The following is a 144179-nucleotide window of genomic DNA, read 5'->3' on the forward strand; positions in this document are numbered from 1 at the left end:
GCCTTCATATTTTTCCTCTAAGTAACCTTAATAGAAAATTAAATTTGAACGTAAATAGATAAATCTTGAAGGCTTATTATGCTGATTAAAAAACACTACAGCAGAGTGGTGTTATCATTATGCTAGAAAAAGCCCTATAACATTCCCCTTGATTTACCTGGTTCTGTTCTTTGGGACTTACATGAACAAGTAGAACAGAGTTCTGTCCCTTATCTTTGTCCTATATGCCTTGTAGTTTAAATAAATGGATTGTACTTCTGCATCCAAATGAAATCATTCAGCCACAATCACACCCCAGCTCACTGCAGGAATAATGCAGGATACAATGGTGAGACAGTGTGAAGCGCACTGTCTATTCTAATCATCTACTCACTTTTTTCCAGTCTGTAGATTTTTACCTCTGTGAATTTATGTAGTCTCAACCCCGTCATACCCAGAAGCAGTTATTCACTGATTTTTTCTCAAAATAGACTTTCACTTTACAAATTTTACTGAGAGTGAATGGAGATTTTCAGAAGTCTGGCCAAATTTCTCCTAGGAAATCCACAACAGGAAGAGAACTCAGATTTGGTGTCTTCACCAAACATCCTGCTTCTTTCTAGTGGAATTTCTTTCAAAAATTGCGTTCAATTATTAAACCTGAAGGAGGGAAGGAGAAAATATGTGTATGACAAATCATTAACTTCAAAATTAAATGCTTTCCTTGAGATACAGATTCTCAACTCTGCTAAGTTTCTGTTGATAACACCACAGAAGAGCAGCATGTTCTCCAGTGCTGTTATCCTGGGCTACTGAGGTCCTAATTGGGCTGCAAATCACCAGAATGGTATCACGTCGTCAACGGTTTATGGGCGTTCGGCCCGGTTCCGTGACGAAGGGGACGGGGGATCCATGGGTCCACGCCCCGGGTAAAGGGAAAAGGGGAAAAGGGTAAGGAGATGGCCCTGAGAGCAAAGAACAGTGGCAACAATCTGAGGAGAAACAAACTAATTTACTAAATAAGATATCGGAATGCAAAACAACACACTATAATACAATATAATTACAATTTAAGCTGATAAATCCAATACAGAGAGAGAGAATGTCCCAAAATCAAGGTAGGCCTTACTCTACTACCGACGATAAGACGGCTGGAGAGCGAGGTGCTGTCAAGACGAGAGACGGGCGGAAAAAGGGACGAGGTCTCGTGATCTGCAAGTTTTTATACTGTGAGCTTTTATCTTTTCCCTCCGGCTGGAAATGGTAACAGAGGAGCAAAGTACCGTGGGGACTGTAGTAGTCCTTCTCTTCTGAGAACCAGGTATATCCACTACATGATGTTATGATGTGGGATACCAATAACCGAAAATCACAAAACCATGACACACGTGAACTCAGCCAGGATGGCTGCCTGGCATATTCAGGGTACTGAATGACAAAACAGAGAAATGACTGCAAAAGAGAATCTTCTCATATCTTTTCAGGGTCAGCTTTGTGATAATGGCTGTTGAAAATGTGCAAGTACAGAGCCAAAACGCAGAATTGAAAAGTACAGGTAAAACAGGAGAAAAAATGACGTTAAGATATCACATACTGAGTTGTAGTTAATAAATGCAAGATGCACTGCAGTACTCTCTAGCATTGTAAATGAGAGTCATAAAGGCTGGAAAGGGGAAAGAGCTGAAGAAATACTGTATTTGTTGCAGAATAATACCATGAATACAGGACAACCACTGTTTATTTTAGGATTTTGAAGAAGTTTGACCTTGAATGTCAGATGACTCTTACCCTGTACCTTTGTTCTCTAGTGGTATTTTGGCACACACAACCCCTTCAAAAACACATATGCTCAGACATTGTCAAAACAGAGTTGTGCAGGGCTGTTACTCTGAGCCTCTACTTCCTGCAGCTTAAGTTAACAGTGTCTTGTTCTCAACTGTACATCCTTAGAGGGGGGATTGGAGGTTCCAATGTTGGCTACGGTTCTGCTGGCACAACCAAATAGGTGCAGGACAGGAAACATTGTGCAGATACAGCACAAGCTTCTGCAAATCCACTGATTGATGGTAGGTGCTCTCATGATGGTTCCTCCCCCATGGCTCCTGTAAGATCTTGCAGATAGGGGGTTCTTGTTTACAAATTTGCCCAGATCTTCTTGACTCTTGCAGGACAGCGATGCTTAGCTTCCCTTTGCTTTTGTGTGTGTTTCAGTATTGCTATTGATTCAAAGTTCCAGACAAAGCACTACCTTTTGTCCTCCTAACCTTCAATGCAAATACCAAACAAGGTATTCATTCATAAAATAACCTGTATTTTTAGTACAGTTTGAGGTGTGTGTGGAAGTATTCTGTTGTATATTCAAAAGTATAATCTGTTGAATTGTCAGCTGTAATGTATGTGCAATAGATCGTTCTAAGATTTTGTTCCTAAAGCATTAACTGTGTATATATTCTAGTAATCCTGTTCAAATGCACACATGGGCATGCGCCCCTGGAGGGTGACACTTGTCAGCATTTATTAGCTCTAAAATTATGATAGTTATCCAAGTAAGCATAGGAAGGGGAGGGACTTTATCAACATGGTCTTATGACTCGCGCTTACTGGAAATTCCTCATTCATGGGGAATAATTGCTGTCCTCGATCCCCATCACAAATGGAGTTCAGCAGGTTACCCACGCCAGCCGGCATAAGCTGAGACACAACTGAGCTAGTCAGTGTAGCATGCATGCAGCCCAAATATCTAAGGGCATCACAGGCGTGTTACTGCTTAATCTCAGATGGCTGAATGCCACTTGTCCCTCTAAGAATGTGGACACCAACTGCTGAGGTGTCACGTAACTAATTAGCATGCCAGAGACTCAGTCATTGTTGGAATTAACCAGACAAGTAGCTCCACCAACTAAGAATGGCCATGCACCACCATCCATGGAATTGAGAAAGAGTTCTCAGTCTGTTGATCTTGTCCGTGTCTGGGCAGGGTGGGGTTTTGAAGGTTGGAACTAGATGATCCTTTCCAATCCAAGCTATTCTATGATTCTAAGCCATTTTTTGAAACACTGAACATGCACAGGATATCACCATCATATCGGAGAGCATATTGTTTTTGGAGCCATGAGCTCAACAGCAACCTGCCTGGCAAAATGACTCCATGTAAAACTGCAGTGTGGACATTACCTTTATGTACATTCTTGCTCTACACAGGCTGACCTCATAAGGTTTTATGTAATCAGATGTCAACGCTAAAGATGCCTCATTACATGTAGGAAGCATCCTGCCCTTTAAAATGTTTACCTTGTTAGCCAGGATTGGAAAATTTGTGAGAGCTTCATTTTCCCTCTCCTCCTCTATGGCAGCTTTGTTAGGTACAAGTGACCATATAGTGACTATATAAAACGAAATATGATCATGCAACAACCCACCTTTCTCTTTACCTTCCCTCATCAGAGAAACAAAAGCCCTCTTTTCTAGAGCTTTTCTCCAGCATGTAAGCATTAACAGCCTGCCTGTGTTTTATTAATACCAAAGGAGGTATTTGTTGGACAGAATATCTACTTACTGAAATATCTATACACTGCAAAAGTCATTGTTCCCTGACACTTCCTTTCTGCTGGGTCACTAGAAGTTTGTTGCCATATATTCCTTCATTGTATATATATATATATATTTTTTCATTTTTTAGAGGGGTTTTGTTTGATTTCTTTTGTTTTTACATTTCTTTAGTGTCAAGGGTATTTCTTTTTAAGACTCTTGGTATAACTGCAAGCTGTTAGGGAAAAACTATAGTTCTTGAAAACTGAAGGATAAACCTTTGTGAAATAAAGAAGGTGATCAGGATAAATAAAGAGAAATAAGTCACTGAAGTGACTATCAGTGTCAACATCTCAACTGACTGAAGAAAGACAGTCTCAGAGAAATGCACTAAAAATGTAGGAGTGCTGCTCTGAAAAAAACACCTCCTATTTTATCATGTTGACCCATGATGTTAGAGGCACATGTTGGTACGGCAGTAGAGGCAGTAGAGGCTGGACCTTTCCACCAATATTCCGTTACATTTTGTTGCTGTGTGACAGATGGCAGCAGAGGGGCAGACTGATAGAACGGTGTCTGACAGGGAAGTGCAGGTGAAGCAAAGTTGTGTCATTGAATTTTCCATGTGGAAAAAATGGCACCTGACGATAATCGTTGCCACTTGCTGAACGTATATGGAGATCAAACAGTGGATGTGAGCACAGTGAGTGGTACGTTTCAGCAGCAGCGACAGCAACATGAAAGACAAGCCACGTTCCTGACAGCCATGTACAGCTGTCACACACAAAACGAAGAGTGTCTCAATCAGCTCATCTGCACAAATCATCAAATTACAACCAGGGAACTGGGCACAGAGATGACTGTCGGCTTCAGCGTGTTGGAAACAATGGTGACAATATTGGAATATCACAAAATTTGTTCCAGGAGGATCCCAAAAAGGCTCACAAAGGAACAAAAAGAACACCATATGCAAGTTTGTCAGGACCTGCTGAACCAATGTGAGGCTAAAGATGACAGTTTCCTGGATCACACATAACCAGTAATAAGATGTGGTGTCACCACTATGAGCCAGAGTCAAAACAGCAGGCTGTGTCAATGACAAGTGAACTCCCCATCGAAGAGAAATTTCAAGACACAGCCCTCAGCAGGTGAAGTGATGTGCACTGTCTTTTAGGATAGGAAAGAGCTATATTGCAATGCTAAGCTGAAGGCTTGAACTTCCCAAGCCAGGACAGAGAAGAATACAACCTTTGTCTTGCAACACAATAACACAGGCCCCATACCAGTATGAAGTCCATTGAGCACACTGCCAGTCTTGGTTGGACTGTCCTACCACACCCATCACATAGTCTGGATCTGGTGCCTTCTGACTTCCTTCTGTTTGGGCCAACAAAAGATGGACTGCATGGGCAACATTTTCCTAGCAACAATACCATCATAGCAACTGTGAAACAGTGGGTCACCTCTGCTGGCGCAGATTTTTACAAGCACAGCATGCAGACTCTTGTTCATTGTTGGTGAAAATGCATAGCTAATGGTGGTGACTACATTGAAAAACAGTGTTTTGTAGCTATGAGATGCTCTACCAAATAGTGTTATTGTGCTCTTTGTATCTATGTAGTTTCCATGAAAATAAACAGGAGACATTACTTTTGGGGCAACCCATGCACAAACCATTGATAAAGATAAGATATTCAGAGAACTATTAACTTCTCCATTCCAGATCTAAGCCATTATTTTACGTTCCTTATGCATGATTTTTTTTAGCTCACAGAAGGTATTTTACCATTTCCAGGATGTTCCCATTTCCAAATGGGAGTGAAGTATCATTCTATAATGCAATTGAGTGACAAAAACATTTTAAACCTTTGATCCCTTTGCTGTTCTGTGTTGCTGTGTTTTTCTGGTTTTTTTGTTTGTTTGTTTTGTGTGTGTGTGTGTGTGTGTGTGTGTGTGTGTGTGTGTGTGTTCAATAGCTTGGACTCCATATGTAGTAAGGCCAGAACATACCATCGCAATGTATAGCACTGCATGAAAAACTGGGACAGAAAAATGGTCAGATTGCAATGTTCACATAGTTGTTTTTCCAGCTTAATAGGCAGTAAGTGAAAAAGAACATCAATCGGAAACCCTCAGTGGAGTCATACAGGCATCCTGGTCAGAGAGAAGTTCCCCATTTAACTGTTAGAAAAGCCAAAGGACAGTAAGCTCATATCACCAGGCTACAGGTGTTTCCAGGGTAAAACCATATTGTTATGGGTCTGCCATAGAACTGTCTCCTTACACTGGGGCTGAGATGTTAGGTGTTGCCAGAAGGCTTAACACCAGTGGTAAAAGCAGAGTTAGGAGCTGGACTTGAATCATCCAGTCTACAGTCCCAGAAATTCCTTTCTAGTTTACCATGCTGTATCTTTTCAGACCAGCTGAAAGTGCTGGTATTTTTCTTGGAGTGTAAATATTGAGAAGCATTAGCTGAGAAGGCGAGCCAGAAGGTAATATTCTGGTAATATAATCTGGTAAGATATAAGGTAATATCTTATTTGTTGGCCACACTCACTTTAGACTAGTTCACCTTAGTAGTGCTCTTTCTTCCTATTATTGTCTTTTTCAGAAGAGCATTATAAATTCTGACCATTTTCCTTTGAACTGATTCCTAATGCATGTTTCTTGTTTAGGAAAATCAAGCGTATTTGGAGGTAAAGTTAGAGCTTTCCTAATATTTCCGCTGCTTTGTTGTTATTACTGCTCTGATGTGGGAAGACCTATTGGCCACAGACATAACTCCCTCTTTGCACACAGCTGGCAAATGAAAACAATATCAGAACATCTCCATGACATACAAGGCTTTTACACAGTGATGTTTCAGGCTTTACTGCAGTTTCCTTTGTAAATGCTTAAAACAACTACATCTGTTTCCTTTCATTGGTATTTTGTGTTCTTTAAGCCAAAAGGAGGGGATAAAACTCATTAATTCTGAACAATAATTGCAATGTCCTATATAAATATTTTTTAGACTGCAGTTTGTCTTTTGTTCCACTAAAAATATAAAATAGCTTATCTGTTCAAGGTAGTAAGAGTTCCTACATACTTCTACATTGCTTTTTATGCACAAATACTTGAACAAGATTTAAACAGTTTAGCTCAAATGTTGATATCAAGCTAGCAGTGAATGCAGTATTCCTGCTCCCCTAACAGCAGGAAAGAACTCAACATGGGTTTAATTTACCACATTTCTCAAGTGGGTTTTACATCCTACAGTGATTATAAGCGTGCCACAGCTAGACAGCTACCAGCTTGAGTGCAGCCTTTCTGAAACTGCAGCACAGGCCTACCTCCTGTTGCAGACACCATAGCTAAGTCTCAGCCTAGGACTAGAGAGTACTTCTATTATTGCTGGACATGAAAGATGGTGAATGTAGTCATAAACATTTTGCTAATATTAAAGAGGAGTAAAAAAGCAAAAAACAAGCAAACAAACACCAACCTACAACACCTAATCCAAAACAAAAAAAGAAAAGATGGAAAAAAGAAAAGAGAAAAAAAAAAAAGGCAATGACATCTTGCCATTTACCTGAGGACTGCATCTCCTGTCTGGTTTCATTACTGCCTGCCATACTGGTGTTTTTCTTACAGATATGTATAGTCATAATCTATTCGTTATTTATCTGTCTTGTAATCACTCTTAGCACAGGTCAGGCCAAGTGAAAGTGTAAATCAAAATGCTTAAAATATTCAGGGTAGATGATACATTTAAAAATGTTTATAAGTAAAAGCGTGAAAGAAAATACCCAGCAGATGAGGCAGCCTCTCAGAGATAAGTCTACTCACCATGAGCTTGCGACCTGCTCATATATGTGCCAGCTCACCCTTGTTTCCATAAAGACAAGTTTTTCTCTCCTGAGCAGCATGGCATCTGGTCCATCTGGTCTGTGACATCTCTGCTAAGCAGGTTCATCTCTATTATCCTCTGCTCCTGGTAATATTGTAGATACATTTGGTTCATTGGGTACACACTTCAGAAATCATATTCCTTCCCTGAGTTACCTGAGAAATTCCCGTTATAAAGTATGATTGTGTGTCTTCACATGTCCCCTCTGCTGCTCTCCAAAATACCTCTTTTCTAATTTGCATGACATATGCATTGGGAATGTCTCAGAACATACACATTCTAGTATGTTTTTCAGTGTGCTGACAGAAAAGGCACACATTCGTGATCACAGAAGGAGCCTAGCAGTTTCTCTGGTACTTCATCTGTCTCACGGTTTTCCTGCCTTAACGCATGTTAGAGTTTAAGCAAGCAAGGAAGTCTGCTTCCACAGAATTCATCTCTGAGTACATAAGAAAGAGTAAATGTAAGAGAATTGGGGTGGAGTATCACAGCTTTGTCCTTGGATCTCAGTGCTCATGATATCTCAAGACTTAGCCCCTCTTCAGACTTACACTTTCAAAACATCTACAGTGTTATATGTGGTTACATCCAAGAAGAGAACTGGATCTTTTGGGAAGGGCAAAAGGAGGAAGTGTGCGCACTCAAGTTCAGCAACTCAGTCATAGAATAACATGAGTCACCCGGAGCCATGAATTCCAACTCATACTAAAACAGCTACTGAAAGCAAAATCTACAGCATTCAATGCCTTTGTATCCTCTTTAACATATGACTCAGCTTCACCCACAGTAATTAGAGGTGTTGACTGAAAAGTACTATTCTAAGCCCTCCATTTCTTTCTGTAGTGGTGGTTGTGAGACATCACCTACCTGGACTTGTACAAAGCATTGGATGCTGTCCTGCCCAACACCCTTGTCTTAAAATTGGAGGGACATGGATTTGACAAATGGACCACTCTGTGGATAGGGAACTGACTGAATGGTTGCAGTAAGAGTGTTGCTGTCAATGGCTCTATGTCCAGGTGGAGACCGCTGGTGAGTGATATTCCTCAGGGGCCAATACTGCAGTTGGGGCTATTCAACATAGAATCATAGAATCCTTAGAGTTGGAAGGGATCTCTGAAGGTCACCTAGTCCAACTCCCTTGCAATGATCAGGGACATGCACAGCTAGATTAGGTTGTCCAGGGCCTGATCCAGCCTCACCTTGGAAGTCTCCAGGGACGGGGCATCCTCCACGTCTCTAGGCAACATGTTCCAGTGCTTCACCACCCTCACTGTAAAAGACTTTTTCCTTATATCTAACCTAAATAGACCCTCTTTGAGCTTGAAATCATTTCCCCTTTTTCTGTCACAACAAACCCTACTAAAATATCTGTCCCCTTTTTTCCTGAAGCTCCCCTTTAGATATTGAAATGCTGCTATCAGATCACCTTGGAGCCTTCTCTTCTCTGGACTGAACAGTCTCAGCTCTTTCAGCCTGTCCTGACAGGAGAGGTGAACATCTTCATCAGTGACATAGACAGTGGGATTGAATACACCCTCAGTAAGTCTGTAGATAGCACCAAGATGTGTGGTGCAATCAACATACTGTAGGGGTGACATCCAGAGGGACCTTGACAGGCTTGAGAGGTGGGCCCATGCCAAACTCATGAAGTTCAACAAAGCCAAATGGACTACAGGCTGGCGAGCCTCACCTCTGTGCCTGGGAAGATCACGGAACAGATCCTCCTGGAAGATGTGTTAAGGCACATGAGAGACTAGCAAGTGATCTGAGACAGCCAGCATGGCTTCACCAAGGGAAGGTCATGACTGATGAAGCTGGTGGCCTTCTGTAATGGAGTGGTGGCATCAGATCATCAAATCAAATTCTCCACTACGAGGGCAGAGAGGGACTGGAACTGAGGATGCATTCAAGGCCAGACTGGATGGGGCTTTGGGCAGCCTGATCTACTGGGAGGTGACCTTGCCTATAGCAAGGGTGATGAAACTAGAAAATCTTTAAGGTTCCTTCCAATCCAAACCATTCTATGATTCCATGATGTGAGGAAAAAAAAAAAACACACACACACACAGAACATATGGGGAATGAATGGAAACAGGCCATTTTGGCATTAACGTCCTTCGGGCATTAAATAAGATTAAAAAGTAAAGAGCTAGACACAGCTTACTATAATGCAAAGTGGGAAGAGGGGAGACTATAACGTTATAGCTAATACCAGATGGTAAAAAATAATTGTTTAAGATAGTACATTTGCTTTCCATTTAACAGTTAATAAAATGTGTTTGTTTGATGTTGCCCATTAAGGTCTGTAGTAATTTAGATCCACACATAAGAACACTTACTTCCTTTCTATTACCTTTTGAAAATACTGTATCCCTAAATGTTTTCTCTCCACTTCCCTAAGCCTGCATTTTTTTTTCCATTTTTTCATTTATTCCCTTAATCTCTAACTATGACACTGAGACAGCTGTAACATGAAAAGGTGTACCTGAGTCAATGCCATTCACTGTTTACACAAAGAATTTACTCAAACTATGAGAAGTCTCATGTTAATATGCTTTTCAAAGGATGGGTCCTCCATTCGTAAATATAATATGAAGTCTTATCAGAGCTTCAAGGCTCAGGTGCATCAGTGAAATAATTTAAGATCTGTAGTTTGGGCAATTGTCGTTTTTAATTTTAAAGGCCCGTTGCCAAGAATCTTATATCCAAAGCTGACCTTCCTGAAGACTGTTATAATCTGCTTTGGAATGTTTTGAGTACATTCTCATAAACTATTGTGACACAAAGACATTAAAAAAGAAATTCATCAGTTCCAGATTTACAGAGCTCTACAATAATTTGGCTCTGTCATGTGGCACTTTATGGAGAGGTTTAGGAAGAATTATTTCCTCTGAGGTATTGCACAGGGATTCTAATTTTTCTGTGAACCTGCACTGGTCATTTTTAGAGGCGGGATACCAGAATTCATGACATTAGATTGCTACTGTGCTTGGAGACACAGGTATAGTGTCAACACAAAGACCATTTTAATCCTAAAGCAGTTCTGAATATATAAGCATGGAAATATGTTAAACAAGGTTTACAGATCATGCTTTGTACTAACTGGAGATGGTAGGTAGCAAAAGACACAGTCAACATCCTAGAAACTGCAATCAACTGATTGTTCGACATTTGGGAACCAGCTAGCACAGAAATGCAATAGTAACTGGAAAATTCAGTTGGTCCACTGCAGGCTAGGTAAACTTCTGACTCAAAAAGGCTGAGAAACTTAAACTCTAAATGATGAAAATGATAGCACTTGGGAAAAAGATAATGAAAAAGAGAAACAGCTGTTGACTTATACTTGAAGAGTGAGCAGGAGCTCAAGGACCATAATGTGATAAAAACCCATGTTTTGCTCAGACTGAAAAAGCTAGACAAAAAACTACACCATCCCCCCAAAAATGCAAACTACTAGCAGTGAATCTCGGAAATGTTATTAGCAGATAAGGCTAAGGTGATCAAATGGAGCAACTACTTGAGAGAATGGTACTAAGAAGGCAGTCACTGTTTAAGGGTACTGTGTTAGAAGACTAAATGTTTTTTACTAGACAAAGTCCTTTAGTCAAATACAAAGAAATTAGTGCAGCTTAAAACAAAGAAAAACGTTTTATCAGGAGTAAAATTGTATCTTTCAAAACTAGGGGAATATTTTAAGAAGAAAATGGAAGCATTAACGTTGGCAAAATAAACATAAAATCATAATAAGGAAGGCCAACGTGAGGCATGTGATTTACTAAGAGTATTAAAATGAAAAATACAAACGTTTTCAAAAATCAAAAGCAGGAAACATGCCAGGGAACTGGTGAACCTGAAAAATGATCTATGTGTAAAAAGCATTCTCAAGAAAGATCAGACTAGAGCAAAAAAATTAATCACCAAGACTTCACCAGTTGCTGCACAGAAATTTATGGAGTTTCTCATAACAGGACAATTCTTTACAGAGAGAATCTGAGGATTTATCTCAAACTGAAGTGTTGATACAAGGACTTTTGTGTCTGAAAGAAAATGTAAACCACACAATAACCGTTAAGCAGGACCATGTGGTATTTACCTAAGTGCTCCAAAGGAGCTCCCTGTGAAGGCTATGAACTGACTATGGTGCATGATATATTGCTTAAACCAGCCTTAATATGAGAGAAATATAAGGTGATAAATACAATGGAAATGTTCTAAAAGAGCAGCGAAAGTATATAAATGGATAAATGCCATACGTCTAGGAAGGGCTTGAAGAGGAGAATAAAGCCTTTCAGAGGAAAACATTACCAGATAAATGTATTACAGTTCTTTGATGCAGTCACTGAACTTGTGACTAACATTGATACAGTGATTTTATCAGTAAGCACTTGACAAGATCTCTCAACAGAGATGCTTAAAGAAACTAAGCTGTCACAGGAGTGTTCAAATAGATTATTGATTTGTTAGAAAATAAAGAGTAAGAATAAATGGTTGGCTTTTGCAATTGAAAGAGGTTACCAGTAAGGCCCAAGGGAGCTATACTGATCTCAGGCAGTTCATTAAATGAACTGGGAAGGGACTGGAGAGTGAGGTGATGAAGTCTATAAATGATACAGGATTATTTGAGCTAGCAAAAACTAAAGCTGACAACAACTAGTTGTAGAAGGTTTTCATGGTACTAAGTGCTGGGTTCAGAGAAAGTAAATAGGGAACAGTTAAGCACAAGAATTTATTGGCAACTAATGAAGTTTAGTTTAAAGCAGTTTAAAGCAAACAAAAGGAAATACTTTTTTCTGCAAATAATTAAAATGTGGAGCTCATGCTGTGGAGCTCAAAGTTGCAATTAGAAAGTAATTAGACAAGTTCATGAAAGAAACCAGTTCATACAGCAGTGGTAAATGCAACTGAGTAGGTAAAACTTCTGGCTCAAGGAGCCCCTAGATAAGTCATTACTGGAAGCTGGGAAGGTAAAGAAATGGGAGAGTCATTCTGTAATTGCACTGTTCTTATTCTCTTCCCCTAACCATCTGCTGACAGCAGAATTACAGACTACAGCCAAATGAATGAAAAGATTTGAGCACTGACTTCTAAGAGCTGGGTATGTCCTATTCTATTTGATTCTTTTTTTTTTTTTTTCCATTTGTTTCTTTGTTTTGTTGGGTTTTTTTGGTTGTTTTTTTTTGTTTGTTTTTGTTTTATCCATCTGTATTTGTCTCATCTTATAGGTTAGGGACAAAGACATTTATCGTATGTTTATAAATAAATGTTAAGCTAACTTTCACAGAAAAGGCTTGTTGTATTACAAAAAAAAAAAAAAAAAAAAAAAAAACCAAGGAAAGAAAAACCTATATTAAAGAAAATTAAATTGCAATGTCAAGCAGTTTTAAGTTCTGAAGGATGGAATTTAAAGTCATCCAAGCAAGCTTTAACCTTCGTAGTCAAATCCCGGCAAAGCTATATGTAAATAGAAATGACTAAAAAGAAGAGGACTAGAGTAGGTGTCATGTTTACCTCAATCTCTTTATATATTCATTTGTCATTTTATAAGCAAAATCCAGTCATATGAGCACAAAAAGTCACAACGTCTACAGCTGCAACTGGGTCCTTCATTTTAAAATTTCAGCATAAGTAAAGGAGTGATAAATTACAGATAACTGAAAATGAGGAATATGTGAATCAAAACTCCGAAACAAAAGAGAAGAATGTGAAGTCTGGAAATCCATAACGTGCCTAAGGGAACAGCTTTGCAGAAGTGATGTTATCTGTTGGTTTGCAAAGTACTTGTGCACATTTGTGAGATGGAATTAGGGAATTACTTTCTCTGCTGGGATTGCAGTTGGAACAGGTTGCCTGGAAACATGTTCCAGCACAGAGCTTGATCCGATATTCAGTAAGAAATTGTAGGATTTCCTTCATCATCAAATATAGATATAACATGTGAAAAATGTGTTTATTTCTAGGAAAAGACCACAGAAATGCATTTAAATATCTGTCTCCTTATCTTTTGGATGTGAAGAACAAAGGCTGGCAAATTCAGACTCTGAGCAAATGAAGAGCAATTTCTCTGTTGGAGACTTGCCAGAGAAAGAAGCATCCAGGGCAGTGCTTTATTAGACATCATATATAAAATAAGAGGTTATGAGAGAGGAGCTAGCCTGGATACTCTGTTTCTCCCCAGAGTCTTTTCTCCTTGCAAACTTTTAATATTAAATCTTTGATCTCTTTGCACCAGGGTGGTCTGGTTACTGAATACCACTTTTTTGGTGCTATTCACCTTATTTGTACTTCAGTTTCTCCTTCCTGATCTGAACAAATGGCACAATGTGTTAAAGGTATCTAAATTAATATGATTTGAAGTGGAGACCTACACCTGAAAGTCTCTTTTTTTGTTTGTTGTTTCTTTAGGTCAAAATACTGAACAAATTTTGGTATACACAAATATAAAACCCATGACGGAGCTGGGCTGTGCACTCAGACTGCTTGTCCAACCGCAGTGTCTAGAAAATTCCATTGGGAAATGGTTGGTGTCATTAGACAAACTGACCAAGTCCATTTGCATCCTACTCAGAGTCTGGGTACAGAACTCAGTGCTGGGGAAGATATCTTTCTTGCATTCCCATTGGGAGGCATTGTCTTAATACAAGAGAAGATATAAAGGACCATGAGCAACCTTCTTCCAGTCTCAGCATCAACTGGGTGAGTTAATTAAGCTTTCTGCCAAGAAGGGAAGAATGTACTTCTTTCCCCACTCTCTTTCTTTCTCCAGTCCCCCAGTAGACTTTGTGACAACGTGTACTCCTTTTTCAAACTTTTCAAGTCTGCATTTGATTTGCTATTGTTGATGATCTGATGATTTGTGCTAATATGCTTATTCATATTTAACTGCCAAAAATGCTGGCTCACTTGAAGTGTCTTTTTTTTTTTTCCTTAAGATAAAAAATCAGCATCCTACTTTCTCATAGCTGTGCTGTGAGACAACAACATAGTAATCTGGCCAGCAGTTTGCTTTCTTATGCTCACATTGAATTATTTAATCTTACCTGACAAGCCTCTGATTGAGAGAAAACGTACTAGTGAACAAAGTAATACCCTGCTGCAGGATATTATCAAAACAAATGGCTTTGTAAGATTAAAAAGAAGGATAGACACATACGAGAATAAGAATAGAATCTGCATTTATGCCAGCAAGGATAAAAGAAAATGAGATTCATCAGCTGTTATGCTTCAGAGTCAAAGCTGTTCACCAGTTTTTCACTTAAGAAAATTTGACTTTTTGGCATAATTAAATGTTGGCCTGATGTGTCATTCTGTGAATTTAAAGCATCTGAGATAGGCTGATTTCAGTCTTCATACCAGATGATGCAATAAAAATTAGCAGTGATTACATCTTTGGAGTACTGTTGTTTTTCTTCCTGATCGTCCTTCATATCATTTCTAGATACATTTACTGTCACTGCTGCATGAAATATAAGATATGCAACTTCTCTATTCATGAAAGACCATGGAAAGAGGAATCTTGCATCATTGCCAGTCCCTTACTACTGTTGAGCAGTAAATGCATAAAGGAGCTGAGGTTTCCTGCTTACTCCTAAGTATTCCATGAACAAATCCCAGAGTGACTCGGGAAGGGACATTTTTGCTGCCCTAACAGTCGATTTTTGGCCCTCAGATCACCAGGAGCAGGCCCCAGGCAGGCAGAGCCCAATGAGTCAGTTGAGGGACGGCTGCCTACTTCCAGGCTGCATATTCCACTGGGTCCCCTTACATTATAAGCTGTATCTTTATCACATAGAAGCATAGGCCCAAGGAGTAGGATAGATGAGTGAAAATGCAGTCCTTAGATGTGCTGAGCTTTCATAGCTCCTATGAACTCTCACTAGCCCAAACCAGCAAATAGTAGGTATATCTTTGGATCTGGGCCATTGCTTGCTTGGTCATAGTAGCCTTCCCTGGTTACGGAAAGACATCTTGCTACCTTTAATTAAAAACTTAGAAAGAAAACAAAAATGATAGCAAATTCCTGTCACACTCACAGGCTTTCTGAATCTCACTGTAGGCTGCTCAGACCCAATTACCAGTCAAAAAATATATCTCAGCAGCCCACTGAAATGAGACATTTACAGCACCACTCTATTTCATAGGCGCCTTGTGAGAAGAAAACCATGAAGAATTACTTGTCACAGCAGCGAGAAAAAGAGAAAGAAATACACATAACTGAAACAACTAGGTTTTGCTTGAAGGAATTTTTGCTCCTATCCATCAAAAAAATGATTGGGACTCTGGTATACTTGTGCTGTCACTGTAACAGCTGCTGAAGAGTGACCAGCACTACCTATGAGGATTAAGTTCCCATAAACGTGAATAGGAATTACGTGAATACATATCTTAAATGCTTAATAAGCATGATGGAGAGCTAGAAATCTCTTTACAGAAACCCAAGAAGATACAGTATTACGCAGCACCAGGGAAATCCGCAAATATTATATTACATCCTCTCAGGTGGCACGTGCGTGCTCTCTACCTGGCATGTAATCATATCCCCGTATCACAGGAATGAATGTGTGTCCCAGAGTTATGTATCTCATACTCTGAAAACAAAGGAAACATTACTTTTTAGGCTCATGACTAGAAATCTTAGCAACACATAGCCTCATAAAGGTTAGAAAATATGTGCAAGTTTGCAGACTAACCACAGACATCTACAAATCACAAGAAGCTTATGCAAAGCTGTCATCCCAGTGTTTCTTTGTGCCATTACTCATTATTTTTAGAAACGTGTTTCTTAGCTAACACAGAGATTATTAAGCATTTTAATTTGCAATTGTTTTTACATGTTCTCTAATTAGTACAAGGTCTAAAGGGAGGCTTTTGAAAAGAGATATGAGGTCTTTGTTGCCACCAAATGACAGCACATTGAAAAGTTACCACAATGGCATGGCCACATAAAAGAGAAATTTTGCTTTTTGTTTTGCTCCTTAACATGAATTGCTGAGTATTCAGGATTTCTTCAGATCAGGGCTCAGACATCATTTTCAGCATGCAGAAATGTCTCCACATCAGGAAAAGACAAAACAGATTCTTTTTTCACTTCAATTGTATCAACATTTGCAGTGGTCTGAACTATCCTCATTGTAGTTTAAACCCACAGGAAAAAGCTCTGGAGAAGGAAATCTTTGTGAAAAGAAACCCTCACGCAATCTCTTAGGTTTTGTTGTTTTTTATTATTTCCAGCAGAAGGATAGGCTTTCTCTCCAGGGACTATGTCATAGGGCTTATTTCCAAATCCCTAACTGGTAAGAATTCTGTCCTTCAAGCTGTCTATCAGCTTTCCATACAGTATAGCAGCAGTATAAGTCCCCTGAAGATCAGTTCTGAGAGACTGGGATGTCTCCTCACACTTGCAGGTCTGAGAGGGAAGCAAGAGAGGGTCAAATAGGGACAGCAGACTGATGAGGGTAAACTGCAGCCCTTCCCTTCCACCTGAGACCAAAAACCAGCAGGGAACAGGGATTCTGCAAATCAGTGGGATAGAACTTGAAGCAGCATGAACTGCAATGACACTGTGTTTGGTTCCACTCCAGAGCCATTTGTGCACTAACTTAGGAAATTTTAGATGAATCCTCACAGGCCTGACTTAAATAAATCTCTCATTATTTTCATTGTGTCATCTTGAGTAAGGATTCCAATGCTCGGGAAGATATTATACTAAAGTGAAATATTTGTCAATGTTCTTGGTGTCCCCATGATTTCTGTTTTGTAAAATATCAGACCAGGACTATTTCTGAATGAACGCTTTTTCTTCTGATTTTCTTTTGTCATGAAAAAAGATTTAAAATCATGCTGTAGAAATGAAATGTCCTGCTTTCATTTAAGACAATGGAAGTGTCACCATGAGGACCAGTCACGTCCTGGATGAGTTTCTCACTTATTTGGATAAGTTTCCCCTTAAAACTAATGTGCTCACCAACAAGCGTTGGTATCAAAAGATTAAAAAACAGATTTTCATTTGAAGATATGTGACAGAGGTAGACAAGGAAACCCAGAATTCCTTGATGATGTTCAACAAGTGTCAGTAAAGACATCGCTGTTTCCTGCAATCCGAATTTGTTGATCACCGTCTGATTGTCTGTAACTTCCAGTGCCTGCATCTCAAATAAAAATGATACTGCTGACCTCCTCATCGCTGAGGGCACGAGATCAACAGTAGCTGAGCCTGACCCGTAGTACATGGGAGCCAACAGGAACTCAGAAGTGAGCCTGCCACAAGTCTCTAGTCATTAGGAGCTGAGCCGTTCCAGGAGTGAATCAGAGCCACTCAGCCTTCCTGTGTGATGGTAAACAAAATGAGCCAGCTCCGCTCAAGAATCACCGCCCTTGAGACCAACTGGCACAGCACAACTATAGGGTAAGCAGAATTTCCTTACTCTCTATATAGCATGGTTGCATCCAAAATACATTTTGGGAGTTGTTATCACATGTTAATTTCTAGCTGTAGCTGGGTATTGTCCAGAAGCATCTGGAAAACTGAGTTCATCCCAAAACGCTGCCAGACCTGGGCAGAGACAGCTGGAGAATTACAGCCTTGGTCCTGGTTCTGTCCATGCTCCTATATCTGGAGCAACTTTATTTCTCTCTTCAGCTAAGACCACCCACCCTCTCCTTCCTGCACTCTTCCAACTCACATATGCAAGACAAAATGTTAAATCCCTCAAAGGAGCAACAATCACTCTGGTGCCCTGGATGCTCGACGTGTTGGAAAACAGGGAGCTCTCTCAGCAGCACAGTTTTCTCCATGGGCACTACTCTCTGAACTCCATTATGGAAATGACATTTCATTCTTCACTCCCAGGAAGCTTCAAGATACCCAAGAGGTATCAGAAGCCCATATGTTGTCACCCCTGTCTGTGCTTGTGAGCTGAAGTGGATTCCAGGCCCAGAAACTATCACTCCACTAAAAAGAAGATTTTTCTATTACACTGTAACAAAATCTGGGGGAGTTCAATTTCCTAAGAGCACATTTGCCTTCACTGGGAGTCCCACGCATATCTACTGTGGCAAGAGTAGCTTTGTAATATCTGCTACTCAAAGAACGGCAGCTACAAAGAGAACTAGCCACCAACATCAGCATCTTCACTTTTATCTTCAAACAACAGATGGTATTAATCTGGAGCCTCACATTCCTAAAAGTACTGGAATCATGAAGCAATTTGCTTCCAGCAGGACCCTGAAGCACAGTGTAACGCTAGGGAAAACAGTCAGAATGAACAATCAGAGCAAAATATGCCTGCTGTCAAATAGACTCTAAGCTCTTACCTTTTCACCTGACATCACCCAGCTGATGATTTGTGGGTCTCATTCTGCTTCCAATCACCCCGCCTAAGTAGGAGAGGTGGGAGCGGTTTTTGAGTCACTGAAATGTGGGGCAGCTTCAGAGAGCAACATGCGTTGTGACAGGATAAGACTAATAAGGTCAGAATCACATTCACGTGCCAATTCTGCACTGGCCTAAGTACGTGATGCACTGCAGCTAGGTCATATTTCACTGGAGTTGCTTCAAATCTGCTTTACCCTTACTGAGATTAGAATCTGCGGCTGATATCTGATGAAAAGCTAAGGTGACACTGAGGCAATTTCTTATTTATTTCATGCGAAGAAAGCTAAAATAAATAGCATGAAAGGCCCCCACATTATTAGCTGGTGTATTTGAAAGAATCCCGCAGTTGTGTTTTATCTTTTTTTATTGGCAAGCCAGAACGTTTAAGATTTAATTATTTGGAGAAAGGGCGAAGGGAAGTGTGCCTTTTGAAGAAAGTCCCACAAGCTTCCAAACACTTCAACATTTCATCGTGGCAATCAGCCAGATGCCAAACAAAATGCTGCTTTCCACCAGGGATCTGACAGGTGGCCTTTCCAAAGTTTACACATTGAAGTGAGAGCTGATGTTCTACTGCTTATTTTTCTGCCTTTTAAGTTATTCCTTTATTGAAGCCAGACTGAAGACATCTTTCCATGTAACTAAAAGATAAAATCTTTCCCTGAATATTTTGGGATTTCGATGTGCCTTTCTTTTATCCATATCTACTCAGGGGATTATTTTTCACACATCTAGATGAAGAAACATTAGGCTGGCAGGAGAGAGAAATACATGCATAGACAGATGAAAGATAAGCTATTTGAAGCCTCACTGACAACACAGAGCCAGATACTACTTAGCTACAAACTGGGGCAAAATCCCACATTTCCGTTGAGGCATTTCCCCCACGCCACCCTTCTGGCAGAGAAGAGGCCTGGCATGCCAGCCCTAGAGCATTTCCACAAGGTCTCGATGTTCCTGGGATTCTCCACCCGTCACCAATGCACCCACAGAGGCTGCTTTGGGGAAAGGCAAATGCAGTCTGTGGTTGCATTTAACTCCTTCCTCCTAGTTGTCTGAGGGCTATCAGATATCTCCTCAGAATTTCTAAATGCTCCTGGAAATCTTCTAAATCTACCCAGAGAAAATAGCTGGAGAGACAGAGCACAGGGCAAAAATGATGTGTGATAAACCTCGGCTGTACATCTCAGCTTCCTTCATGCATGGACTCCCTACAAATACACAGAAAGATCCAGGTTAAGAGATGAGAGAAACTGCAAATCCTTCTGTAGAAAAAACTGATCTTCCCCCATATAGAGAAGGGCTGGATCCTCTTTGGATATAGGATACTCTCTGTACAGGCTTTGCTTTCAAAAGTGCAGCACTCAAACAAAGATCTGTACTCATGAGGTTCCACAGAAGTCAACAGAGCTACTCCTGTGTCACATGAATGCAGACCAAAAGACAACGAACCCTATAAATAATGCATAGATGAAGAGAGCAGCAAATGCTGATTTACAGAATTTGATCTCATCTGACATGTGAGATACAATTATGGACTAAGTTGCTGGAGTTTAATGGAGTTGCTCAAAATTGATGACTAAGATTATAAGACTCAGGTCTGACTCAGCTTAACTCAGTTCTGGAATCATGTTCTCAAAATTCAGAAGAGAAGACTTGGGGCTTGCCTTTGCTCTCATTTATATCCCATTTGGCTATCATGAAGCCAAAGGGAAAGTGGGATATATCAGATAATGCAGTGTACAACGAAGAGGGAAAGTCTGGCAAAGAAAATCCCAAGTTCTGACAAAAAAAAAAAAGTTTCTTACTATTGGCAATCATCAGTAAAGGATCTGTGAGCTGGACTCAATGATGCTTATAGGTCCCTTCCCCTTGCTGTAAAGGGGACCTTTCCAGATACAAAATTAACAGTATGTGAGTGAATATGCCACTGAACACATTTACTGTACAGTACATGTCTCTTAGACAGAGCCAAATCACAGAATCCTTTTATTCTCTGAATGTTCAAAATAAGACAAGAAAGTGAAAATACGAAGCATTAGCATGGCACCATCATTGCTGAATTGTTCACCCTTGGCCACGATCCTCCTATTTTGACCAGTCTTTTCCAGGCAATCCTTTGTTTTCCAAAAGTCAGACTACCACTCAGTTTGTCAGCAGTCCTACATGTGACTGAGAGGGAAGTGCACTTCAGCATTACTTATTTAGTTAAGATCTCAGCTTCCACCCAGTCATGACAATGGCAAAACAACCATTGATTGCAGTCATGCAGTTGAAGCAGATTGCAAAATAAGCATAAAATAATTTACAATTGTTAGCAACTTTCCACAATACTTAAAGCAGACAGAGAAATGTTTGAACTCCTCTGTGAGTAGTAAATAAGCCAGTAAGCTCCTGCCATCTCTCTTCCCACCCCCTGCCCATATGAATTTAAAAAAAAAAAAAAAAAAAAGAGAGAGAGAGAGAGAGAGAGAGAGAGAAAGAGAAGAAATACAGTGAAAGCAACATGACAAAGCAGGCAATTCCTTAGGAATTATTTTGCATTCAACATCTCTTTGAAATCATCCATCAGCTAAACCACAAGCCCCCTGGTCCTTTTGGTCTTACAAAACAACAACATTGTCTTCAGATGCAGTAATTAAAGGCAACGTGCACAAAGAAAAGCAAATAAAACAATTTTAATTGCCAGAGTCAAACACGCAATTGCATATCTATAAAGGTAATTACGAACTAAAATATCAGTAATAGTTCTTGTTTCTTCCGTTTTACCCCTAAGAAAAACAATTATCACATAAGCAAACCTATTCATTTTAATATTTGTTTGGCATATCAGAATCATCACATCTAAATCCCCTTCTTTTCTGAGGCATCTGAAATCTGTATTCAGAGCCAAACATTACATTTTCTCATTTCTAATTCAGGAAAGTCCTGGTCCAAAACCCTCCGATGGCAATGGAAAGAACCCATAGAAATCATTACTGCTGATTCAGATTTTTTTTAAGCTCTTCTTATCTATTTTTATATTGCTAGCCTCTCTCTCCAAGAGACATTGAAAGTATAAGGATTAGGAAGGGACTCCAGAAATAGGCAAATATCAAATATGAATTATGTTGTTATATATGAAGCTCCTTTACATTTTAGTATTCACAGTAAAGCATCCAGCTGACAGTTTTGTCTACAGTCATAAAATACGCCGAGTATACCCTCAGACTTTGAGTGAAAACTTAGAGAATGGTACCCAGCCATTGCCTTCAGCATGGGTTGATCCTGCAGGGGATCTTTCTCCTGACTTGGAGGAAAACACAAACACATGCCATAACACACAGGTACTTGAACAAAATATCTCATAGAAAACCAGCCTACTGCCATCCAAAGAGGTTGATTAAAAACTTCTTAAAGAAATTAAAAACACTGTTAAATGCTTTAACCTCGATTTGACACTGAGAGCACATTCAGCCTTTGGAAACATTCATCACACTTTCAACATTTTTCAAAATCTACATTTGGTGCAGGAGAGAAAGGAGAACAACAAATGAAATGAATAAGACTGATCTGGCTCATTTCAGTAGTAACTCTAGCTCTCAGGAATCAGATCACAGTTGAAAAATCAGAACTGGAAATTACTATTATAACGTCAGTGAATGTGATCCTGATGAAACGTTGAAAGGTGGCTTTATTTCAGGGGCAAAGAGGGGAGGTAAGATCAAACCTCTCACCATGTTTTATAGGGACAAGCAGATCTCCATAACAAAAACAGCTCATGCAGCCTCTCAAGCACAAACTGCTGAGCCAAAGAAGGAGGCAGCCAGGCTCACCTTTGATGCCTAGTTTGGGCTCAAATCAGCATCTGCACTTAGATCAGAGCCAAGGGAAGTTAAGCCAGCAAGGATATTTTGGCACCATTTCCTGGCGGCCACAGTGACCTCATTTATCTATTATGTATTTTCTTTTTCATGCTCTATGTATTTAGTCAGCTTTTCTGGCTGATGTCCTATTTTTTTGGCTTGTTTCACTATGGCTTGGCTGTACCTTCGACTGTTTGGCTTGCCCAACTCTAGTATCACTTGATTTGTAAAGCTGCTGCAATTTCTTAATTGGACAATTATAGACTGGAATCCATTTATGAAAGTTTGTTCTTAGCATTCCACACTGCATAGAAACTATTCATTCACTCACTGAGCTTGCTGAACACAGAGTAATACAGGACTTCACCATGAAGTGGAAGGAGAGCTGAGGGGTAAGACTGTGATCAGTAAATATTATGAACTTCTCTTCAAAGTTCATCCAGTACAGTACTCATCTTTTCACAATGGACTTCTGTTTTCCTCTCCTACATAATTTTTAAGCTCTCTTTCCACCCACCTCTCACTCCATGGTACTCATTTATCATAGAATCATTTAAGTTGGAAGAGACCCTTAAAGATCGTCTAGTCCAACTCCCCTGCAATGAACAGGGACACCCATAGCTCAGTTGGGATTCTCAGAGTGTTTTTATGATGTCTTCCCATGCCTTAGGTGCAGTCAACAGTTTTTCACCTGAGAGAAAGCTCTCAGTAAATCAAGCAATGCAAATAACAATGAATAACATCTACACATTACCCTTCCCCTAGCAAAGCAGAGCTACAGCTGTACCCTCAGCCCCAGTGGTTCTCATTGCATTGTTCAGAAGTCTACAAGATATAGCAGTACTCAGAGTACCCAGCAGGACAGCATGCAATCACAGAAACAGGTAAGAGCTTAGGGAGCTTACAGATGGATCATTTCTTACTCCCACCTTCCACTTTTCATTTCTCAAAGCTCTTCTGCTTTCCCCTCATATACCTCCATATTCCCCTTTCTCCAGCCAGGTTTCCAGCTGTTTTTCCTCTCACCTCCTCTATTGCTTCCCTGCTCTTCCACCACACAGATCTAGTCCCCTTGGGCAAGTGGATGAGTGATAGGGCAAAGGCACCTGTGGAGATTTTCAAGCGGGCTGCAGCTGACAAGGCTACAGCCTGGCAGCACGTGTGGCTGCTTACAACAACAGCTTCTTGTGCTCATCAGCAAAAATGAAGTGTAGCGGAGTGCAATAGGTCAAGTTAGCAGAAGAGCCCTCTTCTCCCTAAGAACCACATAAATACATTGCAAAAATGCTTGGAAGAATCATTGCTGTCTACTGCTCTCTTGTCTGTGCTATGGTGAAATCTATCTAAACTGAAAAGGTACAGGAACAACAAAAGCATTAATGCTTCCCCAGACTCTGCCCCCAAAGTGTTTGTTTCAAAGCTTTGTCAGGGCTACTGTGCTAGAAAATGTGAGCACACACCACAGACCCACACCACAGACCAAGCTGCTTCTCTTGAAATTTTCTCCATATGGATTTGGGGACTGAGCAGAAGCTACTTGAACTTGGTATTGTTTCAGCCCTAAGCAAGCAGCTGACTCTTGCAAAAACTGCAGGTGGTAGTGTGTGTGTGGTCTGCAGCGAGGCTTTGGAGTTACTACTGCTTAGTCACCAAGGCGGAGATTCTGCAGCAGCAAGCAGGCAGTGTAGAAGGATGCTGCAGGAGTAGGCTCTGTCCCAGAAAAATGACTGAATGACTTTGAAAAAGACTCAGATGTGGTCACAGGCAGAATAAAATACTACGAGAAAAGTCTTGGCCAACAGTATGGATGCTCTTGGGAGGGCTTCTGGCTTGGCTGATCACACAGAAAATGCTCTTCTTCGTCATGCATAAGACTTACCTTAGAATAACCACACTTCCTTTCTTCCACTGGGGCTAGAGTTCACCCTTGACCACCCTGGAGAAACAGCAAACAAAATGTAGCAGAAACTCCTTGGCTCTGCTCCCACAGCAGCACGGCTTTGCTTAATCCAAGACTTGACAGGAAAAACCAGCCTGTAGTTCACGGTGGGCAAATGTTCTTATTTTGGGGGCTAGATGCTGTTTTAGGATATGGATACAATTGCTTGATGATATCCCTTACTTTTGTGAGAGTTCGATGGTTTCTTAGCACTTATGGGTATACCAGGAGAGGTTTAACATGTGCAGGGTTTACCAGGAGCTAGCTGTTCCTCCTTCCATTCCTTGCTTGAGGCCATAGTATAGAAGATTACGGGTCACACCACTTCTCACAGACCACGCTGACTTAGATCTTCATTTTCTTATAAGCACTTCCTCTCAGCTCTGATCTTACTCAGATCCTCTTGAAGTAGATTCCACAAGATCAGTGGCAAAATAAGAAGTGTGAGCTTGAGAGCATATTAATATTTATGACAAAGTGGTGGTCAGCAGCCTAATTAGCCTAGTTCTAGTAAGCAAACACATAGGAGGAGGCAGTATGTTGCTGTTCATTTTATTCTTCTTCCATTCTACACCTCAGTAGACATCTGGGAGTGGGAATAAGATTGCAAGGTGTAAGATGATGTAGAAATGGAATTTTATTCCTGGTTCCTCTGTTAATATGTTATGTTGTTTCTTAAAAAGTTGTGATCATAACTGAGAATTATGAAAAGATCTGGGGGCTTAGGGGTTTAATTTTGAATTTACAGCTTTTAATTTTAGGAGCATTTTGGTTTTTAATTGGCTTCTCCACACTGCCAGCAGCCTTTTTGCCTACTGTGCAGATTAAAGCCCTCAGCTGTATTGTAATCAGAACGACAATAACAAATCTGTTTGATACCATCCAAGTGTCATCTTGCACCACATGGAAGTGTTGAAAGATGGTTGCATAAGGATGAGATAGCTGACTGAGAATGGTTACATTACTCTCTGACCATAGGTTGCATTTGTTGCTTTGCATGCAAAAATTCTGCCCAGAAGAAGAGTTATAGCGCCAACTATGTCTCTCATCATAAGCTGTCAACTGGAAAAACATATTGGTTTATCTTCAAGACCATCAGCACTTCTCTGACGATTGCTGAGCTTGAACAAGGAGTGTAATAATGGAAGGAGAAAGACTATCCAAATCAGTTCAAATTTTCAATAAATCATATAATACTTTTTCATACCTGTTCCTAGCAATTTCAGTACGGGGAAAGTGGTCTCAGAAAAATTGTGATTTTTGGTATGGATCCTTCAAACCATCCTCTTAATTATACTTGGTAAAATAAATACATTAAAAGAAGCTGGCAGATATCTGAGGGGAGACCTGGCATGAAAAAGCACAGCAATATAATTGAAATTTATGATGATGGATTATTACTGTCATGTGAACAAATCCAGGAAAAGAAATCTGGCTTCAGAAGGGAAAAAAGAAAAGTAAAGGAAACTGCCTATCCCATTACAAGGTAACAACAGCTATTCAGATTAAGTAGCACAGATGTTCTTAACTAATCACGAACTTAGCACATAAGGGCACAGTGGATGGATGTTCTCTGAGGTTGACCTTGACCTCAGAACTCCTTATAGCAACTCAAGATGCTAAAAAATAAACCCATTTACTGTCTCTTCCAGTGTATAAAAGGAGCAAGCATTGCTTAATAATACTGAGCAGACCAACAGCAAAATTTCACAGCCTAGAGAACCAAGATTATTAGGATAAAATACTGTAAACTCTTTAAACTTCGACATTACATTCCCATGAACTCTACAAGACACTTTCCAGAGTGCTGGTTACTGGCAGAGCTATAATGAAAAAGATGAATACTGCTTATAGTTTGGAAATCCTTTGAACTCAAGAATTTTATGAAAAAGGGATGGGGAAAGAAAAAAATTGACATGGAATTCCCACAGAACATAAGTTCATTCTAGGGAAGAGCATACACTGCCTGAATGTCCTCTGCGATTGCTCACAGATACACCCAGCCCATTGGTAAAACGAGCAATGTTGACAATGGTGGTTAATCAGCTGATTCACAGACACTCAAGTGATCGAATATGAGCCTAACTCAGCCAGCTGGTTGGCCTCAGTAGTGGATATTGCATCAGTGGAAAAATACCTATACTGCCTACAAGACAAATTATTAAAAAGCAGAGGCATTTTGAACATATCAGTTTAATGAAGGTAGATATCAGAGAATATTAGAAATAATGCTTTACTAACAGCCATTATTTAGGTCTGCACAGCTTTCATGTATTTATCATTTAGACTGTTCACAGCAGGCTAACATACACTGAATTACAACGGAGAGATCTTATCAGAGATCCTTGTATTGCAGTGATTTTGAGACTGAGATCAGGAGTTAAGTATTTAGAGTGAAAAAAAACAACAGAATTAATCAGTTTCAGAAAAACTCCTCCATAAAGCACAAGACATCAAAAATTGTATGAATATCATTTAAATGTTGCTACTGGCCTTGAAACCAGTACTCTCATCTGAAAACTGTTCATTTTCAAAACAAGCTTCCTGCAGCAGATTAAGAAAGATAAGAGCATATAGCTACCAGAGCTACATAGCTTGCCTAGTGGAAAAATTCTTCATTTTCTGACACGCGACAAGAGAGAATGCATGTTGATAGCAATGTTGCTGCAAATGTAGTTTTTTCATTATAGACCTGCCATTGTCAACATAAGAGCTATATAGATTAACAGTTTAGTTTGTTCCCAGCTAGTCTGAAAAACCCAAAGCAAGGTAAATTGCTAAAGCATTTACATGTTTTTAATACATTTTGAAAATGAAATACTTAAGTTTTATGCACGCATGAGGGCACAAGTGGAATAAACTGTCTGACAAGTATTATTTGTAAAACTTCGCATCAAAATGGGATAAAGTTATTTGCCTTTGCTTATAACAAAGAATAATTGAACTCTAAGAGCATTCTACAACAAAGACCTAATCTCCTAGTGCAAAAACAGATTGTTCGGAAAACACATCACCCAATGTAGGGTGATAGCAGGACTACGGAGGTAATTAGCAGGACTAGGGCGGTAATCCTACCCCTGTACTTGGCACTGGTGAGGCCCCACCTCAATTACTGTGTTCAGTTTTAGGCACCTCAATACAGAAGGGACATTGAGCTGCTGGAGCAGATCCAAAGAAGGGCAACAAGGCTTGTGAAGGGCTTGGAGAGTATGCCCTATGAGGAGAGACAAAGGGAACCGGAGCTGTGTAGTCTGGGGAAGAGGAGGCTGAGGGTAGACCTTATTGCTCTCTTCAAATACCTGAAAGGTGATTGCAGTGAGAGCGGGGTTGGTCTCTTCTCACTGGTGACAGGTGACAGGACAAGGGGAAATGGCCTCAAGTTGTGCCAGGGGAGGTTTAGGTTGGATATCAGGAAAAACTTCTTTCCAGAAAGCGTTGTTAAGCCCTGGAATAGGGTTCCCAGGGAGGTGGTTGAGTCACCATTCCTGAATGTGTTTAAAAACCATTTGGATGTGGTGCCTGGGGACACGATTTAGCAGTGGGTTGTTAGAGTAGAATGGTTAGGTTGAGGTTGGACTTGATGATCTTGAAGGTCTTTTCCAACCCGAGCAATTCTATGATTCTATGTTATAATGGTATTTTAAGTTCAGACCTTCGTAGATTTGCCATCAGAGGCCTTCCCTACTTTCAGCTGTGATTGTACTATCTGCTAGCTCTTTCCACAGCTCCCTTCAAGTCACGACTGAGGAACAGAGGTTAATTTAGTCTGGTTAACTCCAGCCCTGCCATATGTCATTTCTGGATCGATCAGTGGCAGCCTCTAGTTATTTCCCAGTGGCCTTGGTCCAAGGAAGGACTTTCCAGAGGCAGAAGCACAAAAGAGCAAAAGACTGATGCTGGTGATGAGCCAGCACCACTTGGTTTCCAAATCAAGATAAAACTGCAATCGTACTTATATTTTTCCTGTGGGAAGGGTACTATTTTTTTATCGACCCCATGCAGAACTCCGAACAGAGTTTTACACACATGCTTGTATATGCCACTGCCATTGTCCTTTGTTCCAGAGCTAAGTGTTGGCAGAATAAGTGCAGTTATTGTAAAATGTATTAATATTCATAAACACACTATTGAGTAAAATCAGTCTCTGTCAGAAGTGAACTGTCTAAACACATTGTGGTGCTCTTTCACTCTGGGAATAATCAAGACAGAGGCAAACACTACTGAATCCTGTTCTGGAAGAATAAATCCAAGGCCTTTATCAAGTCACATCATTAACATTTGCTCCTAACATTTTATTTTTCTGTTTCTTAGCAGAATCTTCTGGGCAAGTTTAATTGTGAAGGGATTACTCATTAGTTGGTAGCAGTGTGGAGCTGAAAATCAAACAAGATTACCAAAGGAGTTTTCTATTTATATTTTGCACTCCAAATAATGGACAAAACTTGTAAATAGCAAAGGCTTCAAATTTCAGTCAAAATAATTTTTGTGAAAATCTCAATAAATATTTTGGCCAGTTCTCACAGGGAAGCAATGAACATCTGAGGTTTAAATAAAGCAAGGGAAGGTCCTCAATTAACCAGCAGAAAGACTTCCACAGGCTTCGCACTGCAGCAGGAATGCATGCAGATCAGATAACCATACTGCCAGAAGTCCTTTGTGCTTATCCTGCTGTAATAATTACATGAGATATCACATGTGCATATGCATATTTATTAAAAAAAAAAAAACACAAAACAAAACAAAAGACAAACTGACTGCAGTTGTACACAATGGATCTATTGGTAGCACTAGTGGAGAAGCTCAAGTTCATTCTATTTTCAGACTCACTGTTATAATGACTCTTTTCAGAGTGTTTAACCAGTGTACTGAGACAATTCTATTGTAAAATGTTATAAAAACTCACATGGCTATATTTTGCTGACAAGAGAGTTGAGTTTTTGTTGCGCAGCTCAAAAAGTGTACTTGACCTACTTAAATAGCTTTTAAATCTATCTAGCTGCTTATATGACCCATTTTTTGTGAACTTAAAACTCATTAACCAAGATTTTATAGCAAACAAATATTCACCCGTACATACCACTGTTTTCATTATCAGCACACACAAGTATCTTGAAATTACTTAATTTGGAACATTAACTGTGTAGATGTGTACACACCTGGGTACATATTTTAAGCAAACAACTTCTTTGAATGCAATATTTTTTGATATTCTCAAATGGACAAAAGATGAAGAAATGCTGATCCAGCTAAATAGTTTCCTTCAGCCCTTCTGGGTTTACTTACTTGTGTCATCTTGGAAGTCAGAGTATACATTAAGAGCAAGGAAAAAAATCTCCTACAGAGAATCACAAAGCGTAGGGGATTTGTATTCAATTCCCATCTCAAAAAAGAACTTTTATTTTTTTTTGTAATCCTACAATTAAGACCACTTGATCCAATGAGTCTAGATTGCTGGATTGACAATAAAAAGCATGATGTTTACCTTGCACATCCAGTATGGCTGTTGTTTCACAGTAAAGCTCTTATGACAGGACAACACTTCACTCACTGAAAGATCTGGCCATCAGGAAAGGAGTTTCAGCAACATGCCAATTATGATTGCTTTATGCACTCAAACAGAGCCAAAATTCTTTCTGCAGCCATGAGTTGGATTAATTTCCTCAGCCAGTGACTGTGGAAACCCTACAGAAACAAATCCCAAGCAATAGTTTCATTTTAAAGAGGAACACCATCCCCCTTTTCACCTCTTAACCCCACCTATCCACAGTGTCATTTCAAGGGTTTCTGGGTTAAAAGCTGAGGTAATGATGATTGCTTTATGGATAGGCCTCAGGCCTCATTGCCCAGTGGGGAGTGCCCAAGAGCTCCTTGGTCAGGGAGCTTGTGTCCTCCACATGAGGCACCTGAGCTTTGCCCTGACAGTGGGAAGTGGGGCAGAGTCCTCTCAGAGGCATGAGGAGGTTGGGATAGCCAGCCCTCCAGCTGTTTGTGGTCACTGGTCAAGGCAGGAAGGGTCACGGGTTTTAAAAAAACATGGTGAAACATGGGCAGTGCAGCACAGGGAAAAGAAGAGGCATAAACCTACCTTGCTGCAAAGCACAGCACAGCTGACTTCGTACCAGTCCGCAGTCCTTTTAATCTAGATAAGAGTGCTGCCCTAGCATGACCTACAAGCTGAAGAATTAGTTAATTTTCCTCTCTGATTAATAGCTTGTGTAAAATTAGTAGGAAGGAAAAAAGAGGTGCTAGTTAACCACCACATCTTTCTTGGCGGGAGGATGTAAACGCTGAAGGCAGAGATAATATTACCTCCCTTGGGCATCAGACGCTTGGTGGTTTGGAGCACATGCCTTTGATAATCAACATCAGTATCTCTTTCATGTCACTGAACAGAAAATAGGGCCTCTTCAAAGAGACTAACTCAGAAAAGAAATTGTTAAACAGGCCTGACTGGGTTGAGCAATGCTGGAAATTAAGTACCCTGGAGGGGCAGGATTAGAAGTGAGGTCAGCACCCTCACTCAGGGCAAGGGAATACATTAATGGCCCTCTGTGCTGCCTCTGAAGTTGGGATGGTTGTCACTGAATATTCCTGCAGACCTCTCTGTCTCTCCCTCCATATGCTGTCCTGATGATTAGCATTCTGCCTTCTTGTCATAAAATACATGAATTAGTCGGTGGCCAGGAGATTGCTGGCCTAAGCTTTTGAACTGATACAGAGCTTCAATTACACAGCCTCACTGAATTTATTTTTTTTAATCCTGACTTTTTCATAATGTTAATCTGCTAGTAGATACTTACTCTTTATCTAAGACACCAAGGCGTTCAGCAAATGCACATGAAAGAACGAGGCTTTGTTCCTTTGCTATCCGGGCTCTTGTTTAGTGTGTGCTTCAAATAAGGGAATTACATTCTAATGACTCACAGTTTTCTTTGCCTTAACCCTTCTGGAGACAAATGATTTGCTGTACTCTGATGACATCATTTCTCTCTTGGACGATAACTAACACAGAATCAACCTTTCAGCAAAAGCACCTTTAGAAAAGCACATCTGGCTTTAGTCTGGGAATTTCAAAGGTTCTTCATAAAACTGAGCTCTCAGTAGCAATGAGCTTTGTTACTGGACACCTTGCACTGCCCTACCCTTCTGGATTGGCAAAGCTCCGTCAGAAGTGCTGCAGAGAGTGAGGAGAAGAGGATGTGCTCGAAACAGTGTAAAACTCCACAGTGTAGCTGAGCCAGCACCTCAGGTGCTGTTCCCCCACAGCTGGACAGCATGGGGGCAGAGAGCCCCGGGAGCTGCACACAGGGACACAGCCTGTGCCAGGCTGGCCTGGACAGGGAGCGATGCTGTTACCTGCTTTCTGCCCACAGGTCCAGTGTAGAAATTCAAAGACACCACCTAATGAAAACAAAAGGAAACAAGATGTTTTATTCAGGTGACTTAAGGTGCAGGCTTTCCAGCCTGTATTCCTTGAGACCAGATTTTATGCCTGAAACCATTTTTGTGTATGGTTCTTATTAACAAGGGTTTCATTTCTGTCCAGTATAAACATGTATAAACCAATTAAATACTGCCTACACAAGCCAAGAAACTCAGTCAAGCACTTTGATGGCAAGCTCAGAACATAAGCACACATGCAGCTGGTGGAGTTTGTATTTGGGTAAAGACAGCACCTGAGAGTTTGTCACTGCCTGCAGAAGTCTGGACATACACTTCTGGAACCCAATGCCAGCAATTTGCTCAGCTGTTGAGCTGATAATGAAAAATTGAAATACTTGAGAGCAAATCTTCCTCCATCCACAGCTCACTGATTGCTTAAATGGCTATGCACATTCTGTCTACACAAATACATAATTTCTTTTCATTGCCATTTATTTGCAGGAGCAGCTTCTTACATGTTTTAATCTTAAGACAGCTTCACAAAGACTTTAACATCCAGGCCTCAAACCTTGGTATAAAGAGGACCTTAAGGACAGAAGCTGACATGTTTCCAAATAACAGCAAGCTGAGTTCCCACGAGGCTCACAAATTCCGTTGTGTTTCTGGTCAAGAAAGAGCAGAGTCTGGTAAGCAGGGTCCTCCCGCAGCTGCATGAAAATGCCATACACGCAAATGACTCAAACACGTTTCCTGTATGCCCAGCCAATGGGAATGCCAAGGAAAACAAGAGAGATTAAAACTTTATCTCCAACAGCAGACTGCCTTCCCATAGCTTCTGCTGCAGCATTGGGAATTAAATAACACAGGGGAGGAATGTAGTGAGTGAACCAGTGCACACCAAATATGTCCAGACTTGGCCCTAAACCAGTTTCGCTCAGTCTGTGCAGGGAGTCTTCCCAGTACCCAACCAGCAATCTCCACAGAAGACCCAGGGAGTCAGAAAACAAGACATTAATGGTAGGACTTCTTTGTCCCACTCCAAAACTCAGCACAAAGCAGATGATCCCTACAGGTCCATTCCAATCCCTACAATTCTTTAATACATGCTTCCTTTCGCAAAAATAGCATGTTTCTGGAAAGGTCTTCTCTCCAAAAGATCAGGGAATCATAGAACCGTAGAATGGTTTTGTTGGAAGGGGCCTTTAGCCTGGCCCAGAATGCCTCAAGGGTGGGAGCATCCACAGTCTCCCTGGGCAACCTGTTCCAGCATCTCACTACCCTCAAAGTAAAGAATTTATTCCTTATATCTAGTCTATAACTACCCTCTTCCAGTTTAATTTTACAATTAAATTTCACGGTATTTTTTTTTAGGAAGATATCAGTCAGCATGGGTTTTTATTATTATTTGTTTTAATGTGGGTTTTATTTGCTTTTTTTTTATTTTGGGAGGAGAAAACTGAGGGGTGATGTGGGGTTGCCACAGGGTGATGCAGTTAAGCATCTGGCTGAGGCCAGAGTGGAACCATAAACTGATCAATCCCAAATTTCCAGTGTGTGCCATCCCACACTCATTATTCCATGATAAAACTCAGGAAGTCTCACAGCTAAAGCTTAGATACTATTTTAAATTGTATAGTGTGGATGAAGTTTATTATCTATGTTAATTAGCTAGTCCTGCTTCAAATTCCACTCTCAATTAAATGGTATCCAGTTCACTAGAATCCATGTAGGACTGTGAGGTCAACAGACGTCTGTCAAATTCCTTGAATATGTCTTGTGAATGCCCAATGCAGCCTCAGTGCAAGATTTTGTGCCTCATTTATGCTGTTTAATAGTTTGTATGGATTTTGTCTAACTACAAATCAGTGAATTTCATTAAAAACAAGCTCTCACTATTGTTTGCGTAGCGGAGAGACTTTTTTCTATAAATCCAGAAGAGCAAGGATGACAGCCTGCTCAACAAGCTGTCTTTCCATATTTTTCCTGCAAAGAGAAAACACAGAAACACCACTATTTGCTGCTTTCTTTGATCCTGCTTCACTCATTATAGCAAAAGACACAGCTTTAATGTGACAGTCCAGCTGCAATCATAGAATTATTAAGGTTGGAAAAGACCTCTAAGATCATAAAGTCCAGATCTCAAGCCATCCCCACTATGCCCACTAACCATGTCCCTCAATGCCACATCTACACATTTCTTGGCCACCTCCAGGGACGGTGACTCCACCACCTCACTGGACAGCCTGTTCCAATGCATTATCACTATTTCTGAGAATTTTTTTTAATATCCAACCTGATACATGCTTGGGACAGTAGCATTACTGCAACAGTACTGAAGTGAACAATGCAATTAAGAGAGGGCTTGATTGTTGAAAGTTAGCTTGACTAAACCCAAAATACGCAAACTTATCAACAAATATTTAGATACTACCAGGGTTACATGTAAGGACAGGTCAAGAGTTTTTTAAGTTTTGGTTTTAAGGAGGTAAATTCGTAGATCTCCAAGCCACCTTCCCCTTCATGGAGCACTTGTTACTACAAACAATGCCTGCTTTGTAAAAAGCTCCCAGTTGACAATGACAAGTCTGAATAAACAGTCAGCTGGCACATTAGTTTCCATTAGCTCAAGTTTACGTGCCTTGTCATGCTCTTCCAGCTTTCATTTGTCACTAAGCTACGCAAAAGATCAGCAAACACTATTTCCCTTCAAACTTTCCCCAGGTTTCTTTTGTAGAAGAGGGAAAAAGAAAAGAAAAAAAAAAAGGGGGCGGGGGGGGCGAGGGGATGGTGGGAGAGGACAGAATCATCAGTTCTTCTGCAGGGCACTCCAGCTCTGCATGGAAGATCCAGCTAAAGTCTTTCATCCTGAGATCAAGAGACCAGTGCTGAGCAGTGTTTTCCCAGGCAGCTCTCAGCAGCAGCAGTCTGGAGCTAGAGCCCCAGAGCGAAAAGCAGCCAGATGAGGGGCTGTTTCAGTAGCACGTAGCTGGCCACAGAGCCTCCACGCTACTGAGGGATCCGCAGGCCAAGGAGTTGTCAGAAGTCATCTGCTTTCGGTTTTTGCTGACCTTAACAATCTGTAGAAGTTTCTTTGCTCATGCTGGGCTACTGGGTGCTTGCTCATGCTCTGCACAGGGACAGGGCAGCTGAAAGACTGGGCGTGTGGGGCAACTTCAGGTGTGCACAGACAGCATGTACATACAAACACAAATACAGCGAAGAGCAAGTATTTAAGAATTTTAGCATAAAACCCACGCAAAGAAAAGCCAGTCTACTCAGCAGCATATTCATAAATGAGCTCCAGAAACCAACCGTCACACAAAGCAAACCTTGCGCTGTGGCTGTGTGCTCAGCACCTGGGGAGCAATGATAGGACGCCCTGCTATAACCTCCCAGAACAAACACCGCCCTGGACTCAGTCTGGTTCTAGTTTTGTGATGTGCAAGGAGTCAAAGTGACCTCAGCTTCATTGAAACTCCCCGCTTGCTATTAAAAAGCCAGCAGGGATTGACAGGAATAGCAGGAACCAGATGGGATAGCACCAGGACTGGGGACAGTGGGGCTGCAGGTCCAAAGGTCAGCACTACTCCGCAGGGAGTGCCTGAGCTGCATGCTGTGATTCCAGCCCTGGGGCGGCGTCTGCTGCAAGGGGCATCTGCCCAGTAAGAGCACCTGGAAGTCAGGCTGAGCTGGTTTGTTTTTATGAGGAGGGGATAGGGGTTAAGCAGCAAAGCAGAGAGGGAAAAGCAGATGGTGAGCTGTTTTCAGGGCCATGTCTGCTCACCAGTGGCTCTTCAAGAGGGCAACCAGCTCCCTGCAGCGCCCGGTGCCTCTCTGGCCTGCCTTTGAGGAGCACAGTGGACAGAATTGCAGTGCTGCCACTGGCACCAAAGTGTACATCCAAACCTTGATGAAACAGCTGGAGCCCTGCAAAGGGTGAGAACCATGCAGCCTAGCACTCAGGGGCAAACTGTCCCAACAGGGAATGGTAGGAAATCCCAAGATAAATCTGTGAAAGTAGCCTTCAAGCAGGATATGGTGCCGCGGCCTCTGTTCATCCTTAGATGTTATTGACTCTGAGCAGGATGAGTATCAACACAGGGGGTGGTGGACCTTTGTCATGCAGCAGGAATGTTAACATCCTCCAGATTTAAAAGGCACCATCTGAAGAGCAGTTCATGTTCTGAAATTAATTTTTCATGTGTACATCATGAGGTCCTAATAAAAATGTTAAAAAAATAAAAATAAAATTGTCTTTGTTGTCCTCCTAACAGGAGTCAGTTGGCATTTCTCATTGCTGTTGTTTGTAGACAACAAGGTTGTTTTTAAAGTTATGGTATCAGCCTCACAAAATGAAAGGGATTAAAAAGACAAAAACGAAATGTCAAAACAACAAAACAGAAAGAGGATTCTTGTCTATAAGGGGGAAAAAATAAAAAGGAAGGAAGAAGAAATAGGAATGTGCCAAGAAGCAATATAAAAAGAAGCAGGGACTTTTGATGTTTTCTTTTCCCTCCTCCTTCATTCTTGGCTGAATTATAGGGCGTAGCATAGCATTTTCAAAGCATCTTTTACAAACTTTATTTAGTTCAGTGATTCACATTTCCCGAGCAAGGTTAACCGAAGGGAGGGATATTTCTCCCCTTGCCCCTGGCTATTCCCTAACTTTCAGCTCAATTGTATCACATTGTTAAAAATAATTGTCAGAAAGGAACATTTCCTGATCTCTTCCAATTGCATTGTTTTCCCCAACAATGTGCAGGATGGTTCATTGCTAATTTTAGCGAGCAATTTTTTATTGCTTTGCACAATCTGAAGGCTCTTGCATAACACAGATGCACACAGTTAAGACTGAGAACTTCATGTTCTGGTGTGCGATTGTCCATGTCTCCTTCCAAACACCTCCAGTTTGCAAAAGCAAGAAGTTATGTAGGTAAGTGAGCTGACTTTCTCTCCTAGACAAAGTAAATCACTCCCCAGAAGAAACTAGAGCTGAGATCTGATGCAGAAGGCATCAGAGCTTACTGGGAGTTCCGTGCCTCCACAGACATCGCCTCAGTCTCCATGCTCTAGCAACCCAAAGAGATGAGGACCAAACATGTCAGGGCTCCAGCATAGTGGAAAAAAATACACTGGTGATGGGGGCAACCCTATAGTCAGTTAAAGTAACAAAAAGCGGAGTGGATAAGGCAGGGAGGTCAAAGTAGCTAGTTGGGATCATCAGCAATAAGGAAAGAGAGTCTGAAAAATCTTCTCAAAGAGTACTCTATCTAACTACTAAAAAAAAAAAAAAAAATCACTGTTGGAAAATTTTACTCTGTCCTGTTTCCATTTCACTGCCTCCAAGAGAACCTCCAATAGAAACAGCTGTAAGGTCAGATTTGTTTGAAGGGAACAGAGAGGAGAGCCTCTGGTTTCTTTCCAAAATGCAGTTTATTTAAGATTCGCAAAAGGTTGGGAAGAATAAATTGCAATGGGTACTCTTCCTGTGTAGCCAAACATATTTCCAAGCAGAAGCATAATGTTATGAAGAACAAACAAGTAAATATAAAGGAAGCTGAAGAAAACTCCAACCCTAAAACCTGACTGCGGAATGGTATCACTAACACACGCTAAGGGAATAAAACTACTTTTAAGGCAATATGGGGGAAAAAATGTTAGCTATGACTTAGATGAGTGCAGAGGGTCACTTAAGAGATAGTTACATATCAGAATGAGCATCCTAGCTCTGACTGAAACTCTGCCAGCGTGGCTTAGTTTTGATCATCTGTTGCAGTCCCTTGTACAACACAGGAAATCGTGTATCAGCCAGAAAACCCATAGCTCTGCTGGAGAATGCTGAAGGCACACGGTAATATGTGCCATCTGTTACCCGTAGGATGTGAGGAGGTGTGTTTAGGTCCTTCACCCCTACTCTGAGTGTTCCGAAAGCAGCATGTTTAGCTGCTTGGATGTTTTTATTCCCACATGGCTTCCCCCAAACACATACATGCAGCTCCATTTCACCAAGTAATGGAGAAAAATGCAAAGGATTGCCTGGAGGATGCTGGTCTACGTGGATAGTAAACCACAAATATCATACGCATTTCTGTGGGCTTAAGCCACTACTAGATATTTAGAACATTCTACATTTAACAAAAGTTAATAAGAGATTTAAAAGGAGTGACCTTGTAAAGGGAAAATATCTACTGGATAGATCTATATTGTTTATTGATGTCGCAAGTACTAAGGAAGACCAAAAACTGTATTTCCAGAGGACACTGTTTATTTACCTGTGACTAATCCTGACCTGCATTTTGACTTGGGTCAACAGAGGCTTTCAGGAGCTCTATTTGGGCACTTATGGAGGATGTCTGTGTGCTGCCTGGGAGGCCGGATCCCCTCTGCTCCAAGTACTGGCAGATGGAAACAGGCTGTCCTGTGCTCTCCCAGCACTGGGAGCCATGGATCCAGAGCTAGATTTCTCCACCCTACTGCCATACCAGTGAAACAGCAACCATCTTGCTGAGCTTTCAGGTAATGAAGCTGCACTTTTCTCTAATTGCTACGACCAGTGGCAGTTTATGTTAATCAAATAACACCAATATAAAGCGATGGGCTGCCAGAGGATGAGAAAGCGTTTTACCCTCAGCTGTTTCTGCTATGTTTGCATGCACAGTTCAGCTTACCATTAAAAATGGCAAATCATGACTCATCTCCAATCTGACACTGAGTCTCTGAAGTAATAAATTGAGAACTAATGTTTAAACAAAGGGATACAACTACAGATTCAGCTTGGCACTCCTCAGGAGAAGGGTCGTTAGGGAGCAGAGGCCAGATGATCTTCACCTGCCACTTAGGAGATTTCTGCTGTACTTTAGTGACCATTAAAGATACTACTCATCTTTATTGACCCCACTTCCTAACAGTTTGAGAAAAAGTAAGGCCAGTTGCTGGGTATAGGTGCATGATAAGTCCATACATGCCTTGGTTTTCTTCCCCCTTGCAAATCATCACTCAGAAGTACAGCTTGGGGCACAGTCCACCCACCATATAACCTGCCATGCATCACAGGATGCATTTTTGCATGCCAGGTCTCAATGTAGGGAAAAGGCTGTGGCACCATGTCATAGTCTGGGAGGCAGGAGGGAGTCCTGTAGCAGGGTTCCTTCAGGGCTGAATCACAGGAATCAGTGTGATCCACAGGTCACAGCATCACAGACCACTAACCAGCTTCTCCACCATCATTTAGGAATGATGGATGTGAAATATCATTGAAGAGTTTCATAAACCTCTCTCCTTGTCTGTCCTCTCCTTAATCCTGGGGCATAATCCTACAGAAAGGAATAGGATTTCAGCAGGTAGGCAAAGTATAATGCAGCCATCTGACTTTTCATAGTGCTTTGAAGGTAAACTATCAATATCTAAACTCCTAGATAACTGGACAAGTACATAATCCTTCATTTTGAAAGACTACTTACTATTTTCTCCACTCCCTGAAGTTTTCTGTTGACACCGATAACCTCTATCCAGGATGAGAATGATTAGAAAGCATTAAAATTGTTTTCACTTGGCAGTAATCAATTTTTTTTTTTTAAGATCTCATACAACCCAAGGAAGTCTCCTTCCTTTACTTTCTCCCAGCAAAAACCGGAAAAGTTTCTAGATAGAAAACAGTTTTACCCTAAGGAAAAAGGCATTTGAAATAAATGTATGTTTCCTGAAGAGAATTCAAGGGCAGACAAGCAGTGGCATAAAGAAAACAGGGCAATAACATTTACACTGATAATACATATTCTCTTAGATTTGTGGATCTGCTGGAAAAAAAAAAAAGCCAACACAGAACAGGATAGAAATTTACTGACTGTCAATTTAATGGAGCCACAGTGAATCACCCATGAAGATCTTATTTTAGGAAACATCCAGAAGCTTCTTCCTGTCCTGATATATAGGTATTATGGTTTTGCCATGCCTCCTCCTTGCTTTAAATTAGGCACCTACACTTCCAGCTGCCACAATGAGTGGAAAATACTTTTCCATTCCGAAGTACACAGCTGTGTGCAAATATTCCCGTTAAAGTCTCACTCTAAAATATAACCTCCCCACAGTCTTGTAGGCTGATGCACTGAACCCATTCTAGACTGTAAAACCTAACAACAAAGTGCGCCCACAGTGTGTGCCGGACCCCAGGTAAGAGAGCCCAGTAAGCGTGTGAACTTTTAGCTTACAAATGCATGATCAACCAGCTTCTTCAACTGTTGCTTCTTACGTAGCCCATCCTCACATAGCAGCAAGTGCATGCAGCCCCAGCAGGTATGTGCTACAGGGGCAGGTGGACAATTGGTATTTTACATTTGTTGTTGACTTCTCATAATGGTACACACACTTCCCTGCCCCCATAGGTCAATGAAGGCATGGCAAGAGACTTCAGATGAAGACAGGCTATTTTGTGGGCTGTGTATTTAAAAGTGTGAGCTTCTTCAGAAGCTGAATGAAGACCTTGTGTGCTAGTGGCATCCATCTGAGTGGGTGGCTTTGAAGTTCAACTTTCGCTGGTGTGGGTCCCAGATAGGAGCAGGGCAGATGGCTCTGAGCAAGGTGGGGACAGTCCCTGCTGGATCTCAGGGCTCCCAGAGAGATGAAGGATTATCTTGCATCCAAACATGCATCCTAAGTAGCGGCCTGATTTTTCTCCTCTCCCTACCTTTGTTTATTTTAATGTATAGGCACTTTCAGAGCAACAGATTCACAGTTTAAGTAATTCCCATTATGTCAATTGCACCTACAGCTCTGGTGTTTTGATCAACCTGCCTCACTGAGATAAAACTGAGAGGTGATCCACACACAAGAACAGGTCACTAAGGGAAAAAAGTGTGTTACTCAGTGCCCTAATTCAGTGAGGAATTGAAGCATATGTTCAAATGCCAGCTTGCTTTATTAACTTGCAGGAAAAGGGCACAAGCTTAAGTGCACAACTTGGTCATACAGCAGCGTAGCAAGTGTTATGGAACCTCAAAGAAAACAGTCAAAAGTAAGGCTTAGATTTTAAAAGCCTATCAGCAACGGGCCTGATGAGAAAATGAGTGCTGCCGTGCCGACATGCACACATCTAGTCAACTTTATCTTTAACAGGACAAAGACCCTTTTCTCTGAGGCCAAGATATTCTGTCTTTAATCTTTTTCCATATTCCTCATGCTTATCACTTATGGGTGTATCATAAAGATGTCTTTATCATATCTTCCTTTTATTAAAGGGCTCTGAGTAATGCTAGCCAATATCAATAATGATGGCCTAAAAATAACGTTAGCATCGCACCAGGACCTTGCAGGCAGCACAGCGCCAGTCTCACTCGTACCTCTCATATGGATCACTCCAGCTCTCTCAGAAAAGGCAATGAATAACAAGATTCTTCAATTACATGATATTTGGAGATTCATTTGTCTCAGGGAGTGAGAGCCTGGGTTAGCTCTTCTTTGTTTTACACTAATCACACAGTTCAATTGCTCAGCTATCATGCAAGCAGGTAGGGGGATGAGAGAGAAAAACATAAATTGACTCAGAACCTCATGCCAAACAGAAACCAAGTACTGGCCATTTCTGAAGTACCAAATGTTTGAGTCTAAGGAAACAGTGAAAATAATTAGTTTTTACCACACATTCAGCAATCGTGAAACTAAAAATCATCCTAGCAGGTTGTGTATATAAATACATACAGACAGAAATATACGCACATCAAAAACATTGAGACATATCAGCCATGTGAAAGGTGAGACTTACAGCTGAACAAGAAAAAAAATTCCCATAAAAGGCACTAATAGCCAACCAGCCAAGTTATTATAGACAGTTGGTATGTCTATGGGACACAATGATAATAAGGACACTTCGTGGTCCTAAAGGAAATAACAATTGTGGGAAATCATTTTAACAGTGCTCAGAAGGATTACAAAATCATGGTTTCGTGTCATTCTTCAACAGACTAATGATTTCCCATAAATTATAACAGATTTCAAGGGGAAAACAATTAATGGTCACAGAATCAAAGACATATGAAAGCTTTCAGATTTAAAGTGCCAGTGTTCATTTTAAAGCAGTTGCTTTTAATTAGCTTCTTCTTGAGACCACTAAACCCTTACACTGGAGAGACCTTCTATACTCAAGAAGATTGTAAAGTTGCGATCTACAACAGCAAAATTCTTTGTAAACTGGCTGAATGCTCATTAAAAGCGTGAAATTGGTAAACAATCCAAAGATTATATTTCTGTCTTTTACTGTCACAGTTAACTGCTGAAGAAAAGCCGAAATATGATGATATTCTTATTGCAAACATTCTCAACACAACCATCAGTCCAAAACCCTGTCTCAGCTACTGAAGGGCGAGGCTCTGCATTACTTACTTTGCATGAGAATTTTCCCTTTACAAACTTAACATCTCAGTTACATACTTTATTAACTCTCTTCAAGCAGACAGCTACTAATAAAAGGACTTCTTCAGTATGTTGGTTTGACAGTGTTTTACACGTGTGTTGAAATAACTAGCAACTCCTTTGTGCATGTACATGTCTAGACAGGTGACTGAATAAAATGTCCTTGGATTCATAAAACATGTCACAATTATTATGTTTCTCTGTAGAGACTTAAGAAACCAAGACAAAAACATTAATAAATTTTACCAGATGCTGAGAATTACTCTGATTTTGAACATGTTCAAGTAATACAGAAAAAGACATCTGACCTGCTCTTGATCAATCACTTCTAAAAAATACTACAGCCAGGCATTTCAGATGCACATGCTCTTGGCTTTTTTGAGCAGTTACAAATCAAAACATGCATAGAGCTGAAATGCAGTTATATAAAATGTCCTGGACTGGAATCTCTTCAACAGATCTGTTTAAGACTTCTGTACAATTTTGCTAAGGATGCATTTGAAGTTAATGACATTGGGATCTGAACACACATTTATGTTAATGAGAAAAATCACTGATAAAAATAATATTAAAAAAATAAAAGCCAGTGTGCGCTTGAGTGTACATGATTTAGATTCACTTTATTTGCAGTGGAACCATAGAATGGCTTGGGTTAGAAGGGACCTCAAAGATTATCCATTTCCAACCCCGTGCCATTGGCAGGGCTCCCACCCACCAGATAATCTGCCCACAGCCCCACTCAACTTGGCCTTGAGCACCTCCAGGGATGGGGCACTCACAGCTTCTTAGGGAGGTTCAGAATTTTGAATCATTAGGGTGCACATCATAGCCAAACAAAAGGTATTTCTGCTTCCACAGATCTCAGATTTCTGGGGCACTTGATCTAAACCCAGACATCCAGAGGCAAGCGCTTACTTTCAGTGCCACTTATCCAAATGATGAGCTTGTTGGTGTAGCAAAGGTGCTAATACTCCACAGACATTCCCATGTTCCATAAGGTTTTTGAAGCCTCAGATTTTATTCTCTAAGACATACCTTTTATCTGAAAAATCTCAGCTGTAAGTTGTAGCAATAGCACACCATTTAAGGAGAGATGGGGAAACAAAATGAATAACCCAGGGTGAAAAATCTCTGACCTACCTACCATAAATCCTTGTGTGTTACATCCCAAAAAAGGAAAAGCACACTTTGTACAATACCATTGGAACCTCTGTCAATAAATAAATGAATAGGATCCTTTCATTTGACTGATAAGCGGCTTTTTTCTCCCCTTGATTCATTCCCTTAAACATTGTCTGCCCAACATACGAACAAGCTGAACAAGGAGAATTCTTGATATTTTTTCAAGTATCCAGATCACACACTGGTCTGCCTAAAAGTTTATTGCAAAATTTGTTGACAATTGGATTTCACATGGGCATGCTCCAAAATACAGACACAGTAAAGTGATCTCATCTTCAGCTCACCAGAAGATTTCATCCTTTCTTCACATCTACAGATTTGGCATTGCAAGGTGGACCTTTACTCACTTCTAACCAAATTACCATTGTGCTCCAGGCACCGAGATGTTTATTAGGAAAAATATGATTCTTCATGGCTTCAGCAAAAGTATCTCTGCGAACCCAGCAGCTCTTCGGGAGCCTGTCTCATCGATGCTCCATCTCCCAGCTGAGTTCCTTACTGGGGATAGGAAGCGCCCACCGTGGAGCCCAGCGCTCAGGTGGGTGAAAGAGAAACTTACCAGCTGACTCTTGGGAATGATGGAGAGGAAGATGGAGGCAGCTGCCAGCACCTGGAAGCAGATCCTTAGGACCTGGATACATGGCACTGATGGCAATCAGTGATGGTCAGCAGCACAGCTCCTCAATGTCAGAAATCAGAAAGTAACCCACCTCTCTGAGCATGAATCTTGGCTAATACCCTGTGATCTGCTGCACAAGTTGTTCACATTTCCTATACCCCAGTTCATCCTTCTGCTAAACCAGGATAAAAGTCCTCTCTTAACAATTACCACAGGAAAGTAGTATTCCAGAAAAATATCAAGATAGACTTAAATAAGCTTATAAATAATTCTGATATTCCCAGATGAAAGTTCTCTGTAAGTATAAAGTTCTGTTATTATTTCAGCTGCTCCCTTCAATAGCATTATTGCCAAAAAAGGCTTTAGAAAAGCTTCACATTAACCATAATACTTTTCTTGTTAATGACTAGCAAAACATTATACTTCGCACATATGGGACACAATTGCTTGGTTTCAGTTTACCACACTAATATTTAAGAACCAAAGCAAGTATTTGTCTATGTCGAGCTCAGGCTTGAAGTATCTTCCTCACTTGGAGAACACATTCTGGGGACAATCTGGCTGTGCTGTTTTTGCAACTTGCACATCTTCAAATACAATTTACGGAGAGACTAACCTGAGGTCAATTATTATTACTGTCTTGAAGAAACGACTGTAAACTGGGAATAACTCCCGCTTTAATCATTTCACTTGCTCTACAAAACAAATGGAAATAGTTTGTAGTGAAAAATGTGCCTTCCAGTGTAAGCATCCAATGTCAAAAAATATTGTAAGATTAAAAGTGATAGATTTCAGCTGTAGCTCCATAAGTAGTCAATGTTTCTTCTCTTCTGGAAAGCCAGTACTCCCTCTTCAGGGGAATTCAAGTGGACAAAATCAGAATCAGTAAAAGAGACTTAATAAGACTGCAGTCAGGCCTGTGATTCTCTGTAGGAGATGCTTAACATCTTGTTCGCTATCCGCAACTGCCACATGTGGGTTGCTCCCAAAATGGCTATTGTTAACCTGTGCTGGGATGTGCCATAGGAAAGTGCACTGAAATGACTCGATTATGTGTACATAGAATGACCTTGTCCCAGCACCAAGCTCAAATGCAAAGTAAACTAAGAAGGATCAACCAATCTTTAATAGAAAGCAGGAGAAGGAATTTTAGAGCAACTTCTGCCATTCTGCCTGGAGAGTGTCCACAAGCTGTGGTTAGAAACAAAAGATTACTGCAAGGATTTACTAGTATTTCTCAAAACCACATCAGAAAGAAAACACAGAACTACAGAAATGACAGGGTCAGCTTCGAACTTCAATACACAAATGGTTGCATGGATTAAGGAAAATAAGTCTACAGATATTGTGGCAGAATTTCCTACATATATTCCTAACATCTAATGCGCAAGCACCTGAAAAAGACCCAAAAGTGGAGGCTGCCATTCTATTTTGGTCAGGAGAGTGGGATTTCCAACACAAAAGCTTTCCTTTGCTTTGAAATGGAGGAGGTGTTTAGTGTGGTGACCTTTCAGTACTTTCTCTACTTGGCAATTTTATCACTTTCCCACAGTTTAATAAAATCATTTAAGGGCCAGATTTTAGTCCCAGTCACGCTGTGCTCTTCCCTCTCCCATCCCACAGGGCTGGAAAGAAGATATGCCATGTACCCAGCTGGGATTGAGGACAGTTCAGACACGGATAGCAGAACCCACACAGGGGTTAGTCAGAGTCTGGACTTAAGACAGAAAAAACACATAACATTCTCCCACCCCCTCCTGCTGTCACAGTCACCAGAGCTTGGGCCACAATGACATCTCTCCGTGTATGTCTTCATGGGTCTATTGAAAGACTTGCTGCATGAAGCTGTTCCTCCTCGCAAGATTTTTTTCATAATGCATAAACATCAGCAAGTAAATTGCTCAAAACTACCACTCCTAAAAGTATGTGCAGTCTGAAGTCTGAATGGATCAAAGGTTTGGAAGATTACTTCTGAAAACCAGCCACCTTCCAAGCAATATAAGCTGGAACTTTCTCAGCTTGTATTGCAATTTTATGTGTTTTTCATTGTTGTTGTTATGGTGCTGTGTTTTTTTTCCCTTCTTTAATGCTCAGATTACAGAAGTCTACAACAGAAGTTGTAGACTGCAAGCAATGCTTTATGTTTTTGTTTGTTTAAAGCTATCTGCTTATCAATGACATTTGCTTTGCTGCTAGTAATTTGGGGGCAAAGTGCATCAGGACAACATATTTTTCTTCTATGTGTCAGATACAGGCTAGCTAAACAAGCTGCTCTGAGCATGGCACAGACAGGTAGAATGAGTTGGAAAAGGCCCCATACCTTGAGGAACAGCACCCTGATCCCACTCTTCATCCTCCCATCAAAAGGTGTAGTGCTAGGGAGGATAATTGCCACAGCCTGCTGGAGTTGCAGATGGGAAAGAACTCTCCTCACCCAGCTGCTCCAAAATAGTGAGGACAGGAAGGGAAGGCAGGAGAAACCTGGGAACAGCAATGCCTTTCACTGAAGTCATCTGGATTGTTCCAAATATCCTATGACAGACAAAATTAGATCCTGGCCCAAGATACTTTTCTGCTTGCATTTAGTTCTTCTGTCACATTAATCAGCAAGGAAAGGAATAGCTGCTTTCAGATTTTTATAATTAGATGGTTACCTCCAAGAGTCTGTTTAGGCTCAGACACCTGCAGCCCAGCTGACTCATGCCATGCTGATCCTCAGAAACTCATGATGGAATGGCATTGCCTATGCAGAGCTTTGCAGCCTTACCCTTAGCCCTTGCATCCATCCACAGCTGTCACACCTACAGTTTGTCCTCTGCTGCCAAGAAATACAAATGCCATCTGAAGTCCGTTCTTTCACATGCTCAAGATTAATAGTGTGTCTCTTCAAACCACATCCGCTGGCTTTTCCATTTTGTATGTAGTGTAAAGGTATTCCCGATGCCAGATTCTGCCACCCTTACTTAAACTGAGGAATAAATGACTCCGTGAGTACCCTATGGATGGAAGTGAGGTTATCTGAAGAATAAGGAACAGATTTTAATGACTTGCAAAGTATGAGCTTAGGGTAGTACAGAAAGAGCAAAACAGGATGAATGAAAATTGGATCTTTACACCAGAGAAAGAGTCTCTGCTATTAGCAAACAAGCAGTTTATGATGGTGGAATACAAGAGCAGGTAGACAGTAGATTTGCATGCTAGGCTGGTCTCCCAGAAAAGAAATTATTTTCCCAGACACTCACATTACATCTCTTAACAACTAAATATAGCATGCACGACTCTGACAGTAGCTAGCAGTAAAAACCTTGCTTTGAGAAAGAGAGGAATGGAAGGAGGAAAAAAAAATGCCAATACAAAACCTAGCACATTTTTTTGTGATATCACCATACCATTTTCCAGCAAAATGAAACAATCCTGTCACTAACTCACTGCAAGTCAAGAGAACATATCCCTTCCAAGCACTGAACATAAAGGCTCAGGGTGCAAAGCCTTCACCCACACAAGACCTTGGGGTTGCAGCTGTTCACCACATTAAGGAGCATGCCAAAAACAGCCCGATGCAGGCATTTTTATGACTACAACACTCAAAACTGAATGTTGGGTGGCTGAGTCTTTAGTCTGGTGAATGACAGCTTCATGTTCAGACTCCTTGAATTAATAAGCACTTACCATCCCAATGAAAACCCATGTCACTGGGCTGTACAGAGCAGATGGCAATAACCGTACTGCACATCCATCTCCAATACACTTGGGCAGGTAACAAGTCAGCCCCAAACAGCTTCTGATGTTGTATCCAATCTGCCTCAGCATTTCCATCAGCAACAAGAAACCAGAGCTTCTGGCCGTAGAAATGTGGAAACATTTTAAATGACAGTCATTCTATTTTTATGTCAAATACAAGCAGCCAAGTTAACCAGAGAACAACTCAAGCTTGCTTTCACCTTTGGTGCAGATATTTTATTTTTTGACAGTCTGGATCAACTTAAAGGCAGTATCTGAGCTCCCTGGTTTTAAGTGACATCACGGCCAATCCAGGGCACTAAACAAGTTGATCATTTTACACCCAAGGAATTAAGATGTCTCATTAATATCCCAATTTGTATTGCATGTCCAAAAAAAAAAAAGATGAGGACTCAGACTCTGCTGTCTGCTCAGACAAACACAGCAGGCTGCAGACATCTTTGGGAAAGGTTGGAAGTATGTTGTTTATATAAAAGGCAGCGCTGAAGGGAAGAACAGTGGCAGGATGAGAGAAATGGATGGTATCCTGCTGCTAATGACTGAGCAAAGGAGATAAACATGATGGCATGCTGAAAGGATTTGATGTGCACAGTGAGTCTGCCTAGCAGATGCCCCAAAATATAGGGAACAGACATTTTGAATGATGTAGAGAAAGAGGTGTGATTCAAAGTAAGGCAGTAGGAAGAGGATTTGACTGTGGCCCAAGCAGTAATTGGATGTCCCATCAGGCTCAGTTACACATTATCTAGAAGAGGAATTATGAGCTACTTAAGGATAAACAGAGAAAGAGTAGTAGTGATCCAGAAGACTGATCCCGTTGCCTGAAAACAGAGGCACCATGCTCAACAAGTGTATACCTGCAGTCAAAAACCCTTTGTGTGAGCTTCCCCAGAGTAATACAAAGTACAGCTATGTACATTTGTACATAGTGACTGTTGATATTTTACTCCCCCTGCACCTTTTGCAGTGAGAGGCAGAACCTATGTCACTGAAGCCAGGCATCAGACCAGAATACAGCTTTGGTAAAAGATGAACAACATCAACAGGCCTGTGAGGCACCGTGGACACAGACTGACAGATTCTGCTTTTATGGTAGTCAGACAGTTTTGTTTGACTCTAGACCCTTGGCAGCAGTTTGCCTGGGCGTCTGACACAAGTATACCTCTTGAAAAACAAAGCCAATTAACACATGTTGTCCTCGGTCTATCAGCAGTCTTATAGGAGAACATGAATTAGAAATTCTGTGGAGAAAGTTTTGAAGGTCCTAGATTATTTTACAAGTACTTTTTCCTCAAAGTTTAAGTCTCCAGTTACTGACTTTCAGTGAAACAAACATGAATATCTGCATTACTTCAGAATAGATTTTTTGTTTTTAAAGTTGGGATCTGCCAAGGAACACTAAGGAAATATCAGAATTCATTGAACAAATTTAACTTTGTAGAGGAAACAGAAGCAGTGTAAGATTGGTCAAGATAATAGCGGTACTGACTTCATTTCTGCAGCTGGGGTTTTGGACTGTGATATCTCTCCCAGCTTTCCTGAATCATATCATTAGAGACAAAGTGATCTGTTTATACTTATGTGATCCAGCTAGGAAACAGTGAAAAAACTCAAGCTAAACTAAACAAAGAAAAATATGAAGTATTCCAACTGTCTTGAATGTAGCTGTGGCCTGCAGGATTTTTGCACAAGTAACAAACCAATCATTTGATCCATTCAGTAAGACTAACTACATTGTGGGACCTACAGCAGCCCTGTGCTGGAAGAACATACAGGTTCGGAAATCCTTCTCTTATGCAATGCCACATCAGGAACAGTAGTGTACTTTACCATCAGCAGCAGCCCTCCCTAGCTTCCCACGCAGCATATAGCAGCTTGCCAGACCCTTGTCTCCACACCACTACAGAGCTGCCTCTAATCACTTGCCCTAGGGCCAGGATCCTTGGCTCAGCTCTACTTCAGTATCCTAAACCAAAAGGGCTCTTTCCAGCAGAGGTGTCTCATCCACATGCAGGGCATGGGCAGGCGTGCACACAGACCTCAGCATGAAGCTATTGGAGACTTTCTAAAATAAAAAATAGAAAGAAGTTCTTTACAAATGTACTGAGAATTACATGCCAGCACTCTGTAAAAAGCCAAATCTTACAGCATTTAAATCCTAAGTACAGTGCTGTGGTTAAACCAGGCAAGAAGCTAAGCACTAAAAAGCCTTTCACTCACTCCCTCACCACTCCCGATAGGAGAAAAAAAAAGAATAGAACTTGTAGGTTGAGATAAAAACTATTTACTAGCACAGAAAAGGAAGAGAGAAATAACAGTAATGATAATTTTATGTATATGTATGTACACAAAACAAGTGATGCACAACACAATTGCTCACCACTTGCCAACAAATGCTCAGGTATTCCCCACTGTCAGGATGGTATGAGAAGCTGAGAAACTGAAATGTCCTCGGCACCATTCAGCACTGATCAGCAATGACTAAAACATCAGTGTGTTATCAACATTGTTTGTTCTTCTCCTAAAGCCAAAACATATCATACCAGATACTTTGAAGAAAATCACTTGTGTCCTAGCTGAAACCAGGAGATTACAGGAACCACTATGCTTCAGATATGAGAAGTTAGAGTACATTTTAAAGGCTCAGTAGGCGTGATATAACCATACATTACAACAGAGTTTATATAGCAAGCACCAGCACTGATAAGCTAATATTGTACTGAGAAAACTAACAATGTCCTGCCAATCACACACTTTCAAGGCACTTCTCTAAAACACCACGCCAAAATAGAAGAATACTTTAAAGGAAACAAACTATTCCCACCAGAAGAAGATATGCCACCCCAAAAGATAGCCATGTTAGAGTGAAGCTGATTAAAAGGTCAGATTAAGCAGGATAGCACATGCAAACTACTTCTCTTTCCTAGATTTTATACCCATAGATCTGAAGAAATAACAGGAAAAAGAAACAAGCTACAGATGACTATTTAAATTCATGGTGAGGAATTCAAACAATCAAGTTATATGCCTGCTTTTATAGCTATCCTATCTTTATAGATATGAACTGGTTTTTATTCAGCTAAACTTTCCCACATGTGAAATGTTTATCAACTGCTGTGCAATAATGATGTATGCTTTGAAATAGCCTGAGCAAACTCCATATTGGGGCTTTTCTGTGCAGACATTTTATCTTTAACAGTATCAAGCTTTTGTAGCAAATAATGATGAGGTCTACTTAAAATACAAATTATCAATGAAAACTTTAAATTTAAACCAGTTGAAACCTATGTAGTTGAACAATAAATGTTTATTTTATATTGAAGAAACTAAGAGGGGAGATATGGAAGAGATGCTACCTTGTACAGACCACGCAATTAGTGCATGTTGCTCTAATTTTATTTTCATGTGCTACTCATGATACCCAGTTTCTTTTAAGCACAACCTGAAACAAGACCTCACCTTGTCTGTTATAGAGAACTTATTCCTATGCCTCCTACATGGTGTTCTTCCCATCTTTACAGCATAGAGAGACTGTACTGCTACAAGTGTCTTGGTATAGAGAACAGTTCCACAACATAATCTAGATTTTCAGAGAATGCTCCCCTACTGAGCAAAGGGCTAGCAAACTTCAGAGCAGGTTGGAAACTCCTCTTGTTTTCTTCATAGAATCACCAATATTGGAAAAGACCTCCAAGATCATCTACTCCAACCATCCACCTACCATCAATACAACTCCACTAAACCATGTTCCTTAGTACCACATCTAAACCTTTCCAGAACACCTCCAGGGACAGTGACTCTGCACCACCTCCCTGGGCAGCCCATTCCAGTGCCTGACCACTCTTTCACAGATGAAATTTTTCCTAATTCCCAACCTGAACCTCCCCTGGTGCAACTTGAGTCCATTCCCTCTCGACCTATTGCTAGGTACATGGGAGAAGAGGCTGACCCCCACCTTTCTACAACTTCCTTTCAGGTCATTGTAGAAAGCCATAAGATCTCCCCTGATCCCCCTGTTCTCCAGACTGAACAATCCCCATAGCACTGCCTGGGGTTCTTGTGGCCAAAGTGCAAGATCCAGCACTTGGACTTGCTGAACTCCATCCCACTGGCCTCAGCCCAGTGATCCAGCCTGTCCAGATCCTTCTAGAATGCCTTCCGACCCCCACGCAGATTAACACTTCCTCCTAACTTGGTGTCATCTGCAGACTTTCTGAGGGTGCACTCAATCCCCTCATCCAGGTTATCAATAAAGATATTAAAAAGGACAAGCCCAATTCTTGTTCCTTTCTTCTTCAAAACAATAGCTCTCAGCACATTGTTAACCTGATGTTCCTGCTTCTAATTCTCAGTGGAAGATGATCTTGGATGAATGCAAGAGTTTACATATTATATTGGCTTCCTCCTTGTCAGTTCTCTCCATTATTCTAATGGAAAAGGCATTCATCCAAACTGCATCTCGCATAAAGGTCTTTGAAGGGACTTGGGATGGTGTTGCATGCTACTAACAGTTAAAAGCAGTGTAAATTAGCATTAATGACCCCACATTACAACAGGAATTGATCCATTATTGAATTACACCAGAGACTTCCTGGAAAGTTTGTAAATCACATCAATATATTGCTAATCACTTAGCAAACTTGTACCGCAGGCCTAGATAATTTCTAACACAGCCTACTGGAGCACTAAAGTAACTTTGGACACAAAATGCCAATGTCACCACATGTTCACAGTGGGAACATATAATAAGGTTTCTAGTATAGTCAGGTCACTAAAACCACTTGCCTGGGGGGAACGTTCCCCTCCTCAAGTGAGCTGGTCACTCTCAGTCAGACTTCAAAGAGTTTTTGCTTTCTATTAGCAAGAGTGCAATAGCTACATGGATAGCTTTCTGTATCATAGAATTTTTTGCAGTTGTCCATTGCAGATGGTACAAGCTCCTCCAGGCTGTTCTCCATGTGGTGGAGGACCTCTACAGAAGAGGGCAGCCAGTGACCTGATTCTACTCTTGCGCTGTAGACAGTGCAGAAGTCTAAATCAATCTACTACTGTAGAGTAAGCTTCAGAAAGCTCCCACATACCTGTTGTGTTTAGTTCCTGGTAGAATTTATCTGAGCGCAGCATCCTTGCAAATTGGCTGTCCAGGCTTAACGTACTTTGTGTGTTTCTAATTCTGCTTCCCACAGCAGATACTCAATTCTTATCTTCCTTTGGGTTCTCTGGGGACAACTCTTGGAACAGCTCCTAAAGCTGGTGCGTCACTACTAATATTGCTTATTTTCTTTTCATAGGTGTGGAGACAGCCACAGGGGATCCATAGTTCTGTGTCTGTCTCCAGCACTGTCTCTTTTGTATGTGTAGCTTGTGTTGCCAAAAGTGACGGCAAGAGACCAATCCTACTCCAGTACCAGCCAATAAACAGATAATTTCATACTCATTGCTAGCCCCAACTAGCCAGAAGCTTTTGTCAGACCTCCTAGTTCTATTAGAAATGTTTTTTGTTTTTTTTTTTTTATACAAGGAAAAAAAACTTTAGTCAGTTTCCCCTGATTACACAGGAAAGCTGCTACTTTAAAGCATAGAAATTAAATCTGCTCACTTACACCCAGCTCGCTTTGTGAAAGTCCAGCTCATTAGAAGTGTTTTGCAGAGGCTAATTTTCAAGAACTGAGTTCTGCTGGGCTTTAGCTAAGAACTCTGGCTATCCAAGGGCAGAAGGATGGAAATGATTGGCCTTCCATGGGCTAGAAACTGTATTTACTGGTTTAAGAACATCCAGAATAAAAGATACTTCCAGAAACAACAACATAAGCCTACAGAGATTTTACTAAAATTCAAATGCAGCAATCATATGTAATACTTTGATCCTGAATGGGAGGCAATGTCAACAAGGAGAGCCTTCCTTAAATAGAAGACGCACTGCTATACAACTGCACAGCCTCAAACTGAAGCTCAAGCTACACTGGGAGTCAGCATTAACCCAGGAATATGAATACCTCTCCCAAGAGAAAGGTTTTTGCAACAGCTACTGTTGTTATTTATCCTGAGGCTGTAATAGCACAGCCTTAGGGGGAACACACAGCCCAGCAATTCCTTTCTTCATCCTCATACAACAAGGTTGACATCTGTAAAGAGGCACAGAAAAAAAAAAAAAAACACTTTCAACCACAGTGAGACTGTCTCAACCACCCCCTCTGAAAAGCAGCATGAGCTACTTGCAACATCCATCCACAGAGATACATTAAGGCTTACTCTTTTTAATAACATTGCAGACACAAATCCTCAACAGCTTTCCTCTTTCTTTCTTCCCTCCCTCCCTCTCTAGCCTTCTACCTAATAAGCAGGTTGGCTAACAATTTATTACAGGCTAGCAATTTATCACCTGGCCTCCACCCTCAGCTCATTAGCATATGCCTAACGAAGCACTAGGAGTCCCTTTGAAAGGTCAGTCCTTTGGATAAGAGGCTTCCTGAGACAAATAACATTTAGGAGGGACAGCTGGAGCCACAGCTGTAGCTGTTGAATGAAAAACAACCATCAACTCAAGCCATTTAGGAAAAATCACAATCCCAGGAAGTGTTTTATGTATGTACATCATTGTTTTCTGATAAAGACTTATTTTAACTTTTTTTTTTTTTTTTACATAAGCTGAACTCAGTTGTCATTTTCAGATGGCTCCAAAATCAACAGATACTTTGATTTGCAGCTTAGAAGTATCAGCCCTCTCTGTAAACAACCCTTATGCCACCTTCTTTTCTTGTAAGACAAGAAATTGATAGCTGTAGCCAATATGGAAAACATACTGGGATTACAGCTGAAGGAAGTTTTTAAGCAGTCTTTTCTCTTTCTGAAAAACAAAATTCATCAAGCCTAGAACATTTTAGTGCTGATTCATAGGTCATACATAATGTGTGCATGCCTGGGTGCACACTGCTGCCACAAAAGGCTCATGACAAACCCTAGAAAAGTTTGCTAAGTGATACTGCAGTTTCTAAGCAACATTAACAGAGACTTGGCTCTGGCAGCAGGCACACTCCTTGTTCCCATGTTGTCTTTCTCCATTCCCTGTCCCTCTGCCTTGGGTGCAGCTGTCAGATATGCAAGGGCTGCTGGACAGCATGTACCCTATTGCAAACTGAAGCAGCTGCTGGACATGAAAAGTAGTTTCCCCATCCTTTCTCCAGATATTTTGCAGTCCTCCAACTTAGTGCCCCTGCCCCACAGATTTTTCCAGCTGAAACCCATATCCCTCCTCATTTGTCTTGGCTTCCTTCCCTTCCTATAGACTTGAAAATAAAATGTGACCATACAACACCCCCATATCCTGGGCTGCATCCAAAGAAGTATGGCCAGCAGGTCAAGGGAGGTGATCCTGCCCCTCTACTCTGCACTGGTGAGACTTCACCCGGAGTTCCATGTCCAGATGTGGCATTCTTGGTACAGGAGAGAAATGGACCTGTTGGAGCAGGTCCAGAAGATGGCCACAAATATGATCCAAGGGATGGAATATCTCCTTGCAAGGATAGGCAGAGACAGCTGGGGCTGTTCAGTCTGGATAGCGGCCTTTCGGTATCTAAAGGAGGGCTATAAGATAGAAGGAGGCAGACTCTTTAGCAGGGTCTGCTGTGATAGGATAGGGGGAAACTGTTGCAAACTAAAAGAGGAGAGATTTAGATTGGATATAAGGAAGAAGTTTTTTACAATAAGGGTGGTGAGGTACTGGAGCAAGACTCCCAGAGAGATGCTGGATGCCCCGTCCCTGGAGACAATCAAAGTCAGGCTGGACAGGGCTCTAAGCAATCTAATCTAGCTGTAGGTGTCCCTGTTTGTTGCAGGGGAGTTGGACTACATGACCTTCCAACTCGAACAATTCTGTGGTTCTGTGATCCTATGAAGACATGTAACCTGGCTTCTTGATTATAATAGCAACAAAATCAAGTAATTATTAGTAGCTCTCCTTTTCTGAAAGAAGGAAATAAAAATGCCAAGTCCAGCTAAGAAATGGTTATCCAAGAAAGATTTCTGGGTCTCTCTTGTCACCTGCAGTGCCCTGTCTGGGTTCAACCTATAGAAACTGTAAAGTCTTTGAAGCAGACTCAGTGTGCCACCTGTGTATGTTTGCAGCTGGCTTATTGTTAGCATGGCCAGAGCAGATAATTGATTTCGTGGATCTGACCTATGTACTTGGAAGTTTCCTTTGTACACTTTCCAGCACCAATCTGGCTGCTTATAGGACCCCTTCTTGCATATTCCTAAAGAGTGCCATGACACAAAATTGCAGAGGGGGAAATTCTTCACTCAGAGGGCAGTGAGGTGCTGGCACAGCTGCCCAGAGAAGCTGTGGGTGCCCCATCCCTGGAGGCACTCAAGGCCAGGTTGGATGGGGCCCTGGGCAGTTGAGCTGGTGGGTGGCAGCTCCGCTCACGGCAGGAGGTTGGGGCTGAGTGGGCTCTGAGGTCCTCTCCGACCCAATCCATTCTATTGTTCTATGATACTCCTAAAAACCCACTTTCGTCAGAAAGCTGACAGGACAGATTGCGCAAGCTGTATTTCCCATCCACCCTAGAAAGTCATCAGCAGCTTTGAGTAAGCGTGGGGCGGAGACTGGCTGAGGTGCAGCCAGAGGCGGAAGGCCGGTCTTCCTCGGGCACAGCTGCAGGCCTGCTGCTGCAGCCAGTCGCTTTGATGCCCTGCCGTACTTCACTACTCACCAGGCCCCCATCCTCTGAGGCATTTCTGTGCCTAATTTTAACGAAATGAAGGGGAGGTAGCTGTCTAAATACTGCTCGCTCTTAGTCATCCGACAAACCTTAACTCCCCCAGGCAGCCTTGTTCAAGGACAAGCACGATATAGCATTCAGGGCAGTAGGTAAGGTGGGACGCTGTCAGCTCATCTTTTTTAAAAGCTCTGCAAAAATATTCAGAGTATTCAGCCACCCACGCTGGCTCAAATCATGAGTTTCTCCCACGCTGTGTAGCTTTCAGATGTGTTTAAATAGAACTCCTTTTACCTGAAGATACTGCTGTTTCTCGTTCCTCAGATGAAAAGCACTCATGTCTGAGCTCCGCTCTGCACAGCAGGAAGAAATGTGTCAGGGAAGCATCTGGCAATGTCGAGGAGAACAAGTTAAAAAGGTCTTAGGTCTGAATCCACCCTTCCTTCTGCTCTACATCTATGGCATTTAGATATGCTCAGTGGCGTTACTCCAGGTTTGTGGCACTGTAATTCCCAGTGGCATTAGTGTCCAGAAATATTAATATTTCCAATGTCTTATTATTAAATAGCATGTGACATTTCTGAAATTCAAAGATAATTAAAGTACTGTTTTCAGATTTGTGCCTTTTTCTCAGGCAGGCTGGTGAAAGCAGATTTCTTACTTCTATATTTCATAGTAATCCATTTCCTGACAGTTTCATATTTGAAATCCTATATTGCAGCCTTTGTGTTGTCAAGATACTGCTTATACATTTAAACTATTAAATCTGATAAAATTTAGGAAAGGAAAATAGAACAGATCTGATATTGGCTTTTAGTGGGACTGTTAGCCCCATAGAATGGGGCTGTTTCTGTTTATCTGGGCTTTTACTAAGTCTGTCCCTATGAAATCTAAGTTCTGAAACAAATTCGACCATCCATCTTAAATATCACAATCTCTTGTAAAAGGCAGAACCAAAACACAAACTCATACTAAAAAAAAAAAAAAAATCAAGTATTTCACGTTAATTAATATGTATATAACATTTATCGATATCTGGTTGCTTTGGAAAGCTGTTCTCCAATGCTTAACACATCCCCAGGAGCACCCACAGAAGGCAGGCAGGGGAGGCTGCTCTCTCACTGCCAGCATCTGTAATACTGCATATTAGAAGTTTAGATGAAAAAGAATTTTCTGAGTAATTCGAGTGTTGTGCAAATGAAGTTAGCAGTTTAGATACATTTACAAAAACAAAAGACTGGTGATTACAAAGCCGGAATCAGTTTGCACTGTGTTTACATCTGTTTCCTGGAAGGCAGAATGTAATCAGAGGAAGAAGAAAAAAAAGAGCTTTTAAGATTTTCTTTTTTGTTTGGGGGTTTTTGTTGGTGGTGGTTGTTTTATTGTAGCAGGAGAATTTGGAAGGTTTCTATATTTTTCTGTAGTGGGATTTAATGAGACAGCTGGTGGTACCCCATGCTGGAACAACAGCTGGGAATGGTCACGTAATGTTTCTGGAGAGTACAACACAAGCCAGTAATCTGTGACTATCAGCTATCAGTCACCTTCATTTTAATTAGTTTCAGATATGGTGTCTAAATACAAAGTGAAATATCAGCAGTTCCACACTCCGAAGTAAAGCTTCCTCAGACTCCAGGTAGAACTCAACTGGTTTCATTACTGCTGTCCACTGACCTTTGAAGAGAGAGAAATTCCCAGTTATGCTCAAGGAGCTTTTTTCAGAACACTTATCTAACAGCTGTACCCTTAATGTGGTGTGTGTTTGAAACTTTGCAGTAAAAGTCCTTACACCCACAACTAATTCCTATTTTACTCAGGATCAGTCTCACCGAAGTACAATCAGCTGCAGTTATAGGGAAAGTACTCATCTAGCCCTAGGCAGCTGTGGTTTCCATGTACACTCAGGGGATTTAATTCAATTATTCTGTCTGTCTTTGAACCCACATAAAACTAGCACCCACAGCATCCTTTGGCAAGGAGATCCTTAGGTCAGCTGTCCGAGATGATGCTCTGTTTGGAGCCCTGCTATTCCATTAGCTTCATCTCATGCCTCCCACCTCGTACTGGAAGAGAGTGGAAAATCAATCTCTACTGATTCTCTTCATGCCCTCTACATTTTGTAAACTGATCATCTCTTCTCCATTATTTCTTTTCCAGATTAAAAACTCCTAACTTAGTCATTCTTCATTATTCTGATATGACAAGAAGGAATGGCCTTAAGTTGCACCAGGGGAGGTTCAGGCTGGATATTTGGGAAAATTTATTCTCAGAAAGAGCGGTGAGACATCAGCACAGGCTCCCCAGGGACGTGGTGGAGTCACCATCCCTGGAGATGTTCAAGAACTGTGTGGATGTGGCACTGAGGGACACAGTTAGTGGGCATGATGGGGATGGGCTGATGGTTGGACTAGGTGATCTTAGTGGTCTTTTCCAATCTTAATGAATCTATGATTCTATGATTCATATAGAGCCATTCTGTGCTTGTACTTGTTCTCGCCTTTCTCTGAACTTCTTCCAGCAGCCCTGCATATTTCTTGTGATGATGGGATAAGGACCTTGTAATGTCAGTTGAACAGAATAGCTCATACCTTGCATCCGAAATTCATTGTAGTGCCACTTATTCAGGCTCAAAACACCTGTCAGCGCAGTGACAGGCAGGCTCCATGCTGCAATTCAAGAGCCTGAGCAGCAGGGTTACAGTGACTGGAGCCTCCGAAATAACTATTACAGCAGCAAACTGAGATGGATCTCCCTATCTCATCCTCTTCTGCTGCAGCTGGCACATATGACAGGTGGCAATAGGGTGCAGGCTTTCCTCATCAAAAGAGCAGGCAAGGCTCTTGCTGCCTTTGTCACCTTTCTCCTGGCTCTTCTGAATGCCTAAGCTGAAGTATCGGGAGTCTGGAGAAGGAGCCAAGTTTCCCATTTCTTCCATTAAAAGGCAACTCACACATGCAAGTGGAAGAAAATGAAAAAGGAAGAGCTCTTTCCTTAGGATCCCTGCCTAAAATTATTCATGCAGAGAGGTTAATTTTATTCAATAGCTTTCAACACATAACACTGAGAGCAAGCATGCCTTTTAAATAATCAACAGGCAGAGCTTATGGGAAAGCCATTCAGCCAATATGTCCCTTTGATTTAATGGCAGATGTGAATATGCTAGGTCTGGTGGGCTTGAACAAGTATGCTGAAGTCCCTGCACGTGTCACTTAGGGTTGGTCTGTATCTGCTTGCCTACAGAGCAGTAGCTGAAGATGTGGGAGAGTAGGCTGTCACTCAGTAAAACAGTGGGTATCTTTAACCCAGACAACCTCAGAAGCTCTATTTAAAGCTATGTGGGTTGAAGCAATCCAAAATCTTTAATAGCCCTGAGAAAATCACTGTGGGGGGCTTTGCTTTGTGCTTTTCATTGCACTTCACTGATATGCTTACTTTGTGTATATTTTTTTCAACAGTGAACAGATGGTCCCTTGCTGCTCACTACAAATGTGTTATTATTACTTCAACCAAAATCTCCTTTAGAAGAAAGCAAGGCAATGTTTGTTTTACTTCCAGATAGATAACCTTGAAAAAGGCAAAAGCACAATAATACCGTTTAAACAAAACAGAACAAAACAAAAAAATAGAGGAAGAAAGAGAAAAGTAGAAAAAAAAAAGTAGAAAAATAAAGAAGTAAAATAACGAAGAAAAAAAGGAAAGGGAAAAGGACAAAGAGAACAAAGAGAAAAAAAGAAAAGAGCAAAAAGACAGTGAGCCAACAGGTTCAAAGCTGCTGAATATACACTTTCAAATATCTGCTTGAAAAACATACTAAAAATTACAAAACTATGATCGCTTGTTCTTCATTTACTGCAATGTCAAACCAGCCAGCCTGAATCACTTGGATTCCCAATAGCCAGGTAATTATTTCTTAATAGGTGCTAACACTCTTTCTGCCCTTAGTATAATGGTCACATCGGTAAAACAAGACTGATCACGCACTCCCCTAAATCCAAGGTACTCTGGACTGCGTCAGCTGAGAGTCCATTTCCTTTGGGTTACTGCTGTTCCTAAGACTTAAGGGTAATAGAAACTTATTCAAACAATAGCAGACTCAATTAAAAGTGTGTGATATACACTGTTCAGACTCCAAGGTTAGAAAAACACATTTTGAAAGCACAGCTCTATTATTATTATTTACTATTACAGAGTATTAGCCAAGGCAAATATTTTTGTCCTCCGAAAAATCTGAAATTCCCAGCAGGGTGGCACACAGCTGACATTCCTAGTTGTTTGCTGTCTTGTTTGGAGCTCCGTGTGATTCACAGCTAAAGGGCTGAGACACTAGCTACTGAAGCACAGCAATCACCTCAGAGAAACACATGTCCTACAGCATTTCAAAATGCAAAGGCAAGCAGAGGAAATGGGAGGAGGTAATTCACTTTAGATTATTGATGTTGGTGTGATGTTGCTGTTACTTGTTAAACTCATTCTTTATTAAAGTCTTTGCACAATATTGGTAACAAAGCCATATTAAATATGGCAGGGCAACCTTGCCATTGCTTTATGTAGAAGAACCAAAAAAATAGGACTTGCATTAGCACCTGCAGTGTCACATTTCTGCTGTAAAACCTACTTTTCACTGCTCCAAAGCCAAGAAGGCTTTATTTCTGATCTTTCAGGAAAACCACAGAGATAGTGGCTGTATGAGGAAGGGAAATCAGGATGGAACCCATAAAGCTTTCACTGTTTTCATCACACGCATATGTTCCTTCTTCTTCAGCCAGAGTCTGGTGGGCTGCCAGGAGCCATGAAATCTGTAAGCCTGGGTGCACGATGAAACAACTGAAAAAGGAAAGGAAGCCGTGGTGATTACTGCTTGAGTTTAGAAACTTATAACCATGGGCTTTCCAGCAGGTCCTTTGCCTTCTGTATTGCTGGATACACACTCCACCACACAGAGCCTTGATCTTTTCAAATCTGAGCCCTCATAGTGCTTGAATCTGTTTCCACATCTGTGTCTTGGAGGCAATCACAAAGTGAACACAAAACCAGAGATTCAACAAGTGCATGAAGCTCAGTAATGAGGTTTTCCCCAGTAATGTGATTTGGCTCTTTCATAATGAGGAGATTTCATGCCTCGATCCCACCTGGCAAAAGATATGAATAACAGCCTGTTGTCAAAGTCTTAATTTCTAGTAACTCATATAAAATATAATGTAGCTACAGAATTGATTCTGAGGTCTTACAGTAGACTATGTACAAAAAAAATAGGTATCTGAAATCTTGAGAATGCTGAACAAAGAAACCATCCCATGCTACAAACTTTTTAGCTTTGATTACACCTGTGGAAGTAGCTCAGCAATAATCAACTGCTCAAATTAGCCTATATGCCTTTTCTGAATTGAGAAAAACATATATAGAGTAAACCATAAGACCACAGTTTAATGACTATTAATTACAAACAAATGTGGCACTTTTTTGCTATACAGCTTATGTGAAAGAGAGAGTCAAAGATATTTTTCTCATTTGTCATTTACAGGAACTGAGTATTTGGAATGGAGCATCCTCATCCTTTAAAAGCTCTGGTGAAGCATTAAGGTGTCTTCTGTTTCTGTTAAAGTCTATGGGAAATGTGTATTTGATTTCAGCTGAAGCAGAAGTTGGTCCTTAGTGTATAACTCACAGAAACTCACAGATATTTGGAGAATGCTAAGTGATATTGGGGAAAGAGTGTGAGCATTAAGGAAATAGAGAATTACTAGTTTATTTTGAGTTCTTTTTGTATTATCATTAAGCAAGAAAAGTAAAATGTCAGTTAATGGAGCCAGAGCAAAGAATACAAATGATATTTTAATCTTTTGTTAGCTCAAATGATAGAAGTTAATTACCCCCATATTTACACTTTGTTTCTGTATCTGAACACAGAAGGGCACGGTGCAAAACTGATTCTCAGTCTTCCCCTACAAAACTATCTGTTCATGATGGATGGAAAAATGTAATATTCTCTGTGTCACAGTGACAGAGCAACCTTCTCCTTTCTCAGTAATGGGCCTTACAACACAGCTAATTAATGTCAGCTGCTGCCTCATAGAGAGCTTGGCAGCTGCACAGCTTCACACAGTTTGTAAAATAAGTGCCACCAGCAGCATTTCACAGAAAGGGAAATGGAGGCAAAGATGGCAAGTGTCTGATCCTAAATCACTCAGCATGCCAGTGTCAAGTGCACGCTCAGGGACATGGTAAGGGCTCCCCAGGGTGTTAGCTAGCCTCACAGTTCTCCTCCAGGAATCCTCTTTGCACATCAGCCAGCTGGCCAAGAGACCAAGGCAACATAGCTGTACATAAAATACAAACCAGGAGGGATGAGAATGGGCTCCCAATGGAAAATACCTCACAGACTTCAGCTCCTGTCAACAAAGCATATATCCCAACACAGACCTTACTGTCAGCAATAATATAATATTACTGTCTCTTGCTTCCACTAGAAAGAAGAGTGTCAAAGAGAAGTCAGTTAATGCATGGAGACAATGAACTTTGTCATACCTGATCCCCCTCCTCCACAGGCCTCTTTGTCTTTCTTGTAGTGAAGGCCTAAAATGGAGCAGTGTATTCAAGGTGCAGCCTCACCAGTGTTGAGGGATGATCACCTCCCTGCTTCTGCTCACTGCACTATTTCTGATACAAGCCAGGATGCCATTGGCCTTCTTGGCCACCTGGGCACACTGCTGGCTCATATTCAGCCGGCTGTTGATTAATACCTCTGGACGAGCATAGATAAGTGTAGCTCATGTGGCAGCAAAGTGGAGGAGAGACGAAGAGCCTTGGCTCTACTATGGGGTTGCCTGCCACCTGTGGATCTGTGGTCTGTGCCAGAGAGTGGTGATCACTCTCTGTGTTACCACGATTCAATTTCACAGAGTGTAGCTAGGAGAGATGAAAATAAAACCAGAGGAAGTTACTTTATCTAACCTACCACTGTATTTTTTTTATGTCTTGAAAACATGCAATTGAAAGTTTTCACCCTGAACTGAAAGGAATTGGCTCGGCTCTAGGATCAGCAAGGCAATGGATATTTTTATTTATAATTTGTTATTGTTGTTGTTTGGCTGTTTGATGTTTGTTATTTTATTTGTTTGTTTACAGTAGTGGTCATGGTGCCTGAGCCTTGCTGGAACACGTCCTCAGAATTTCCACTAAGCAGTGATGCAGTCAGGCTGGATCATCCTCATGCAAACTGCATAAATGGTGAGTCAAACTACTGAATTTAAATTTATTACTGTTCAAACTGTGGGTTCAGAGAAGCAGGAATACAGGCCACTATTTATGGTTTCCACTTCATTTGATGCACAAGAACCCATACATAGGGTTTACATAGATATGAAGTAGATAAGAACAGTAATTCAATCCCAATTCCTATCAAAAATTGACATAGTTTACCTTTCTTTCCCACTTTAATGGGAAAACAACCAATGCAAACTGAAGAGCAGTTCAACAAGTATTGACTCCACATGGAAAGACTAACCTGCCTTCTCCTATCCAAGGGACAGAGAAAGCTCCACAGCCTGGAGGAGGAGACACTTCAGACACAGGGAAAAAGCAAAGGTTTGGCTCCATTTCCAGCCAAGAAGCACCACCTCTCCTTGGCCAGTTCACCTCTGATTTTGTTTAATTCCTGGCCACACTGGGTAAAAGACAGAGGTCAGATTCTCGGAGATATTTCCTAAGCCTTGCTCACCTTTGGGGGGAAAACCAGCACCTACCATTGTCTTGGAAGACTTGAACCAAAGATTTTTATGTCAATGGGAAGACTCCTGCTGACCCTAGAGCTCTTTGGGCTGCTCCTCCATCTAAAGCATGGAGCAATTTGGCCACAGTTGTTTGGAAAATGGAATGTGGTATTTTGCATCAACGTCTGTTTTATGCTACACCCCACACAGAACATATTGCAATAGTTAGCTAATATTTACTGGGGGTGTATCACAGCAACTATTGTTGCATTGGAAAGAACGTGCAAAGCACAAGTAGATAGAAAACAGTTTTTCTCCTATGCAGCTGCCCCACAGCAATGAGTCCACTAAGACATGAAAGAAAGGCACTCTCAATCAAAAAGGAAAGGTGTAACTTTACATTTGTCATTTGTACCTCCTTCTCTTCCTCTCCTTGCTAACTCACAGATGAGGTTAGGTTACCAGAAAGCTGGGCTTCTACCATCACTATTACATGTTACTACACATCATTATACCCCACCCACATTTGAAATAGCAGTCTCCTGCACGAAGAAAGTGCCCAGCCACCCAAACAACTAAATAATCTTGCATCTCCAAGTATCAAACAAGCAAACCCCACTCCGCTATTTACAAGTGTACCTCATACAGGTAGCACTTTTCTCCTTATGTGCAGTATCTTGTCCTTACCACTCACTATTGAGTGTTATTTCTCTTAAAAGCCTGCTTCTACCTGCATCGCTACAGATCAATAACATCCTCATGCAACAAGGTTTGCAAAAACAGACTGCAGGTTTGTCCACCTGCATAAATATTTGCATGTTCAAACCCTTCTGCTGTAAATTTCTAAGGCCTGATGTGCTAATAGGTATTCCAACTACACTGATGTCTTCGGAAAGAATGCCATGTGAATTAATGGCTTCACATTAAAGTGGTGATGACATGAGAGCTGAATCGGGCTTCTGACTCTTTTACCAACCTATGGCACTTAATATCTGTGTCCAAAGTTACTAAGATGAAGAGATAAAAAGTCCAAAGGAGCAGTGAAATAAGCTTCATAGAACTATTTCCTCTTTCAGGTCCTTGGAAACCTGTCTGTGTCATTACCGACATTTAACTAAGTCTAGCATGAATGTTAGCAAAAGGCTTGAAGAGAAATATATTTCAACAAACTGTCTCCTGAAGAAACAAAAAAACTTCTAAGATGCAATACAAGGAGAAATGGGGAAGAGGTCTGAGATTTTAGAGGAAGAAAAGCGATGTGGAAGAGGAGGGAGGACAAGTCTTGCCTGCAGGCCATAATAGCTTTAAAAGAGGTACAGTGTTAGATCTGGGGAACTTCTTGGTCCCCTTGTTTTATTATTAATTGTGTTTTGAAATAGCCATTTATAAAAGAAATCTATGTTGTACACTGTTTATTACTAACACATGTCTCACGCTTGGCAAACAAGGCAGCTTGGGAATGACAGTTTCCAAATAATCAACACCATCACCAAAAAGTGCCTGTATTTTTGCTTTGGGTTCAATAATATGTTTTTTCCCCCTAAACAAGATAGCTTTCTCATGCCAGTGTCAAATGGAATGTATTAAGCTTTAACGATGGCTCAGAAGATCATGGGCTGCAGAGGCAGGGCTGGTGGTGTGAGAGCGCATCTTGGACCTTAGGACAAACAGCTGCATGCGTACCAGCCACAGACACTGCTCAGCAGATAGGGGCCTCTGGGCATTGACTACAATACAAGTAATGCACTGGAGCAGCATGCTTTGGCAAGCCCAGCCTGAAACTTTGAAGAGATCTGGGAGCCAATCACAAAACATTCCGCAACACGCATTCCTCAGAGCAAGCAGTAAGAACTGTGGAGAATAAAGGTAGTGCAGGACATGAAGTGGCCAGTTTATGGCCCACCAAAGAGCCCCCCAATTTTTTTTTTTTACGTACACAGGGGGTACCTGTATGAAATGAAGAAGAAGTGAGGAGGAACATTTGAAACATCTGCCTTTCTTTCCCCTCAACATATACATGCCAATATAGATGGGCACCACAATGACAGAGATAAGATAGGGGCTGTGCAGCCCAGTGGCCCCCTTGCCTTCTCCAAAAAGCACAGCAATGTAGTAGGCAGTGCAGGAAATGCTCTGGCCACTAACTTCTGCCCACTTGTTCCCAGCAAAGCCATGCTCAAACCCTTCATCTTTCTAATAGACATGTCCAATAGCCAGGGAATGCAGATAAACCACTCATCTATTCTTTGGTCTCCCTCCCTCCCATTCAACTTTCACTGATGCAAAGAACACACTTAAAAATACATAGCCCAGCCATTATCAAGATGGTGATTTGAGGGTATGTCTAGGACATTCCAGGTGCTCTGGAACAGAGACCATCACATTTATTTGTTTATTATGTTTCTCATTTGGCCTAACCAAGCTTTTCAATGATATTTCATTCATCAGAACCCAACAGTACAGCCAGGTATCTGCTATGGGAAGACCCACTGTAGAAAGCACATAGCTTGGAGACAGGATTAGCACCATAGTAGAGGAAGCAGACGAGGAGTGAGCACTGTCATTTATTAGGACAGGAAGCATAGATTTCAAGTGTTGGAGAAATCGTGGATAAGGGAATAATGACAAACATCCACCAAAAGTGCTGAGGATTATGATTGGGATTTACCTCATTCAACATTAAACTTCCAAAAGTTTGTCTTACAGTCTGTGTGCATTGTTCTGCCTCTCTGTGTAGAAACTCCTAAAGAGCAGTTTAGCTTCAACAGCTCAGGCTGCCTGGATCTCTCCAGGGCCACTCCAAATGTGTCCTTACTGAGGCAGAGTAGAGGGAGAGGATAGCCTCCCTCAACCTGCTGGCCACACTGTTTTCAGTGCACCCCAGGATATCATTGGCCTTCTTGGCCACAAGGGCACACTGCTGGCTCATGGCGAACCTGTTATCCACCAGGACACCCAGGTCCTTCTCTTCAGAGCTCCTCTCCATCAAGTCAATCCCTAACCTGTACTGATGCGTATGGTTATTCCTCCCCAGGTGTAGGACTCTACGTTTGCTCTTGTAGAACTTCATCAGGTTCCTCTCCACCCAATTCTCCAACCTAACTAGGTATTACTGAATGGCAGCACAGCCTTCTGGTGTGTCAGCCACTCCTCCCAGCTTTGTATCATCACCAAATTTGCTGAGGGTGGATTCTATCCTGTCATCCAGATCAGTGATGATGATGTTAAACAAGACTAGACCCAACACCAACCCCTGGGGAACAGCAGTAGCTACAGGCCTCCAGTCAGACTCTGCACTGCTGATCACAACACTCTGAGCTCTGCCAGTCAGCCAGTTCTCAATCCACCTCACTGTCCACTCATCTATCCCACCCTTCTTAAGCTTACCTAAAAGGATGTTATGAGAAACAGTGTCAAAAGCCTTGCTGAAGTCAAGGCAGACAATATCCGTTGCTCTCCTCTCATCTACTCAGGCAGTCATGACATCAGAGGAGGCTACCAGGTTGGGAGAGCATGACTTTCAGTTGGTGCATCCACACTGACTGGCAACATGGTAACCTTCTTTTCCTCTACATAACCTTCCTGTGAGATGGCATTTTGCAATTAAGCTCCCCACATGTGCCTTTCTTCCTGCTGGGGATGATGCTCCTGCTGTGGCTTCATGCTCCTGCCATTATACAGATCTTGAACCTATGGCCTTGCTTCTGTGGAGAAAGGCTAATGGCATGTGTTTTGTCAGTGCAAGCACTCTTCCTTTAAATGAACTGTATGCAAATGTCTTCTTTCCTTAAAGCTTATGCTTCAGGCACACTGCAGGCTGGATGTAATGCTGCTGATTAGCTGGCTTTCTTTTCCAACTTACCTGAGAAAGGTGCACTGTTAGCCTAATCCACCACAGTGTGTGAAAAGACAAAGATTATCTGTAGCTCATTTAATAAGCATTGTTAGCTTTCTGTCATAATGGTTTATTTATCAAAATATACTGATTCTTACACCTTAAAAATAATTGCTGTCTTTGGAATACCTACCAACTTTTCAGTGGAAATATATCTTCCACACTTTCTTTTCCCTTACTTTCAGTCAGCTCTTACACCCCATGTACGAACCCTGAGAAGATCTAGTAGCCTTAAAAGTCTAGGTCTGACAAGAGTTGAAAAATCAGAGAGCACTGTGTCATACATACCAAACTGATGGACAGCATTTTTACAGTGTTATATTTCTCCTAAAATAATTTTTAAAGAGAAAAGGTACATTCCCCTGAAAAGTTGAGGATTCACAAAAAATCTCAGCTGCTACACATAAATAAAAGCAACACTCTCTCTTTTAATGCTTCTGAGAATAAAGCTCAGTTTTGTATAAAATAAGGGCCCTACACCCCTGCTCTGGTGAGGATTGCCAGTCACTAAAAAGGTGTTGCGCTGGTGGGAAGAGAATGGGGCAGGACCGAAGGACCTATGTCATCTATTTAGCTGAAGTATGTTGAGATAATTCCCTGCCACATCCATCTGAATCACTTGTTTTTGCATTTTATCAAAATTCTCAGTAGTTCAAAACCAGAAAGATCCCCGTAGATATCCAATTTATTCTGCACTCTTTTCAACTGTTTCCCCACCATTTTCTGCTCTATGCCTCCTCCTTCGAGCTTTTTTTTGTCCTCTGGAGGCCTGCTCTTTCCACAATAAGGTTAGTCGCCACTGCTGTAGGTATAGCTCTTGATATCCAAATCTGTTCTCCTTCTTACACCACATGAAAGTCGCAGCTAAACTACAGAAAAAACAGAGGGGTGGAAAACCTGGTAGTGTGCATACCATCAAAGTGCTAGGAGAACAAAGCTTAAATGACAAGTCCTTAATAATTCACCTGTGACTATTTTTCTGAATTCTTACACACTCTGGCGTGAAATGACTGTATTTTATTGTGTTACATTTGACACTTCAACTCTGGCCTTTGGTTTTAATGAGAATGCCCTTCGTCTATAGCTGCTTTTTCTCCTTTTCTTTGATTCATTAGTTGTTTACTGCAGGCTATTAACAACCTGAGAACTAGCTTTAATCCACAGCCAGAGTCTTTAAATATAATACATCATCAACAGGTAATTATTCACTTTGAACTCTTTCCTCCTTTTTTCTTAGCCCTGTGAGGTGATGTCTGGGGCTTTAAAGAATGGTAACAGAGTTCTTCCATCAAAGCATTAAAATTAGTAACACAAATGTCAAGAAGTTAATTTGCATACTTTACACACAAGGATGGCCAATCTTTTTTTCTTTTTTTTTTCATTCCTGCTACAGCTCTGGAAAGCTTTTGATGCTTTTGATGCTTTTGCAATAACAATTGCTTGACAATTTATTAATGGTTAACTGCACTATAAATGCTCTGTACTATAAGTTCACTAGGAGCCTTTGCCCCCTTCATCCATGCTCAACAGGATTTTATTTCAGTCATCCCATTCAGTTATTTGAGCAGTCAGCTCAGAAATCTAAAGTTGTACATTAAAATTCAGGACTTGCGCCTCTAAATACACAAAAGCACAGGTTCACAGCGTTGTGCTGAGTCCTGAGGTCTTTGACTCAGGTTCTTTGGCTTCATTTCAGGACAGTCCTTAAGACCATGACTAAGTGCTTCTGTACTTAAGGCTTTCCCAAGTGCTATCCAATACTGGTATATGTTTCCTGAACTAAGATCTTTGTGTGCACACTTGCAGAACTGCTTGGGTCAATCCCAGATGCACAAAGAAACACATAGGTAGGATATATGCGACAACTTGCCTTCACAGACAGAAGGCAGAAAGGCAGTCTGTGTTCTGCAGTACAGTGTACTTTCATCTGAAGCAATTCTCAGACTTGGAAAGTCAAGTACATAACATCATGGGGAACTCCTGAGATTTTTTCGTTGCTGTTGCAGTGCTCTCTTTTAATCTTTTCTGCAGGATTTTATAATTTTTGTTTCTAAACATCCCCAGAAATAATTTCCAAGGAGCAACTGACCCATGAATGCAAGACAGTTGCATTTATTGAGAGAGTGCTACCTCCACAGGTCATCCTTATGTCCAGAGGCCATAGTTGACTGTAACCATGTATTTGGGGTGCTCTGAGAAGTGGCTTCCAGCAAAAGTGGCACTGGGTATGTGGATTTTTAAAAGATTTCCTTATACATTTGCCTGTCTTTCACACACACACAATGCACAGAGGCAGACCGCTGCTCCACTAGCTCCCAGGAGTTACCAGCAGAATGAGCAATGTGACTCAGGTACTCAGTTTCTGGACATGGCCATTTTGATCATGACTGCATGATCAGAAAGCAGTGAAAGAAAACAATGACTTCCCAAATGCATATGAAGAAGCCAAGAGACAAGTTTTCCACCACGCTTCCATTCTTAAGGAGGTAAGCGAATTATGGAAGAAATGCTGCACCCACCGATTAGGCCAACTGATAGCACCAGCAAGTGGCTCACCACAAGTGGAATAAACCAGCAAGAATCTGGAGCCCTGCAGGAAGGCAAGCCTGACCGCTCCTCATCTTCTCCTGATAAGTAATCCACAGAGCCATAAGAGAAATGTGTGCTCACTGTGAAGTTACAATTATGAAAATGAAGCAGACAATGAACCACATACTTGCTTTTGAGGAAGATCTAAAAGCTTCTCCAGACTGAAGAGCAATAGCTAAAAAAGTTTTATCTTTGCTAGCATCATAAAAAAGGTTGTAAGCTGAATATACTACAAAGTCATTGCCTTCGTCCCTCTATCTCTGTCTGTGATGTCTTTAAATTGAAAAAACCTGTTGGCTTGAGTTCTTAAAACCCCAGATAAAAGCTTTGATTTGTTAATTAAATTTTTACTGCTATCTGCATTTGATATCTCAGGCAAATTGTATCCGCTTGCAACAACAAAAAACTCACATCAAAGGAGAACTCCACCTCCATGACCTGTAATTACAGAATTTACTGCTCGGTGACACTGACTGCAAGATGCACCTGCCAGGCAGCCTGATGTACTATCTACACCTAAAACAAAGCCATTTCATTGAAGCAGGGTGAGCCATTATATGCCATACAAAAGGTTTATATTTAGTAAGGAACTGGCTTGGTGCATTCCTTGTCCTGAGATTGATGGGAATTTCTGATAACAAGGTTTTTTTCTATGTTACCACACTAAATTGGGGATGAGGGTGAGCTCCCGCAGAGAAAGACAGAGCTAGGAGGAAAAGGAAAAGAAAAGAGGATGGGAAGGTAAATGGAATTAAAAAGGAAGGGCAGAAAGAGGAAAGAAATTAAAAATCAATTAGGTGGTTGAAAAACAAAAATGATAAAAGCTACTCACTTAAAGAAAACAGTATTAGTAAGCATAGGGAAGGAAAAAGAAGGGAAAGAAGAGTTAAAGCAAGAGAGGAAAACAGGTTAGAGATCTGCAGGAATCAAATTTTTCCAGATCCACCATTCTCCCCTTCAAACACTCGCACAGGCAACACAGAAACCCCAAATTTGTGTCAGTGCACTCTTTGGCTCCTATTTGTTTTCCTTGAAACAAAACTTAGGAGCCTTCCTTTGAGCCCCAGAAGTTGTTATTAGTGTTTATGTTTGGGAAACAAAACACAAAGAAGGAAAATACAGTAACACACTGAATGGGCATGATGGATAGGAATTTTCCCTGGAGTCATGAATATATGGAAATATCCATAAAACAGAAGAAGCAATAATTTTGTTGAAAAAAAAAAAATACCAACAAATTTTCTGTTAGGGAAACCAATATGGTAAATTCCTGCCAGAAGACTTTTATCAATACTGCTTCAGAGATGGCAGGGACTTCCAAGCTGGCAGCCAAAAAATATCTAGTTTAGTTCTCTCACATGGATCACGGTCCAAAGCAAACCTTAATGCATAAATAAATGAATAATAAAATAATAATAATAATAATTAGTTTAATATATTGCTCATCCTGATTTATTATTTACTCTTTTTTTTTTCTGTAGGCCCAGGATTTTGCTTCTCACATCCCTTTAGCCTCAGGGAACACTGATTAAACAACGTCACTGAAAAGCATGGGGTGAGGTATATGGTGGGGTAAAGAGTCTGTAGACATCAAAGCCTTTCTCTGTTTTCACTGGAACTTCAAAATACTGCTGAAATATTTGCTAAACCCAGTTGATGTGATATCTCTGAAACATCAAACTGAAAAGCAAAGGCAACAGCAACCTGGGTTTGCAAACTGGAGTGCCACCAAGGCACTCTTCACAACTGCCATGCCCCAAAATAGGACAACATCTGGAGCATGTCCAGAGAAGGGCAACAAAGCTGTGAATGGGCCAGCAGCAAAAATCTTATTCCTATGGGGAGCAGCTGAGGGAACTGGGATTGCTCGGTCTGGAGAAGAGGAGGCTCAGGGGAGACTTTACAACTACCTGAAAGGGGGCTGTGGCGAGGTGGGGGTTGGCCTCTTCTCCCAGGTAACAGCGATGAGAGGGAATGGCCTTAAGTTGTGCCAGGGGAGGTTCAAGCTGGATATTAAGGAAAATTTATTCTCAGAAGGAGTGGTGGGGCACTGGAACAGGCTTCTCAGGGAGGTGGTGGAGTCACTGTCGTTGGAGGTGTTCAAGAACCGTGTGGATGTGGCACTGAGGGACGTGGGTTAGTGGGGATGGTGGGGATGGGCTGATGGTTGGACTAGATGATTTTAGTGGTCTTTTCTAACCTTCTGTGATTCTATGACTTGCCAATATCCTGATGCATGGCCCCTCTGGACTTTGCCACTGTGTCCAATTTAATGAAAAAAAACATCAAATATTCATAAGGGGTAAGAGAGGAAAAGGGCACATGTGGTTGGTATGAGTGTCTCATTGTCAGAAAACAGTTGAAGGCTAGAAACCAGCACTGGTCTTGCTGTTGGGAACTACAGTTGTCAGCAGCTGTCACGGCATGGGTCAGGGAGCCTTTAAGCCAGGAGTACTGACACTGTTCTAGGAATTTCCCAAAACCCAGAGGAGCTGCACATGGGTGAGAACTGACCTGATATTCTAGCTGCCATTTTTCCATTACAATGAAGGCTCTGGGTGAGGGGATGCTCTCCTCATGCTCAGGTAGCCTGGGAAGATTTGGGGGGCGGAGGCAGGTGAGGTGCTCCCCATAGAGGATACAGACTGAGCTGACATGCAGGAGCACAGCAGGTAGGTGAGAATAAGGAATGTGGTGAAGCTGTTGAGAGATTTTGTTTTCAGGCAAATAGAAACACATATGCACTCACCTTAGCTGGATTCAGCCTGATGTCACGAAGTGGGAGCAAAATTATCATAATCAGTAACCTTAAAGGACCTAGAAAAAGTGAGAGGACTCACAAACCTCCCACAAAAGATCACTGAAGTGCATTTGAAGTGTCATTTTGCAAGAGTAGTAAAGTATTTTTAAGCTCCACAAAGAGCAAAGGAGCAGAAACACAAAGGTTGACTTTCCAAATATTGTGAGTAACATCAAAGGGCAGTCAATAACAGTGAGTATTAGAAGGAACCAAACACAAACTTGGCAGAAGCAGGAGTCCCACTCCCTGAGTGAAGAGGTCTCTACCTAAATTGTATGGAGGGTCCTAGATCACATTGGACAAGTACGAGCTCGTCTTTTATTTCTAGAAGAAGCCACTGCATCGCACCTCTATGGGTGTCTGGGACTCTTGCATGAAGATAGAGACCATAGAATCACAGAATGGCTTGGGTTGGAAGAGACCGTAAAGCCCACCTAGTCCCAAGCCCTGGTGTGGGCAGGGCTGCCATTCACCAGCTCAGCTGCCCAGGGCCCCATCCAACCTGGCCTTGAGCGCCTCCAGGGATGGGGCACCCACAGCCTCTCTGGGCAGCCTGTGCCAGGGCCTCACCAATCTCTGAATACAGAATTTCTTCCTAACACTTAACCTAAACTTCCCCTCTTTTAGTTTAAAGCCACTTCCCCTTGTCCTATCATTATCAGATCATGCAAAAAGTCCATATCCCTCCTGCTTTTGTTATAAACTGTACTCAAGTGCAGATTTACTCTTGCTCTGTGTTGGTGTCAAGACAGTTATACCCAACTTGCCCAAAAGGGCAGGGACTGAATTTATACTGGTTTCCTGCCATCCATCTGGGTTTCCATGCCCGGTAAGGCAGTCTCTTTGTACCCAAAGCAAGACAACAGGTGAGCAGCACTTATGTCTGGGCATCTCAGAGTGTTGCTAAAATCATAGTTAACAAAATAGAGACAGGCAGAAACTGATGTAAAAAATTATTCACAGTGAGAGAGAGAAACTCCACAGCTGCTATCAGGATTTGGAAAAGAGTTGTCTGTGAAAAGACCTCTCTTTTGAGTGACCAAATAGGCAAGGAAAAAGTGACATGAGACCACCTCCCACAGTTGTCAATAGTCACACAACGTTTAAAAAGCCATGACTAAGAGAAATGTAAAGCACTGAGAACTATTGCACAGTATTAACGCCGTCCCAGTTCAGTTATGAAAATGTATCCAAAGTCTATTTGACTAAAACTGGAATGCTGTGATCTTTGTTTACCAAGTAAAACAGACACCCCATATGGCAGGGGGAAATGATCCACGGACACAAGTCTTTACAAGCCTCTTCATTACAGTGAGATCAGAGTGCACGATGTACGTCTGTCATTTTCTCAGGGCTTTTTCTTGTCCTCGTCCTGCTTTTTGTCAATGGCCCTGACTTCCTGTCTGCTTTCTATTTACAGCTGCAACAGGGAAGGACAAAACCACACACCATTGTGTTGGAGTGGGACAGAAACAGGGATTGAAGTGTGAATGAAAATTAAATTGATGAATACTTCTTGCCAATATTCACACGAAAGGAGGACATATAATTATATGCATACACCAAATACATAGTTTTGAAGCAAAAAACTTTACCGTATACTGTGAAGTCCAGCATATAAATGCTATATTCAGATAATTGATTCTCTCTGCAGAGATGGAAAAAAAAAATTGATAGAGGGGATAGTGTGGGAATATTGTACTCTCATCACAGATAATGTGTTTTTCTTCAGTTCTGCCCACTCTGCTCCATCACCTTCATCGTAAACCAAGCAAGGTTCCTACTTTGTAATTCCTTCTCAGAAGTCTTTTATCTGTAACCCTGCTCAGAATCTCCCAGCAACTTCCCCATTGCACTAACAGCCTCCTCCTTCCCACTAACACCTGGCTTCCTCCCAGGTGTTACACCACTGATGAGAGCCTGGACCATTTCATCCTCTCTGCCAGCCATTCACACACAGTTTTACCTTCCCTGACATGACCCTCCCCCAAGTGAGACTCTCCTCCTCATCATTCATTTCTGATACCTACTGGAGCTTCCTACACTGGTAGAAGGCTCGCTGAGCACCGCAATATGCACCCCTGAAATAAGGCTTTACCCCCCTTTCCAACCTGTTTGTTGAAATTTAGTGCTTCATCCAAGAGCATCCCATGCTCAGAGCCTATCCCTGTCATGGTTTTCCATCTGCTTCATCCTTCTCAGGCCTAGAGCAGATTCATGACCCCTGCACTGCACCAACAGTGCTGTTCCTCCTTCAAAAGCCTCTCAGTGAGACTTCAAAAGGCAGCTCAGCTTCTGCATGCACCTTCATCATGACAGCTGGTGGGCACTGCAGCTCTCCCTCCTGCACTTCCTCCCCCTCCTCCTCACCTGCCTTCAGCCTTCAAACCCCTAAGGTACTCCTTCTTCTCCACTTCAAATCTTCCCTGGTTGCAACCGCAGGCTGTTCAGCTGCTCTGTGATGAATGAAGATTCATCACAGTATCGGGGATTGGAGAGAATAGATGTGAATAAACAGCTGAGATTTTCTATCCAGACCCAGTTCTACTATTTAAGCTTCAAGAGAAAAACAACAGTTGATACTAAAATAGCAATTTGGCATATGTGCTTCATTGCTTATCAGGTTGTTTGCTCAACAGAGAAAGTGCTGCAGGGGGTCATTTCACCAGGATAAGGCTCAGAAAACCTGGAAGTCTTTGATGAAAATCTTTTTAAATGGCATAGTCAATGGTCAGATTGAGTGTCTGTGGCGGTGAATGAGAACATATTAAAATGGCATGGGAAGCTTAATCTGTGATTGATCTCCTAACAATTACCCTGCTTTCGGAACCTCTCCATATCATTTAATGAGGTGATTTCAATGTTCTAATAAAATGTGGCAGGGGAATGTTTCCAGATGTCCAGTGGGTAAGGAAATAAATGCTTTTCTGCAACCATAGTCTGTGTATTAAACCAACGGACATAATCTTCTGACTGAGTTACTCTTCTGTCCCAATTACAGAGAAAGGAGACATTGAAAAATCATGAGATTTTGAAAATCCTTTCACAGTATATCAGTTTTACACGAAACAAAATCTTCCTTCTCTGCTAATTTCTTGGCATAAAACTCCATCATTTCACAAGCACTGAAACATCTCCTTTTACAACATTTCTCTAAAATTTGTTACTTACTCTTCCGTTAGAAATAAAAATGTTGTGATCTAGTTCTTTATATCGTATCACTGCAGAAGAGAGACTACCAGTATAAGGCCAGCCTTTAAACTACACTTTGAGAACAGAGGAAGAAATCATGATATGATGAGAAAAGCTGAGGATATTGGGAACCACACTGGGTCAGACCACTTGTCCAACACGCCTTACAGCTGGTACTAGGAGGTCACCAGTGTTTCCAGACAGATGTGCAGCACTTCTTCAGTGTGAAGATTGATTTTATTATGTTTCATTCACAAGGGTCTTCTGCAACCAGTGGTCTGATTTCCCTACTTCAAAGAACTCACATCAGAGCGTTCACATGAGATATCACCAGACCCATACCTGCTGTTGCTCAAATATAGTACATATATATCAAGTAGCCAATGAACTATGTTGGAGGATACCTGTGAGCAGCCCTGGCCTCCTCAGACTCTTGTTAGGTAACCATGTGTTCTGACGCCCAGGCCCAGAATTTCCCCCCCATTTGCCAGACCTGTCCGTTCAAACTGTTTCTCAGCCAAACACTTAGGGTCATCTTCATGCTTCGCAAAGTATTTTGATGCCAAATATCTCAGAGGGATTTTGGAGTGTGTACATACCTGTCTTGTACAAAGCAACCTGACACCTTAAAAGTCAGGAGCGAAACTACTCCCCTCAATACCTCTCCCTACGTTACCTGTGATGTGGGACAGTGACACATAACTGCTACAGTACAGGACCCATGTCTCTATTTTCTGTCCACTTGAGACTGGATGGTTTGTGTCTGTCTGCATTCACCCAACAAGAGCAAATAAAAACTCAACTAATCCCTGACAGCTGAGGTCACAGCCAGTCTTGATTTCAATGAGTGTAAACAAAGTTCTCTTAGCTGAGAAACAAGGGAGAAAGGGTGGCTCACTTAACCCTCTCTGCTCTGTAAATAGCCTTGTTAGCTTTCAGCTATCACAAAAGCATATCCCACATCACATATGGCAAATATTAACCAGATATTGACTGCAGTTCTATTCACACAACAGTCAGTAATGCTTTCAGTCCTCTAGGTTTGCTATGTTTGGATGTGAAGGTCTATACTGACCTTTGAAAGATTACGGAGGAGGAAGGGAATACTTGGAACAGTCAATATTTTACCTTGTGCAGTTAGGTGGGTGCCACAGCTCAGAGCAGCAGCCTGGGGGGGTATTTTTTTTTCCATGCCTTTGAAGGTTGTATCAATTAAACAAGCTGAAGTGTGTGATCAAGTTTATTTTAGAAACAGTAAAAAGTGATGCCGAAAGCAAACTATGAGCATGAAGTGTTTGTCATACCCAGGCAGCTTGAAATTATAGAATATGTTTACCCAGGTTGCTCTCTTTTTATGTTGCCAAAGATGTGAAGGCCAAGATGCAGATTAAACTTCCTTGTCTCTACCCTGCATATGGTAGGAGTGAAGTGATCCAGATGATAATACACAAAAAACAATAGCATGGGTTTTGCCTACCAACAGACTTCATTTGGCTGCCTTTCTCATTATTAACTCCAGTGATTAGTGAGCACTCAACAAATGGGGATGTTGTGAAATCTGATCTTCTGAAGCTGAAGCCCCAGTCTTTCCTTTTGACACATAACAGGTCTGCCATCCCATCTTGGGCTTCAGCCTGCACCTTCTGTTGCCAGAAAACACAGAATTGACTATTCCTCATCATTGCAGGTGTTTGTCAGCAGCTATGCATTCCCTAAAAAATTAGATATGTTATTTTTCATATAGCTTTTCTGACATATTGCAGTCTCAATGCTGTTAGCCATTGTTACTGTGCAATATGAGAACTGTACCATTTTCTCCTTTAATTAACTTTGGCTGAGTTAGTGATTCATCATGAGCATTTGTCTCTATCTAGGAAGGCAGGGGCGGAATGATTAAAGAGCAAAGAAATATATCAATGCATTTTGTTTCTCACCCAAGCTAAGATGGAGATCCACACTCTTCCTACCTTCACTTCTAGGGCCAGCCTTGTTGTCCCTGTGTATTTCTGGCATGAGCAGAGTGACGCTGGCATCCACACTAGGGATGAAGAGATTGTCTAATTCCTTTGAGCAAGTAAGCTTCTCTCTGAGCTTCCTCAGTAATAATTATTAAGGAAAACTGTAAGTGTCATACTTTCCATGGATATAACCCCAGGCTGCTTGCAGCACTCACTCCCACCATTGCATCTTAAGCCCTGCAGTTACCTTAATTCTTACCTTCCCTTTCAAATCTGTGAGAGCTCTCTGAAGGTGTCCACCATTTACAGTTTTATTCCAAAAGAAGACGACTTTGAAAGTGGCTGAAATTATCTTAGAGTGGCTCATACCTTTGAAAAAAGAAGTGGCTGTCCTGCTTGAAGTACTTTCTTCTTTCACTTGCTGTGCAAACATCCCAAACTTACACCTGCATCAGATCAAGTGGGTATCGTAGCACACACCATTTCTCTGTTCTTAGATATGATACCCATTCATAAGATTCTCTAGGCACCAGCCTACCCCATTAGTTCCACTGAGTTTCCTTCTGCTGTAATTCCCTGCTATAACCACAGGCAGTTAGACTTACTAGAACAGCAACCCAGAAGCACATGGCCATAAAGAGAGAAGGGGAGAAAATATATCAAATACAAAAGGAATTAAAAATGACTTAAAGAAAGGTAAAAATGGCTTAGCTTAGAGAAATTGTTTATTTTAATTTGTAGGTAATTCAAAGTGACAACACAAAATCAGTTAACTTCAAAGTACAGGTGGAAGACATTTAATATTCAGGGAACAAAGCAAGGAATATGGCTGTCATTAGTGAGGAACATAAGAAAGTGGAAGCAATCAATCTGAAATTGTTCATAAGATTGCAGAGCAGTGTATAGCTGATATGTTAGATGGTTTTCACAACATTTTAGTCATGAGGGAGTACACGAGCTTGCAACTTCAGAAGGAGACAATGATGAAAAGGAATAGCGTAGCAGAAACTATGATGAAAGAGGAAGTTTTATTAGCATGAAACTGTCCAGAATCCTTTCCTTAACATAGCAAGTACAATTAAAAGTAATTCCACTAATGAATTAAATACTTCCCGCATTTACAAAACAACCTACTGTAAGGGAAACTGCACACTGAATAAACATTCATCCCCAAAGATTTGCTTTATTAAAAGCTTTCTGTGAAAAGCTCTAAAGAATTTCAACAAAACAGTTCAGAAATCTTCAGGGATATCTTGTGCGGTGCCTCAAACAAGACCCCAGGGCTACAAAATTAGAAAACATTAAGATTGATGAGATAAGAGTGATCCTGCAATTATACAACACCTCAGGAGAGGTACACCTTTCACAGAGTACAGCTGAAGATCTATCATCGGCATCAAAGAGAACTGTGTATAATAGCAAGCGCAGAGAACTCCAAACAAAGCTGAGAGCCATACAGGAAAAGTGGTAGCGTGATAAAGCAGAGGAAATCCAGCTGCATGCTGATAAGCATGAAAGGGTTTTGCAAGTCAATGTGAAGAGGTCCCAGTCTGGTGACTGTGTTCCAATAATGAGCAAATTGCTTGCTACCTTCAGCCCTGGTCAGACACCGTGAAGAAAAGGCTGAAGACTGTTGTTTGCCAAAGCCTGTGTTTGTGCTGCCCACAAGTCGCTAAATATTTAGCCAAGTCACTAAATATTCACCTCAAAGTCCCTAACTCGTTTTAGAGGGTTGAAGGAACTTTGATGTTACTATTTGTTTCAACAAGATGGAAGTCTCAGCTTTCCATTGCTAAACTGCAAGGCCCTCTGGCATTACTGCAGGTAGATAATCACAATTTATAGTACAGAAAGCCAAATAAAACTAATGCTTAACAGCCACCATCCTCAAAGCAACTTTTCCCACTTCAACTCAAACACTACAGTAGGAGTTCACTGCGTGTGCAAGGAGTGAAGAACTGACACCTTTACTTGTATGAAAGGACTTACATAATTACTATTACTCATTCTTTTTCTTATTTATTTTTCTACTTTGTCACATGTTAAAATTGCGATAATTCTTAGGACTTTAAACTAGCAGCAAAATGCATTAACATTCAATGGCCAGATGATAACTCAAATTCAAAGTGGGAATAAATTGAGGCTGTTATGTAATGAAATAAGATATTAAGGAAAGCGATAAATGTGTCATACATTTACATTTTCAAATCATTTCATAATATCGTTCTAAGAGGGGTGTTGTAATTTAACAAAAGTTTGCTGGATTCAGTAACCGAATTACACAACAATATTCTTTGGTCTGTAAAAGCTTAAAAAAAAATACTTCATTGGTTATTAAAATTGTTTCCAAACTGAAATTTAAATGTTTTCAGTGAGTGAAACCTGCTGCCCACACACAGCCCAGGCAAGTAGCTCAGAACTGCACTGAAGTAAAACTTTAATGGTGCACAGGCAAAGGCCCTCTGCGGTAGGGAGAAATGTGCTATAGTCAATCAGGGAACTCAGAGGTCAGGACTTTTAGCTACTAATCACAAGCATGCATATATCTAGCATATATTTAATGTGTACATAAAGAAGTCTGCTTTGTTCTGTCACTTACTGGAAGCCCAAATGGGATATTCCTTTGACTCTGAGTCACCATTGCAAGGAAAATCTCAACTTTATAAAATCATACCTCTTCACTCTACAGGAATTATTTCCATATGCTGTGGGATTTAAAATATAGCATCATATAACAGAGAGTCGTTTGAATACATACATTCTGCAGAAAGCCTTAGTTCTATAAAGAGTTGTGTAATAAAAGGAAATTAAAGAGAGAAGTTTTGTGTACAGTTAACTGTTAGTCCTCTGAAATAAAAGCTTAAGTTCTTCTGGCAATTTCAGATTGTTCTGATCAGGGATGGGAAAGTGTGCTGATTTTTTAAGGAATGCTCGTATAAATGAGGCCAAATGGAGGAAGAAATTCTTTACTGTGAGAGTAGAGAGACACCAGAACAGAATGCCCAGTGAGGCTGTGGATGCCCCCTCCTGGGAAGCGCTCAAGGCCAGGCTGAATGGGGCTTTGAGCAACCTGGTCTAGTGGGTGATATCCCTGCCTATAACAAGGGGTTGGAACTAGATGATCTTAAAGGTTCCTTCCAACCCAAATCATTCTGTGATTCTATGATTCAGTGAAAAAGAATCTCAACGATAATTTCCCCTGAGCATCTACAACAAAAAACAAGTAATATCTTGATATCATTCTATTACAAGAGCTAAAACATTTTGGTTGAAGGATAATCCATATATTAAAATGATGATTTTCCTCTGCTTAGAAATATAAAGCCAGTAAGATACCTGCCTACAGTTTTCATTTGGGATTCCTTCCTCTATATCATTCCTTCGGCTTCTGAATGCTGTGCTGTTGCCTTGTAAGTTAAAGAAACCACTGTTATTGAATGTACAAATGCTTACAGGTTGTAAACACACTATTTATTAAATTATTCACTTCTTCTCACAAGTAAACTATGAAATTTGGATTCCTTATGTCTTTCATTTTAGAACATAGATTGAAGCCCCCAGATTACTATTTTTTTTTTAATTGTCTATATACTTTTGAAAGAAAGAAAGATGAAAGTGAAACGTGTTACTTTGGCAGAGGTATTGTGAATACTAGTAATGTTCTGTCCGTCTCTGATGGATACCTAAGGATCATAACATTTCCTTTTACCTACTACACCATCCCCAGAACTTTTTTTGGAAACACTATTCTGTTACATATATCTCCCATCAGATAAAACTGACCTAATTTCTCTACAGCTAGACATACAACTTTTAATTTAACTACATAAAAGCAAGTTCAGGACATCAGTCTCTGTGATACATCATATCTTCAGGAGGAATATCAGATAGCACTGGCCAGAGAGCAAATTTCTAAAAAATCTACTTGCTCAATAAAAGCATCTTGATCATCAGAAATTCCACATTTTCTATTTGATTATATATATTTATTGTTTAAAATTCAGCATTCATCCCATTTCCTATTTGCCTTACTGTTCCATTAGCTTTGATTTGAAGAATTCTACCATTTTAAATGTCATAGAATAATAGTAAGTATCATCAAACATATTGTACAGATCAATAAACTGAGAAACCCAGCTACTTAAGTTTTTCATTTAAGAAGTGGAGGTGATAGTTAAGGTAGAACCAGATCCCAGTCACAAAAATGTAAACACAGCACAGCGAAACCAACATCTGTTTTCAGATCCCTGTCCTCCAGGCCAGTGAAAAATATATTGCATACAAGGCCAGAGGCTAAACTGAGCATTGTTTGCATTCAGATTCAAACATCACTCAAACCAGAGAATTTCAGATTTGCATCACAGAAGTGTTTGACTTATGCAATTTCTCTACATGACTAAAATGACCCTGTATTCAATGAGGATGGGATTTGCTTCGTCCTGTTTGTTGTTGATGTCCTTTTCTGAAAAATCACATTCTTTTTAATTAAAGTAAGAAAAAAGTCACAAAATAGCATTTAAAGTCAAAAACTGACAAGAACTGAGGAGGAAGTACATGTTTGTGTGAGAGAAGGACAGCCTTCCTGAGTGAGTAAAGGGGCACCCACAGCGCGCTGAGGAGATCAAAGGGAGTGGAGGTAGAGGTGAAAAGGTGACACGGTAGCTGAATTCCTGAGGACAGACAGGTGTTTGCACCCTTCACACATTTTGAAAATACATTTCATAACTTCAAACCAATCTGTGCACAAGTTTTCCACACCAGCATGCTGCAAGAGAATGCCAGTGCATCTCAAAATGTCATCCCAGTGCCAGCATTTCTATCAGAAGCACGTGCCTACAAGTGCACACCTGCTTATAAACCTCATGTAATTCCAGAAGTGCTTTTAGACCAATAATGCCCATATAAACTTTGAGTACAAGTTTTATGACTGGAACTTTTTTCTACCTTAACATTATAGCAATTCATATATTTAATAATATTATAAAAATAATATATTTAATATTAAATATTAATAATAATAAATTAATAATGATAATTATTAAATATATTTGATATAATAATGTAATTAATATATATATATTATATACCTTAAAATATATTTTCTCATAGGAAAATCTCAGGAGCTGTTCAGTAGCCCTGTCATTGGCATTATTTCAAAAGTTACCAAAAACACAGTGAAGATACCAAAAATGCTACTGGATAAAGGCCTCACTAAGAATGCCAGGCTATGCATGCAGGCAAACACTGCAACACAACAAGATTATATGACAGCAGAAACTTCATTTCAACCTGAAGGCCTGTGAATTGAGAGGAACTATACTGAGTACACATGTATCAGCCTTTAGTCTTTCAATTCAAACCCAAATACAGGCAAAGCATCAGCAAGCAACACCAAGTGCTTCTGTCTGCAGGTCTCTGAGCTACCCACTTTGAGTGCTTCATCTTAATCCCCTCAGTTTAACTCAAAATCAGATGCTGGAGTCCCATTGTAAAACCAGGGTCATTAAATGACCTCTGCTGAGTCTTCATTAACAGTAACTCTCTCTCTCTCTCATGAAGAGGGAGAAGGAGACAACATTTTGTACAAATTCTGCAAGTGATCATAAAATCATAAGTTTGGAAAAGGCCACTAAGACCATCTAGTCCAACCATTAGCCCATCACCACCATGCCCACTAACCCATGTCCCTCAGTGCCACATCCACACGGTTCTTGAACACCTCCAGGGACAGTGACTCCACATTACCTCCCTGGGCAGCCTGTTCCAGTGCCTCACCACAATTTTTGGAGAAGAAATTTTCCCAAATATCCAACCGGAACCTACCCTGGTGCAACCTGAGGCCATTCCCTCTCATGCTATTGCTGTTACCTGGAAGAAGAGGCCAACCGCCACCTCTTCATAATCTCCCTTCAGGTCGTCGTTGAGAGCAATAAGGTCTCCCCAGAGCCTCCTCTTCTCCAGACAGAACACACCCAGTTCCCTCAGCCACTCCCCGTAAGACTTGTGCTTCAGACAGACAGCTCACAGCTTTGTTGCCCTTCTCTGGACAAGCTCCAGGGCGTCCATGTTTTTCTTGTAGGGAAGTGCCCAAAACTGAACATAGCACTTGAGGTATGGCCTTACCAGTGACTGGGCAGACAACTGAAGAGTGATAGCAGGACAACAGAAGGGGCAGCAAACTGGCAGAAATAGATGGGAGCATGTTGTCAAAAGTTCCTTAACCAGCACTAAGCACTGTCAGAAAAGCCAACTCAGACCTAAATCCCAACTGTAAATCTTCTTGGGCATGAACAAATCTTAGGAGAGCTGGTTCAGGCTGAAGTTCCTGAATCTCTTTCTATTTTATTCGTGACTTGAAGTAACAAAAACATTTTATACAGAAGCATGATTGTTATGTTGATGATGTCCCTCCAACTATTTACAGAAGCAGTGCCAAGATACCACAAGAAAGGCTGAGCATGAAGTATTTCCAGTACATCAAAAAGCAGGAAGTATGGTAAATCTTCCCACTAGAAAAGACTGATCTCATGAGATTCCCAGCTCAGCTCCTTAACTCTTGCTGTCCCAGTAGCTCACAGAGTAAAACACACCAATTTACATCAGTTCTGAAGTCTGGGTGACAGAAAGCAAGCTAACAGTGAAATGGTGGAAATTGTAGATTTGTGGGAGTTTGAGTCTGTTCACTGATTCAGCCTGAGGAAAGCTGAATTTCCAGCCATTTCAGTTCTATTCCCAGTTTGGCCTGCTCCCTCACCAACTGCGGCTTGTGGTAATACATTCTTTGGAGCTCAACAAGAGTGTGCATTTTGCAGTGCTCTGCTGGGCTGTGTGCAAGGGGAAGAGGGCAGTGCAGGCCCGGAGGACAAGGAAACAAAACTGTACATGAAATGCCTGGGGTTTGTCCAGCAAGCAGCAGCAGCTGGAAACCACTTCCATATCTGCTCCTGGAGCTTCTGGGAAAAAATGTCACTGCTGTAGTATCGTCTGCATAGGTCACGGTGACCAACACTGCCATCCAGGACAAAGCCTGCATCAGGGGAGAAAGGAAAGAGATGAAGGGTACCCATGCCCCTTTTGCAGAATTGGCGTGAAACAGCCTTAAGTCATGCTTCTACACAGGATATAATAATCTATAGTTAGTCTATGGAAACAGTGAATGGACTGCTGTGAGGAATGATGCCTCATAGCAGTTTAGGTGACAGGCTGGTAGCTCAGCTACAACTCATGACAGCTCTGGAGCTTCCTGGTCCCCTGGGATCATCCTTCCCCTGACCCCCAACTACCTTGCATCCTGCAGCAGCCTCCTGCACCCCACTATGCCTTGGAGAAAACCAATACTACTTCAGGAAGCCCAAGCAATCTCCAAACCATGCAAATTCCCTACAGATGGCAGTATCAAGGGAAAACATATCAAAACAAAGGCATTTCAGAGAAAACAGGCCCACAGGAAATGAAGAAATGTGTCTAGTTCACGGCTGAGTGATTATTTTCTACATAGGCTCCCTAGAGGTTCTTTCACACCACAGCGTTCAACTACAGAGTGACTGAACCCCACATGTGATTTTTCTCCTTTCTTGATGAAGAGCCTATGTATTGTCTATTATTTGCAATCTCTAAGTTCCCAGCCTGGCAAAACAGAGGGGGTTATTTACACTGTCTTATACAGGGAACTAAATCAATTGTCTTAGGAAATTATGCTCCTTTCTGTCCTTGGCAGTGAGGCTCCTTCACAGCAGCTGTTTAAGTTTGGCAGATCTCTTTAGGGCTAGCATAACAGAAGGGTGATTTCCACTGCTGTCATGTCCCTCTTCTCTGCCCCTTCCTTACTGTGGTGGGATAAGCAACAGCGTGGGGAGAGGAAGCAAGGGCACAGTACTTGGAGCTAGCATGCACCTCAAAAGTTACTATCTCCATCAGCAAAAATCTTAGAATCATCAGCATGAAATCTTAGGTCTTAAATACATGGGCACACTTTAGGAAAGTGTCTCTAGTGCAAGGTACTAAGTAGTGATACACATGATGGGAATGAGTTGAAATTCTCCTTTCTGAGTGAGTTGGGCTAATGCACACAGAGAAAGTAAAACTCATGCTTGTGTATACCTACCCATCCCTGAACTGCCAGTAAGGGGAATGCCTCTTATACACATGATGAAGGTGCTGCCTTGTTCTCATGTCTCCTCCTCCCTCCTCTTTACTACTTTGCAAGTAGTACACCGAACTGTATAGTGACCAAACTGAAGCACTCAGAAAAATAATACCAGGCTTGTATCTTTTTTCCTTAGTGCCTGGAAACTTTGCATTTTTTGTTATCCATAACTCTGCTCAGCAGTCCTTGGGCATCTGCCAAGGTCTTAGATTTTTCCTAAGTCCTTATCTCACATTAGGTAATTGTCTTTGACAAAGCCTAAGTGAAATAGATAGACTTGCATCAGCATAGAAGGGAACAATATTGTATCAACGAAGAAGGGCATAGACAGATTTTAGCTGGCATTTCAGAGTCTATACAGATTACTGCTTCAGCTGTCAAAATGATCCCTGGATGTGTCCTGACTCCAAGATACTGGTTGTTTGGGCATGATAACGAAGTAACTTTACTACCTGTATTTAAACATCTCCAGATCACATCATTTCATGGGACCCATTTAAGAGAACAAGTTAAATAGACTGGAAGGTGAGGGGAAGGATATCAAAGAAGCAGGCTACAGAAATGTACAGAATATAGATCTCTTAACCTGGACCCATTGGCAACCAGTTCCGTGCATTTTGCTGTGCCTTTAGACACAGTCTTACTTCTCTTTCCCTGTCAGAGGCAAGCTGGTAGAATTATCAAAATGCATTTGCTTACCCCAGAGCAAAGGCAGGCCTAATCCTCCTTCTGCTTGACTCAGCCTCACTGCAGAGCCAGCCACTGGAAGGCAGCTCATCGAATGGCTGTAACGTGACCAAGTTTCTCAGCCCTGAGGATGATAGGCTTTAAAATAAACTGAAGCAAGCCATTCCTAAATCAAACTAAGCGTTCATATCACATTAAAACTTCTTTGAAGTGTCAGAAAAGAATCATTTTTCAGCAAATGAAGAAACTTTGGAGAATATTGTAGATTTTTGTTATGCTGTGAGTAAGTCACTCGGGACTTTGTTTGGATTTATTATACTAATGCTGATAGGCATGTATAAAGGTTTGAGTAATACTTTTTGATGTATTTGCTAATTGCCTTAAATTTTGCCATGCTTAGGTGCATTTCATTTATTATGGAGATGGGCTCAATAGAAGCACACGAATGGCAAAATAAATTAAACCAAACTAAAGCTACCTCACTGCCTGGCAGACAATGTCACTTCTACCACAGATGCTCTGGCCAAAGAAGACATAATGCAAACTTTTACCCTGGAGTAGCCCACTCCCAGTTATTTTACTCCATAGTAACTTATTTCTGTGTCAAAGCTACTAGAGATCACATTCCTGAACCAGAACCACCTGAATAATGACAAAACCTTGTGACAAAGTCCCTCAAAGTTTTATGTTACATATATGCTATATAGTTTATACATATAAAATAGACTCTCCATGTGTGCGTGTTACAGTGACAAGGATATTTACCAGAGTTTTCCAAACATATGCAACAGAAGAAAGGAAATGATTAAATTTTCTCCTGTGAAATAAACATTATGTACAATGGAAACAGCAAGGGTTACCAAACAATTTCAGTACTCATTTTTCCCCATGCATACCTGAGGACTATGTTACGTACGTAAATGACATTTAAAGACACTTACAGCCTGAAAAGCCTTCCTTCTACAACACTGCTCCTTTATAACAAAATATTGCCAAATTAATGAGTCTTTCAAGAGACATAAGCTATTGAAATACTTATTAATAATATTTTGATTTAATCAATGACAAAATGAGCTAGCAGCAGATTTTCCCATCCTATCTCAATTTTTATCATCCTATTTTAATAAAAATAATACTATCTTACCATAGTTCTTTCCTGCTCAAGCAGCAGTTCTTGATATTTAGACATTAACAGGACAGGTTTTCTGACTCTCAGATGTCAGAATAATTAGAATCATAGAATCATAGAATCCCTAGAGTTGGAAGGGACTCTGAAGGCCATCTAGGCTAACTCCACTGCAATAAACAGGGACACCATAGCTAGATCAGGTTGCCCAGGGCCTGATCCAGGCTCGCCTTGAAAGTCTCCAGGGATGGGGCATCAACTACATCTCTGGGCAGCCTGTTCCAGAGGCTCACCGCTCTCACTGTAAAAGATTTTTTCTTTATATCTAACCTAAATCTACCCTCTTGGAACTTGAAGTCATTTCCCCTTGTTCTATCACCACAGATCCTGCTAAAGAGTCTAATTAAGCTACTGATTTTCAACCCCTAGTAACACTATGCAATACAAAGAAATGTTCCTTTCAGCAAAAAAATAAGGGGGGCAAAATGTGCTTCAAATGCATGGATGACATGTCAGCAGCTTTTACGAAGACAGAGCAAAGATGTAATTCATCCTACCAATATGTTTTCATATCCAGAGAGACACAGAAGTTGATTCAGTGGACAAAATGAGGCTCAAAAGAAGTTCCTGAAATGAATCAGATCTCCGGGTGTCAGTTTCACAGGCCAGAGAATGGGGCCAGCTCCTTGTTTACAGGGGGCATATGGCGCAGAGAAGGGAGCAAAGCCATTGCCTGTGCTTTTTGGAAAGTCCAGGGATACCCAGACTTGGCCAGCATGTCAGATTCAACCGCTCTTTCCCTCTAGCTCAGAAATAATAGTAGTCTGTTTTCCCTTTTTTTATGTCCTTTCAGCCATGCTGCTATTTTTATGCTTCACTGGCTGGCACACGGATCAATCACCGTAGGACTTGATTTACAACCTGTATTCCAGACATTGCTTCCAGCGAGGCGGGGAATAAGGACAAGTGTATTTAAACACCCATTGTGCAGTGCCTTGATTTGGCTCCAGGAGATGTTTGGAAATGTAAGGCAAAGGAAAGAAGCTGGTTCCTCTACCATTTATACCAATTAACTTCTGAGCACAAAATTAGTTTGACTGCTTCCATAGCATGAACCGGAGACTTTCAGAAGTTGTCAGTGAGTCCTTTAAAGGGCCATTTTGTTTTCCTAAGACATATTGCACAATCCTGAAACTCATTATAGCTGGATTTTCTAAATTAAAAAAGAATTGGTTTATTGGAAAAAAACTAAAGTAATCTGACACATCCCACATCATGTGTTGACCCCATCTGAGAAACTTTTAGTGTAAAGCCAACAAACAACCTCCATCTCACATAGCACATGGGGCACTAACACCATCTTCAAGCAGAGCACAATCCTTGTTCTGTCTCTGGGAACTGGTTTTAGCTGTACCCACATAAAATCCATTGCCTGCAGACCCCATTCAAAAGAAGATACAGAAGACAGATCCTTTCCACAGCTACCTAAAACTCCTGGGTAGGGAAGCCTATATGAGGGCAGAGGTGGCCTGAAAGCTGTTCATGCTGATGAGGATCCAACTGGCAGCAGGTGCATGTCCCTTCATGGCCACAGGTTGTGGTGCCATCCTGGGTGGAGTGTCCTTAGCACAGCAGAAAATCGAGGCTCACAATGATTTTACCAAAGGCTATTACATCCTGGTTGGGATTGACCCCACAGGCCTGAACGTCAGGTCCACCTTTGACAGTGATATCAGCATAGATTCCATTCCCATACTGAAAGCTACTCAGTGAGATGTCCAGAAAAGCTGCCATGTGTACACCAGCCCAAATCTCCTAAATATATTGGAGCTTTTAGGTTCTTTTCAGTGCATTTTTGGCCTGGATTAATAACAGTGCTGGACAACACAGCTCACTTATGATACACAGCTGATGTAGTGGACACCATTCTTGTGGTCTTCAGAAATCTGTAGGACTGTCAGCCATTATATGGATATACCAATTCCTGTACAGATATAAAGAGAATACACTTTATTTTCCAGTCCACCTCATTATTGTCAGGAGTTTTATTTACTAAATTGAAATATAAACTATAAACTATCTCAGGCAATCCTAAATGAAACCAAAACAAGTCTTTCTTAAGTTATCCTTTTCTCTATTATTTCTGGTTCACCAGGTAACAGCAACAGTGCGGTAACACTGACAATCAATGGCTGACCACCATTGCTTTGCCCCTCATTCTGTAGGGCTTGTTTTTTCACAAACATTGATGAGAGGAAGGATACAAATCCTGGTAGTGAAGGGTAGCTCTGCAAGGGGCCTTCAGGCACCTGGTTCCTACTCAGTCTCAGTAGGAGTTTAGCAGTGTTTTCGTGGATCCAGCCTAGACAGAAATCACCACATGAGACATGGGAAAACAGCTTTTCATGTATTAGCAAGGGGTCAGATGACCTTCTGCATCCCTCCCTCCAAGCACTCTTTTAGAAACAGTCTGAGGAAAATGCTCTTAAAAGATTTTCTTTTTGCTTTCCTGACATAGAGGCAGGCAGAGCATGGAAGACAGTGCACAAAGAGGTGGGTGCTTGACTCAGTTTCTTGCCTCCATCCATGCCCAGAAGACTAAAGCTTTGTGCCTTTATGCCCAGATGCTGGTTACGGTCCTGTGATCTCTACATACCCAACCCAATACAATGAAGCTGCTGCTGGAATCTCCTCTCAAGATAAAGTAGTGGGAGCTGGCTTCAGCAGGACTTCATTTGGGTCTAGTCCTTGCAGGGACAGAGAATGAAAGCAAAGACCCTTTCTGTCACAGAGGAATGCTAACCAGCCTTTCTATTGGAGAAGTAGGTACTCCAGAGGGTGCATAATGAAGACGGAACTGCATCGCCACTTTATTTCATATCCATGCAGCAGTTGCTTAGATGAAGCAACACCTCACTGAACACTGAACTGTATTACAGAGATGTGAAAGACTTTGGGGGGCATTGGAGGCAGAATGACTTGACCACATTTATTCCTGTGATTAGACTACTTCCAGCAACAAATCTGTCCACACACACTGCTAAACTGTGCTACTGTGGTCTGCTCATATCCCTGCCAAAACATTGAGGTTACTGTTGGAAGGATTTTGCTTCTTTTGTTCTTGTCTTGAGGTCCTTGGAAATGAATACAGCTGCAAGATGTTCTCAGTACTGACTTGTATCAAACTAGTGGTCTTCAGCTGTAAGACTGTGCAGTCTGGGAACAGGTTTAGAAAGAAATCTTGGGAGTTACCAACATTTCTAGAACAAGAAGGTAGCATTAGACCTATCAGCAAAATACTGAGTTGTTCACCTAAGATGCAGGTTTCATCTAATCAGGTCTGATATGAAGATGGGTTGTTTCAGATTTCAGGGGATTGAGAGACTGATTCAGTTTTGAATCTGGAAAGCAAAGAAGTAAGCAAGGAAACTGTAAAAATCTTGGTGGAGGAGAAGGTACCGATTGCTCCGAATATCTAAGGAACATAAAGCCATTTTCAGTTCCTGTTTCGAGATCCACAATGAAAAGCAGGAGGAAAAGCTTTACATTTTTGGAAAACAAAAATCCAGGTTTGTACCCATACAGTTCTGTACCCCTTCCCATTCTGTATTCCTTCTGCAACACTGCCTTTCCTCAGTTGGTCAAAGTCACTTGGGTCTGAGCAGAGGTGACGCCATGGCTATCACCAGCCTGCTTCTGCCACACTTCCCACACTGGCTGCTGCCCAACATGGAGGTGAGCTCAGAGAAAGGGCGAAATTTAGCTCTTAGAGGAATTAGCAATTCCAGCAAGGGCTGAGGCACTTGGCTCTCTAAGGAGAGAAATCCTCTCCCACCATAGGAACTGTGAGGCTACTGTGAGACCACAGAAACTCTCTGGCAGCGTTTTCAGAAAGGGGAACATTTTCACTGAAGTTTGACTCCAGCCACAATTGTTTTATTTCTTTGTAAGGTTATTAATTTCTTTAATTATTATTGTTTTAGAAGGTTCCATTTCATTAGGAGTCTCTGTGTATACAAACACTCTAATAGTAAAAAAAAAAAAAAAAAGAAAAAAAAAACCCACAGCTTTCTCTATTATAATAAAAACAATGAAAAAAATACTGAAATCTTACAGTGTAAGAACAAGAATAAACAATGCCTTCATGAGCAAGTTCATTTTTAATTAGACCTTGACAACATGCTTCATTGGGCAACGAGGCCATTGTCTTCCACTCAGAGGTAGGAGTGCTATGCTTCTAAGCTGTTTATGAGCAAATACATCAGTGATAAGACTGAAATGGAGGTGAGCGTAAGCCCAAGCACTGCAGCCCTGGAGACAGAATCTTCCTTCACAAAATGATTGCCTAAAAGCAGTCCTGAAAACATCACCATTATTGAATACAAAACAAAATATGTTTTTTGGTTGGTTCATGGTTTTTTTTTCCACTCAAGATCTTTGGTGCTTGCCAGGAAGCGAAGGGGCTCTGGTCGATAAAGATTTTGATCATTAAAGTGGCAACTAGAGCCAGTCATGAGACTTCTGACAACATGCCATTTCACTGGAAAACACTGATTCGTCAGAGCCAGAAATTCTCACATTAAAACATATCTGTTTCAATGAAACAATATCAAACCACAGATTGCTTTCCGCTGGAGAACTGCCTGGCTTCCTAACAGCTAGCCTGGTGGGCTGCTTGGGACACAGGGGTTGTAGGCTCGCTGCTACAAAGCCAGGAGCCCAATAGAGATGGGAGACCTGGCTGAAGTCAGTAGCCCCCAAGTGTAAGCTCCCAGCCCCAGCTCTGGCTTGACGTCTCGCTCTGTAACAGGCAGCAGCAAGGCTGGAAAGAAGTACGTTCTGGGGAGCACATTATATTTTGGAAATACCATGCGTCACTGTTTCCTATTCCTAATTTTTTTCCCCATAAAGTTCTCTTTTGTGGGCAGTTTTGACATAACTGGTTTCATTCCAAATCAGAACTAAACCAAATGTCAGAATTTCCCACGAACCAGGCAGGAATTTGATAATTTGGCCAGTCTTTCTGGTAGTATTCCAGAGAGTGGTGGTTGTTGTTTTTTTTTTTTCCAATTACATTGGATGTGTTTCTCAATGGCAATGAGGAGTTTGAATCTCTGTATAGCTTTGAGTGCTTCTCAAGGCACTTCCCAAAAAGAAATAAACTGTCATTCAGCTTGCCCTCAGCTGCCAATAGGCAAAGGCACAAGCAGTACCTGGACTGGATGAGATGCCATATGCCAGACTCCTGGTCTATACCTTATTAAGCAAGATTATAAAATAACAAAATCTCAGAATAAGATGGGCCAGTGCAGAGCACAGATTTGTCTGATCAGAAATACAGCTATTTGCCTGAACTGTCGTTTCCTTACCTCTTTATTGCTGACCTGCATTGGTGAGGCACTGGCACAGGCTGCCCAGGGAGGTGGTGGAGTCACTGTCCCTGGAGGTGTTCAAGAACTGTGTGGATGTGGCACTGAGGGACATGATTAATGGGCATGCTGGTGTTGGGCTAATGGTTGGACTAGGTGATCTTAGTGGTCTGTCCAACCTTAATGATTCTATGAATCTATGATTCTATGACCTTTTGAAGCAATAAAGAGTATCTTGAGAGGGAGAATACAAATCACCAGCAGTCAAACCCACAACCTGTGAGAAACCAAGAGGGCAGTGGTTACCTCTCTGTGGACATTTATATCAACAAAGCATGTTTCAAAACTCATCCTGAGCAGATCTAAAATCTCCAGTGCTTTTTACAATCACATAGCACAGGATACAGTGTAATGATGAGTACCTAGGAATGGACCAAAGCTCTCAGAGGAATGGCCAGACTCTGGATCTGAAATCAGTTCTTAAGAGTTTGTGATTTCCTAAGCTACTACTACCAACACCAAGGACTCCATCTAACTCTGCCCAGTCTGACCATGTGTCAACAACAGGGATGTTAGGCTGGCAATGCAAATATTCCCAAAGCTGCTAATAATGATTTCTCCGCAAAATAGAGGCCCAGTCCTGGATGAACTTGATGATTCCCAAAATTCTCCAGCATGGCCAACAAAGTGAAGGTCAGCAGCTGACAGCTTCTTATTAATGTCTGAAGCTGCAAGTGCTAGACTCACGTAGGTTCAAAACAACCTAATGTTTTTGATTAGTTTTTTGTGCTGTTTTTTTTTTCTTTAATTTGAGAATAAAGCACAAGAAGAATGCCGAGCTTTTGGAGTGGGTCCAGAGGAAGAGCAAGGAGATGCTCAGAAGGCTAGAACACCTCTCCTATGAAGAAATACTGAAAAAGCTGGGCTTGTTCATCCTGAAGAAGAGAAGTCTCTGCGGAGATCTCATTGTGGCCTTCCAGTACTTGAGGGAGCTTGTAAGAAGGAGGGGGTCGACCTTTTACATGGTCTGAGAGTGATAGGACACAGGAGAATGGCTTTAAACTAAAAGAGGGGAAGTTTAGGGTAGATGTCAATAAGAAATTTTTTTACTCAGAGAGTGGTGAGGCGCTGGCATAAGCTGCCCAGAGAAGCTGTGGGTGCCCCATCCCTGGAGGCACTCAAGGCCAGGTTGGATGGGGCCCTGGGCAGCTGAGCTGGTGGGGGGCAGCCCAGCCCACAGCAGAGGGTTGGGGCTGGGTGGGCTTTAAGGTCCCTTCCAACCTAAGCCATTCTGTGATTCTATAAACTGTATGGTCATTGCTTACTCAATCCTGTTTAAGTAGGAGTATTCCCGTATTTAAGCATTTCCCAGGACTAGACAACCTGGAAATGATAATGATTTAAGAGATGAGGGAAAGAGGAACAAGTTCGAAAGAAAGCATTCATCGATGGTTTTCAGCAAGGGAACATGTCTTTAAATGAAAGGAGAGCCCCGCCAAAGAAAAAAATATTCAGATTTATCCAGATTTTGCTTACAACCACTTCTTTCCAGTGACTTGTGAGAGCTACACAAGATTTCTGCTTCAGAGGCAACTGATTCCAGCTGAGCTGATATGTAAACTTGCTTTGGTAGACAGCTCGCGAGAGCTGGAAATTACTGGTTTGTATCCAAAACTCACCATCATCAAAGTAGAAGCATGGAGAAAGCATTACAAGCTCTGTGTGACTGTGCTGTAGCAATCACTAAGGCTTTCTGTATGTTTGCTTCAAAATAGTTCTGGGCTTTCTATGGATACTCCAACGTGAGGGACCTGCTATGCTTCTTTATTTCATTCCCAGAGAATCCAAGAGAACACTGTTCTCCTGGAGCTGTCAACCAAGATTTGCCTTCTGGAATGAAGAATGCAGTGCAGAAAGTACCTGAAACCATGGGTTTTTGAGGGCAGCATGTCAAAGAGGAGACCTGTGGTTCCCTCTCTGCCTTCGGGAGACAGTGAGGTGCATGGGGCTGCCCTCCTTAGCACATGCTCCCTGATTTCAAGAAGTACTCTGCTATACATTTCTCCCCTTCTTGAGAGTCAAATAAAAGAAAGATGCTCTTTGTCCGTGACAAACGTCTGTGGATTTGCTATCCTATGGTCTGGAAGGCAAAACTGAACCCTGTCATACTTCCTATTAACCTCTAAACCCTGGCTTGAATCCCAGCTCATGGCAAGGCAGCACTGAGGGAGGACTGTGTGCATCTCTCTCTTCTATCTCACCACATGAAGATCCCATTCTTCTGAGCTTCATTTGTGCTAGAGAAATTACAGCACATGTATTACCACCTTTCAGTGAGCAAGCAGATTTTTTGGCAAAAAAAATAGAAATCAGAACAAAAGCAGCTCCCAGATAAATTACACGTATAGGAAAATGTTACCTACCAATTTGTTGAAAGTCTCAAAGGCATCTCCCGATCCCTGCCAGAAAGCTGCAGGCACACAGCACAAGAATGAGGTGCATGCTAATGGCCTGGCAGCAAATTCAGTTGGGGTTGGCCATCTGCACTTGTGTCACCCACAAGGCTTTTTTTCCACTCTTCTCTGCTAATGAGGTTAATAAGTAGAGCCACATGCTCCCCTTGTGTATGATGTGCAAGGCACATGGAACACACAGCAGAATCTAATGGTCCATTCTTTTAGAAGAGTTTAAAAGAGCAAAAGGTGGGAAAAAAAGAGGCCATCAGATCAGCAGGAATTCCTCCATCTTTCTGCTCATCACTTCAAGCTGTTAACATGAAGCCCTGACAACAAGATTGTCAGACATTCACCTTTATCACTAATGTGATTGGCATCAGATAATGACATTGATTTCATCAAAGAAACAGCCATAGAGCCTGTAACATGTTACTGCTGACTGAGAGGGCTGCAGAGAGGAGAGATCAGAATGATGATGGAAAAACATGGAGAAATAAAAAAGGAGGAAAGAGCATCACAAACGCTGACTCTCCTCTCAAGGGAAATAGTTTCCCATTTGTTGTTCTGATGCAATAAAACAAAATAAAGAAAGAGGCACAATATGGTTTAGTAAATAAATAGCCTCCACAATCCAGCCTTGCTATTTGTATAAACCTTTCATTCCATCTTGAGCTTCTGATACAAAAAGAGATGCGAATAAGTCCTAACTATAAATCAGAGGCTACTAAGCCACAACTAAAACTACAATTTGGTCTTCCCCACAGAATAAGTTGGATCAGAGTTTCTATACAGATTTTCTTCCACCAAGAGAGTGACTTGCACATGACTTTCTGCTGCTATGCCAGAACAGTCCCCAAAGCAGATCGTCTGCAATTTCGGATGCATTCCTAGAAAACTCTTCTGTATCCTCTATCTTCAACAGTCGTCATTATTGATAGCAGTGATCCTTTGCTCCTGCAAAATGTGTGTCATGCCCTTTCATGATGCACAGGTCATTTTTTCAAAGGTTTGAGGATTTAATATCTAAAAGATTTCATCAAATCGATGTGAGGGCCAGCAGTGGTATGTAATGGTTCTTAAAACCACAGCTGGGGATATTATTTCACAGGTCATTTGGCAAAAGCCACACAATTTTATGGGCTTTAAAACAACATTTTAGAGGAAAGAAAAGGTGGAGACCCTTTCTGGAGGTGTCTTTCCAATAATCTTTGACCTCTCCGTTTCTACCTCTCAATTGCCCTACACATAATGACTTTCCATGGATGAAGTTACTACTTCTAAAAAGGAGCAGCATTCCAGTGCTACCATGTGCAACAAGTGGATTACAGCCCATGGGATTCATAAATCAAAACTACATCGTTCAGCATTTGATGACTGGTTGCCCTAATGACAAGTACTTTCTTGCCACCAAGAAATTGTAATTCCTAATGAAGGAATGCTGTGATTCTATATGATATTCCCAAAGAGAGATATTTAGCAGTAGATAACACCTCAAAAATAAGGAAGTAAGGGGTGAAAAACAGCCTCAGAAGCAGAAAATTTAACACCGACAGCTAAGACATAAGTTGTTGTCACACTGCTTGCTGGGAGCAGGGAGCATTTCAGGACAGTTTCATTGTGCCTGTGAGAGTATTCAGTTACATTTTTATCTCTGAGCTGTGATGGGGTTGATTTGGCAAGCAGTGGGGCATTTTTATTCCAGCTGGGTGACTTTTAATGTGAATAAGAATCTGTGCTATTTGTCAGATATTTGAATCAACTAGTCCTTCTTATTTTAAGTTATGAGGTCTTAAGCAAATCTGGAAATGGAATTTCACAGCATGAATTAAAAAAGGTATGGGAGAAAGGAGGCTAGCTGCAAACATTTTGTAAATATACATCTGGCAGATTTTTGCATTATCTTTTAATTTTACTGTTTTCCTGGAAAAGTAAAGCATCAGAACTTAATGGTTCTCTTCAGCCCCTTCAGTACATCCCCTTCAGCTGCATAAACGATGATGCTTCAGAGATACAACTCCCTTCTTTATCATCCTTTTATTTTTTTACAGGCAGAACTGTCATTGCTGAGAGCTCTACCCCAAGCAACAGTCCTAACCTACATCAAGAAGCTTGCTGTGGTTCACAGAGCTTGTGATTTTTTTTTCCTGTGGAAAGGGTGTTTTTTTCATTTGTAATATCAAAACCGACTACTGAAGGCTGATATTTTGGGATTGTTTTGGAGGGGACTTCACAATGTCTGCAGCGTTGGGTACAGACTGGCTCTCAGTTCAGGGCAAGTCACACCACAGTAAAAGGAGTGTCTAGGTCATTTACTGTATCTTTTGGCTTAAGAAATCTGAGAAGCAGCAGAAGTGAAACCAGTGCCCATGGATGAGCACTAGATTAATCTACAAGGGAAACCTCCCCTTCATAAAGAGCCTTGGCCTTATTATCTTCTAATAAGCAATATGAGCAGCTGAAACATTAGGCCACCTCAAGCAGCAGAAAGCAACTATAGTAAATCTATTGTAAATATTGTATTTCATTTATATTTCATTTATATTTCTAGATATATATTGATAAATTTCTGGGAAATACTCCAGTGGAAAAATTCAGAGTCAGCAACATTTTTTTGGAAAAGGACATTTTAAGCAGTAATCTGTTACTGATACGAGCAATCTCATTTAGAGACTGATCTGCAACAGTAACGCTTCTGCTGTCAGGAAATTCTGAGACAGTAATACCTGCGAGTTTAAGACAATCTGCACGGATTGGTTTGAAAAATCAGACATCAGATGAAAAGCTGATTATGAATAAAGTTGCACAGAGGAATCTTTCTTCTGATTCTGGAACTGGAACAGGTTGCCCAGAGAGGTGGTGGATGCCCCATCCCTGGAGATATTCAAGGTCAGGCTGCACGGGGCTCTGAGCAACCTGATCTGCTGTAGGTGTCCCTGTTCATTGCAAGAGAGTTGGACTAGGTGACCTTTAAGGGTTCCTTCCAACTCAAACTATTCTATTATTCTATGAACCATTTAAGCAAAACAGAAGAACACATTGATTAATCACACAAAGGCAGCTGGTACTTGCCTTATTAGTCTCTCATCAGTCCTATCCTTTTATTTCCAGACTGCAGATTTTACTCTCATACTCTTATTTACAATGCTATAGGTTCAACTTACTGTTTTATCACTTCTGAGTTCAGGTGCCTGGGGAGAGAATGGCTCAGCTGCCAAAATCTCCTGAATACTGATGAGTAAAAAGGTAGCTCAGTTCAATTAATAAAAGCTATGCTCCTGTTGCCTCAATAGTGACTCAGGCTAGCAGCCCCAGTCCTTTCACATTGCTGAAAGCATGCAGGACCAATGACAGCAAGACCCTTGGCAATGCAAGTTTCTTCTGGTTGTTGTAGCAACAAATTAAACCTCAATTAAACAACAATTATATCATCTCAGACATGCTGTTTCCTTGGTCTCCCAGAACAGTCTTTCCTAAGGTGAAAATTATTAATTCATTCAGATATATCAAATCCATTCTACTGTTCTTGTTAAATACTATGGAGCAGAGTTTCTGGCATTAGAACTACCTGGGCTTAGGCTTGACTTCCAGAAAAAAATGGTAAGGGGAGTTGATTAGCCAGAGCTAGTCGTAAAAGAATGAAGTCGATCTTCTAAGGGCTTTCTCTGCAGGAAACAAAACAAAGACATTTTGTCTTTTGTCCCCAGAAGGTTCCCTCAGAAGAGCCCAATGTCACATTGACCCAGACATGAGGCTCCAGCACAGATTTTCTATCACTGCTCTGGTATCTTATTAAAAACTGCACAAATGCCCTAAAACCATGAATAGATATTAACATAAGACAGACTCAGAGGGCTAAAGAGGAGATGCTAGACATGTAAAGGCTAGGGGAAATGGATGAGAGGCTTACTTTCCCCCTTGAATGTAGTGTCTCAATCATGATGGTTGAGTTATGTGACTCTTTATATGCTGAGTTCCTTCTAGTTCCTCGTGACCTTAGCTCACAGGAGGTGCAAAGAAGCAAAGGGTTCTTCAGGAAGTGCAGGGTAGGCAGAATTGTTTTTCTTCTGCATTTGAATGAAACTCTGCCAGAAATTTGCAAGCACTGGAATATTCTCTTTATTTTCATATCACAGACATTATTTTCCTCACAATGGGGTTCCAAAAAAGCCTGTAGGGTCTTTCAGCTTCTCCAGTCACTGGCTAATGGCTGGCACAATTTAGACTGATATTTATTTACTCTCCATGGTGTCTCTCCAAAAACTTCCCACTAGAAGAAGCTGTTGCTATGACCTCATCTCAACCACCCTTAGCCACAGTTCATAAGGACAGCAAAAAAAACTGTAAATGTCTGATGCACATTTCCCATTAGTCCCCCGTGCTGAAGCAGCAAGTGCCTCTGTAGTAAGGAATAAAGGTGGAAGCATCTTGAAGGGATTGGCTGTGGGATACAGTGGCTCTGGAGGCCTTGTGAAGTGGATAGCTTCCACAGCTATGGCCACATCACCACTTCCCATGAGAGTTAAAAGAAGTATGTGGCTTAGACTCACAGAATCCCAACATGGCTGAGGCAGGCAGGATCCTCTGCATCCCCCTGTCCCAGCCCCGCTGCAGCAGGGCCACCCAGAGCAGGGTGCCCAGGCCCACGGCCAGGCAGCTTCTGGAGACCTCCAAGGAGGAGACCCCACAGCATCTGGGCAGCCAGTGCCAGTGCTCCGTCACTCACACAGTAAAGTGTTAGACTCAGAGATCAGCAACAATATTGCCCGTTGAAAAGCATAAGTTTTGCTCTCCATGAGGCCTGGATAACTGTCTATATCCCTGTGATTTCAGTGAGTTTTACAGGAGCAAGTCTCGTACAGTGCAGGCTGAGCTGAGTGCAGCACGCCAAAATCACTGAATGCCACTACTGGTCATCCAGCAGATTTATAGGGACAGGGAAGCAGGCACTAGCTGCAGTGACTGTGCATTAGATTAACCATGGTCATAGTATTTTTCAGTAGTGGCCCACAGATAGCTCTGTAGAAAACAAGACTGAAGCATAACTGCTTTAACATTCCCATGGCAAGTGTGTTCTTACATGTGTCCCCTGAAAAGAATGGAACTGGATCAACATATGTGGAAACAAGCTGTGATAACATGAACTGCAATGTAAGAGGATGTTGCAGGTCAGGAATCTTTGTCAGGTCCTGTTTGGTGAGTTATACTAAAGGAAAACAAAGATGGAGTGGACAGAAGAGCTAAACTGGAAAGGAAATCAGGTCCCAGCTGGTCCTTAATGCCTGAGAATTCCATTCTGACAAGAAGTTCTTACAACAAAAGGACTTCCAGCCTATTAAAAATTAATAATTATATTCCCTTACAGCACAACCACTTCTGGAAAAAGTTATGTGTACATTTGATATCAATTGTACACATTTGACATCGAATAAGGGCAATTGCAGCTTTCCTTCTATTTGTACATGCTGACTGTTGTCCTGGTAGGAAAAACTATCAGTGTCTCTGTTCTGACCAGGGCTCCCATGCACTGGCTAAAGGATAACTGCTCCTCTTTGTATCCTCCATTCCAGTGTTTCTTCATCCCTAAATAACTGAGCAACACAGCAATTGAGAAATATCACTAAATAAAACTGGGCTTTCCCTATGGTTTGGGATCTCCAAGTGGCTTCTCTTGCGTCTTTCTAAGTCACGCACGTATGCCTCACTTCCTTGCCAGGCAAGAGCGAACTCTTATCTGCTACTGTAGATAAAAAGCTAGTGGTTGATTTTTCAATTCATTTCTCACGTACAAAGTTTTTGTCTCTGCGTATATGTCCAGAACTAATAATTGTGCACAGAAGTGACTGAATTTCCATAAACTAAATGGCATTTTAATCTGTGAAAGGTTTAGCCCCCACAGGCAGTTGCAGTAGGACCGTTCCCTACAGAAATAGTACTGGAACTGGGCCTGTGTCACCAGGAGAAGGCATACAGCCTTTAGCAAGCACATTTGGTTCCAGCTGGAAAATCACATTTTCTTTCATCAAGAAAAACCTTGTCTCATTATAAAGAATGCCTAGATTTACAGTGGTGCTTGAAACGATAGCAGAAGTCCAATACAACTTTTAGATGATTAGTCTAAGTTCAGCTGTAATTTTCTAAATCATACCCACAATAGTGAATCTTGATTATTCTTATCTAATCCATTACACTGCTATTTAATAAAGCAATTATTACTATTATTTCATTTACTAGTAAAAAATGCCAATAAACAGAAATTCAGTGAGGCAAACATCAGTTTAGCACCAACCACAATTACCTTGCTGATTTTACCTGGGTATACTGAGAGGCAGTGATCACAGCTTATACCACATATGCATGCTGCAACATTTGCCTATGAGCATCCTGGAGTCATTTCAGGTTTATGTGTGATTCAGATCTTGCGTATTTTCTAAAAAATAAATTGGTCTGGAAAGCGCTTCTAAGAATCTGAGAGAGAAAGAAAAAAAACTTATACGTTTACTGTTTCACTCATACTAGAGGGACTTTTGGAAAGTGTAACAAAGGTCTGAATAGGTCAAAACAGCTTTTAAAAAGGTGTATTTCCTCTATCCCTAGAAATGAAAAATGAGAACAAAAAGAATGAAATAGCGTGAGAATTTGTTTTCATTGAGGTTATTTCTTGACTATTTCTTTCCTTCACTAAGGCTTTTGGCTCAGCCTTCTGGAGAGTATACACTACCCTGACTTATATAAACTTCTTACACAGAAAATGAAACTGAAAAATATCAACTAAGACAACTTAAAGGAGAATACTGGTTGAAATTAAAAAAAGAAAACTGATTTATATTCAGGTAAGTTTGAGTGTATGTGTAGACCGTACAATGAGTATGTTTGTTTTCTGCGTAGAGAAACTGGACCACCAGGGAATTTTTTATCTTTCAAAATGCAGAAATATACTGTGTGCAGAGGAACTATGTGACTGAGTTCACTGAAAAACACATTATTTTAAGCCACAGAAATAGAACCACTCTTTCTCACATTATCTCATTTGTAGGTTTGGCTTTTGGACCCAACAAGTCATCTATGGGTCATTTATAAGGGTAGAGTTATTAATTTGTATACAACAAATACAGCACTCCTAACGCCCACTCACAAATGCCATTGTTTGCACCCCATGATACTCTAGCCCAGATAGAAGCTTTTGTCTTCAACTGAAGACAAAATCAAGGCTGGGGGTGAATGAAGAGAAGATCTTTCTAGAACAAAGCACATTTTTTGCACTTGGCAAGCAAACCATGAATTTGGGAAGTGAGCACTAAGCCATCTCTGTGTTGTTCAAGATGCTTCCCCCAGTGTCTACTCTCAGTCCACACTGCTGCTCCCAACAAAGCCAGGCTGCAAGTAGCAAGTGTCTGTAGGTATTCTGGCTATCTTTTTTGATTGAACAAAGATATCTCTTTTGGGGCACATCCTCATCCTGTGTACTACTTCACTAGTTATCCAAGCTAGGGGTTGGCTGGGATAGAGTAGCTCCAACCTGATCAGCTTACCCAGATTTCCTAGGAAGGAAACTTGGGCAGGATGTAGGGAGGAAAGCCTTATGTCCCAGCTGGCTATCACGCCACCACGGGGCCTCATGTCAGTGACAGCTATCCTGTCTCCCAGGCTGCACCCCTGAGGAAACACAGGCATCTCCATCATGGTTACTGTTCTGAAGACCACTCTTTCTTCTACAGTTTAGGCCAGGTCTGTAATCCGTACAGCTCTGCCAGCAGGCATTGATCAAGTGACTGGAAAAGCAAACCATTGCGCAACACACTATTTCAATTGCCTTTCTTCCTCCCAGACAGGAAACTCTTATTATCCAAACCCAAGAGTTTGTGATAAAATGAGGATTTAATTATTATTTTCCCCTTTTCTCCACACAAAACAATAAAAAGGGCTATTTTCCTCAGTGTTGACTTGTGCTCTGCATACTCCAATGAAAGGATGTCACAGTGATTAACTGTGGCAAGAGGTGTCAAGAAGGAAGTCATTTTTTAGATTTTCAAATAGGATTAACTTTGGTGGGTTTTATTTTTGTTGTTACATTAAAAAATAAAGAGAGAAAATGGTAAAAAAAATTGCTTCATATATAGCAGTTTTTTAGTTGTAAGAAATACTTTTTGTTGTCAAGACACCATGCAGCTCTGAAAGCTTTTGCTTTTATCTAAGATTTGAAGTCTAAGTCAAAAATAGTTATGCACGAGCCATCTTTTTTCCTACAAGAACACTGCTTTTATACTGATTTCAGTTTTACCAGAATTAGTTTGAATTTGACTGACTTTTTAATAGAACAATAGAGCACGGGGAAGAAGAAAGCCATTTTCTAATGTGTTTTTTTGAGTCAGATGGGTGCTTTTATTGTTAAGTATGTTCTGACATAGCTGGGAGGTATTGTAGCAAAACATTCTGAAATGACACTGGCTGAATCTCCTCAGGAGCTGCACACACAACCGATAAACTCGCCCTTGCTTACAAAGTGTAAACACACTTCAATTAAAAAATAATAAGTAAGAGGTGGAAGATCTAATTTTGAAGAAGAAAATCTACTTTTAGATCTAGGAGCTCTATCAATGCAATTCTGTCACCTGGGGCTTTTGTTTGTTTAATCACACTTTGCTGTCTATTCGATGCTGTTAATCTATTAGAAATAACAGCAGAATAAAGTTTTAATTTGTTAATTTTATTACACCAAAGATCAAATTTACTTTCAGCCTCCTGTGCCAGAAGATCCTGGCTGTTTACTCTAGTTGGAGAACTTGACAGTGTTACCTAAAATGGAGATTTTTTTTTTCCCACCAGGAGATAAAGCTTTTAAAACATTTAAGCACTCTAATTTTAATTCTTCAGAATACATGGCTGTACGTTGGCACTGCTGCGAGTTATTATTGAATTCAATAGCATACCATTATCCAGCCTACAACTGTCAGGGAACACAAGTGAGGAAAGCACAGCTAGATATTTTTACCATGTATGATGCAGAGCCCACAACATAGAAGACTGATCAGAGGACTGTGGATGATATCCAGTAAAAACTGGGGTTGCCCTTGTTTTATTTTTAAATGTCTATTTCAAAACTTCAGCTGTCATCCAGGTCTTTGCACTTTTTTCTCTTTCTCTTAGTAAGAAATAAAATGCAAATGAAGGTTCTTCCGCAGTTTTGCTTCTTGCCCTGTCTTCTCCACACTAAACGTGCACTGGGAGACAAGTTCTCAATTTTAGGAAGCTGGAAAATAGTAAATCACAAGAGTTTCCAGTTCAAGACTGGTACAGTAAAATGAATGAGATGGCAGTTTCAGAGAGTCGAGAAATGGATTTCTGACAGCAGCAAACCTCTCCCAGACACAGTTACAAGAGAAACACCACCAGACCTCATGGCTTGACCCAAATCTAAGAGCTAGCCAGACGCAGTTGTGTTTCCTGAAATGTTTTTTCACTTTAGCATCCTAAATGAAGTAACTCTCCTGCAATTAATTCAAAATAAATCTTGCTTTCTGATTTCAGTTGCCCCACATCCATTGCAGAGCAGCTGAGAAATTCAGAAATCTACTTGGTCAGTTGTTGCATTCTATTGGTTTTCTCCTCACCAATCTCACTAAAAGCATCCTAACCTAACACTACCTTGTTATTAAGAGTTTTCCCTGGCAAGAGGAAGACAGTTCTCAGAGTTCTCCACTGACACTGGCAAAATTATACCTGTATGCAGTTAGCACAATATTAGAGTGATGTCTAAGATATATTTTCTCCTTCAAAGATTGTTGTGAGATCAGCTCATGCCATTCCTCTCGAGTCACATCAAGAAAAGCACCCATATAAGTAAGTTAGAGTAATTAAATTCAGAGTTTGGAAGATACCAAAACGAGAAAGAAAGAAGGAAAGGGGGAAAGAAAGACAGAGGGAAAGAAAGAAAGGAAAAAAAAAAAAAAAAACAACTACAAGGCACAATGGACAAAGAGAACTTCCCTGAAGCTTGTCTTGACTGTGGGATCCAAGTGTACTTCCCACTCTCAGATCCTAGTGTGCACCCTTGCTGGTCCTGACTGGGTGAGGTCTGGGCATATCATCCCAGAACACCACGGGATATGAAAGACTCCTGGAATGGCAAAGAAAAGATCCAACTGAAATTACACATCTTGATGCAAGGTTTTACTGATCGCTTATCTTAGGAAGATTGTCTTGCTACACGATTTAGAAGGTTCCTCCAGCTCTTAAATTTAAGATCATTATTGCATCATTTCAGTCACAGCTCCTAAGCAGCTTCTTCAATTAAATCACGTTCTCCTTACCAGCAGGCAACGCTAGCTATTCAGTGCAATCCATCTTTAAGAGCCAGATCCTGCTGAGAGCAAGAGATCGCGCATCACAAGTCTGGGTGTCACTTTTGTGTGGAGTTGTGATCTTTGTTTCTTCTCCTCTCTCTCAGCTTCAGTCAGTTTGCTATATCAGTTACCAATACCAGAGCCTGGTTCTGGTAGAGAAGACTGTAGTCCATGGGGTTGTCTATACCTCTTTGAATTGTTGAACAAGAACAGCATCTCTCACACACACATCTATTCAAATAAAATTTACTCCTTAGTCTGAAAACAAAAGGAATGAACTGCTGTATCATCATTTTTAATGCAGAAAATAGTCCAATCTTATCCAAAGAAAGTGAATATATTCTCACCACAGTTATCAGAATCAGGGCTGCACCATTTGGACCAGCGTGATTCTTTATTACCTCAGGATTCCCCATACAGGTGCTGATAACTTCTGCTTACATATTTATTCTTTCCACTGGGGAAACAAATCTTTTAGAAGCCCTTATTACATATGAACATAAGGGAAAGGGCCTTTCAAGGCTGTTCCAAAACTCCACTGACATAGGTCAGCTTTAAAGAGTGTCAGCAGGTGGGAAGTTGTTTTATTGGCAGAGTGTCTCAGGCTAACTTTCCTTTGACTCACATTGATCTGTCTTCATGAGCTGATATACATTCAGTTGATTCTATTTTCAGGATGGCCTGAAATTCCCTGAGGTATGGAAGAATGAGAGGAACATCGTACAGCAAGTGACTGGAGAACAATCCAAGGGCGTTGTTTGTCCCCAGTTTCTCTTGGCATGCAGCTCTGCAAGGGAAAGCTTGCATATTGCCAAAGGGGAGGCAGCATGCACGCCTGCTATCTGCATGTTGGGAATATGTGTTGGAGTCAGCGGTGGGATTTGTCAGCCTCAGTGTGGGCTGCTGATTTATGATTCATCTCACCCTAAGATGCTCATCTAAAGACAAATGTGGGCTGTGCTCTAGAAAGGGCCTATTTCCAGAAGTGACTCTAAAGGAGCATAGATGACTCTTGTTGTAGTGGTTCAAAACGTAAATTTCTGCTTTTGGGCAGACCAGTCACATTACCAGTTTCACATTTATAATCTCTCAACCTGAAATACATCATTATAACTTCCACCATGATCCAAGGAGATCCATCTATTTTAGCAGAAAATTGTTCTCGTAAAAGGCATTGCCATTTCCAAAGATACACAAAAAAGATAAGACATGGGACATTCACTACTGCTAAGATTCATCATTGGTCATTTTACCTGTCATTTGAAGGGCTCTTCCTCCTTTGCTAACCTATAAATAGTAAAGAAACAGACATGTGTGAGGAGCACTCTAAGAGCATTTGTGTTATCCAATGACTCTTTATCCAGCATCAGCCACACAGTTTCCTGATTTGGAAGGAGCTGACCCAGAGACATGCGGTATAATTACAGGTTTTGACTTCAAATTAATCACATTGCATGCGTGTCACCCAGGCAGTTTGCAGCTTAGGGGCACCAACGATCAAAATCTACTTCCAGTGGTCAGCAACCCTGCTCGTGGCTGGGGGGGGTGGAGCTCAATGATCTTTCAGGTCCCTTCCAACCTAAGCCATTCTACAATTCCATGATTCTCTCTTGTGAAAAGATACTACTGGCAGAGCTTGCAATGCTTTTGCCCTGTATTGCATTGGAGTAACATACACTAAAAATAGCTCACAGTGACATCATCCATATCTTCTATTTTCAACTTCAGGAACCAAACACACTCTAATTAGCTATTTTGGGGTATGAAAGCTGATTAAGTCTTCCTCCTCAACAAATCCTGTGATTTTTTTTTTTCAGTTGTGTTGTGGTTAGGGAAGTGATTGAGCAGGTATTTGGAGTGGGATGGCATGACTCATGGGAGATTCACCTTTGGCTCTAATGGCAGGAAAATGCTGATCATTTTGGAAAATTCCAAACCTAAAGGCTTTTTCAGACATGTTGTTTAAAGTGACAGTGTGAAGAGGAGCTTATTTTTCAGGCTATTGTTTTACTCCATCAATAAAGTTTTTGCAACATTAACAGGATTGTTTACTCATAAGAGGATGCTTTGCATTTCTAAGGATCCTTCCATCAAGCAATCCCAACAGCACGAACATAATCTCACAGATGCACTAGAAAAGGCTAATTATTATCTCTATGTTATGACTGGAAATGCAATAAAAAGGAAGGATCTACTCAAGTCAAATGGATGCTCAACAATAAACTCAGAACTCTTTGCCCCCCTCCCTTTTCTTTCACTCTGCTCTATACTTCTGAAAAGCAATACTATGAACTATTTAACATTCTTGGGAGCAGACTGAAAAAAAAAAAGATGAGATTATGAAAATAAAGGCTGCTTTTTTCTACAGTCTTACCATCGGAGAATAACCAGCGACTATAATTTATGTGAGAACATTGCACCTATGTCCTTCTGTAATAGCACATGGTCTGAATGTTATCATGGGCTCAAAGCAACATGTTTAAATCTCAAAGTTAGATAGTACCCAGCTCAGCTTGAATAGTATTATGTGTCCCTTTTCCTAATTACATACACAGAGTTTTAGCTGCATGGATGAGATTCTTCCATTAGCACCACCTGGTGGGAAACGCACAGTGCAGATAACATGATGGAGTTGCGATGCCCTCCCTTTGCATGTGGGTGCATGCACACACATATGCACTTGGTATGCACAGATGGATTTGAGGAATAGAAAGCCCTGGGGGAGGGCGGGGAGTAGGGAAAGACTGGCAGACTTCATTCTTCTGTTCTTATATTTTCAGCGCAACAGCCAAACTAGTTCCTGCTGCAACATGTCTTTTCTTCTCTGTTGAAAAACAACAAAGTTTATGGAAAGAAAAAAAAAAGCTTCTTTCAATAGTTTCTCTGTAATAGAGAACAGTTAGTCAACAAGGCTGTGTTTGCCTCTTGTATTTCTAAGCAGTATCTATCTCAGAAAACAAGCTCTTGCCAGCTGCATTCACCCAAATATTTTCAGAACGTTCCCTTTTGAAGTGAGGCATTTTGAAAAATGCATTGATTTCAGTGACAACACTTTTAAAAGAGAAACAGCATGACTTTATTTGAGAAAAGAATCTGATTTTAAGGGAAAATTGGTTTTATATTATTTATGTACTATGTCATGCCTTCTTAGGCAAATCTTCCATTTATTATGGAAAAAAAATACCAAAACCTTCTAAAAAGACATGAAATCTAATGTTTTGAAATGTTTGCATTTCAAAACAAATGTTCAATTATTTATACATCCTCATTTTCTGAAGCAGTTTGTTTTGCACCATGTCTTAAAACAATGTGTTTTCATTTTAAGTCAAACCAAAATGCATTTCCAAATATTGATGTATCTAACAAGATAAAAATGCCTAATGTCTACCAGATCTTCTTACTGCCTGAAGAATAACACAGTGAGTCTTTACCCCAACTGGCACATAAAGGGCAACATCTGATCATACAAGTCCCAGCAGAGCACATAATTAATATTGGCCCATGAATTCAGCTCTGAAGTGTGAGAAACATTTTAAATTCTTGTGTTACAGATGAGACTGCAAAAGAGGTAAAAAATGTGCTTTCATATACAGGAGAGAGAAATGCCTAGAAATGAATTGTGTGTGTAGTCCTCACTGGTAGCCTTGTTCACAAACTGATCTTCAGAGACCCTATTAATGGGCACTACAGTCACTTCCACTTTATTTGTCTAAAATGCTCTTATTGCTCTAATCACTACAATGTCTTTAGAGCAATAACTTGTGAAATAAATAGGCAAAATACAAGCTAGATCTTAATCCTCAAATGACAACTACTTCTTATCACTTTATTTTTCGTACAACTATTGCTCTAATTTGTTTATTCTGTTACTTACAATGGTGTTTATCCTAAGGATGAAGGCATATTTTTTTTGGTTTTGAAGCATTTTAACCGCACTGGAAAGTTGTGAACTTGCATGGTAAAATACTCTAGAACTTAGTGAGAAAGGTGCATTCAAAAACCTAAATATGAAAGGGTTGTGGGTGGAGGGAAGAAGAACATCCATGACCAGCTCCCACAGTAGGGTTATCCTGTGATTTTCAGTGTTCCGTGTCCAAAGACAGAGTGAAATAATCAGCTTATAGTTACATTTTTCAAATGTACGTTACTTTGATGATTAACTAGAACTGAAGGAGAACATCAGACATACAGTTTTGATTTTTCATTATTTCCTTCAAATTACTACAGTTTTCTACACACTGCTGAATTTCCTACCTAGAGCACAGGAAGTAAAACACACTGTAACGATAAAAGAACTGACTGACTATACTCTGCTTTCCAGGTAAAGGAGGCACAAACAATGGCGTCAAGGCACCTGAAGCTGTCCTTGAGAATTAGCCTGCTCTAGAGCCACACAGTTTTAATGGCCAGGCTGCAGTAGCCAAGCCATCTTTGAAGGACGTAAAGCAAAAAACTCAGAGGCAGAACTGAAACACCCACTTCCAACTCCACAGGTGACCTGCTAAAATAATCTCGTAATTATTACTCATTGCTGCTTTGCGTAACCATTGAAAATTCAATGAAGAACATGCCACGGGATTATGATGATATTTCTTTGGTAGTTATTTGTCCACAGATGAAGGATGAAGTCTATGAGAGCAAACCACAAGCAGCATGGAGAAATCTTCTAAGGCAAATCACTTGCCTGGCTTAAGCTTCTGTTATCAGTCCTTGGACACTGACAGTAATCCCTCACCTAAATATCTAATGAAAAACATATATATACATAAATATATGTACACACACTATCTAGGACAGCATTTAAGACAAAGGTGCACATTATATTTGGCATATATTGGACCAGGATGGTCACTTAGGGGTATTCTTATGCTTGTTTTAATCAGCCCAAGGGTAGAGCTAAGAAAGAGTTTTGCTGTTCTTGGTTATACACATTAACATATTCCACATACACCAGATTGCAGCATGTGGTGGTGGAAGAGCCACTCTGAGCAAGGGGGGAAAAAAAACGAGGATAAAAGCATTATCAAGGCTTTTAAAATAAAACTTCTAAAGCACCTTTAAATTGTAACATCTTGAGCAAAGAAAAGCCTGAATTATGTAAAAGCAGGCAGGGTGCCAACATCTGGCAGCAATAAGATTGTTTTGTAAGCAAGCAGTTTTCTACACAGCACGCAGCTCTTGGTCCACATCAGAGCAAATAGCAAATCTGTGAAGATGTGCATGGTCCCCGGCTGCCAGAAGGATACCCTAAGCTTTGAGCGAATTTTTTTGTGTCATTTGATCTCCAAAAACAGCCAGCTGAGATGAGTTATATTCCCCCTGCCAGGAACCTCGAAAGAATTGTTCAAACCATACACTCATTCCTGCTGAATTGGAAACAAATGCCATCGCTTCATTGTTGGACTTTGAAATCAAACTCTCTCCAGCTCTTCCCAGCGTTGCTGGGAGGAAACAAAGCTCCTTCCTGTGTCTGCCACTTTTGTCTCTGTGGTGGGACCTCCTTTTCTCTGCTCCCCTTACTCCTCATCCCTCCTCTCCACCTCCCGCGATCGCAATCTGTCATTCCAGAAAGCCACATCACAGGCACGTCCCATGTGTTAACTATCTTCTGTTTGCTGCCATTAGACTTCGCCATCGCCTGTAGAAATTGAATTGCTTAATTAAGTCCAGAGAACTGGAGAACAACAAGGCCATTCAGGGTGGCACCCAGCCAGCAGCTTCTTCCTTTAACTTTGTTTGGGTTTGGTTTTCCTCTTTTCTTTTCTTAGAAGGGAAAAATCTCAAGTCCTCCCTGCTCCTTCCCACCTGTAAAATCCACAGAACATTAGGGTACTTTAGGGGCTTACACAGTCTGCTTGCAGAGACTTTCCTGCTAAGCCAGTCCTACTACCAGTAAAAAAAAAAAAAAAAACAAAAAAAAACAGGGAAACAGTCAACTGTCAGACTGCAAAAACACTGAGACTAGTGCATGCTCAAAAAAGAACAGGCAGCCACTGGTAGTTGCTCTCCAAACCATGAAGGGCACTGAGAATCTCAGGGTCTCAGCAGCATGTTAGGGAAAATGTCTTGAAGGCCATCCTCCCAGCACTCAGAGCTGCATCTGGGTGTGATTTAGATTTCACTCCAGCCTTCGTAAGAAACAGTCACTTCCTGTTAAGTCAAGAATGGTTGAACAGCATCTCAGATATTTAACTCTCAGAGTATCATTACTGACAGTGAAGCATGTATGCATGCTTTGCTTCAAACTGCCTGGCTTCCCTCCTTCCTTGCCTCCCACACAGATTATCAGAGAGCCTTCAGAGATTTATCGTTTCAAAGCTATTTCACTGCAAATTGCACACTCACCTGCTGAATACTTGCATTATCGTATTAAAGACATTTCCTCACTTTTCTTACTTGACTTTTAGATTTTATTTCTTTAGGAGATTATGCCAGAGATTCACACTAAGCTGTAAATCACCACTGCTGCATACAACAGAATTTCATAGAATGATAGAACGGCTTGGGTTGGCAGGGGCCTCAAAGCCCACCCAGTCCCACCCCGTGTTGTGGGCAGGGCTGCCCCCCACCAGCTCAGCTGCCCAGGGCCCCATCCAACCTGGCCTTGAGCACCTCCAGGAATGGGGCACCACAGCTCATATGGACAGCTGTGCCAGCGCCTCACCACCCTCTGACTGAAAAACTTCCCCCAACATCTAATTAAATCTCTAAATTTTGTACAATATATTGTACAGCCAGCAGATATTATCCAGTATCTCTTAGATTTACTCAGTAATATATAGTGACCTGACATAAAAGTGATGAGATTCCCCTAGAAAAAAAAGAAAACGAAGCTCTTCCAAGTATTACTTTAATAAACAAGTTATTATTAACTGCTGTAAAAAAAATCTGTATACTAAGCTGAGAATCAATGAAATTATCTACAGCACACATGTCAGCCAACACTGGTGAAGCAATGCCATCAGGTTCTCCTTGGACATTTAATCCAAAAAAAAAGGAAGGTTACAGTTCTTAAGTTGCTTATTCTTCTTGTACCTCAAAGAAAGCAAGTTTCTTCTCAACAACAGTACATATCACAGTTCTTTGTGTTCCAAAGGGCTTTCACACTGGAGTATACAGAATGGAGGGGTTGCTATGACTAGGTGAAAATTATCAAACTTTGGGTACAAATAGAGTACCGCAGTCATCGAAAGTCTCCTATTCAAAACATGGGAGGAATTTCCTTCTAAACAAATAAACAGAGTCCAGAAGAAATATATGGAAGCACTAAATACCCAAGACTATAGATTAGTTTATCCTTTTATCTGATGATTTCATTAAAAATTCTCCATAGGTTGCTATCCCTCATCACTGTCTGCCTGCAAAGCAGCACACCTCAGTCTGTGCGTGCTCACAGGCAGCACCTGGCACTTGGGGAGGGTCTCAGGAGGAAGTGACAGAAGAGGCCTTCCTTTCCCACTTCTAAACAAAAGCTTCACCACGCAGAAAATTCCTGGAAGCTACATTCTTATGTCCAAGGACAGATTTCTTCAGAGGAAGTTGAAGCAAGGGGAAGATCAAAGACCAGATAGGAAGAAACAGGTTGGAGCAATGGAAGATTCAATCATCAGGCAAATAAACAACAGGGTGCGTGACCTTGGAGGGGCCGCGGGGGAGCTTGCATCACAAGCTAAGAGGTGGTGGAGGTGGATTTCACAGGAAACCTGGACAGGGACTGATGAAACATGGGAAAAGAGCATGTGGTGATCTGCCTGAATACTGGTGGCACAGGCAGCAGTTGGAGATGCCAGAGGTGACACTCACATCCATGGAACACACAGGCCAAGATTTCTAGTCTTTTGCTAAGGATGACAAAGAAAAATGACTGTAGGATAAGGAGTCCTTGCATGAATAAATAAGCTGAAAATAAGAAACAGGTTGTGAGTGGTCAGTGTGCACAACAGAGGGAGGTCACCAGTTCAGTTATACTGGCACTGGTGCTGAGAAATGAGCAATTTAATATATTCAGGCATTATTAGAAAAATGGATAAGGCATGACGTAAAGACTGCCGATGACACTAAGTTATGCAGAAGAGTAAGAACATGAGCAGACTGAAGAACTGCAAAAGGACCTGATGAGACTGAACAGCTAGGCAATAAAAAAAACAGCTGAAATTCACTGTGTATAAACATAATATTGATGCGTGAAGGGAAAAACAATCCTAGCTCTGCACAGACAGTGATGGTTACCCAGCTAAAAGCTACCACTCCAGAGCAAGACCTTAATGCTATGACAGATGGTTCCACAGAATGAAAGTGAAAATGTCAGGAATAATCAAATAAATAAAACAAGAGAACAAAGCAAAATAATTTTGTTGCGGTTGTGCCACGCCATGGTTCGCAAATACCTTTCAGATTGTGTGCCTTCATTTTGGAGACGAGTGGAACACATTTTAAATTGGAAATTGTTCAGAGAGATGCAGGGCAGGTGAGGAACAGAATGGAGATGTGACCACGTGATTAACAAGCACGGAGTCTGAGCCTCTCCATCTTGCAAGAGAGAGGACTTGGAGCATCTCCAGTCAAAGAATACAAAACCACCAGAGAGGGATGTGGAGTGGGCAGGGACAGATCTGTAGTCCTCTCTCCACAAGGAAGGGTAGGGGGAGATAATGTTAAAAATATTTTCCCAGTGCCTACTCATCCTAGATGTTCTGTTTATCATCAGTGATAGAGACAGCATTGAGACTGACATTTGGTCCCATCTGGTATTGCCATTTTTCAGAGTCACAGTAGCCTCTTAGATCCAGTCAGACCGGTCCACCTCTGAAAATCACTGTTGCTCTTCTCAAACAGAAAAGAAAAATCAAGTACAGAAACATTACTAGAGAAGGATGTTTAGTCATCTTACCTCACACACTGCTGCTCTTCACTTGAAGTAACCCAGTGTTTTCAATAATAGATTCAAATACTTAATCCAATTTGTTCTTCTTACTAGCTTTCCTATGCTTTCTGAGTTCATATCATATGCATATAATTTGAGTAAAACAGCAGGAAAACGGAGCGCACCCAGAAAATCAGACTCAGATTTGTAATACCAATTGCTTGTACCTATAGCTGATTTCATGAGTGAAATTGGGACGATCACAGAATGAACATGTACCTTCATTTCACAGCAGAAGGAAAATGTCTTTGTTTCCGTATTCTGCATATTCTCCTAAGAATTTAAATTTTTCCACAATTATCTTATAATAGCAAACATATTTTTAAAGAACAAAACAAAAATGTGTTGACAACATTGAGGCCAAAAAAAGGGTGGGGAACAGAAAGGATAAAATGCATTACAAATAAGGCCTGCATGCTGTTTGCCCAGACTAACCCTTGCACATGTTCATCATGATCATTATTGATATTTTCCACTTACATATTATTATCAAGCACTTGAAGATCTCCATTCAGTTCACGACTGAATATCTCCAAAATGAACTCAGGAGGAATATGGTTTATTTTGAAAAAGTAGAGAAGGCATCTGACACATACCTTAAAAAAAAAAATCCCTGTGAGAGCAAATGTCTTTAAAGTACTTGTTTATTTCAAGTTTCTGTTAACCCTCTCATAGCTCAGCTAATATCAAAGGGAAAGTGAATCCGAGACACTGCAAAACCATCACATACACCCTGAGTTTAATATATTAATATTTCTAATAGAAATAGCTCAAATTCTGAAATAGTAGGAAGTGTTATTTTAGCCACAGTGCAACCCATTATCATCGAAATTATGGATTTGCACAATTGGAGAGATGTAGAAAGAAAGATCAAAGGAATAAAAAGCTCTATGCACTGAATGTACATTTTGCAAACACCAGTTTTGTCAGTTCATTCACAGTTCCTGTCAGAGTTGCAGATTTTGGAGCAAAGACAAAATCTTGTTGAGTCAATCACTGCTGGAAAGTGGTCTCAGGATTTCTGTCCACTCCTAAAGCTACAAAATCTGGCAGGGCATTTTTTTTTCCCCTTTAGTGTGATAGATTTATCTACACTAACATACACATTTTTTTTCATGGATGGAAGGCCCACATTCACAGCAGATGGAGAAAGCATCTGATTTAAATGAAGAAAGTACACATAACAGTGTCAAATAAGTATGATGTTTTAAGCTGGCTGGAAGAACAGACACCAGTTTCTTCCTCAAGCTTTTCCAGCTATAAGAAGTTTAAGGATTATTTTTTTTTTTAACACAAAGTGTTAAACTGTGCAGCCAATGACTGAAATATCAATTCAAACTGATAGTGGACCTTTAGAACAGATGTTTCTTTCATATAAACTATCATACCACATCTACTTTACTACCAAATAAAAGAAGAAAAGGAAACACGCACAGAAAACAGAATGAAAATTTTACATACACAGTGTTTGCTAATGTGCATCGATGTTTTTCTAATATCAACGTTTCAGCTAAAAATTAGCCAACAAAGAAAAGTTTATTACTGCAACCACTGTGATGAATAGATAATAGTGCTGACTTCTAATGACAGCGTAAGCTAGTCTAGCGACTTAATGAAAACCCTCATGCCTTTAAAAGTCCAGTTTACAACAAATTTTGAAACAAAATTAAGAGGCTTTGCAATCATAAGTTAATGGTGTGGGATTATGGAATAAAACGTACTATTCTGTAGCTTGTGTAAATGCGTCATGAGTATGTGCTAGGAAGTGGGGGGCTGCTCAAGGCAGATGGCAATACATTTTAATCTGCATGTAAAAGAAAATTAATGTCTCCTTTCTTTGTTTCTTTTTAGTGTTGTATAACACCTTCCCTTCAGATGGGCAGATCCTCACCTCTGTGGATCATCAGTACAGATGAAAAGTTGGAAATGAACAATGCAAATACAAAGCCCTTAGCCTTTCCCAGTTTAGGCTGTACCAGTGTCCTGACATAGCAACATCAGTGGTACGTATGAATTTAACAGGTATACTATTACCTATATTATACTAATTTCAGATGCAACTCTTCTCTTTACACTCCAGAAACCTACCAAACCTCAAATATACCAACCAATACATTTCTCTCTTCAGTCTTCAGCTATGAGGAACACTGGACACAAAATTTCCATTTGATGGGAAAAATAAATACTTTATTGACATTTTGGCTTGACAACAGAACAAGAAAATGAAATGTTGAAGCCCACTAGAGAATACAAATCCCATGAAAGTTTTCTGAATAATTCCAAGTTTTCTTGAGCTTTAAAAGATGGAGTAAGGAGCATTGCATCTTAGGAAGCCCAAGACCCTTGTTTCCAGTCAGCCTGGGAAGAAGCAGGTATAACATATAAATACATCATTAAAACTATTAAGCTGCCTACCACTGGAAGCAGAAGCTTTGTCTTTTCTGGAGATGTTTGGTCTCCCATCATCAGCCAGGTGACCAGTTAGGAAGCCAGGAGGTCAATTCAGCAAAATGCAATCCAAGAGCTCACTGCCACTTCATAATACCCTGGTAGATCATGTTCATTTCAATGAATAGTATTCCATAAGATTAAAAATGCCTTTTTTTTTCCCCGAGCAGCTTTACTTAGTCTGAAATAAATGCTCTATTTGATCCTGGGGAAAAACTAAAAACAAAAACATGCTTTCAGGAATATATTAGTAATTAGCTTTCCCAGGCTGCTGTGCCTTCCCATGGCTGCTATCCCCCAGTGAAGCATTTACATTTTCTCACTCCCTAAAAACGTAGACAAACCAGTCCATGGCGCCCATTATCCTTTCAGGGCATGGGATTAAAACCACATCAAACCAGAAAGAAAGCAACTCTTTTCACGGCATAACATTCCAGTCCAGAAGTTGTCTTGTGACTTCTGCAGGCCTCTTCTGCTCCGAGTCCGCAGATTTCATCTCATCGCCAATGGGTGACTGGAGAAAGTGGGAGGGGAGCTGATAAACTTCATCCCTTTGTCTTCCTTCCAAGAAACCTCTCTTTTCTTCTTCCATTCTCAAGCTAGCTGCAGCTCCTCATCTGATTAACTAAATCTCTCCTGATTAACTAGATCTCTCTAAGGCATGTGATTCGCATAATTGTGGACCACTACAATGTCTTCTGCCAAAGCACATTGCAAGAAGGTATGGGATAAAGACAATGAAATCCAGGGAAGAAGCCATGAAAAGCAGTTTTAGTAAACAAAGACTCATCTAAGCTGATGAAATAAAGTAAACCTGGAACCAGCCCATAGGCAAATAAAAAAGCCTCAGCTACTGAATCCCTCTGGATTAAATGTGTTTGAAACATTCTAAAGCATATTACAAAAGCTGTGAGGAAAAATTCATGGCAATCATCGCAAAAGACATTGGTTACTCCCATGCAAACCAGAAGACTGACACAATGGGTTATGAGGCAAAAAGCTTAAATCAGTTATTTGGTTTTATGTAGTAAAAATGGCTACTCTGTGGAACAAACAGCCTAAGATCTGACAAAAGAAAAAACAGCTATTGATCTAGTTCTAAGCTATCCACCAGACTCAACTCAAAATTTACCACAACATATTCAAATTCAAAGTCTTTGTAGGAATAGGGGGGAAAACGATAACATTGGCTGTAGCATCACTTAAGAAAAACATAAAAGTAAGAGATTAATCAAAAGAAAACAAGATAAGTTGCTAAAAGGTTAAAGCAGCTGAAGTCAAATAGGAGACAATTTAAAAATATTTTACAAAGGCTTCAGAGTAAATATGCATCACCTCTTTAGAAGTTTCAAATGGAAACAAAAAAAAAATCCTAGCATTTATAAATGTCAGACTAAAGATGAGTAGAAAGACATTATTTAGAAGTAGAGGTCACATTCAAGTGAAAAATATGAAAAGTACAAAAGTTTATACGTTAAATGCAAAAACACAATAAATCAGAAAACATTTTGAATATCTTGCCATAGGCATCCCAATCAATCATAAAAGTCTTGCAAACAGAGAAGCATCAAGAGCTTTGTCATAGTCCATGTTATTAATACATGACAGAGGTGTAGAAGGAGAATTCAAGGAAGATAAGACTGTATCAGAGAAGAGAACTTAATGATTTGTGCTGGTGTTTATAATGGAAAAGCTCAGAATTTTTTGGGGTGTGAAACAAGTTTCAAATCACTAACTGAAGTACCAGTAGGGTAAATAAAACAGTAGCAAGTCTCAAAGATCAAATGCCACTCACACAGCAGCCCTAGAGAAACCAATATACAAAATCCTAAGTATGCCATTTATCACTTCAATGGCTTCTAAGGGCACCCAGCCGAGAGAAATGGAAGGCTGGACAAATGAAAAAACTTATTAAATAGGTCTCAGAAGCAAGGAAATACTTAATCCTGTTCCATAGGTTTCTATATCAGGCAGATGCTTGAAACTTTAATAGTTTATATACCCATAAACATCATAACAGAGAAGAAGCAAGTAGATTTTATAGAGGGCTGCCATACCTACTAAATGCATTGCATTTTTTTGAATACACCAATAAAACACGTAAATGGGATGATTCATTTTATAATGTATTTGGATTCTCAAAGAACCTTGCCACATTGGGAGACATATAAAGAAGCTGAGCTGTCATGGAAAAGGAAGAAAAATATTCAACTTGTAAATAGTAACTTCTTGAAAGAGAGAGAGGGAAAGAAAAGAAAAAAAGCAGCCAGTTCTCAAAGGAGAAATATCTGCTTCATGAATTCCATTTCTCAGCCGATGGATCTGGAACCAATGGATCTGTTGATCTGTTTCAGAGGCTGAATAGCAAGTGAAGGCTACTCATAATGCAAAGCTTTTCTGAATTGTATTAATTAAAACGTACTGCAGAGATATACAAAAAGATCTTTGCATGACTGAACCATAAGATTTCAGGTAGTAATTCACACTGCTAACTGTAGAGTAAAATATGCCAATTAGAGTAACCTTAACTGCATAGGAAGAATAGTAAGCTGTCTGTCTATTGTTCAAAAACATTCTAGGAAACTGGGAATAAATAATAAAAGCAGTCTTTTAAGAAAATTAACATACTGAAAAATACCAAGCTTAATAGAGAAATCAGGAAATAATTTTTTTTTTTTTATATAGTGATATACATCTGTGATAGGTCTGCCACTTGAATGACATGGGCAGAGCTGGTGACTGAGTTACATTAGGTCAGAAAAGGTACTGAAAAAAGAAATATGATAGGGGAACTAAAGAGTAATTTCTCTGTGAGGGAATAAAATGAAGTTAGCCAGATCTCCTCAGGCTGGAAAAGAGACCATAAGTGATGGGTGTGATAGAGACCTGCAATTTCTAAGGGGTATGGAGAATGTGAACAGTGAAATGTTAAACTTCATACGATGCCATGAGAACAGATTTAACACAAGCTGCTGAAAGTCCTTTTTCACACAGCAGAAATCACTGCAATGTAATATTATGGGGACTAAAAGCAAAAGGAGCTTGAGAGTAACCAGACTGATATGCACAGAAGTCCAAAGATGCTTAAACACAACAGTAAAGGAGCCTTCAGCTCAAGAAGGATTTTAATGATAGTTTACCAGAAACTATAAAAATAAAACAGGAAAGTGATACTGTTTAATTGGCCTACCAGAATATCTGTCCCTGGTGTCAACAGTTTACGGGCATTAGGCCCGATTCCGTGACGAAGGGGACGGGGGACCCAAGGGCCCACGTCCCGGGAAAAGGGGAAAGGAGAAAAGGGTAGGGAGATTGCCCTGAGAGCAAAGAACAGCGGCAACGATCTGAGGAGAAACAAACTAATTTACTAAATAAGATATCGGAATGCAAAACAACACACTATAATACAATATAATTACAATTTAAGCTGATAAATCCAATGCAGAGAGAGAGAATGTCCCAAAAATCAAGGTAGGCCTTACTCTACTACCGACGATAAGACGGCTGGAGAGCGAGGTGCTGCCAAGACGAGAGACGGGCGGAAAAAGGGACGAGGTCTCGTGATCTGCAAGTTTTTATACTGCGAGCTTTTATCTTTTCCCTCCGGCTGGAAAATGGTAACAGAGGAGCAAAGTACTGTGGAGAATGTAGTAGTCCTTCTCTTCCGAGAACCAGGTACATTCACTACATGATGTTATGATGTGGAGTACCAGTAACCGAAAATCATAAAACTATGACACCCTGGACACAAGGTACTGGCCATCACCTGGAAGAGGATGCTAGTCTCACTGAATCTTTCCACTGAACCACTCTAACAACACTTATGATGAAAACTGGTTTTCACTAGCATGTGTGTGGCAAGGTACTTGTCATAGTCCAGGAACGCATTGCAGGCCAGCTACATAGCTGGACAGTGCAGGTCATGGCACGTTTTCAGCTCAGGTAAGTCCCTTTCCATATATTAATGTGAAGTCAACATGACCACACAAGATATCCCTGAAGAAGCTACTGAAATAGGAGGAGGAGAAAGGATTAGAAATTAAAATAGTCTACAATCAAACAGCAGCCAAGCTCTTCCAGGTGTATTTTTCATCCACTGTTTTTCCAAGTCTCATGCTTGCCTGAGAGCATATCATATGGCTTGGGGAACTAGGTAATCTTTGAGGCCTCTTCCAATCCAAGCCATTCTATGATTCTATGTTGAGAACATCAAACCCAGCTTAGGCCAATATGCACGCAAAATTACAGATGCTCTTACAAACTATACAAAGGCTCTCCAAAGCTTTACAGTGTTGCATATTTGTGCTTTCAGGTAAGGTAGGACCCTGACAAGAACCAGCTTTCTTAAGTGCTTCTATTTCTCATCTTGCTGAAGCCAGGGAAATACAAATCTTTTCTTTGTTTCTCAGCTGCTCTAGTAATTATCACATAACTTGTTCTGCATCTCCTTTTCACAGCCTGATAAACAGAGATGCCCAAATAAGACCACAGTAGTAATGTTTTCTCATTGCAATGTGTGACAGAATTTCTACAGCTCAATTTGCAGTGCATGCTGGCTTGGAAGTAAAGATGTCTCTCAGGTCGCAGCATCAGTAATTTTGCCTACACCAAAACATTGCAATAAAGGTTTCTGCAGTCATGATGTGAAGCTTAATTTGTATTTGTAATGTGTTTCAAAGCTATTGGAAAGACATATCTAAATGCAAATTAATCCAACAGTACATTTTGGATTGTTCTAGAATATTATCTCTGTAAACAAATAGATTATTTTTTATAGGGCTTTGAAGTTGCTTGGAGAGATAAAAATCTCTGAAAATGAACAGACTCTACCACAGATAAAATTTACTAAGGGAAAATTTGCAGCAGCCTTTTTGGGAACATTCCTAAGGGAGTAGGTCATACACTAGGAAACCCATTCTGGATAATGCTATAAAATTGCTCACCTTAATTCATATGCCAAATTCTTCTCTATTGAGTAACAATTTATGGTATACTGCAGTGTCTGCCAGAAACAGCTGAATGAAAAGCCACAGCTGTGTCTGTTTTTAGGCAGAAAATACAGTGTTGTCTGATGCATTTATTCATTGTATGAATGAGTTCCCTGTATGTTTTTTCAATAACTATCTGGGCACTATATCACTTTTTGAGTGGGCTACAAGGGCTGTTCCTGGGGACAAGCCTACTTTCCATCTAGACAAATGTGGGAAGAAAATCAAATGCTTGATCTGAAGCTTTTTTTCTGGAACTTTGGAAAGACCACATGCTTGAGGATGTCTAGAGAGCCAAAATGCTGCTAATAGATTCTTTGGCAGCGTAATACATGGCTGAACATATTAGCTGGTCTGTCCCCAGCTTTCTTGTAAAGCATTTTCCATAAAGACATGGATTGATTGATCTGAAACTTATTGCATTCTGGCCCATTCTTACAACTGTACAGAGTGGAGTATGTTCAATATGGATGCTGTAAATATATCCCAAGAACAGCATCTCATCGCTCTCACTTAAACTGAGTAGTATCACCCTACCTTGTTATGGAAAACAATTCCTCATCTGTAAAAGTCCAATAATGCTTTGAAACAGAATGTTGTGAGAGAAGAAAAAAAGAAGTCACAACAGCAATAAGTTTTCAGATGCATATCTGGTAAAAAACATAACACAAATTTCAAATGATTCAGTTCCAGTTGGTAACAAAAGACTACAAGAATTCTAATTAAACCAGAAGCAGAATGTCTAAGAGGCTTACATTTTCAGATTATTCATTGCCCTGTTCAAATATTTGCCTGAAAAGCTAGCTGTCAGTTCTGTATTTGCTCAGCTCTATGGGTCACATATACCCTATACTCCAGAAACAGAAGTGGGCTAAACAGGCAGAAGTAACTTCCATTTTAGGCTATTAAAAAAATAAAAGTGAAGCAAAACGCGGCTTAGTGAGAAAGACAAGGCATTCATGTTGGTGTTTAAATCTGAAAGTGTTAAATCCTCAGTCCTGAATTAAATCGGGATAGATTAAAGCACGCTGTGAATATTTTATCACTCTTTTCAAGGAAGGCACTCTTATTTTTAAGCATAAGCTGAAGTTGATGTGATCATATGATTCAGGCTTCACAATTATCAACTTATGAATCCAGCTTTGATTAAAGAGGAAAATCAAACATTACAGTGAAGATTTCAGTTTATTTTTATATCCCAGACTAATATCTTCTGGCATTTCTTATATTTCGGGGGGGAAAGCAAGGAGCAGCTCACTCCTTACAGGAGCGGTATAAAGACACGTTCAACCCACGCTGAAGGGAAAGCCAGAAGGGCCATTATGAGATGCAGCAGTCCTTGGGAGCAGGCCCTTTCCCTGCTTGCCCTCTGGGTCCCCTAGGCCTGCAGCATCCCTTCCTAGGGGCAGCAGAAGCAGATGGCTCAGACACGTCTGTGCTCACCAATGCCCTTCTTGACCCACACTTACCACAGCACTTAAAGAGAGTATTTCCATGCTTCATTCCCTAAGTGGTTTTCTCTAAAATGCATTACACACAGCACAGGCCTGACCAGAGGAAAATAAAGAACAATAATAAAAGAGAAACACCACTGTGTATGACTTTACTGATTTAAGGAGCTGTGTCTCTCAAGATGATGGCCCCAGGGCTGTGACTGTGTCACCTCCAAGCCTCAGCCTATAGTCAGATCCCTTCTTGCTTTGAGCAGCAAGCTGGAATTGAGATCAACCTGGGTTATCCTGTGACATTATTAACCACAGGCAGTTCTGACACACTACTTTTAGATCTGTTAACGAAGGAGATTCTGCAGAACGAAGCCGACAATTTAGCACATTTCACCTCATTTTGGAGATAGCTATTGCAACTTAAAACCTGAAAATTGAATAACTGTGTAGGGCTACCCAAACCTCTTCAGGGGAATATTGCCAGGATCAATTACAGGCTGTATTAATGTTCCATATGCACACAATTGCCTGAAACCAAAGCAAAAATTTTTAAAAAGCTTTAATTGAAGCCAGGATTTCAATTGTCTTCTGAAGCACCGTGTGATTGTTTTGTAAGTTTTAGTTTCCTTCTTACTCTTTCCCCACCTCCCAGGAGAGAAAAATTAGTGAAGAAGAATTTCTGCTTTACATACCAAATTTCTCATAAGCTTTCTATCGCGTTTTCGGTTCAATCTTCAGAATTCAAAATGCCTAATTCCAGAATTAAATTGGATACACACAAAGCCTAGTCACTTGGAATACATTCAGAACAGAGCTGGTTAGAACCCCAATTATTCCACACCCATGTATACAATCCCTCTCTTGATATTTATGGGTCTGAATTGAAACTCAGATCCAATTTGGTCTAAAACGTTAGCAAATGTTAAGATCAGTTTTGGTTGTTGCATGATCTCTATTAATGAGCACTGGATTTTGCAATTCTTGTTTACAGAAAGAATAGAGCAGCTGGGATTACTGGAACCAAAACAAAAGGGATAGGAGTTATACAGATAAAAGCGTGTGGTATAAATAACAAACCAGGTGTTTCCACAAATTCCCATGAAATGCAACTGTAAAGACTTTCAATAGAATTGAGAGGAATATAGCTAGAGCTAACAAGAGTAAATAGTTACGCCCAATTTATCGTAATGCTGCACAACATTAAAAACTTGTTGTTCTTAACGAACCTCACAAAACAAAAATGATAAATCACACTTTGAATTTACGCTTTACTCTGGAGCTGTATCAAAAGCAGTGTAGCCAGCAGGTCAAGGGAGGTGATCCTGCCCGTCTACTCTGCACTGGTGAGGCCTCGCCTGGAGTACTGTGTCCAGATGTGGAGTCCTCAGTACAGAAGAGAGGCAGACCTGTTGGAGCATATCCAGAGGAGGGTCACAAAAATGATCTCAGGGATGGAATACCTCTCCTACGAGAACAGGCTGAGAGAGCTGGGGCTGTTCAGTCTGCAGAAGAGAAGGCTGCGAGGTGACCTGATAGCGGCCTTTCAGTGTCTAAAGGGGAGTGACAGGAAAGAAGGGGACAGACTCTTTAGCAGGGTCTGTGGTGACAGAACAAAGGGAAATGGTTTCAAGTTCAAAGAGGGGAGATTTAGGTTAGATATAAGGAAAAAGTCTTTTACAGTGAGGGTGGTGAGGCACTGGAACAGGCTGCCCAGAGATGTGGTTGATGGCCTGTCCCTGGAGACTTTCAAGGTGAGGCTGGATCAGGCCCTGGGCAACCTGATGTAGCTGTGGTGCCCCTGTTCATTGCAGGGGAGGTGGACTACATGGCCTTCAGAGGTCCCTTCCAACTCTAAAGATTCTATGATTTAAAGGTTATGCTAGACCATTTGAGCTAAACATTGAGCTTTGTGGAACATAAACCAAGTTCACACACACATATATATTTATATAAAATATATACTTAAATATATAAAATAATTTTTATATGTATATAAATATAAAAAACACATAAGTATATTTCTAAATACATATCTACATATAGGTAAAGCCTCCAAGTCTGTAAGTTTTTACAGTGTTCTTACAGACTTAGGAGGTTTTACCTACATAGGACCAATTGATCATTTGCTGTTGAGTGCACTGATTCACATAACTCTATTCAGGAGAAAAGATGCCTCAGTATCACAAGGCCTCCACAGTGTAGGACTATCAAACCAGGCAAACACAACTGATGAAGGATGACAGTTATAGTTTCCCAGCATTCTAAAAAATCTGTGTCGGCATTAGTGAAGAAGATGCGTGAGAAACAGTGTAAAAACCTCACTACTATAGGGCTTTGCTATGAACGGAAGCATGCAAAAAAAAAAAAAAAGACATATATCACCAATCATTTCCTAAACACATCTTTATCAAAATAAGCTTAGTTCCCAGACTCATACATGGTCAAGTCTTCTTCCAGTGTGGACCATGTAGGAGGATGGATGACCTCAGTGATGTTGATAAGGGTCTAAATTTTGGCTGTAGAAGAGTAAGGACTCAGGCAGGATGTGCACTTGCACCACGAGATTTCAATACTTCAGTCAGCAAAACAGAAGACATGAGAGAAATGAGTGATCTACCACTTTGGGTAGATCATGGGCTTTTACTTAAGCCCATGACTCAGGCATTTTCTCTTGTAATTGTAGACTGACCAGAACAGTTTTCCAAAGGATTTCCAGCTGCTCCAGGCTACCTAACCTGTTTGTAGGTGTTTATATTTATTTGTTTCTGTACAAAAGAAAATGAGAAACCTACAAAAATCTGTCTTGGTCAGGAACACATCATAAAAAGATATTCATCAGTTCCATACCCTGTAGTTTCATTACGAGTATGTTCCCCTATTGCCATAATCTCCAGTTGTATTATTTCTATCTGTCCGTCACTAAAGCTGTGCTGCTTTAAAAGCAGAAGAGAAAACAAGGAAAATAGATACTCTAGCGACCTAAAATGCCCCCAGATATCGTTAGGTTTTCAAAACCCAATTTCAAATTTAAAATTGGCCACTGAAATCTCAGAATTTTGAGTCTTTTTGTTCTCTATGGATTCCATCTAATCTCTTAGTGACTTGTTATTGTCTTTTCCCATTATCTCACAGGATCCTACAAAACACATCGCATTTCCAAAGCACTTGCATGTCACAGGACCAAACACCTGTGTTTCTGCTGTTCTTGCTCATCTAGAACATGCCATGCTAAAAAGAGCTTTGTTTAAAAACAGACCAAGTAAGGACCTGTGAATTCTGTCCACTGAGCCGTCCCTGTGTTCTGAGCAGATAAGCAGCACAGCTGTCAATTTTTTCAGATCTGCGATCTGAGGTATGTAGCTCCCAGACTACATATCTCAACACTTTATCCTGCTTTCCTATTAGAGATGAGAGAGACTGGGAGATAACATCATTTGAAAAATGCCTAAAATTATTCATCCACCCAGAGGATTTATTTGAACTGATGTATATTTTCTTTCTGTGATGTAGCAGCATTATGCTTCTGCAATGCAGTAATCTCAGCTCTGAGCACTCTTGGAGCAACAGCAGTGCAGCCTCAAACCTGTAATTGTTTATACTTATTGGCATTCCATCTCACCAATTCATCTCCATTATCACATGCATCTTGACTTCAGTTTCCCTGACAAATCAAACACGTTCTAGCCTCAGACAGAAGGATTTCTTAATGTTTCTGTTGCTCAGAGCACAGCTTGTAAAGTTACCGTGTCTTGAGCATGCCACAAACGTGGAATCTCAAACCACGGAGCAGAGCCAAGAGGAGATCAGAGACACAGCAGCAGCCAATTTCTTATGCTCCAATTATCAACTACTCAACATTTTCACTCTGGAAAATTTCTAACTCAAGAGCTTATTAAATGAAAAGTTTGTTACAGCACAGACATTAATGAGCCCTCTTTTAAAGAATACATTTGTAAGCATTGCAAGGAAACTTAATTAACAACATCCTTCTCCAGTCTTTTTCAAAATTCCTTCTATAATTTAATTTATACGTTAAAGAATAGCTTCACTTTCATGTTTCTATTAGTGAATTAGGGAAAGATGTCTGATTATATGGTAATTAGGGAGATAGAGATAATTTTAAGTACCTTGGAACATGGTACAGTTGCATATCAATAGTAAAGTTCCATAAAATTTTCCATAGATAAAAAGGCTGCTAAAAAAAAGCATTTAAGCAGCAAAGATTTTAATCAAAGAAGAGTGATGCTGAAATCCTGTCGAATGATCCTCTCTGTTTCTCCTTTCAGCAGATGAAAACACTCAGCTGAAAAGTGTAAAGTCACATCTGAGCCACATATTTTATTTTGTCTGAGTATCAGTGAAATAGAAATTAAATGTTTCTAACCAGTGGACATAACAAACACATTTGTGACACTCCATGAAAATTCCTAACATTAGAACATCTATGCATTGATAATTACACCTGCCTTTCCTAAGTTACTGGAAATGGAAATTAAGCCTCTTGACCTAGTAGAGATAACATCTCCAAGAATCAAGATTGACTACAAGGGCTTGTTTTAAACATTTTGGATCAGCCTCTTGGGGAATCTTATTTTTCCACCAATGACTGGAGAAGCCACAGATTACCCTCTCTGGGGTGAAGCTAGGTTTTCTGTAAATATCTGTCAAAGCACTCATAGAGATGACAGTCCAACAGAGCTGAGTCCAGAATCAGCTTTTCTACTGAACTTAGAAAACGTTGAGATATTGTAGTGCTGTGTAAGTGAAGATAATCTTATTTTAATACCACATAAATCCAGGAGAATCTTGGCACTGTCTTCAGTGCAAAGCAAAATGTATCTATATCCGAGATCCAATTTAACTCAGGTTGTTTCCCTTATGAAGGTGAAACTTCAAAGTAAACCAAGAAGCAGTGTGCCTTTATTTTAGTTATTTTATCTATGTGGCATTATTAACAAAACTTTAAAGAAAAATTATGCATTTTACTGCAATTTCCTTTTTAACCTAACACTCATTTCCAAACCTTTTGAAATATATTAGGTTCAATTAAATTCTTTACCATCTTGCTCCTTAAACTTAACTAGGACTGAATTTTTAGTGCTGTGCCTGGCCCTACATTTAATTACCCACACATACATTCTAAGACACCATGCTGATTTCTGTCTAGAGGAAATGACCTAGGATCACTGGAAGCATATGAAGTTCATTTTAAGATGGAGCAATAACTTATATTAGAGGATGTAAAAGGTCTTAACCTTCAGTCCCTCAATATACTGCAACAAACAGTTCCTCTTTTTTAATTAAAAAGAAAAAAAATACCATCTGCAATGCATTTTTCCCCCAAAGTTACTTAATTGTCTTTAAAAGCAAAAGCGTCTCCCTGGCTAAATAACTGTGCATGACTATACGTACAGGAAGCATCAACCTATCTGGCTAGCTGGCTTTGCTGTTTGTGTTGGGCATTGTTTGTTATGTTGCAGCCTTTCAGAATGCTCTGAAGCATGACTTTTATTTCTGTTAGTTCTTGATTTGAAATAAAATGATGAAATAGTGAAGACAACACACACAGACCTTCTCCAGTATAAAGCTTTTATCTTGCCTGAAATTCATTGCTAAACCTGTCTGACAGCGTAGAAGCACAGCTAGAGGTTCAGTTGACAGTTGACAGAAACATGGTGTATGCTTCTTGAGAACAGAAATAAATGTGTGCAACTATCATACAAATTGTTTAAAGCTTGTCAGTGTTGCATTTGATTTCAGGAACCTAGTATAAGATTTTTATTCAGAACAGGAATTTTAGAAATGTTTCAGGGAATGAACATCCATCTTGCAGATCAGCCTTGCCCAGTCACTGACATCTAGCTTAAAGCTGAATTAATTGGGCTTTCCATTAAGAGCACTCTTTCAGGAATTTACACAAATACTACCTCAATAAGCTTGCAAGGACTGATCCTGACAATGCTATAACCTTTCCTAAAGCAACAAAATGAACTTTAGAGGAAGTAGCAATTGCATTTTGCCTTTGAATTATCAGGCCAGGGTATTATAGAATGGATGATTATTAAAGGCAGATCAGTCATAAAACCTAAAGCAGGGGGAGTGAAACTCAAACTTGCACAATGTTAGTAAGAACATGCAATGCCAGCTCTGCAATGAGAAAACCTGAAGGAGCAAGTTAGAATTTGAATTATTTTTAAAAGACTCAAAGAATACCAGGTCTCAAACAATGTAAGCCTTAAAAGATTAGCAGCTGCACCTCAATCCAGCCTTGCAAACACCTAACTAGACAGCACAGTAACAAGTTATCACACGGGCTACTGATAGAGATTTCTCACTAAGATTACCATGGACAAAAATATTGTAATTTGATTTGGATAGCTGCAAATTTCCACATTTTCTGAATTTACCTAGCCAGTGAAATGAAAACACAAGGGTCTTCAACTTGTATTGGACACCCACTTCATGTGATAAGACTTACAGCTCATCAACTTTGAGGTCTTTCCACATTTCAGTACCCAGAATTCCTGTCCTCGTACTCTAACTCTCCTATGCTGTCCACTCACCTCAGTTCTCTGTTTCTTCATTGTTATCATCATCTTTACATAACTCCACATTTATAGAAACATGGTGCCTGCCTCTAAAAAAGATATCCCACCCCACATCTCATTTCCCAATTTCCTACATCTAAAAGATAGACAAGACCCCAATAACTACACCAAGTGCTTACAATTGATCTCCCTGTATGAATGGTATTTATACCAGCTGATCTCCTCCGCCCACAATATCCCAACCTGGCAGTGTCATCTCTGTCAAAAAGGGAATTTCCTTCAAATCATAATGATCGCAACTGGAAGTCCAAAAAGGAGTTTTTAGCCATGCTGTTTTTTCTCCTATTCAACACATGGAAGGAGAGAGCCAAATACCTGGAGCTACTTCTACTTCTGGAGGGTTCCTCAGCTAGCTCTGCCAGGCCCAGGGGCAGCAACCACTCATGTTGACTGCTTCCTGTGCAGATGTGCCAACACATGCCAACCACAGACCAGCATAAAGGGCCACGTGTCTTACCTTACTCATAAAGGGTGATGGGCCAGAAAGAAGTTTGGATAAATTTACAGTTCTTCTACAGTCTAGCTGTAAAAACATATCTCATGATGGCCATTTCCACCCATGACAAAGGCATGTGAAACGTGGTGGTTTAAACCTGAAGGAGCCTATGCTCAGTTTCTAGGAGATTGTCCTGAATTCAAAGTTTTGAAGAAGAACCCAGCACTGAGTTCTTCTTTGAATACTTTCTTGCCTTTTTTTTTTTTTTTTTGCACAAACTAATCTGACACAGTTTCTACCTATATCCTTCTGTCATATCAGAACACAGTTCAGGTAATTCTCCAAGTCTGTTGCAAGTGCCAATCTTTACCAAGTTTGTCAGTCTTAGCTAAGAAAGATTATACAAGACAAGCAAAAATGATTTCAAAAGAACAATTTATGTCCAGTCTGTGGTTGGGGCGAAGTTTCAGGTCAGCTCTTTATTTTACCTCCACCAGTTCCCACATTGCAGTTTACAACGGAAACCTGAACCAAGGAATTCTCTTAGAGCAGCTACAACACAGAACACTGAAACCAAGCTCAGAGATTTGTTTGTTCAAGAGCACCAGCCAAGCATCTTTACCACGTGTTAAATACAAGTTATTTGAAAGGCATTCAAAAGCTAAATTGGGCTTAGTATTACCTTTTAAGTTTTATGGGTTGTGGAAATTTTCCCTGCTTAATTATCAAAGCATTTTATAGCCTTCTACAATCTCCAGGAAAAGAAGGACAGAACAGAGAGATGGGGGAGGCATCCGGATGAAAGCCTGACCTCCAGAGCTCCCAGGGAACCACAGCGGCTGTTAGCCTCCAAAAGCAAAACAGAGACTACCCTTTCCGGGAGAGCTGGAGGCTTTGAAATTGGAAGCTGAGATGCAACAGCTGGAGCAATTTGCATGGCATGGGCCTGTCATGCCCAAGACAATAAGCCAATCACTGTTTCTCCATCAGCAAAGTACTCGGGGAGGGAGGCCAAGGCCTGCTACAAGCCCAGCCACTGCTCCTGATGTTGGGAGCTCCTCCCTATGTCAAGGTCACCAAGAAAACTGTGGTTTGCAGATCTCTGTGGTGTCTGTACACCCAGTGCAGATCAAGAGAATGGATCTGTCTTTCTCATGGGCACAACTGAGTGCCAAAGAGAGAAAAAAAAATTAGTTGAATTTTGGCCCAAGTCGCTCCTTTAATAACAAAGGCAAACAATGCCAAAAGGTGTTCGCAGCTTCCATGGGCTAGGTCAAGGCAGCAGAACGTCTGCAGAGCCTTTAAACATGCTGGAAGCCAATGTCAAGGCTGTGGAAAAGCAAGCTGAGTTCTGTTGGAGGATGTGATTGTGGAGGATTCCTTCCCTTTGTGTTTGCACAGTCCAGCACTATAAGGCTCTGGTACAAAGCACTCCAACTTGCTAATACAGCAGAATCAAACAATAAAAGAATAAACTCTTCTAGAACTCATCCAAATCCCACTGCACTCCAGAGGGAAGTTGGTACCTAATCTTCTTGGAAATCCTGCTAAGAGTTTAACTGGATGTTATATAACTTAGGCTCCTTAAGAACAATGATGACTTTCCTAGCTTGTCCTTCTGAAGATTTTGGCATTCAGCAGCAGTGTCTATGAAAGAATTTAGCGAGCCATAAATTAATTGCCAAGTCACAGTAGTAAGGGAGTGTCACATTTATTCAAACTGCTTCCTTCCTTTTTCTATCAGTTGAAGTTAAACACCAACCACTGTAAATAATCTAGGCACACTTGCCAGCATCCAAGTTTAGCCTAGGTTTTCAAGGGCTATTACAAGCTATTCAATGAGCTTCCTAGCACAGTTAGACAACTACCCAATTCAACAGTTTAAAAAACATGCATGTGCTCAGGAAAATTTATTTCTTCTAAAACATGTCTGCATGGATAGTGGTTGTGACAGATGTATGTGTGTATTGCATCAGGTAGGACAGCAATATGATGGTTACACCGCAGCCAGTTCACCCGCCAGTATACATTTTGCGCACAAGGCATTGGATTTACACTAGAATGTGAGAATGAGTGCAACTTCAGATGTTAGATAGGTATAGGGTACACTTAAACAAGGAACAATACTCGACAGCTTTGTTAACACCCTCTGTTGTCATACATTTCCCCACTTAAGCTTAGCTTCGATCAAATGGGTTCCTTACGACAATAAAGACATTAAGGGTCTGGAGCAAGTCCAGAGAAGGGCAGTGAAGCTGTGAAGGGTCTGAAACACAAGTCTTATGGGGAGCAACTGAGGGAACTGGGAGTGTTAAGTCTGGAGAGGAGGAGGCTCGGGGAGACCTTATCACTCTCTACAAATGCCTGAAAGGAGGCTGTGGTGAGGTGGGGGTCAGCCTCTTCTCTGACATAATTAGTGATAGGACAAGAGGGAATGGCCTCAAGTTGCTGGAGGTTCAGGTTGGATATTAGGAAAATCAAAGTGGATCAAGACAGCTCCATGCATGTCCCAGTTGCACTGCCTCCCAGCAGAGCACTGATAAGCACTTCCTAATGGGGAAAGCAAAAAAAAAAAAAAGTCTTTACTCCAATAACATAATCCTCCATTTAACACACCGTCCAGCTGAACTGAAGGAGATTTTTTGTAAGGCAATAATAAGCATTAAACTGCATATCCAGTATCAAGAGAAGTATTTCAGCAGGACATCCCCTCTAAAATGAAAGATGACAGCAAAGGACATTACATTCAATCTCACATATACCTCACCTTGACTTAGGCAGCTCTAAGTTAAATAACATTTGTGTTCAAAACGCCAGTAAAAGATTCAGCTCACTGATTACAAGTGTTTTACCCAGACATGGCAGATCTTCCCTCCTCTTTACAAGGTGTGGCCCTGATGAAAGGAGACAGTCTGTACTATGTAACTTGCAGTGAAATACTTTAAGTGGATTTACTAGTTTTCACTCTTCCAAGGAAAATAATAATAATAATGGCTATATCTATAAACATGCAGCCCCAAGAAGCTTTCCTCTTCCCTTCCTGAGGAAAAATGAAACCTTGGCAGCTAAAAATAGAGATAAACAAATATCTGGAGAAAATGAAAAATGACAACAGAACAGAAAGATAATTTTAGGTTTCTAAAGATCAAGAAAAGATCAGACATGCCAGGTACAGAGGCTACCTCTAAAAGCAGCCCCTGGGAGATAGAGGCTATAAGTCTAGACAGAGAAACTCATCCTCCAGCTCAGGGCTGCTTAAGTAAGTATTAAGGTGGCAAACTCTCAAATCAGAATTTCTAACTAGTAAAGTAGAGCTATACACCAGCCTAAGGTCAAACAGAAATAAGGATTTTTGCTCAATGGTAGAAAAAGATACTAAAACAAATTAAAAAAAAAAAAACAAATTACAGCTAAGTTTGGCTACAAATACACAGAGAAAGACGTGAGTCATCTTTATGTGCTTCGAAAAGTTTTGCAGCCTTTTGATTTATTTTTTTTTGTCTTGGAAGGGATAAAAGTGGTCTTTTCATTTAAAATTCAAAATTAAAATCAACTTTCTTTAACTTAAGATGATACAGTCTTCTTACAGTGAAATGCTTGACTAATCTTATCTTGGCAAACTTGGCAAAAGGTATTTTAAATTGTGGAGATACACTGCTTTTAGTAATTCCTTATGCTGTTGGTTTGCTTTATGCATAATTCAGACTGAATTCAGCTGAATTATTGGCATCAATTGTACTGTCCTTTCATTTCAATCTTTACATTAATTATTGATAATTTCCTGTACCATTAGTACAGTTTTGCTTTTGACTTTTAAAATAAGCAATTATAAAAATCTGAATCAAGCATGTTTCCAGTTGTACCTAACTAGTTCCTGCTGCTCTGCAAGATACAAAAAGCATCACCTCTTAGTGTTCCTGTCTTGAAAAATGCTACCAGGAAAGCAGCTGCAGACCAGATAGTTAGGACCAGCATGCTGCAGTGCACTTCCACTGCACACAACCTCCATCACGGGGTGAAGGCAGCCCCGTACCCTGCTGGGTGGTAGATACTCACACAGACCACACTCCTCACTCAGCCTCCAAAGCTCAAATTCGGTAGTTTTACAGAGAGAAGCTAAGTGGTGAAATAATTGGAAGTAGAAACATTTAGCATAGGAATTAGGAATATCTAGCACATGGCATTCTGAACTCAAAATTATCTTTTCTGTAAGTTAGACCCCGGAATGTAAAGGAATTTAACACAGCTGTCCAGCTAAGTGGTGAGCATTTTTATTTTTATATTTAATTTCAATCAGGTCTGCATTATTGTTGTAAAAGTATTTTTATCCCAGCTGAAACTCTACAAACACCTCCACATCTTTAATTAGTGACAGCCAATTACATGCAGCATGTTTTCATTCAAGCGGTCCATTCAAAGTATTTTCTTAATTTGCCTCTATGCTGTTCTCATTGTTATCAGTCCCAGTGCAGCTCTCCACTGACTGATTAGCAGGAAGCATGGGATGGTGAAATAACTCGTGACAGCCAGGTCACGTAGCAATAACAATATACCTTGGACTTCCAAACACAACAACAAGGGGAAATAAAGTTTGCTGACTCAGTGGTCCTGGTTCCTTCTTTCCCCTCTGAAAGCCTGCGCCACCTGCTCCTTTTCAGGGGTCCCAGACTTGATGTTCAAGGACTGACTACAGTAGATAACAGGAATATAAACACTGAAAAGATAAAGGAAAGGAAAAGAGTAACCATGCATAGCTCTACAGTATCAGGTATGGTGTTGCCTATCACAGTCAAATGGCAGCAGCCCCCTACAAGACTAGAACATATGTACATATATACATAGCAGGGTATATTTCTGCTCCCACATACCTACAAGAAATGAATAAACAGCAGCAGTGGAAAGGCATGAGATTGTCACCTTGATAAGTTACATAAGTCTTGTATTTCAGATCTCTGAAAATAGACTTTGGCTGTTTGATTCAACCATAAATCAGGATGCCTGTTAATCTGGTTTTAGAGTGGCTTTCCTGTGCAGGTTTGAGCGTCTCAAAGGAATATACTGTTCATTGATTTATGGACTAGTTTTGCTGAAAAGTTGATTTACCGTTGCTTTCTGCAAACAGTGAATTGCAGCTAGCTGGTTTCTCTGAATATGCAAAGCCTGTACTGTATATAAAGGTGGGAGAGTTTGACAGCATGCAACTAAGTAAATCACACTGATTCCAGTGTTTGCTTTGAGATTTACAGTGCACACTGTAATTTAGGCACCAAAGCTGACCCAGAAAATACAACCAAACAGGAAAAAGTTTTGTCATCTTTTCATATATTGGAACTACTTTAATTTATCCATCATTTCATGTGTTTGTTTAGAAGTCACTCTACCTAACAAAATCCACTTTGAAAAGCATAAATAGAGTCTCAAAATTATTTCAAACTTAATTTGACAACAGTCTCAAGCAGTCCATTTTAGATCTTCAAGCAACACCCGGGCTACAAGTTCACTTTGGATTTCCAGCAATGCTTACATATTCCAACACAAGTCACTGCAAACAGTCTCAATTAAAAGAGCCATGGCAGTGAGCATTAGTGGTGGAGAATATCAGAAGGCAGTTGACACAACAGAGGGAAGCGATACTAGCCAGAGGAACCTGGAAAGGCTTGAAAGGTGGGCCTACGTCAACTTCATGAAGCTCAACAAGCCCAAATGCAAGGTCCTGTACCTGGGTTGAGGCAATCCCAAGCATAGATACAGGCTGGGCAGGGAATGTCTTGAGAGCAGCCCTGAGGAGAAGGATTTGGGGCTGTCAGTTGATGAAAGACTCAACGTGAGCTAGAAATGTGCACTTGCAGCCCAGAAGGCCAACTGTATCCTGGGTTGCATCAAGAGAAGTGTGACCAGCAGATCAAGGGAGGTGATTCTGACCCTCTACTCTGTTCTCATGAGACCCCACCTGGAGTACTGCATTCGGTTCTGGGGCCCCAACACAAGAAGGACATAGAGCTGCTGGTGCAGGTCTGGAGGAGGGCCACAAAGATGATCTGAGAGCTGGAGCATCTGCCCTATGAGGACAGGCTGAGAAAGTTTGGGCTCTTCAGCCTGGAGAAGAGGAGGCTCCAGGGGGAATTTAGAGCAACCTTCCAGTACCTGAAGGGGGCCTACAGGAAAGTCAGGGAGAGACTTTTCATAAGGGCATGTAGTGACAGGACGAGGGGAAATGACTTTAAACTGGAAGAGGGTAGGTTTAGACTAGATATTAGGAAGAAACTCTTTACTGTGAGGGTGGTGTGACACTGAAACAGGTTGCCTAGTGAGGTTGTGGATGCTCCCTCCCTTGAGGCATTGAAGGCACCAGGCTGGATGAGGCTTTGAGCAACCTGGTCTAGAAGGAGGTGTCCCTGCCTATAGCAGGGCGGTTAGAACTAGATGATCTTAAAGGTCCCTTCCAACCCAAAACATTCTATGATTCTATATCGTCTCAAAGTCAGTCAGCCAACCCATTCACCACTATTTATACCGCTCATCTAAGACGAATAAATGTTACAATAACCATTTCATAAGCAACTGTACTGAAAAGAAGATAGAAAGCTATGACAAATATATGACTGGAATTTGGGATCTTACCATCTAATCTTACATTTATTCCACTAAAAGTGAAAAACTCCATTCCAGTACTTGCAGTGGATGGGAGTTGTGCAGAAAGGAAAGCTCTATCATAGCTGGTAGCAAGATCCTCTGATCCTTCAGGAAGAGAAGGAAAGCGAACCTCCACAAATATCTGTGACATTACCGTTCCCTGAAACGGCTAGCAGAACAGAGGTCAGTGGTTTCAGGGTGAGACAGCACAGTGTCTTAACTTTTCTTGTAGAAAGAATTAGTAATATTCATGCATCTAGATTCTTTGCCTACAGAGGTGACCCAGCTGTCACCATACTGCATATATCAAGATTGCAGATATTTTTCTTTTTGCTGATGTTTAATTTGGCAGACTATAACTTGACACATTCTTTACAGTGACTTTTCCTGCTTCTGGCAAAAGCTATATACCTCACTGGCCAGTATGAGGAAAGATTATATCCTTTGTAGAAAATTGTGCCGCCAGTGTCACAATATGAAGCCAGGGTAATTTACAAGTACTTGTCTTCCTTCTCCTTTAATTTTGGCCTGGACACTAGACCTTTTATATCAACTTTCAAGCTATTTTTCATTTTAGGAGCTAATCTTTTAGTTACTGACGTGGAATGACAGAACACACCTGTGATCAAAGGGGAAGGTAGAGGGAAAAAATATCTCCCTAGTTCATGTACATCTGTCCATTATCCTGACCCTGTAATGCAGTGCCTCATATAACTTTAGTCAATTATTAGACATTTTACAGTTATTTTCAGAACAAAGAAACTATTGAGCAAGTCTAGCACATGCGTGGTACTTTATTAATTTAAACTGTCCCAAGTAATGACTTCAGAGAGGTCAAATATCTTTTGATAATAATTTAAAAAAAATTGTAACCCACCTCCTGGTTTAAAGCAGCATTTTCACAGAGACAAAAGCCAGAAATCACTGTTTTTCAAGATGGAGCAAGACCACCTTCTGCTACTCAAAATGAAATGACTTATCAGGACTCTTTTTAGTGTAAAGAAATCCCAGACTCGAGGCTTACTGAGATTTTTCAATGCCCAAATTAAACTAATTCAGGATTTTTCCCCAGGAATAGTTTAAGTCTGTTTTATTCTAGAGGGAAAAAAAGAAATCAATCTTAGGATTTCTTCTTACCCCCCCACCCCCCCACTCAGTCTTCCAGCTCATCCAGTGATCACACCCAAACTGGGAAATAGGAATCTAAAGAAATGTTATACAAGTGGAGATTATCTCTGAGCAGACTGTGAGAAACCCAATTATCAGTTCGTCTCTGGGATGTGTTGCCTCTTCGGTCCTCTGTCAAATGGTTAAGTCATATACCCCGTAACATTCCACTAAATCAGAATCTTCCTTCATTTGAAAATATAGATAGTTTTTGATATTATTTTCCCATTGCTACAGAGGTGACTACAGTGGAACAGAGGGTTATGTGAATTCAGCAACTGGCAGAAGCTCGATTAACTTCTTCAAGGGAGGAGGAGGGGAAAAAAAAAAAAAAAAAAAAGGGAGGAGGAGGGGAAAAAAAAAAAAAAAAAAAGAGGAGTTGTCTACTTACACGGCCCACAACAACAGTAGCAGAAATAAAAATGAGGAAAAGCCTTCTTTTCCCCCTTCACCCACCCCCATGGAATTATTTTCTATAGCTGACTAGTATAGAAATTGTGTAGAAAATAGAGAATTCTGAAAACGGCCTCTAACTTTATATATATATATAAACTGAATTTCAGCATCTCTTTTACACCAGTTTTAATGGAGCTCATTGAAAGCATAAAACACCTGTACAGAAGAAGTGGAAAAGTGAAAACATGTTATTTTGTAAATATTCATTTGCTTAGGAAGTATAACCTCGCAAGATGCATTTTCAGCGCCTTGTAAGGAACTATTTTCTCACCTCCTTGAATAGCTTTTTTTCTCACTGATATGTGAGCCTCCATCTCCTCCCCTTGAAGGATGAACAAAAAAATGCATCCATCTTTTTTCTCTATGGGATTATAAAAACAGGTGCTAGGGATTCCAGAAAGATTAATTACAAAATCATTACATTATCTCCGTGAGCAGAAAACACAGTGTTCCAAATGCCATCCTATACCAGTGGCATGTGATCCTTTCTACTAGCACAAAAATGAACAATATGAAAGCCAAGTTTAATGACAATTCCAATAGTAAGCAATGTCTATTGGCTTAAAGGCAATCTCGCACTGAACTAACACTCCACAGTGAAGGAGAAGGTAGGCTGGCTACACCACCCTCCAGTATACCATAGGAGTATTTGCTCCACAACATCACAGATGGTGCCAACATAGAAGCGTCAGACAGCATCCAAAATCCTAAGTTTCGCTTCCTCACCAATCTGGTTTGTAACTGTCTGACACTCATACAGCTCATAATTGCAGCTTATACCGTATCTCCCAACTGAGGATGATATTCTGCCCCAGGCAAGCCTTGGGAGTCCTATGACTTCACAGAGAAATGCAGAGATAGAAGACTTCGGCTTTTGCTTACATTCTTTTTGTGAGCTAGAAAAAAAACCTCTAAATATTTCCTTAGCAATAAGGTCAATGAATTTTGAGACAATTTTTCACAGTTAAAGAAGTATCTGTAAACTAATAGCAATTTCTATAAAGTAAAAAACTTATATACATTGATCACACACAAAACATGCCAGAAAATTACAAATGAAAATTGTTTTTTTTATACAGAAACATTTTTGCTAACTTCTTTTCCATCTTTAGCTAAGGTCTTAAAAAAAAAAAAAAGCGCACAACAAGTTATTCCTTTGATGCCTCCACCTCATTCAAAGTGAGAAAGCTTAGAGAAAATGCTTGAGCAACTCTGAACAAGAAGAAAGAACTACCAAGCAGTCATTGCAAGTTTTGCTGGGCAAAAGCCAGTTCATCAAACTCAAGTTTATCAGTAGGAGCTAAGCACCCATTTTAACAGTAGCAAGTGTTTGGGTGTGAACAGAAGAAGTGGAAAGTGGAGAAGAGAATCTGCTAAAAACAACATTTCACCAAGCAACATGCTCCTTAATCTTAAGCGCTATGAACTTTGAACCACAAACCTTGTAATGACTTACACAAAACCAAATACCACAATGAGGATAATAAAGTTCTTACTCCAGAAACCTGTGATCTTCAGAAGCAGAGTTTTTCCACTCAGCTTCATTTGGATTGAAGCAGAACCCACAGAAGGACCATTATCCCCAATGCCACAAGATAGATTTTGCCTCTCTACTCTCCGCCACACCATATTCAACAAAATCAACACTTTTTTGTTTTAATAAAGATGGGTTTGATTTTAACAAATACACAGTTTTCAGCAGTGTCCATTCAAAGGAAAAATTTTAAAGTTTGTTGGGACAAGCTTTATTTACAAAAAAGCCAACTTCTAGATCAGAGATGTAGATTAAATAATTTGAAGAAGTTTCAGTGGAACATGATTTTTCTTCCACGTGCATACTCAAGTCTTTCCTCACCTCTCCTTGTTAATCTAGAGTTGTCTTCTTTGGTTATAGGAGCAGAAAAATAATTAAAAGACTCTTTAAATATAAAAAAAAAACACAAGCAAAAGAAAAAGGACTAGTTAATGACAAATAATGACTGACAACAAGACAAAGCTGATACAGAGGATATCAACAAAAAGATAAGCAACTTACTCTGTAATTTGTTGAGAAGAGAAAGAAGAAACATTCAACTTTCTAACGCTAGCACTATTCACAAGCATTAAAATCCTATAGGACTACCTATAAAGAGGCACGAGCTTGTTTTGCCTGTACTCCAAGCTGACAAGAAACCCACAGCTGTGGTTAGTAGGGCACCAAGCCCAAGCTAATAAAGTTCAGCTGGGAAGCAGGCTATATTAGTTTAGGCCTAATGCCATGCTAGTTTGCTATATGGCTTCCACTCAGCTCAGAGTAAAGATGGAGGAAGAAGCTCACTTCTGCTTGCAAAAGCTCATGTAGCCATTACTTTAGGTAAATACAAAAATATGATATTGGAGCTCTAAGTCTTCAAGTTTGCAGATGTACAGTAGTTAGAAGGGTCTTTGCCCTTGCTAGCGAAGTTGGTAAATTCCATCCCAGCTGTAGGTTCAGCTCACTCTTGGTTCATCCATTTGAATCAACAGGTGTTTCACCCCACAAAAAAAGCATCCCAGTAAAAACTCCAAAGCTGCAGCCAGTCAAAGATGTGGGGTTCAGAGAAATCATAGAATCACAGAATGGCTTGGGTTGGAAGGGACCTCAAGGATCATCAAGTTCCAATCCCTTGCCACAGGCAGGGCTGCCAACCTCCACATCTAATACTAGACCAGACTGCCCAGGGCCCCACACAACCTGGCATCGAACACCTCTAGGGACAGGGCATCCACAACCTCTCTGAGCAGCCTGTTACAGCACATCACCACTCACATAGTAAAGAACTTCCCCCTGATATCCAACCTAAATCTTCTCTCCTTCAACTTAAAACCATTTCCCCTTGTCCTGCCATTATCTACCCTTGTAAAGAGTTGACTCCCCTCGTGTTTGTAGGCTCCCTTTAAGTACAGGAAGGCTGCAATGAGGTCACCCCGCAGCCTTCTCTTCTCCAGGATGAACAAGCCCAGCTCCATCAGCCTGTATTCATAGGGGAGGTGCTCCAGCCTTCTGATCATCTTTGTGGCCCTTCTTTGGACCCTCTCCAACAGCTCCACATCTTTCTTGTATTGGGGGCCCCAGACCTGGACGCAGTACTCCAGATGGGGCCTCACGAGGACAGAGTAGAGAGGGACAATCACTTCCCTCTCCCTTCTGGCCACCCCTCTTCTGATGGAGCCCAGGATACCATTAGCTTTCTGAGCTGCAAGAGCACACTGCTGGCTCATGTTAAGTTTTTCATCTACCAGGACCCCGAGGTCCTTCTCTGCAGGACTACTCTTAAGGATCGCTCCTCTCAGTCTGTATATATGCCTGGGATTCCTCCAGCCCAAGTGCAAAACCTTGCACTTTGCTATGTTGAATGTCATTAGATTCATGTGGGCCCACCTTTCGAGTCTGTTGAGGTTCCTCTGAATTCAAAAGATCTGAGACATACATTTCATATAAGTGACCTACTGTTTCAGGTTGTTGAAAAAATCTATAGACGCAAGAGGGATGAGGAAAATGTGGTATACCTGCTGGTGCTGTCCCATGAGATCTTCACATGGTATGCTAAGACGTGCTCAAACTCTGAAATGTTACATGTAATATGGTGCTATGATATGCTCCTGACATATTTACATTAATATGGTTTTAAGGCAGAGACTGCTGCAGTGGGGATGAAGAACAGAACCTGAGAAAACACCTGTCGACATTCACTTTTCAGAGGTTAATACCACTGGTCCAAAGTGCTCAGCTCCAGTTTGTAAGGATTATTAACATTCTGCCATGGCTTTTATAGCAGTAAGAGATTACTGTGGCTGTTTCCAGAGCTCTAATGCTCCTACAGCACAATTTAAATTGTTGCTGCTCTTTTGACATCTTGCTGAATTTCAGAAATTTTGAAGATTAAAATCTTGCAATGCATAAAGCAAATATGACACTTCTCCGAGAGTAGTCAGGTGCTGGAACACGCTGGGCAGGGAGGTGGTGGAGTCACCATCCCCGGAGGTGTTCAAGAAACATTTAGAAGTTGTACTGAGGGACATGGTTTAGTGGGAAATATTTGTGATATGTGGACAGTTGGACTGGATGATCTTAGAGGTCTTTTCCAACCTTGGCGATTCTATGATTTATGAAATAAATGTTGGTATCAATATCTAAATTATTATTATTGTCTTCTCTGCATAAATTTCTCCTTTGGAGATCTAGCTTA

General features: G+C 40.8%; 1 long non-coding RNA gene across 1 annotated transcript; it reads right to left on the reverse strand.

The window, feature by feature from the left end:
• LOC110394411 lies at positions 5058-54473 on the reverse strand. The gene is made up of 6 exons (XR_002435607.1): positions 54136-54473; positions 52965-54008; positions 31911-31955; positions 30037-30236; positions 24495-24551; positions 5058-7480 (listed from the first exon to the last, which is right to left on the reverse strand). It is a non-coding gene; the product is annotated as an uncharacterized LOC110394411 (long non-coding RNA).

Source organism: Numida meleagris, chromosome 2 (genome assembly GCF_002078875.1).
Source record: "Numida meleagris isolate 19003 breed g44 Domestic line chromosome 2, NumMel1.0, whole genome shotgun sequence".
Lineage (NCBI taxonomy): Eukaryota > Metazoa > Chordata > Aves > Galliformes > Numididae > Numida > Numida meleagris.